General features: G+C 47.5%; 3 protein-coding genes, 2 non-coding genes and 1 pseudogene across 8 annotated transcripts in view; 3 read left to right on the forward strand and 3 right to left on the reverse strand.

Moving 5' to 3' along the window:
* Window positions 1–5,390: 5,390 nt before the first annotated feature.
* TRNAG-GCC lies at window positions 5,391–5,461 on the reverse strand. The gene has a single exon. It is a non-coding gene; the product is annotated as a tRNA-Gly (tRNA).
* A 15,300-nt stretch (window positions 5,462–20,761) lies between these two features.
* Window positions 20,762–81,915, forward strand: ZCCHC14 (zinc finger CCHC-type containing 14). 3 transcript variants are annotated; one of them, XM_040329386.1, is made up of 14 exons: window positions 20,762–20,850; window positions 25,275–25,930; window positions 35,226–35,349; window positions 47,972–48,045; window positions 51,705–51,776; window positions 55,403–55,509; window positions 55,633–55,727; window positions 60,462–60,516; window positions 62,482–62,743; window positions 66,383–66,474; window positions 69,056–69,180; window positions 76,087–76,230; window positions 76,305–77,699; window positions 80,351–81,915. In XM_040329386.1, exons 2-14 carry the CDS (start codon window positions 25,358–25,360, stop codon window positions 80,404–80,406), a joined length of 3,174 nt encoding a protein of 1,057 aa, XP_040185320.1. In that variant the 5' UTR covers window positions 20,762–20,850; window positions 25,275–25,357; the 3' UTR covers window positions 80,407–81,915. The 3 variants fall into 3 exon arrangements, with proteins under 3 accessions (XP_040185320.1, XP_040185322.1, XP_040185321.1); XM_040329387.1 differs by having other exon boundaries at window positions 20,768–20,850; window positions 25,278–25,930; XM_040329388.1 differs by lacking the exons at window positions 62,482–62,743; window positions 66,383–66,474.
* On the reverse strand, window positions 40,178–40,308 carry LOC120918019 (annotated as a pseudogene).
* An 11,776-nt stretch (window positions 81,916–93,691) lies between the features above and the next one.
* Window positions 93,692–116,286, reverse strand: MAP1LC3B (microtubule associated protein 1 light chain 3 beta). Its single transcript, XM_040329389.1, has 4 exons — window positions 116,140–116,286; window positions 98,848–98,903; window positions 96,454–96,560; window positions 93,692–94,084 (listed from the first exon to the last, which is right to left on the reverse strand). Exons 1-4 carry the CDS (start codon window positions 116,180–116,182, stop codon window positions 93,913–93,915), a joined length of 378 nt encoding a protein of 125 aa, XP_040185323.1. The 5' UTR covers window positions 116,183–116,286; the 3' UTR covers window positions 93,692–93,912.
* A 16,154-nt stretch (window positions 116,287–132,440) lies between these two features.
* On the forward strand, window positions 132,441–132,513 carry TRNAM-CAU. The gene has a single exon. It is a non-coding gene; the product is annotated as a tRNA-Met (tRNA).
* A 456-nt stretch (window positions 132,514–132,969) lies between these two features.
* Window positions 132,970–144,179, forward strand: part of FBXO31 (F-box protein 31) — a 31,151-nt gene continuing 19,941 nt past the window's right edge. Inside the window, exons 1-3 of one of the 2 annotated variants that reach the window (XM_040329390.1) lie at window positions 132,970–133,265; window positions 142,302–142,373; window positions 142,609–142,695. In XM_040329390.1, the coding sequence (XP_040185324.1) occupies window positions 133,007–133,265; window positions 142,302–142,373; window positions 142,609–142,695 (418 nt within the window). In that variant the 5' untranslated portion in view covers window positions 132,970–133,006. The remainder of the gene's footprint in view (window positions 133,266–142,301; window positions 142,374–142,608; window positions 142,696–144,179) is intronic. The other variant, XM_040329391.1, reaches the window with a different exon arrangement.

Genomic DNA, 144,179 nt, shown 5'->3' on the forward strand with positions numbered 1-144,179 from the left:
CTAGTATGTAAGATGCCCCTTTCTTATGGAAGATTCCCCTTTGCTATGGAAGGTATCTCTCTACTATAGATGATACCCCCTCCAGAATGGAAGATGCCCTCTACTATGGAAGGTATCTCTCTACTATAGATGATACACCTCCAGTATGTAAGATGCCCCTTTCCTATGGAAGATAGACCTCTAATTTAGATGATTGCCCTCTAGTACGTAAGATACCCCTTTCCTATGGAAGATTCCCTTTAGCTATGGAAGGTATCGCTCTACTTTAGATGATACACCTCCAGTATGGAAGATTCCCCTTTCCTATGGAAGATACCCTCTGCTATGGAAAATATCCCTCAATAATGAGAGATATCCCTCTCCTATGGATGATAACCCTCTCTATGAAGGATAGCCCTCTCCTAAAAATGATAACCTGCTGTTATGGGAGATACCCCTCTGCTATGGAAGATGCTCCACTCCTAAGGATGAAACCCATCTGCAATGGAAGATACTACCTTCCTACGAATGGTGCCCTTTTTCTCCAGCAGATGCCCCAATGGAAGATGCCAATCTTCTGTTTTTAACACCCTAATGTCTCCAGTAAATCTATGAATGATGCCACCAGTGATGCACCTTCTTCTGTAGATGGTGCCCACAGTGATACCCCTCTTTTGTGGATGACGCCCCCTCTTCTGCAAATGATGCTCATAGTGATACCCCTCTTTTGTTGATAACTGCCTCTCTTCTGTGGATGATACCCCTACTGATACCAGCTCTTTGAGGATGATGCCCACTCTTCTGTGGATAATCCCTTCAGTGATACCCCCTCCTATGGATGATATTCCCCTCTTCTTTAGTTCATGCCCTCAGTGTTGACCTTTATCTTATGGGTGATGCCCTCAGTGATGCCCCTTTCTTATGGATGATGGCCCCATGATGCTCCTCTCATATGGATGATGCCCCAGTAATGCCCCCTCTCCTACAAATGATGCCCTATATCCTCTGGATGATGCCCCTTTCCTATAGATGATGAATGCCCCTCAGTGATACCCCTCTCCTATGGATGATGAATGCCCCCAGTGTTGTCCCTCTCTTATGGGCGATGCCTCCAGTGATACCCCTTTACTATGGATAATGTTTCACCCAGTGATGACCCTGTCTATGTTATCTCCCCCCCCTATGGATGATGCATGCCCCCTGTGAAGCCCCCTATCCTATGGATGATGCCCCCTTGCTGTGAATGATGTTGCCCCCAGTGATGCCCCTTTCCTATGTATGAAGCCCTTAGTGATTCCCTCTCTCCTACAGGTGATCTCCCCAGTGAAGCTCCCTCTCCTATGGATGATGCCCACAGTGATCCTCCTATCTATGCTGCCCCTAGTGATGCCACTCTCCTATAGATGGTGATGTCCCCTCTCCCATGGGTGATGCATTCAATTATGCCCCCTCTCCTATGGACAATGCTACCCCCTATGTATGCTGCCCCCAGTGATGCCCTCTCTCTTACGGATGATGCCCCTTCTCTTGTGGATGATGCCCCCTCTTTTTCTGCACAGAATCTTCTAGCATGGGCCACCTAATATAGCACAGCCCCAGCCAGAGCTCAGAAGAAGAGGCATCACTGAGCGGGTCACCTCATGACTATATGTGATACAAGGTGTCTGTATGTGATACATTGTACATGTTATGTGTGTGGATAGTTTGATGTATGGTATTGTAATTTGTGTATTATGTGTGATATATTGTATTGTGTGTGATATATTGTACTGTGTAGTACATGTGATATATTGTATTGTGTGTGATTTATTGTACTGTGTGTATTATATATTGTACTGTGTGTATTATGTGTGATATATTGTATTATGTGTGATATATTGTACTGTGTATTATGTGTGATATATTGTATTGTGTGTATTATGTGTGATATATTGTATTGTGTGTATTATGTGTGATATATTGTATTGTGTGTATTATGTGTGATATATTGTATTGTGTGTATTATGTGTGATATATTGTATTGTGTGTATTATGTGTGATATATTGTATTGTGTGTATTATGTGTGCTATGTTGTACTGTGTGTATTATGTGTTACAATGTTTCTATTTATACTGTACTGTGTGTGTCTGTGATATATTTAACAAACTGAAGTTAGCTGCCCGATGACCCCCGACCGGCGCGCATCATCTCGCATCAGTAGAGAGGAGAGAAGAGATTACACTTTTCGTCCGCACACCCCCCCCCCCCCCCCAGTTCTCTGCTCCAGGGGGGCCCTACCTAAAGCCGTGCAAGGGGCCCCAAAATTTGTGATGGCTGCCTACACTGTATAGAGACTGCGTGTGTCTTAAACTGTATAGAGACACAAAAGAAATGCAAGAGTGGAACCAAACATGCCTACCAAACTAAAGGCGGACCACATCAACCTGGGTCAGCTAGTCAAAAAATGACAATGCATAATTAACTGTCGGTGGTAGATCTGTGGAGGCACTTTATTCCACTCCTGAAACGCATCTCCATCCCTGGATAGTGTTAAAAAAAGGGGGGATAGGGTTGGGACTTTACATGAGGCATATGATAGAACTACCACAGGCCTCCATCCCTGTAAATGGATAGAAGGGGGGGGGGTTTGGGACTTTAAATAATATACGTTTTTAGTAGTATGTGATTAAATATATATATATATATCAGGAGTGGAATAAAGTGCCTCCACAGATCTACCACCGACAGTTAATTATGCATTGTCTTTTTTGACTAGCTGACCCAGGTTGATGTGGTCCACCTTTAGTTTGGTGTTATTTTGGTTTGGTAGGCATGTTTGGTTCCACTCTTGCATTTCTTTTGTTTTTCCAGTGCTCTTTTTTGCTAGACCAACTATAGGAAGGGGCGGGTTTAGGTGATCACCTGCCCCCTATCTATTGATTAGCACTCCTGTGCTCCTATTTAGGAGACTTTAAAATTCATAGTTAGGACTGCAGTACACAGAGTGCCTTGACGTTGGCCTGCAGCTCATACAGGTATTTGCAAATACATGCAACTAAACCTCTGTTTTTAATGCATACAGCTAGACAGATTAATTTGGTTTAGTGCTCTTTTGGTTGGTAACTTTGAGCCTGGCTATTTTGGAAACATTTTTTATATTCCATATATATATATATTTAATTGCATACTGCTAAAAACGCATCTCATTTAAAGTCCCAAAACCTCCCACCCTTCTATACAATTACAGGGATGGAGGCCTGTGGTAGTTCTATCATATGCCGCATGTAAAGTCCCAACCCTATCCCCCCCCCCTTTTTTTTATATACAGGGACCATGTGTGTCTATTACTCATTGATTGATATATTGTCTTATGAATTGTAGGGGGCATTAGGTGAAGGGATCACAAGCAACAGGAGCCTTCAGCATGAGTCCAAAGAATCAACAAACTGGTACATTTATGTGTTCAGATATCCAGTCCCCCCTCCCCCTTCCCATTCCTGGATCACGTTTTAATTATTCACACTATTTTTATTTATTTTTTTGTCAAAGTTCAATTGAACAAGCTACCATGCACAGCTGCACCAGATTCTGCACTCTCCAGTTTTAGTAAAAACGACAAATTGCTATTGTCGCTAGCTGTGGACAAGAGTATCCTTTATTGTAACCCCCCCCCCCCCCAATATCTACCTGTTACCTTCCAGTTGTAGGAAGAGACACACGGAATTAGATCAGAAGATGCTCTCATCTCTCAGTCATGCTGCCCCAATGCTGACACTCTAATCTCACCTCTTTACAGTAACAGCTGCAACAGTGACACCTACAGGTGATATACCAAACTCACAAACTTGATACCATGGAGGACATTAAAGTGGATGAAAAAACAAATGTCTTCAATAAAAGAAACCATTATATTTATAACCCATTAAAAATATTAAATTAATAGCTCATCTCTGGGCAAATAAAATAGTGCCTCTTCTACTGATGGAGACTGGATTCAGTCTATATTCTTGGCCTGCTGATGACGGCCCTTTAGACCCCTTTCATAGTGCAGCACTTTTCAGGCATTTTAGCGTTAAAAATAGCGCCTGAAAAGCGCCTCTCAAGCCGCCCCAGTGTGAAAGTTTAAGTGCACTTGCGGGACAGGAAAAAAAGTCCTGTAAGCAGCATCTTTGGGGCGGTGGAGGAGCGACATAGGTGTGCGCAGCCTGTTGCATTAGGGTGTGCACCTGAAAGCTCAAACACACGGTACTGATCTCTCACTGTGTTCATTCAGAAAGGGAAGGGGCCGGTAAATGACATTACCCCTTCCCCCACTCATCCTGAAATATCATCTATGTGTGCCCACTGCAGTAGCCAATGGGAGAGGAGGGAAGCCTGCCATGCTGTGGGAAGGGACACCAGGCAGCAGGGGGGACCTGCACTGCAGGGAGTTATTAGAGTGTGCCTGGGCACACCTGGCACCAATGAGGAGCAGTGTATACGCTCCTGCACTGCCCCTGCCCATTGAAATTAATGGGCAGAGCTGTCGAAGCACCTGCAAAGCGATTTGTCAGAGCTGCAACATGGGCGCTATTAACCGCTTCCTCGGCTACTAGCGGGGGTTAAAAGTGCCCCGCTAGCAGCCGAAAAGCGGTAAAGGTAAAACTAGCAGCGCTTTACTTTCAATGCCAGCACCGCCCCAGTGTGAAGGAGGTCTTATTGTGATGTCACTGCACTTGAGTCTTCAGGACCTGAAAGGGTTTTATCGATGGATGGTCAATGGGATATGAATAAAAAATATATTAATAAAAATGCCATAAAACTATCCCCTATTTTGTAGACGCTATAACTTTTGCGCAAACCGATCAATAAACGCTTCTTGTGATTTTTTTTTACCAAAAATATGTAGAAGAATATGTATCGGCCTAAACTGAGGAAAACATTTTTTTTATATATATAGTTTTTGAGGATATTTATTATAGCAAAAAGTAAAAAATATTCCTTTTTTTTATTTTTTTCAAAATTGTCGCTTTATTTTTGTTTATAGCGCAAAAAAACAAAAAAATGCAGAGGTGATCAAATACCACCAAAAGAAAGCTCTTTTTGTGGGGATTTCTTTACTAAAAATATGTAGCAGAATACATATTTCTGAAGAAATAATTTTTTTATTATTTTTTTTATTGAATATGTTTTATAGCAAAATGCAATTTATTTATTTATTTATCATTTTTTTTTTGTTTTGTTTATGGTGCAAAATAAAAAATAAACACAGTGCTGATCAAATACCACCAAAAGTAAGCTCTGTGGGGGGGGGGGGGGGGGGGGGATTACATACATTTAATTTATGGACAGCGTTGCATGACCATGCAGCTATATGTTAAAGTAACGAAGTGCAATATCGCAAAAAAATACCTGGTCAGGGGTCGAAAAACAAATATTAAAAAACAGACCTTGCATTGGCCGGGAATCGAACCCGGGCCTCCCGCGTGGCAGGCGAGAATTCTACCACTGAACCACCAATGCTACAGCTGCTCACATCTGTGAAGCTCTGCTTTTTCTGCAGCTGCTCGGCCCCAGGGACAGCGCTGAGTGGGGGTGGGGGCCGGATTTATGGATGTTTGTTTCCAGGTTGGCTCTATAATTCAACTGGGAACAAGAAGACACATTCCGTATTTCATGATTGCAGAGAAATTCTATAGATGATTACAGAGCTTTTTTTCTCAGGCAATAGGTGCAGGAACTCAACCACGACCCTGTTCAGATTTCACAAACAGTAGAAGGGTCTTAATGGGGCATTAAATACCAGGATTGCATTACATACAGAGTGCAGAGTTTAGGGGGGTTACACACAGAGTGCAATAGCTGTCACTTGTAAACACAGAAACCAAACTTCTGTGTTTACAAGTGATTGTGGTGAGCAGGCACCAAAGGGTCTGAGCCAAAGGTGGTGGAACTGAGTTCCCCCAAGTTCCCCCTAAAAAAAAGGCCTGGATGATTATATCCAGGAATAAAATCATCATCATCATGTGACTGTGTGAAATATCTGATGTCTCTAATTTCTGTCAGGAGGGGGGTGGGATGGAGTGATGTTCTGCAGATCTCTAGAGAGGTCAGTGGTGGAATAATCTGCAGAATATATCAATATAGATCAATCAGGGGAAGTTGGGATGGAGCAATGCTCTGCAGATCTTTATAGAGGTCAGTGATGGAATACTCTGCAGAATACAGTTCCAAGAAAAAGTATGTGAACCCCTTTGGAATGATATGGATTTCTGCAAAAAATTCGTCATAAAATGTGATCTGATCTTCATCTAAGTCACAACAATAGACAATCACAGTCTGCTTAAACTAATAACATACAAAGAATTAAATGTTACCATGTTTTTATTGAACACACCATGTAAACATTCACAGTGCAGGTGGAAAAAGTATGTGAACCCCTAGACTAATGACATCTCCAAGAGCTAATTGGAGTGAGGTGTCAGCCAACTGGAGTCCAATCAATGAGATGAGTTTGGAGGTATTGGTTACAGCTGCCCTGCCCTATAAAAAAATGCACACCAGTTCTGGGTTTGCTTTTCACAAGAAGCATTGCCTGATGTGAATGATGCCTCGCACAAAAGAGCACTCAGAAGACCTACAATTAAGAATTGTCGACTTGCATAAAGCTGGAAAAGTATCTCCAAAAGCCTTGCTGTTCATCAGTCCGCGGTAAGACAAATTGTCTATAAATGGAGAAAGTTCAGCACTGCTGCTACTCTCCCTAGGAGTGGCCGTCCTGTAAAGATGACTGCAAGAGCACAGCGCAGACGGCTCAATGAGGTGAAGAAGAATCCTAGAGTGTCAGCTAAAGACTTACAAAAGTCTCTGGCATATGCTAACATCCCTGTTAGCGAATCTACGATACGTAAAACACTAAACAAGAATGGATTTCATGGGAGGATTCCACAGAGGAAGCCACTGCTATCCAAAAAAAACATTGCTGCACGTTTACAGTTTGCACAAGAGCACCTGGATGTTCCACAGCAGTACTGGCAAAATATTCTGTGGACAGATGAAACCAAAGTTGAATTGTTTGGAAGAAACACACAACACTATGGGGCAGATCCACGTACATCGGCGCATATTTCCGTTGGGCGTAGCGTATTGAAGATACACTACGCCGCCGTAACTTACTTTTTTTTTGAATCCTCAAAGAATGCGCGCCGTAAGTTACGGCGGCGTAGTGTATCTTTGGCGGCGTAAGGGCACGCAATTCAAATCGATGTGATGGGGGTGTGTTTTATGTAAATACGTCGTGACTCGACGTACACAACGTTTTTTTTTTGAACGGCGCATGCGCCGTCCATGGGGGTGTCCCAGTGCGCATGCTCGAAATTAAACCGGAACAAGCCAATGCTTACGACGGTGACGTCATTCTACGCAAATCCCTATTCGCGAACGACGTAAAAAATTCTAATTTCGACACGGGAACGACGGCCATACTTAACATTGAGTACGCCACCATATAGCAGGGGTAACTATACGCCGGAAAAAGCCGAACGCAAACGATGTAAAAAAATGCGCCGGTCGGACGTACGTATGTGGATCACCGTATCTAGCTAATTTGCATACTCAACGCGGAATTCGACGGAAACGCCACCTAGCGGCCAGCGTAAATATACACCTACGATCCGACGGCGTACTAAGACGTACGCCTGTCGGATCGATCCCTCATTCCGTCGTATCTTGTTTTGTGGATACAAAACAAAGATACGACGCGGGAACTTTGAAATTACGCAGCGTATCAATAGATACGTCGGCGTAATTTCTTTGTGGATCTGGCCCTATATGTGGAGAAAAAAGAGGCACAGCACACCAACATCAAAACCTCATCCCAACTGTGAAGTATGGTGGTGGGGGCATCATGGTTTGGGGCTGCTTTGCTGCGTTAGGGCCTGGACGCATTGCTATCATCGAAGAAAAAAGGAATTCCCAAGTTTATCAAAACATTTTGCAACAGAACTTAAGGCCATCTGTCCGCCAGCTGAAGCTCAACAGAAGATGGGTGTTGCAACAGGACAACGACCCAAAGCATAGAAGTAAATCAACAACAGAATGTCTGAAACAGAAGAAAATACGCCTTCTGGAGTGGCCCAGTCAGAGTCCTGACCTCAACCCGATTGAGATGCTGTGGCATGACCTCAAGAAAGCGATTCATACCAGACATCCCAAGAATATTGCTGAACTGAAACAGTTCTGTAAAGAGGAAAAGTCAAGAATTACTCCTGACCGTTGTGCACGTCTGATCTGCAACTACAGGAAACGTTTGGTTAAAGTTATTTCTGCCAAAGGAGGTTCAACCAGTTATTAAATCCAAGGGTTCACATACTTTTTCCACCTGCACTGTGAATGTTTACATGGTGTGTTCAATAAAAACATGGTAACACAATGCTCTGCAGGTCTCTAGAGAGGTCAGTGATGGAATAATCTGCAGAATATAGCAATAGGTACCGTATATATCGGCGTATACCGCAGACTTTTTTGCCCTGAAAATCAGGGCAAAATCATGGGTGCGCGGTATACGCCGATACCCGCTTTCCCGCGCCGAGTTTTGAATACTGCGCCGACATATACTGAGCGCACTACACTCGGGTATAGTCGGGCAGTCTCGGCTCCTTCCGCGCTCACGTCCTGGACGTACAGGACGTCAGCGCTAGAGTTGCCGAGCATTGCCGACAATACACGAGTGTACTGCGCTCTGTATATGTCGGCGCAGTATTCAAACTCGGCGCGGGAAACGAGCAGGGAGGACGGCGCAGAAGGACGCCGGACCCGACGAAGAGGACACCCGAAGCCGCAGAAGGACGCCGGACCCGGCGAAGAGGACACCCGAAGCCGCAGAAGGACGCCGGACCCGGCGAAGAGGACACCCGAAGCCGCAGAAGGACGCCGGACCCGACGAAGAGGACACCCGAAGCCACAGACGAACGCCGGACCCGACGAGGCCGCCGATGGACGCCGTGCAAGACACCAAAACTGTAAGTACAACAAAAAACTTTTTTCCCACAGGATTGGGGGCAACTTTAGGGGTGCGCGGTATACGCGGGAGCGCGTTATACCGCGATAAATACGGTATCTGTCACAAGGTTTATAGGATAGAGCAATGTTCTGCAGGTTTCTATTGAGGTCAGTGATGGAATAATCTGCAGAACCTATCAATATAGATCTATCAGGGGGAGATGAGATGGAGCAATGTTCTGCAGATCTCCAGAGAGGCCAGAGATGGAAAAATCTACAGAATATATCAATACGAATTTGTCAGGTGGAAGATGGGATAGAGCAATGCTCTGCAGATCTCTAGCAAGGTTTGCAGTGCCAGTGTAATAATCTGCAGAAATTATATGGACCGGTAGGTATCTGTTAGGGGGGTCAGTGGAATAGAGCAATGTTCTGCAGATCTCTAAAGAGGTCAGAGGTGGAATATTCTGCAGAAAATATCAATATGTGTCAGGAGTAATATAGGATGGAGCAATGTTCTGCAGATCTCTAGCCAGCTTTGCGGTAAAATAATTGGCAGAATATATCAATAGGTATCTGTCAGGAGGAAGATGGGATGTTCTGCAGTACTCTAGGTGCAACACTCTGTAGAACATATCAGCGTCATGCATTGTTCTGCCGATCCTTGAGGTGCGATCATCTGTATGATGGCAGCAGCAGTACGTGGGGGGGGGGGCTGGAACTTTGCAGTCAGTCCTGTAGATTGAGATGTGATCGGAATATTTGGGTAGGTCTGTAGCACGGTTGCGGCCCCCCATCATCACGTAGCATCATAGCACAGAGCAAGAGAGGCCCCTAGTGGGCAGGGACCGGTACTGCATCTCACAGCTCTTTACCTCGCTACTACGCATGCCTCTGCTTGCGACCAGAATGGAAATTTTTGGTCATTAGTTGGAAGGAATGTTTTTTTTCCAAACATTCCAGTGTGTAGACAGAGGAGCTGAAAGAGTTCAGGAAGCAAAGATTTTCAATGCTTAGTGAATGATCTGCAGTCCCACCAGTTAAAGTGATTGTAAAGAATCACCTTGTAAAACAACCCATTCAGTTTAAAATAGAAATTAAAACATGTTTGTATAGATATAAAACAACATTATAAATACTGTTTTTCCTAAAATCAGGGGGCGTGGCCAAGCTGCATTGTGTGTGTGTCCCATAGACACACAGTGGGGGCTCAGGAGCAAGCATGCACAAGTGCCTCCATAGCAAGCTGCTTGCTATGGGACACTCAGCAGGGGGAGGGGCCAGAAGCTCCGGCGGCGAACTTGAGAAGAGGAGGATCGGGGCTGCTCTGTGTAAAACCATTGCACAGAGCAGGTAAGTATAATATGTTTGTTACTGTATGTAAAAAAATCATAAAAAATTTGCCTTTACAAATGCTTTAAACTTGCATTCAAATGTAAAGGGTAAGTTCACCTTTGTACACTTTTTTTTCTAAAGTCCAGCTCCCCTATGCACCAATATACCTTTTTTTGCAAAAATATCAAAGCTTTCCATTAAATCTACAGTCACTTACTTTTCTTGTCCTAATCCATGTTTCCAGACGTTTCCATTTGTAATGTCTTTCTTCCTGATCAGACTGCAGGTCATGACACAGGAAGGAGTTGACCAGCTGACCTCATTAGCACCCACCCTGCACCATCCACCCACCCATTCCCAGGTGCACATTTTTTAAATGAAATGCAATCAATCAGTGATCACCCTTCTCAATAAACACACAATAAAAAACAACATTTTAGTTTGCACATGATTGGATTATAAAATCAGCATTTCAGATCTACCCCTCATTTCAGATCTACCCCTCAGATTTACAGCGACTGCACTACCAAGTGCACTTTCAGTGCACTGGCAGTGCACTTGTAGTGCAAAGTGAATTTTCCTTTAGTAAATAACCCCCGTTGTGTATTTAGTGAGAATGATGATCACTGATTGATTGCATTTCATTTAAAAAATATGCACCTGGGAGTGGGAGGGTGGATGATGCAAGGTGAGTGCTAATGAGGTCAGCTGGTCAACTCCTTCCTGTGTCATGACCAAGTCTGATGAGGAAGAAAGACATTACTAATGGAAACGTCTGGAAAAGTGGATTAGGACAAGAAAAGTAAGTGGCTGTAGATTTAATGGAAAGCTTTGATATTTTAAGTTTTCCATTAAATCTACAGTCACTTACTTTTCTTGTCCTAATCCATGTTTCCAGACATTTCCATTTGTAATGTCTTCCTTGCTGATCAGACTGACCTCATTAGCACTCACCTTGCATCATCCACCCTCCCACTCCCAGGTGCATGTTTTTTAAATGAAATGCAATCAATCAGTTATCACCCTTCTCACTAAACACACAGGCCCAGATTCTCAAAGGGCTTACGACGGCGCAGCGCCATGTACGCCGTTGTAAGTCCTAATCTGGGCCGTCGTATCTATGTGACTGATTCTTAGAATCAGTTATGCATAGATATCCATTAGATCCGACAGGCGTAAGGCTCTTACGCCATCGGATCTTAAATGCAATTTTTTTTTGTCCGCTAGGTGTCGCCTCCGTCGTTTTCCCCGTCGAGTATGCAAATTAGCTAGATATGCGAATTCCCGAACATACGCGCGACCGACGCAGTGAAGTTACGACGTTTACGTTAGGTTTTGTCCGGCGTAAAGTTGCCCCTGCTAAATGAGGGGCAACCAATGTTAAGTATGGCCGTCGTTCCCGCATCGAAATTTACATTGTTTGCGTAAGTCGTCCGTGAATGGGGCTGGACGCCATTTACGTTCACGTCAAAACCAATGACGTCCTTGCGACGTCATTTGGAGCAATGCACCCTGGGATATTTTTCGAATGGCGCATGCGCAGTACATTCGGCGCGGGAATGCGCTTAATTTAAATGCTACACGCCCCCTACCCGCCTTATTTGAATTAGGCGGGCTTGCGCCGGGTGATTTACGCTACGCCGCCGCAACTTTACACGCAAGTGCTTTGTGAATAAAGCACTTGCATGAGAAACTTGTGGTGGCGTAACGTAAATGACATACGTTACGCCGCCGCAGAGATACGCCCGATCTACGAGAATCTGGGCCAATCTGGGCCACAATATACAATCGGATTGGTGCATAGCGGAGCTGGAATTTAGAAAAAAAAAAGTATACAAAGGTGAACTTTAATGATGTATCAGTGAGCGCAAAGCTGCATTAATTTGTGTCTTTTATATTTTCCTGGTAATCAGCTTTAAGAATGCGAAACACTAACATACAAAGTAACCATTGTTTCTGTTATTGATAGAAAGTCCATTATTCCCCCCATTACATACCCATCTGCGGAGATGATATCGATCGGTGTGGAACAAAGGAGGCGTTTTTAATTCTGCAAATTCCGTAAGTTAAACAAACCATCGATCTTGGTGCGCAAAAAGAATAGGGATTAGATGGGGGTCCTGCATGAGACACAATGGGTGCTGAGACTCTTAGCTCCGCACTGGGGATAATTACATCAAATTACGTCTAATCCCAGAAAGAAGCCGCAAAATCTTCTTAAGACTCTTCTGTCGTTTGGTTTGTGCTTTGTGCTTTGTATGTTCCGAGGAAATGGAATAAAAGGGTTATTAATATCAATGACTATCTCCTGGCACCTGCAGAATTCTGGGCAGCTAAATGTCTGTCCACCGACATGCCCCAATGCTGCCCTTTTGTCAGACCGGCTGGCGTGTAGATGTGGTGCTTCTGTGATAACAATCCTAAAACGTCTTCTATAAGGTGATCGGCGCCCACTCCTAGCAAGTTGACAATCTTATGATGATTCAAAGACCTTCTGGAGAAACTCCTTCTGGAGAAACTCTACCTAGGCTTATAGATTTGAGTTGTGTGCAGCCCACTTAACTAAAAGGCTGCGATGTAAACTACACAGGGGGGATGAATGTGCACAAAAAAAACAACAAACTAATAGATATCAGTGGGATATGGACAAAAAGCTACTAAACATAAGCATGTATATGGCAGAAAACTTTTATATAGCAGGAGGGTATGGGTACAAATAGTTCTAGACAATAGGAGGATATGGGCACAAATACTTCCAGACAACAGGAGGGTATGGGCACAAATACTTCTAGACAACAGGAGGGTATGGGCACAAATACTTCTAGACAACAGGAGGGTATGGGCACAAATACTTCTAGACAACAGGAGGGTATGGGCACAAATACTTCTAGACAACAGGAGGGTATGGGCACAAATACTTCTAGACAACAGGAGGGTATGGGCACAAATACTTCTAGACAACAGAAGGGTATAGCCAAAAATACTTCTAGACAACATGAGGGTATGGGCACAAATACTTCTACACAATAGGAGTTTGGGCAAAAATACTTCTACACAACATGAGGGTATGGGATATGGACAAAAAGCTACTAAACATAAGCATGTATATGGCAGAAAACTCTTCTAGACAACAGGAGGGTATGGGTACAAATACTTCTAGACAACAGAAGGGTATAGGCAAAAATACTTCTAGACAACAGTAGGGTATGGGCACAAATACTTCTAGACAACAGAAGGGTATAGCCAAAAATACTTCTAGACAACAGGAGGGTATAGCCAAAAATACTTCTAGACAACAGGAGGGTATGGGCACAAACACTTCTAGACAACAGGAGGGTATGGGCACAAATACTTCTAGACAACAGAAGGGTATAGCCAAAAATACTTCTAGACAACATGGGGGTATGGGCACAAATACTTCTAGACAACAGGAGGGTATGGACACAAATACTTCTAGACAACAGGAGGGTATGGGCACAAACACTTCTAGACAACAGGAGGGTATGGGCACAAATACTTCTAGACAACAGAAGGGTATAGCCAAAAATACTTCTAGACAACATGAGGGTATGGGCACAAATACTTCTCGACAACAGGAGGGTATGGGCACAAATACTTCTAGACAACAGGAGGGTATGGGCACAAATTCTTCTAGACAACAGAAGGGTATGGGCACAAATACTTCTACACAATAGGAGTTTGGTCAAAAATACTTCTACACAACATGAGGGTATGGGATATGGACAAAAAGCTACTAAACATAAGCATGTATATGGCAGAAAACTCTTCTAGACAACAGGAGGGTATGGGATCAAATACTTCTAGACAATAGGAGGGTATGGGCGCAAATACTTCTAGACAATAGGAGCGTATGGGCACAAATACGTCTACACAACAGGAGGGTATGGGATTAAATACTCCTAGACAACAGGAGGGTATGGGCACAAATACTTCTGCATAACAGATAGGTATAGGATCAAATATTTCTAGACAACAGGAGGGTATGGGCACAAATACTTCTGGATAACAGATGGGGATGGGCACAAATACTTCTAGACAACAGGAGGAAATGGGCACAAATATGTCTAGACAACAGTAGGGTATGGGCACAAATACTTCTAGACAACAGGAAGGTATGGGCATAAATACTTCTAGACAACTGGAGGGTATGGGCACACATACTTCTAGACATTTGGAGGGTATGGGCACAAATACTTCTAGACAACAGGGGGGTATGGGAACAAATACTTCCAGACAATAGGAAGGGTAGGGGGACAAATATTTTTACGCAACCGGGGGGTATGAACTGAAATACCTCTACACAACAGGAGAGTATGGACTGAAGTACTGAGTATGGGCACAAATACATCTACGGATCAGAAGGGTATGGACACAGATATTTATAGACAACAGGAGGACAAGACAACAACCTACACGGCGGGCGCAGGCGCCGTATAGCGCCGACTCGCAGCTCGGCTATTTACGGAAATCTGGTGCCGCGCCTTGTGCGACATGGGAACTGTTTCACCAGACGTCAATCATCTAACCCAGGGATAGGAACGCCCAGTCCCGCAGCAATCAGAACCCGGAAGCCGGGGAGAAAATCACAATATAACGGTATGTACGGCGATAAAAAAAAAACACCTGCATACTGTAAATGTTGTTAGTATCCTGGATGTAATGTTAGAAAATTGTTTTTAGGGTGAATCCCCGCTTTAAGTCTAAGCAGCAGCCACAACTAAATAGTGCTCACACACTGATAACAATTTGAAAGAGGGGGTGTAATGGCGCTTGCTGATAGTTAAAAAATTAATAATATAATAAAAATTAAATAAAACTGACAATTCCTGCAAGTCAGATACTGTGTTCCATTCCAAAGTGTAATAAATAAAAATAATAAGCGTGTGTATACTTACCTCCCCATGGAAACCCGCGCATGCTCGAAATGACTTTGACGCATGCGCGGTAGCTTCCAAGGAATAGTTAGGGTGAAGCAAGATGGCGGCGACGGCATCGAATGTGAGGAGCGCATGCTCGTCGTTCTCGATGACGTCACTGCGTTCGTGCCATTCAAAAGAACGGCGGTTCTTTTGAATGGAGTGTCTATACACTCGGCCCGGCAAGAGAATCTTGCCAAGAATCTCGTCAGGAAAAACTACGTTTTTTTCCTGACGAGATTCTGGGCCGTGCGTGTGTACAGGGCTTCAGACTGACAGCATAATAAGCCCAAGGGCCAGATTCTCAGTCAGCGGCGTATCTTTGCCCGGGCTTTAAGTATCCGATTTACGTTACGCCTCCGCAACTTAGACGGGCAAGTGCTGTATTCTCAAAGCACTTGCTCCAAGTTGCGGAGGCGGCGTAGCGTAAAACGTCCTGCGTAAGCCTGCCTAATTCAAATTTGGATCAGGGGGGCGTGTTTTATGTAAAACTACTGTGACCCGACGTGATTGACGTTTTTGCGGAACGGCGCATACGCCTTCCGTGGAATTTCCCAGTGTGCATTGCTCCAAAGTACGCCGCAAGGACGTCATTGGTTTCGACGTGAACGTAAATGACGTCCAGCCCCATTCACGGACGACTTACGCAAACGACGTAACTTTTTCAAATTTCGACGCGGGAACGACGGCCATACTTAACATTGGTACGCCGCACTTATGCCTCATATAGCAGGGGCAACTATACGCCGGGAAAAGCCTAACGTAAACGTCGTAACTTTACTGCGTCGGCCGTGCGTACGTTCGGGAATTCGCGTATCTAGCTAATTTGCATACTCAACGCGGAATTCGAATTCGTCAAAAAAAAAATGCAGTTAAGATCCGACGGCGTAAGAGACTTACGCCTGTCGGATCTAATGGATATCTATGCGTAACTGATTCTAAGAATCAGGCGCATAGATACGACCGGTCGGATTAGGACTTACAACGGCGTACATGGCGCTGCGCCGTCGTAAGTCCTTTCAGAATCTGGCCCCAAATGTTTTTTTATAAAGTAGCCAATGTACGGCGTATTGGTGGTCCTCTTAAGCCCCCATTCACACCTAGGCGTTTTTACCCGGACCTTTTTTTCAGGCGGCTTTCGGCGTTCGGCAAGGAGATGGGAAGCATCTCCATAGAGGGGGTCAATCTGGGGCACATCTAGGCGGACAATACCGGCGTTTTGTCGCCGCAAATCGCGGTACAAAACGCCGCTATTTGTACCGCGAATTTGTCTGCCTAGGTGTCAATGGAGCCTTATAAATAAGCGTCTAAGAATTTTTGAAGCACCTAGAAAACACCTGATGGACAGAGGCACTTGTCAAAGTGCTAACCAAGCTGTCTCTGCATTCAGCGATATCTGATATATCAACGGGGATTGCGCAAAGCTACTTTAACTCGATGAAAATGGGATTGCAGAAAATCCCCATTCAGCCTAATCCACTGATTTGTGGAAATACACATGTTTTGGTCTGATCTGACAACTGCGGATTATCCAGCGAGAGCCGGCGTAAAACTGCGCTTCTGTAAACTTCTATGTAAAAAAGCAGCTAATCCCATTCATAAATACAGAGATAAACATCACCGATCCAACGTTCCCAAAGTCAATGGGCAGTTAGGAGCGCATTAGAGGCAGTCTCAGCATTCTTTAGCAGAATATTGGACAAGAAACGCACAATGGAAATTCCCAGAGCAGGAACTCAATATCATAGATATCAAGGGGCAAGATTCACGTACATCGGCGCATATTTGCGTCGGGCGTAGTGTATCTAAGATACACTACGCCGCCGTAACTTACTTTTTTTTTTTGGAATCCACAAAGAATTTGCGCCGTAAGTTACGGCGGCGTAGTGTATCTTTGGCGGCGTAAGGGCGCGGAATTCAAATGGATGTGATGGGGGCGTGTTTTATGTAAATACGTCGTGACCCGACGTAAAAAACGTTTTTTTTTAACGGCGCATGCGCCGTCCGTGGGGGTATCCCAGTGCGCAAACCGGAACAAGCCAATGCTTCCGACGGTGACGTCATTCTACGCAAATCCCTATTCGTGAACGACTTACGCAAACGACATAAAAAATTCAAAGTTTGACGCGGGAACGACGGCCATACTTAACATTGAGTACGCCTCATAATAGCAGGGGTAACTATACGCCGGAAAAAGCCGAACGCAAACGACGTAAAAAAATGCGCCTTGTTTTTGCTATTGTTCTGAAGTTTTCTTTTTGTATTGTCTCCTCTGTGACTCGGGGGTTACCCTGTGTCTAATAAATTTGTTATTTGAAAGAAAAAAAAAAATGCGCCGGCCGGACGTACGTTCGTGGATCGCCGTAACTAGCTAACTTGCATACTCAACGCGGAATTCGACGGAAACGCCACCTAGCGGCCGGCGGGAAAATGCATCTACGATCCGACGGCGTACTAAGACGTACGCCTGTCGGATCGATCCGAGATGCAGTCGTATCTTGTTTTGTAGATGCAAAACAAAGATACAACGCAGGAAATTTTAAATTACGCGGCGTATCAATAGATACGCCAGCGTAATTCTTTTGTGGATCTGCCCCTATGTATTTATGATGATTTTTTTTTTTTTTTGCATTTATTTTATCATATATTATTACAATTTTAATTTTATTGATTTTTTTCATTTCAGCAGAAAATCGCACAAAAACGTGCAAATGGTGCGCTTCCATGTTTTCTATTGGAATAAATATGCGCCAAAAACATGCAAATTTGCCCAATTTGAGCTGCAAAAAAAAAGCTCCAGAACTTTTTTGAGCTTCAGGCGTTTGGCGTCAGGCGACTTGGAGTGGAGATGTGAACCAACTCCATAGAGAATCATTGATTTTTTTCTTCTCCGGCGTTTTGGATCTTCGAGCTTCCAACTACAAAGCGCTGAGGTGTGAATGAGGCCTTAGTGGCAGTTACTGTTAGTGTCAGTGGGGTAGATTCAGAGAGCAATTACGCCGGCGTATCCATAGATACGCCGCGTAATTGCTAAGTAGCGCCGGCGTATCTTCTTTCTGTATTCAGAAAGCTAGATACGCCGACTTTAGCCTAAGATACGACTGGCGTAAGTCTCTTACGCCGTCGTATCTTAGGGTGCATTCTGACGCTGGCCGCTAGGTGGCGCTCCCATAGATGTCAGCGTAGAGTATGCAAATTACATACTTACGCCGATTCACGAACGTACGTGCGCCCGGCGGTAGTTTTTTACGTCGTTTGCGTACGCCGTTTTCGTCGTAAGGCTGCTCCTGCTATTAGGAGGCGCAGCCAATGTTAAGTATGGACGTCGTTCCCGCGTCACGATTTGAAAATTTTACGTTGTTTGCGTAAGTTGTCCGTGAATGGCCCTGGACGCCATTTACGTTCACGTCGATACCAATGACGTCCTTTGCGACGTCAATTACCGCAATGCACGTCGGGAAATTTTAGGGGCGGCGCCTAATTTAAATGATCCACGCCCCCCTACGGGATCATTTGAATTACGCGCGCTTACGCCGACCCCTTTTACGCTACGCCGCCGCAACTTTACAGGCAAGTGCTTTGTGAATCAAGCACTTGCCCGTAAAACTTGCGGAGGCGTAAAGTAAATGTCATTCGTTACGCCGCCGCAGTTTTGCGCGCCCCTTCCTGAATCCACCCCAGTGTTAGTAAATTGCAGTTAGTGTCAGTGTTAGTGGCAGTGTTAGTGGCAGTATTAGTGGCAGTCAGTAGCAGTGTTAGTGGCAGTTAGTGCTAGTGGCAGTGATAGTGGTGGTGGCAGCAGTGCCGATCCTGACCTCCCTCCCTCGTCAGGAAGCGTGGGGGCGGGGGGGGGGGGTGTTCTGCTATCGGAAATGACATCTTACATTAAAGTGAGAAGTGGGGGGTGCTATCTTCTTACCTCTTCTCCCATGCAGCCAGCGAGTTGAGAAGCAGGGGCCAAAAATGACTTCTCAACAGGCAGGGTATTTAGTAATTTGGGGGACCCTCTGCAGCTTTGCGGGGCCCTAAGCGGCTTGCATAGTGAGCCTATAGGGCGGATCGGCCCTGGGTGGCAGTTAGTGTTAGTGGCAGTTATTCCACATTAACCACTTAAGGACCGGACCAATATGCTGCTAAATGACCCAAGGGGTTTTTACAATTCGGCACTGCGTCGCTTTAACAGACAATTGCGCGGTCGTGCGATGTGGCTCCCAAACAAAATTGGCGTTCTTTTTTCCCCACAAATAGAGCTTTCTTTTGGTGGTATTTGATCACCTCTGGTTTTTATTTTTTGCGCTATAAACAAAAATATTAGCGACAATTTTGAAAAAAATGCAATATTTTTTACTTTTTGCTATAATAAATATCCCCCAAAAACATATATAATTTTTTTTATTCCTCAGTTTAGGCCGATACGTATTCTTCTACCTATTTTTGGGGAAAAAAATCGCAATAAGCGTTTATCGATTGGTTTGCGCAAAATTTATAGCGTTTACAAAATAGGGGATAGTTTTATTATTATTTTTTTTTTTTTACTACTAATGGCGGCGATCAGCGATTTTTTTCGTGACTGCGACATTATGGCGGACACTTCGGACAATTTTAACACATTTTTGGGACCATTGTCATTTTCACAGCAAAAAATGCATTTAAATTGCATTGTTTATTGTGAAAATGACAGTTGCAGTTTGGGAGTTTACCACAGGGGGCGCTGTAGGAGTTCAGCTTCACCTAGTGTGTGTTTACAACTGTAGGGGGGTGTGGCTGTAGGTCTGACGTCATCGATCGTGTCTCCCTTATGAAAGGGATCACTCGATCGATGCGCCGCCACAGTGAAGCACGGGGAAGCCATGTTTACATACAACTCTCCCCGTTCTTCAGCTCTGGGGAGCGATCGCGAGGGGGCGGCTAGAAACGAATAGCCGCGCCGTCGTCCCGGATCGCTCCCCGTGGGTTTCCGACCGCCGGATGTAGCGGGGGGGGGGTCCCGATCGGACCCCCGACCCACGTCTAGGCAGGGACGTACAGGTACGCCAATGTGCCTGTCCGTGCCATTCTGCCGACGTATATGTACATGCGGCGGTCCGGAAGTGGTTAAAAATTATGCTATCAAAATTCATGTTTGCTGTAAATTGCCTCCAGCAGTGCCCATGTTTCTTCTTGCTGGAATCTCCCATTTTGTTGAAACCCAGAGCCCCTGAACAGCAGTAAATCATAAAGCAGAACTAAACCCATCGATTTACTGGTTTCAAACCGCTGGAAATGCAAACTGTCACTTTAAGAGCGCCAATGACAGGTCCTCTTTGCTTTCCCCTTTACTGTCACGTGACTGGCCAATCAGGCTCCTTTCCTCCTCCCGGGGACCCGCCCACAGGACCGCCACTCAAGGGAGGAGGCTTCGGCCACGCCTCCTTGCTTCTCCCGCTGATTGACAGGCACACGCCAGCGCTGGCGCCGGGAGATTGACAGGGCCGGCAGCCAACGGCAGGCGCGTCCTGCGCGCAGGGGGCGGGACGGCGAGCGCGGCCGGCCAATGGCGCGCAGGGAGGAGGGCGGGACCTGGTGCCAGCGCGAGGCGTTCGCTGGTAACGGTTCCCGAAGAGAGCAGAAAACGGAGAGGCGGCGGACGGATCCTTCCCGGTGTGTACCGGCCTGTGCATGGGGGGTGTGTGTGTGTGTGAGCGGGAGGGGGCGGGGTCCTGGGAGTGCCCTGCCCGCCCAAGGCATGCTGGTAGTTGTTGTTAACCCTTTGCTCTCCTCTGGGCCACATAGGGTGACCGCTGTCACCGGCGACCGGTCGGGGGTTTAGTGCCTCAGCATGGCATGCTGGGAGTTGTAGTTCACCCTGCCCTTGTCGATGGGCCAAACCACACTGGGTGACTTCCATGGCTGCCAATCCAATGCGATTGTCCATGGCAACGACCGCTGAGGGCGGATCGCCACCGCCGTTGGCGATTTTCTCGCTGAGTAACCGTAATCGCTTCTGAGGTGTTAACAAGGTCATGCCGTACAGCTGGCCGCACATGCTGCAATCTGATTGGACGATTGGGCCTGTTTAGGACGATTGGCGTAAAAGAAGAAAGATTGGCGACGCGATTTTACGGTGTGTGTGGCCGAGGACGCGGGCAGATCAGATTGTGACGGGGGATGGGAAGCCGATACGGGGGTCAGATTGGGTCACAATAACACGTCTTCGAGGTTTTACATTTATTACTATTTATGTTTCTGGTGTAGTGTCCCCCATGGGAGGATTTTCCTCTCTTCCTGTTCTGGTGACAACTGTAACCTGTTGGGTTTCCCATCACTTCCTGTCTCAGTGACATCGGAGGGGAGGAGTCTCCCCAGCTGACTGTCATCGGATACATTGTAACCTTTTCTTCTGTAGATACTTTGGAATGTTCTGTCATTGGATACATTGTATCTCTCTCACTCCACCAGTGTTTATAAACAATCTGGCATGGCTGAGCTGAGATCTGATTGGCTGGGAGGGTACGATCTGCATACTATTGTGTAGTATTATTGGATCCGATCATGTGATCTGTTATATGGCTGTAGCCCAGGGATCCTCAAACTACGGCCCTCCAGCTGTTGCGGAACTACACATCCCATGAGGCATTGTAACACACCGACATTCACAGACATGGCTAGGCATGATGGGAATTGTAGTTCCTGAATAAATGGAGGGTTGTAGTTTGTAGGCCCTGGAGACCTGCAGTCTCTGACCATCTCCTGTAGTATGTCTGCAGTCTCTGACCATCTCTTGTGGCATGTCTGAAGTCTCTGACCGTCTCCTGTAGTATGTCTGCAGTCTCTGACCATCTCCTGTAGTATGTCTGCAGTCTCTGACCATCTCCTGTAGTATGTCTGCAGTCTCTGACCATCTCCTGTAGTATGTCTGCAGTCTCTGACCATCTCCTGTAGTATGTCTGCAGTCTCTGACCATCTCCTGTAGTATGTCTGCAGTCTCTGACCATCTCCTGTAGTATGTCTGCAGTCTCTGACCATCTCCTGTAGTATGTCTGCAGTCTCTGACCATCTCCTGTAGTATGTCTGCAGTCTCTGACCCTCTCCTGTACTATGTCTCCAGTCTCTGACCATCTCCTGTAGTATGTCTGCAGTCTCTGACCCTCTCCTGTAGTATGTCTGAAGTCTCTGACCGTCTCCTGTAGTATGTCTGCAGTCTCTGACCCTCTCCTGTATTATGTCTGCAGTCTCTGACCCTCTCCTGTATCTAAGAAAATGTCTTGGTGCTCATTTGGAACATACACAGTAGCAAGTGTTACCCCTGCTCCTCCTATTTTGCCGAACCTCTCCTGTATCATGTCTGCTGTCTCTGACCATCTCTTGTGGCATGTCTGCAGTCTCTGACCATCTCATGTAGTATGACAGCTGTCAATGAGTGAAGTGACAGGTTTTCTTTTAAATTCAATCCTCCTCCTCCTATAGAAATCTTCACTGCGCTCCCACTATATGGAGATCCCATACTTCCCGGTATGAGGATCATGTGACCCGTCCCCCCCACCCCCCTTCCTGCCCGCTATCACATGGGGAGGGGGCGTCAAATCAGCTCTGACTTTATTTTTTCTCCATTTTGAAAAGAGTAAGGGAGGGTTATAACCCCTGCCAGTTGATTGTTGCCCTCTGTGATCCATTGAGGAGATTTCCCTTCACTTCCTGTCTCATTGCCACAACAGAAAGTGAAAGGAAATCGCTCTCAAAGTGGTTGGTTGTCACCAGAATTAGTGTCCCCAATTGGAAGATTTCCCCTCTATTCCGGTGCTGGGGTACAACCCAAAATGTAGGCTTTTCTTTCACTCTATAACAGTAAATGTAACAAATCGAGAGCGTCAAATCTCCCTAATAGAGGCACAGACAGTAATAAAAACCCAACAAGGGTTCTAATCCCTCTCCACTCTTTCCACTATTAAAAGAAAACCTTTTGCCTTTAGTTATACTTTAATCCAGGGGTCTCAAACTGGTGGCCCTCCAGCTGTTGGCGAAACTACAAGTCCCATGAAACATTGCAAGGCTGACAGTTACAAGCATGACTGGCAGAGGCAGGGGCATGATGGGACTTTTTGCAAAAGCTAGTGGGCCGCCAGTTTGAGATGCCTGCTTTAAAGCTTGTGTGGAAAGATTAGACCCCCTGCCAGGTTATTATTGCCATCTGTATTAGGGTTGTCCCGGTACCGAGTATTTGCAGGAGTACTCGTACTCCCGCAAATACCCCCGATACCTAAATAGAATACTTCTCCCCCGCCCCGCCGCCGCTGTATATCGTTAAGCACTGTGCGGCGAACATTACAGGCACCTTTAGTTTGAATAGCTGTTTTGCCCGCCGCGCCGTGTATAGACACTCCCCCTTGGACGGATCTGTCCAATCCCGAGCAAGGGGGAGTGTCCTTTACACGGCGTGGCAGGGAAAACCGCTATTGAAACGAAAGCTGCCTGTAATGTTCGCCGCACGGTGATTAACGCGGCGGCGCGGGGGGGGGGGCGTCATCGGCATCATGATCAGGTATGTCAGTTTTCTTTAGACCAGAGCAGTTGCAAATATACATTTGTGGCAATCCTAAGCTCACCTTTTACAAGAGTCTTACTTTTCATGGATGGCTGTTTGTTATGTTTCTAAGTTGTATTCTCTTACTTTCAGAACAAAATTGTATCCAAATGTAAGGTCCCACTAACACAAACCATAGGCAGTGCAAAATCTTCATGATTCCCCTATCATGTGCTGAGAGTATGGGGGACATGGCTGCATATGTTTGGGGACATGGCTGGATATATGGGGGGACATGGCTGGATGTATGTGGGGGACATGGCTGCATATATGGGGGACATGGCTGGATATATGGGGGGACATGGCTGCATATACTGTATGGGGGACATGGCTGCATATACTGTATGGGGGACATGGCTGCATATACTGTATGGGGGACATGGCTGCATATACTGTATGGGGGACATGGCTGGATATATGGGGGACATGGCTGGATATATGGGGGGACATGGCTGGATGTATGTGGGGGACATGGCTGCATATACTGTATGGGGGACATGGCTGCATATACTGTATGGGGGACATGGCTGGATATATGGGGGGACATGGCTGGATATATGGGGGACATGGCTGGATATATGGGGGACATGGCTGCATATACTGTATGGGGGATATGGCTGGATATATGGGGGGACATGGCTGGATATATGGGGGGACATGGCTGCATATATGTGGGGGGACATGCATGCATTTATGTGGGGGGACATGCATGCATTTATGTGGGGGGATATGGCTGCATATATGTTTGGGGACATGGCTGCATTTGTGGGGGGGGGACATGGCTGCATATGTGGGGGGGGGACATGGCTGCATATGTGGGGGACATGGCTGCATTTGTGGGGGGGACATGGCTGCATTTGTGGGGGGACATGGCTGCATTTGTGGGGGGACATGGCTGCATTTGGGGACACATTTAAAAAAAAGTATCGGTATTCGGTATCGGCGAGTACATAAAAAAAAGTATCGGTACTTGTACTCAGTCCTAAAAAAGTGGTATCGGGACAACCCTAATCTGTATCTCCATGGGTGAGGGGGGTCGTCCTCTATTTGTCCCGGTGACCGTTATTATTAAATGTGAAAATGCCAAATGTTGAGTTGTCACCAGAACAGGAATAGAGGGGAAATGTTTGATTGGGGACACAACCTCTGTCAGCCTTTCCCCAGGACGGTGTTGGGATAATGATGGGGTGTCACCCCCCTCCTTGTGTGTTATGTAGAGTAAAGGATAAGATAAGTGACGGGGTGTCAGCCCTCCCCTTGACAGTGTTGGGATAATGATGGGGTTGTTACCCCCCCTTTCTGTATTTTGTTTGATAAATGATTGGGTGTCAGTCCTCTCCTGGGAAGTGTTGTGATAATGATGGGGTGTCACCCCCCCCCCCCTCTTCTGACCAGTGTAGGGTAAAGGGTAGGGCACTCTCTCCCGGGGGGGTGTATGATACATAATGGGGGGTGTCAGCCATTCTTCTTCAGTGTTACATTGTAACAGTGTGTTGTGTTCCAGTAGGTACGATGATCGAGTCTCCTGGGATGCAGCCTCGGCGGTGACCCCCCTACACAGAGGAGGATCAGATCTGGCGTGTCACCATGGTGGAAAAAGCTCGCTGCCCCGTGCAGAGGGACACAGTGTACCGCTGGTTCTCCGAGCTCAGCTCCTGGCAGCGGATTGAGTTCCTGTGCGGCTTGCTGGACCTGTGCCTACCACTGGAGCTGCGCTTCCTGGGCTCCTGTCTGGAGGATCTGGCCCGTAAGGACTACCACTCATTGCGTGACTCTGAGATCAAAGCAAACAACTCGGCGGATCTAGCCGCCCTCACCAACCTGGGCGACGAGGTGGTCCGCAGCAAGCTGCTGGTGTCGCTGGCCCTGCTGACCTCGGAGAACCGGGAGGCGGCAGGAGTGCTGTGCCGGACCCTTACCCACATGGACTCCATCATCAACAACCTGGGCCTGCAACTGAATGATGGACGCACTGGGGACGAGTTCCTGCTGCTCTTCACCATGGCCACCAATCACCCAGCCTTCAGCTTCCACCAGAAGCAGCTGCTGAGGAAGGAGCTGGCACACCTCCAGGGCAGGCATGGGGCCACTGGGCACAGCGTGCCCACCCCCACCACCATCACTGTCACCAGCAGCAAGGGCTCCTCCACCTTCCCCAAGGTAAGATCTCCTGGTGTCCCTGATTTACTCCATGGTTTTAGTGACTGATGCCCCCATCATCTGCATGGTTTGGGACATTCTTACTCCTGATTGTCCCTATGGCCAGCCTGGTATGGGAAATTCTTGTTCCAACTTTATGGCCTGCAAAGGTATGGGACATTCTGATTGCTGATTGGCATGGTGCCTCCTATTATCTGCATAAAATGAGAGCTTCTCACCCATCATTGACCCTGTTGCTCGCCCCCCCCCCGCATGGTATGAGGCTTTCTGATTCCTGAACATCCCTTATACAATGATCCCCTGCATGGTATGGGACATTCTGACTCCTAATTACCCGGTTCCCCCCTATTATCTCCATGGTGTGGGGGATTCTCACTTCTGATTGTCCCCCCTCATCATCTTCCTGGTATGGGGGATCCTGACTCCTGAATGCCCCTGTGCCCTGATCCCCTGCATGGTATGGGACATTCTGACTGCTAAATGCCTTGGTTCTTAACTCCCCCCCCCCATACCTGATTGCCATGGTGCCCCCTATTATCTCTATTGTGTGGGAGATTCTCACTTCTGCTTGTCCCTGGTGCCCCTCATTATCTTCCTGGTATGGGAGGAGATCCTGACTCCTGAATGCCCCTGTGCCTTGGACCCCTGCATGCTATGGGACATTCTGACCCTTAGTCGCCCCCCCCCCCCATCGTCTGCATGCTTTATGATATTCTGGTTCCTGAATGCCCCTTGTGCCCGGATCCCCTGCATAATATGGGGCATTCTGACTTCCGATTGTCCCCAGTGCCCCCATCACCATCCTAGTATAGAACATTTTGACTCCTGATTGCCCCTGCATGGTATGAGAGATTCGAACTCCCTTTTGCCCTGATGCCCCCGTTATCAGCATTGTATGGAAGATTCTGATTCTTAAATTCTCCTGTGCCCTCATCCTCTACATGGTATGTGACGTTTTTACTCCTGGTTGCCCAGTTGGCCTTGACTTACTGCTTGGCGTGAGATCTCCCAACTTATGTGACTGCCCCAGTGACCTGACTTTACAGCTTGGCATAACCTCTCCTGGCGTATTGCCCTAGTGCACCTAAGTTACTATATGACATGAAGCCTCCAAAAACCACAGATCGCCCCAAATGCTCCTCAAGTACGGATTACCATGTTTGTCCTAACTGGTTCATCTTTGTTATGGCATGAGCGCTCCTGACCAGCTTCCATACTGATGGGGCATTGCACAGTCATCTAAATGTAAGGGGATATATACAACAACCATCAAATATCTCTATGGTGAACCAAAATTATACAAAACATAAGTTGCGCTTGTGAGATACTATCAAAAAAGTAAGAAAAATTTGGTTAGTGAAAAAACAAAAAATGTAGTCCGTACACAAATGAGAAAAAAAACACACTGATGAGAAAGAGGCAAGTCCAATGAGAAGACAAAAACTCCAAAGTTCATCCACCTTCACCAAGGAAGAAAGGAGGGGGAAGAGGAGATGTAAAAGAGTTCCCAATCGAAGATCAATCCCAAGCGAGTTCCCTTACCAGATGCGGTGGACCTCCTAGATAGCAAGGTCTTATACGCAGGCAGATTCAGCCTTCTGCAGGGGCAAATGAGTCTCTTATATCGCCGGAATCTCCGTGCTGTATTCAGACCTCCATGGTGCTCGGTAAAAAGGAGAAGCTGGAACTCCAATCTGGGGGTATCACTCTCGAACGCCCGGGTACCAGGGTCACGTGGGGCGTAATGGCCTCAGCATGTCGTAGCACCGCTCCTACATGTTTCGTCATACGTGACTTCTTCCTGGGGCCCTCCTACATCATGTATGACGAAACATGTAGGGTGGTGCTACAACGTGCTGACGCCATTACGCCCCACGTGACCCCGGTACACGGGCATTAGAATTTTGTTTGTTTTAAGCTTGCCGGCTATTTTTTTTTTTTTTTGTATGCGGTTGATTCCGCCTGCTAAACTTTTTAAAGCAATAAAGGCTTTTTTACTTACCTTACTACACCATTGGAGTTTCTTGTTTTTCTTCGCTCACTGCCTTTTGGCCAAAGGGTGATGCCCCCAGATTGGAGTTCCAGCTTCTCCTTTTCACCGAGCACCATGGAGGTCTGAATACAGCACGGAGTTCCTGGCGATATAGGAGACCTATTTGTCCCTGCAGAAGGCTGAATCTGCCTGCATATAAGACCTTGCTATCCAGGAGGTCCACCGCATCCGGTAAGGGAACTCGCTTGGGATTGAACTTCAATTGGGAACTCTTTTACATCTCCTCTTCCCCCTCCTTTCTTCCTTGGTGAAGGTGGATGAACTTTGTCTTCTCATTGGACTTGCCTCTTCTCATCAGTGTTTTTTCACTGCACAGTCATCGCTCTGTACTAGTGCCCAGCTTGGAAAGACTTTAGCCCCTAGTAGTCCTCCATTTATTAGCTTGTATATTCTACTGCCACTTCTGACAAGAGAACCAACGGCCGTTTTGTTGCTGCCTGGCTTTAGTTTGCCTGCCATAGTGGGTTGCGGTGTCCTAGGTAATTCAAAACCCCCCTTCCCATTCATTACCGGTGTCCCATAAATATACATGTATATATTTTTTTCAATCTCTTACACCTTTAATTTAATTAAAATGTACCGTATATACTCGAGTATAAGCCAGGTTTTTCAGCACATTTTTTTGTGCTGAAAATGCCCCCCTCGGCTTATACTCGAGTCACCTTTTTGCGCCTGATCTCCCGGACTTTGGGGACCCGGTACCGCCGGCCGTAGGTCCCCTGAACTTGGCACACATGTAGCCCCACTCTTCCTCTACAAGTGTGCAAAGTTTGTTGTCCGGGGGACCTACGACTGGGGAGCACGGATTTTTTTTCAAACCCGGGCACCCCTTCCATAGACTCCAATGTTGAATGGTAATTTCTCCAGTGCCTTTGGGGACCAGAGACCGGCCGGTCGTAGGTCTCCTGGACCCAGAACTTAGCACACATGTAGCCCCATTTCTCCTCTACAAGTGTGCAAAGTTTGTTGTCTGGGGGACCTACGGCTGGGGAACACTTACATACTGTATACCCAGTGAAGGGACTATCCTCAGGTGATGCACAGAACTGAAAAAAATCCTCCTATATAAGTTTTATCTGGAGTCTTCTCTTCATCTGTTCAAAGTGCTGAATTTATAAGCTTGTCTGAGAGTTCAGTTAAAAGGGGGTGGAGAACTGAAGTTACACTCTGTGGAGCGCAGTGAGGGGAGCTTTAAGAGCTGGTTGGACGGAAGACACACCTCCCCCTTCACACAGCACACAGGAACAGAGCTGAGGCTGTCAATCAGCTGGAGATCCTTCATCTGTCACCTTCTTTCTCTTGGTGTCAGGAACACTTGTCAGAAGAGACCCATGGTGATAGCAGAGGAATGAAGCAGCAGACAGAAATTACACTTGGTGCTCTTAATTGAGACAAATGCACACTATAGGCCAGGGGTTGGCAACCTCGGCACTGAAGCTGTGGTGAAACTACAAATCCCATCATGCCTCTGCCTCTAGAAGTCATGCCTGTTATCTTGCAATGTCTCATGGGAATTGTAGTTTTAAAACAGTTGGAGGGCCGAGGTTGCTATAGAGGAAAATGCTTTTTCATGTTCTTCTCTTTTTCCATTTTGAGTTCTGCTGTACTGGGGACTGCAAGGAGTTAATACCGAGTTGGATTTGGATGCTTTTACTGGGCCAAGACCCTAACACAGGCTTTACACTCAGCAAGGTTGCCAACCTTTTGTAGAAGGCTCCTGATGGCAGGCCAGCTCAGCCCGTTTTGCCATTTTGGTGAATGTGGTTGAAAATGGCCATTTGTAAATAATTGCATTCAAAAAGATTTTTATTTCTGTGTTAAGAAGATCAACGCATTGACATTACACTATCAGCCAACTCAGCACAAGGTACAAGAATCCAAGACCAAATACAGTGAAACCTCAGATTACGAGAATAATCCGTTCCAGGAGAATGCTTGTAATCCAAAGCACTCGCATATCAAAGCGAGTTTCCCCATAAAAGTCAATGGAAACGAAAATAATTCGTTCCACATTGATTTTTATGGCATGCAATAACGCATGCGGCCAGAGGGGGGGCGCTGGAGATACTCGGAGACTGTACGACTGCAGTCAGAAAGGCTTGGGAACGGAGTATTTCCGGTTATTTCCGATCGGCTCCGGCGACCCTGCACCTCTGGCCAAATGCGGGACTGCACACCACAGAGGCTTGAATCCTGCTCGTTTTGGCAGACAACGCTCGCAAACGGAGTCAGGATTTAAAAAAATAAATAAAATTGCTCATATTGCCGAACGCATTTTATGGTTACTCAACCTCTCGCATTGCTATAATCTTTTTATATGGACTTTAAACTGAAGGACCTATGAATAAATGGCTGTGGAACGAATCATTTGAGTTTCCATTATTTCTTATAGGGAAATTTGCTTTGATATACGAGTGCTTTGGATTACAAGCATGCTTCCGGAACGAATTATGCTCCCAATCCAAGGTCTTACTGTAAATGAGAATTTTACTATCCTGCCATTGATTGCACTCCCCATTCATTTTGGGCAGTGTGTGACACCCAGCATGCCGTGCAGATTAATTATCGCGGTGTGCGGTCAGCGGTGTAGCCCACATGACCTTGGTGAAAGAAGAGACTGTCATCGTTGAGTGCGGCCGACTGTTGGAAGCTGAAATGCCAGTTATTTGGCAGTCAGGCTCGGCTTACTATACATAGCAATCATCCCGAGCTGGACAGGTAACCACAGCCCGGAATCCTGCGTATGACAGCTGTTGTATCCGGATCACAGGCCGGCAGCCTTCATCGTGTATGTTCTGGGACAGCTCATTGGCTCAGTACACCCCATGGAAATTGGTGACTTTTTCTACATGTTTGAACAGGAAAACCTTAGATCTTCATTCAGACAGTCCCTACAGGTAAAGGTGACCCCCCCCCCCCGACGAATGACACATAAAACAACTAAACCAGAGGTCTCCGTATCAGTATGAGGGTCACATTGTATATTTTACTCTTATGTGTGAGCAGAAAAAAAAATGTTTTATAAATCAATGAATGATTACATATTACATGAATCTCTTCCTTTTTTTTTTTTTTTTTTTATCGGCCTGATATGATTCAGAACAAAAGGGAAAGAATTTAGTTAAAGCCCCCCCTTACATCAGGGTCCCCATCAGAGCCCCCCTTTAATCGGGATCAGCCTTAGAAGTCCTCCCTTACATTGGGGTCACCATCAGAGTCAGCTTTTAGAAGCCCTCCTAAATCCGAGTCCCCACCAGAGCCTACCTTAGATCAGGGTCCCCACCGGAGCCCCCTTACATCAGGGTCCCCACCGGAGCCCCCTTACATCAGGTTCCCCACCGAAGCCCCCTTACATCAGGGTCCCCACCGGAGCCCCCTTACATCAGGGTCCCCACAAGAGCTCCTTCACATCAGGATTTCCACCAGAGCCCCCTTACATCAGGGTCCCCACCAGAGCCCCCTTACATCAGGGTCCCCACCAGAGCCCCCTTACATCAGGGTCCCCACCAGAGCCCCCTTACATCAGGGTCATCACCAGAGCCCCCTTACATCAGGGTCCCCACCAGAGCCCCCTTACATCAGGGTCCCCACCAGAGCCCCCTTACATCAGGGTCCCCACCAGAGCCCCCTATACAGCAGGGTCCCCACAAGAGCTCCTTCACATCAGGATTTCCACCAGAGCTGTCTCACATCAGGGTCCCCACCAGAGCCCCCTTACATCAGGATCCCCACCAGAGCTCTTTCACATCAGGATCCCCATCAGAGCCCCTCCTTACATCAGGGTCTCCATCGGAGCACCTCCTTAAATCAGGGTCTCCACCAGAGCCCCACCTTACATCGGGGTCCCCACTGGAGCCCATCCTTACATCAGGGTCCCCACTGGAGTCTTCTCACGTCAGGGACCCCACCGGAGCCCCTCCTTACATCTGGGTCCCCACCAGAGCCCCTCCTTACATCAGGGTCCCCACCAGAGACCCTTCTTAAACGATCAGGTTTTTAACCGATGGTGTGTAGGCACGACAGACCATCAGTCAGCTTCATCGGTTAACCGATGAAAACGGTCCATCGGTCCGTTCTCATCGGATGGACTGATCGTGTGTACGCGGCATGAGAGACAGAAGAACAGCAAAAATATCCAGAAAAACGCATTTCAGAAAAGTTATAAATTGATTTGCATTTTAATGAGTGAAATAAGAATTTGATCCCCTATCGATCAGCAAGATTTCTGTCTCCCAGGTGTCTTCTATACAGGTAACGAGCTGAGATTAGGAGCACTCTCTTAAAGGGAGTTCTCCTAATCTCAGCTTGTTACCTGTATAAAAGACACCTGTCCACAGAAGCAATCAGATTCCAATCTCTCCACCATGGCCAAGACCAAAGAGCTGTCTAAGGATGTCGGGGACAAGATTGTAGACCTACACAAGGCTGGAATGGGTTACAAGACCATCGCCAAGCAGCTTGGTGAGAGGGTGACAACAGTTGGTGCGATAAATCGCAAATGGAAGAAACACAAAATAACTGTCACTCTCCCTCTGTCTGGGGCTCCATGGGAGATCTCACCTCGTGGAGTTTCAATAATCATGAGAACGGTGAGGAATCGCCCAGAACTACACGGGAGAATCTTATCAATAATCTCAAGGCAGCTGGGACCATCGTCACCAAGGAAACAATTGGTAACACACAATTCTATGAAGGACTGAAATCCTGCAGCGCCTGTAAGGTCCTCCTGCTCAAGAAAGCACATGTACAGCCCGTCTGAAGATTGCTAATGAACATCTGAATGATTCAGAGGAGGACTGGGGTAAAGTGTTGTGGTCAGATGAGACCACAATCAAGCTCTTTGGCATCGGCTCAACTCACCCTGTTTGGAGGCGGAGGAATGCTGCCTATAACCCCAAGAACACCATCCCCCACGGTCATACATGGAGGTGGAAACATTATGCTTTGGGGGTGTATTTCTGAAAAGAGGAGAGGACTATTTTACCGCATCAAAAAGACTATGGACGGAGCCATGTACTGCAAAATCTTGGGTGAAGCCAGGGCATTGAAAATGGGTCTTCCAGCATGACAATGATCCAAAACACACAGCCAAGGCAACAAAGGAGTGGCTCAAGAAGAAGCACATTAGGTCCTGGTGTGGCCTAGCTAGTTTCCAGACCTTAATCCCATAGAAAATATGTGAAGGGTCGAGTCACCAAACATCAGCCTCGAAACCTTAATGACTTGGAGAGGAGTGGGACAAAATCCCTCCTGAGATGTGTGCAAGCCTGGTGGCCAACTACAAGAAACCTCTGATTGCCAACAAGGGTTTTGCCACCACCAAGTACCAAGTCCTGTTTTGCGAAGGGTTCAAATACTTATTTCACTCATTAAAATGCAAATCAATTGAAAACTTTTTTTTTTAAATGCGTTTTTCTGGATTTTTTGTTGTTGTGTCTTGCTGTTAAAATAAAAAAATAAATCGACCATTAAAATTATAGACTGATCATTTTTTCTATCAGTGGGCAATGTATCACTGTATAGAGGTATGAGGCCGGAATCACACTAGTGCGGTGCGAATTTCAGCTCTCTTATCTCTGCAGAGAGATACAAGAAGTGTTCAGCAGATTATCAACGTTTTAGATGCGAATTTGGAGACCTGGGAGAAGTTACGGGTGAGAGGAGAGTGGGGGGGGGGGGGGAAGTGTATTGAGCTGAATGAGAGAAATTCCTGAAGAGAACTGAACACATCTGCGAATCAGCTGCGTACCCATAGAAGATAATGGGCTTGAATTCGCACCTGAGCCGCACTGCAATGCCTAAAAGACGCACACAGTTTGGCGGCAATGCGCAGTGCAAATGCATCGCACATATGTGAACCAGCCTCATTGAAAACAATGTATTTAGAAATGTTCTGCGAATTTGATGCGGTTTAAGCCGCACTCAATTCGCATAGGTGTGAACCTGGCCTTAGGCTTTGTACGGGAGCATACAATACCATACCAAGACCCCTCTGGTGGGGCGAAAATCCGGAAAGAGAGCAATGCAACAAATCACAGGTCAGCCAGCTGGACCAACTTTTCCCAAGCTGGGCCAACTTCTGTCCAAGATAGGCGAGATTATACAGAGGAATAACCAAGTCAACCATTGATTTGAGTTGTGAGAAAGTAGGCGGGTCTGGTATGAGAATGTTTTTTTTTGGGGGGGGGGCTTAAAAAGTGGAGTTTGGTGGTTTTTGGTAGCTCTAGACCAGGGATCCTCAAACTACGGCCCTCCAGCTGTTGTATAACTACACATCCCATGAGTTATTGTAGCACACTGACATTCACAGACATGACTAGGCATGATGGGAATTGTAGTTCCTGAACAACTGGAGGGCTGTAGTTTGAAGACCAATGCTCTAGACCAGTGGTCTTCAACCCTGTCCTCAGGGCCCACTAACAGGCCAGGTTTTCAAGATAACTGAAATACATCACAGGTGATATCATTCGCTGCTCAGTGATTGCAGGATTCTAGTCTGCATCTCCCCAAGGTAATACATAAAACCTGACCTGTTAGTGGGCCCTGAGGACAGGGTTGATGACCACTGCTCTAGACCAGGGATATGCAATTAGCGGACCTCCAGCTGTTGCAAAACTACAAGTCCCAAAAAAATTTACTGACATCATCCAACTGTCCACAATTAAAACCACACCTACCTTTTGCCACAGTGCTATGCGTGCCGCATTTATTTTTTTATCGATGCCTAGGGCCCACTTTTGGTCTTGCACACGGCCAGTGCCGATCCTGACCTCCCTGGGGCCCTAAGCAAAATGACATGGCACATTAAAAATGAGAAGCGGGGGCCGCTGATGACAGTGACATGTCACATTAAAGAAAGTTGAGAAGCGGGGGGAGGGGGTGTTCTGCTGTCGGAAATGACATCTTACATTAAATTTAGAGGCGGGGGGTGCTGACTTCTTACCTCTTCTCCCATGCAGCCAGCGAGTTGAGAAGCGGGGTGAGGGGGCGAAAATGACTTCTCACCAGGCGGGGCCTCTAGTAATTTGGGGGGCCCTTCGCAGCTTTGCGGGGCCCTAAGCGGCTTGCATAGTGAGCCTATAGGGCGGATCGGCCCTGCACACGGCCCACTGATTTCATGATATGCCCCTGCTCTAAATGCTATTTTGGTGTGCTAGCTTTGTTACTTTTGTATTTTTTATTTTGTTTGTGTGTGTGTGTGTAGAATTGTGTGTTACCATTGTGTCGTTGTGTCTTCCACAGCTGGCTCCGCGGACAGAGAACCTGGCTAGCAGCATCGGTAACAGTTTAGCAAATGCACTACATACATCAGCACATTCCATAGAAGATTCGTTACCTATGAGGCCTTCTGGAAAGCACTCCAAAGGTGAGCGCGGTGTCTGTTGGCTGTATTATGATGGGGTTTTCTGAAATCACGGCCGGGGCCCCTGCTGCAACCTGTAACCTACAGAATCCGAGAAAAAAAAATGCCTGTCCTGAAAATTCACAAAAAATGCTCCCATGCTTTATCCCTTAAAAAAAAAAAGTTGCAAGTACAGAACAATAGCTGGTGGTCCTGCCAGAAATACGGTGAGCTCCCGACTTCCTGTGCACTGAACAAAAATCTCAAATAGTGTTGCCAGATTCTATAGTGTGTGGTAAGTGTGAAGCATGGGAGCGACCTGACGCTGGCGGTAGCTGGGTATGGAGAAGAGTGAGGCCTATGCCCTTGGAGGGCCGGAGCGACGTCATATGTTATTTACCGCAAATTAAAAAAAAAATGTGCCTGTAAATACTGCAAAAAAAAAAAAAACATGCAGTAAGCTCTTAAGTCCAATTTACAAATAAAACAGAGAGAAAAAAACACGCAATATTTATCACCAGGGTTTTGGTTGCTAAGGAGCAGGCCATATTTTCATGCAGTAATTTATCGCATTCAAATGGTTGCTAGGGAGCCGGCTGCTGCGTCCTTAAAGGGTCACTAAAGGAATTTTTTTTTTTTAGCTAAATAGCTTCCTTTACCTTACTGCAGTCCTGGTTTCATGTCCTCATTGTTTGTTTTTGCTCTGATGTTGCTGTAATTCTTCTCTGTTCTGAACAGTCTGTTTCCTGATAAAAAAAAGTCATGGGAGCTTTCTCTCTGTGGTCACTAATCAAGGAGGTGTGATTACTGTGTGTCTAAAACCCCTCAGCACCAATCAGTTTCGTTTTCCAAACCATCACTGCCCTGTATTGGCTCTGTGGCTCTGTACATCACAGAAGCATGAAAAAGCATGCATAAACGAAACTGAAACTACAGGTACATTATATGATTGATTTTTATCTATTTTTAATCGTTTTTCTAAGCAAAATGACGTGTCACATTAAAGAAAGTTGAGAAGCGGGGGAGGGGGTGTTCTGTTGTCGGAAATGACATCTTACATTAAATTGAGAAGTGGGGGGTGCCCCCCTCGGCTTATACTCGAGTCACCTTTTTGCACCTGATCTCCCGGAATTGGGGACCCGGTACCAGACGGCCGTAGGTCCCCTGGACCCCAAACTTGGCACACATGTAGCCCCATGCTTCTTCTATAAGTGTTCAAAGTTTGTTGTCCGGGGGACCTACGGCTGGGGAGCACCAATTTTTCAAACCCGGGCACCCCTTCCATAGACTCCCATGTTAAATGGTAATTTCTCCAGTGACATTGGGGACCTGGTACCAGCAGGTCGTAGGTCCCCTGGACCCGGAACTTGGCACACATGTAGCTCCATTTCTCCTCTACAGGTGTGCAAAGTTTGTTGTCTGGGGGACCTACGGCTGGGGAGCACCGATTTTTCAAAGCCAGGCACCCCTTCTATAGACTCCCATGTTAAACGTCAGTCTAGTCATGGACACAGTGAGGCATAGACACAGTGAGGCATTTGCACAGTGAGGCATGGACACAGTGAGGCATGGACACAGTGAGGCATGCACATGGACACAGTGAGGCATGGGCACAGTGAGTCATGGGCACAGTGAGTCATGCACATGGACACAGTGAGGCATTCACATGGACACAGTGAGGCATTCACATGGGCACAGTGAGGCATGGGTACAGTGAGGTATTGGCACAGTGAGGCATGGGCACAGTGACACCCTAGACTTATACTCGAGTCAATACGTTTTCCCATTTTTTTTGTGGTAAAATTAGGTGCCCCGGCTTATATTTGGGTTGGCTTATACTCGAGTATATATGGTACTTGCTGGTGGTGGTGTTGGGGGGGGTTGCACTGTAAGAGTAGTTTTTTTCTAACTCCTAAAGTAGACCTGTCACTTTGCCCATTCTAAGAGAATAAGTAGGTTCACCCGATGGCACCTGCCCCCTCCAGTACTTACCTTACCATTCCCTTTTGCCAGCTGGAACCCTGTGAGATATTCAGTACTTCTGGGTACGGGTATCATGTGACCTTTTCCCTTTTCTCCTATAATGCAGTGCTTGCCACCTGAGCGGCCAATCGCCAGGCCAGGGCATGGTCACACGAGAAGAGATGTCTTTAGTTGTGCGCAAGCTCTGACATGGAGCTTACACAGAGCGCTGGAAAGGAAATACCTGTAGCAGAGACCATAGACTGTCAAGAGAACCTGTTACTTTGTTTGAATCTTAGCGAAATGAAGATTGTACAGCAGAGCAGTGTTGAATTTATGGCTTTAGCTTTAAGGTCGGCCATGTATAAATTCCCCGACTGCGCTGGAGGCCGCGCGGATTACTTTCCTGTAGAATGCGCGTCCCATCATCCGATCTCATTACATGGTGTGTTATGGCGGATTACATCCCCCAGTGAAGGTATGCCACACTGACAGCTGCCGTCTGTACGCTGCTCTCTTAATCCGCGCCATGGATACGTTAACACTTCGCTGACCCCGAGACTGCTGAGCCGGCAGAGAGAGGAGGAGGGGGGCAAAACCAGCACCTACCTAGTCATTGAATACTTATTTATAAAGAAATAAAGTGACCTCCACCCACATGCCGCGGAAATACTGCGAGCATGAAAAGCGAAACATTTTATTTTTACGTTTTTGAAAGGAAATGCCAAAGTTTATTCTAATTATATTTTATCATCCTTGGTTCCCCCTCCCCCTTATCAACAGGCTAAAAGAAAACCTTTTCATTACATTATTTTATAACCGGGCGGTGATGCCATCTGTATGCTTCTCTATGCCATGCAGGCAGACCAGGCTGGTGGGAGGGGCCAGCAAGGTGCTGTACACAGCTTCCTCAAAACTCAACAGCCTCCTGCCCTGATGCAGGCAGTGGGAGGAGTTATGCAAATATATAAATGCCCTGATAGGTGGATGTCAGTCTAAAAGGCGGGCGTTACTAGGCAGGCTGTAATAGCAGGTAATGGCCACATGTGATGCTGAGCCTCCATGATTGGAAGTACTGGAATAAAGAAGAGGCGGGCCAGGAACAGTGATCCTGGGGAGGAAAGACCTGGACCAGGGGTCTCCAAACTTTCTAAAAGGTCAGTTTACTGTCCTGTCCAGGGGGGCCGGACTGTGGCCTTTTGGGAATAGAAAAGGTCCCAACGGTAGTGGGGAAAAAACAATGCCCCATTGTTGGTGTCAGTGGGAGGAATTGTGTCTCATCATTGGGAGAAATTGTGCCCCATCATTGGTGTCATTGGGAGAAATTGTGTCCCATCATTGGTGTCATTTAGCCCCATGTTTGGTGTCATTGGGAGAAATTGTATCCCATCATTGGTGTCATTGGGAGGAATTGTGTCCCGTCATTGGTGTCATTTAGCCCCATGTTTGGTGTCATTGGGAGAAATTGTATCCCATCATTGGTGTCATTGGGAGGAATTGTGTCCCATCATTGGTGTCATTCAGGGAAATTGTGCCCCATCATTGGTGTCATTTAGCCCCGTGCTTGGTGTCATTTGGAGAAATTGTGCCCCGCCATTGGTGTCATTGGGAGAAATTGTGCCCTGTCATTGGTGTCATTGGGGGGAATTGTGGCCCATCATTGGTGTCATTGGGAGAAATTGTGCCCCATCATTGGTGTCATTGCAAGGAAATGTGCTCCTTCATTGGTGTCAGTGAGGGGAATAATGCCCCATTGTTAGCATCAGTTAATGAAAAGTGTCCTTAGGGCCAGATAAAAGCAAACAAAGGGCCGCCTCTGGCCCCCTGGCTGCAGTTTGGAGACCACTTTTTTTTTTTTTTCTATTGAAAAGCCTGTGGCGTGCAAAACACAACCCAAAAACTCCACCCGGTGCAGGGAAAAATGTGCACACACATAAAGAGTGACATCACAAAAAACTGCGACGGGTGCAAACGTCAGTGGTCCTCCGAAAAGGACCCGTCTCTGATCCCCCGGGGCGTTAGGCTCCTGGCAGGGAAAAGAGTAAACTGTGGTCCAAGCAGCCGAAGCCACAAGGACCCATCTTGGCCCAAGCAGCCGAAGCCACAAGGACCCAACATCCTCAGAGGGACTGCCGAAACAGAACCCTCCTCGGTGAGGCTCCCCCGAAGGGAGACCCCATGAGAGCCGGTGAACCTAACCAGAAGGCCGAGTCCACCAACTCCCAAGACTTTCAGAGACCGGCCCGAGGACCAGCACCCTACTCGCCACACATAAAGTGCAAGCACCAACAAAAAGAGTGACAAACAAAACAACACACGGGGAAAAATAATAAAAGAAAGTGGGGAAAAGGAAGATGGGAAGGTGAGGAAAGTGACCAATGTGAAACACATTGGCCGGCCCTCCGGCCAGGAAACAAAAATTCCACTGGTCCTAGCCAAAAGGCCCGGCCCAAGCGGCAGGTGTGAAAAGTGTGTTGTGGAGATCAGTGACCTGAAGGTGCCACACGATGAGTGCCCCTCAAACACTCGTGCAATGTATGGCACCCCTGGACTGCCACTCCAGGGGCACAATCTCCACGGGCTTTTCAACGGTCCCTAGCCCCCGGTCCGGACCGGCAGCACCCTTCCCAGCCAGGAAGGTGGGAGAAGAGGTTGGGGAGAGCCTACTGACGCAGACTCCACCCACAACCCCTAACTCTCCCACCTAATCACATTCTGGAAGTACTACCCGCTCCTTCCCGGTTAAAGGAGAAGCAAGGGTTCCCTCCAGAACAACTGACTGGGGCAGTTACCACCAAATCCAGGCCAACGGCCAGGGACCCGGCCTCTTGGCTTCGACCTCATGCCTCTCCGTCCAAATCAGAAGGCTTCCACCTCCACACCAACAGGCTTAGCGTCCGCCGACTGCCATCCCTTTCCCCCTGCCACAGGGTACCGGGGACAGTCAGCTTAGCACCACCTATTGGCAACTGATAAGAACAGATACTACACTTGATCTTAGCCAAAAGGCCGAGAAGCGATTTGGTTTGGTTTGGAGACCACTGACCTAGATGATGCTGGACGTCCTCCAGCCAGGAAATGAGGTGGGCTCTACCTGACTTGCTGCAGCTTCTAATGCACATTGTGAGAAGCTCACAGTGTGCAGTGAAATCAGAGGAAGACATTTTAGTCCAGGAGAGGAGCCTGTACAACTGTGCGAGACTGAAGGGAAAGCCGGAGCTTAGATTTAAGACCCCATTCAGCTTTTCCATTCACTTCCCTTCCCAGAAACACAAACAGGAAGTGAGAGAGAATTGCTCTAAAGCTAAGAGAATCCCCTTTTAGTTGTCAGCAGAATAGGTGTCCCCGTTGGCAGAATTCTCACACTTCCTGTTGTGGTGACAGCTGTAAAATGTTGAGTTTCCCTTACTTTCTGTAGCAGAGACAATGATCCCCAAGGTAAATTGGGAGGATAAATTCCCAAAGCAGGGACACAGACAGCAATAAAAACCTGACAGGGGCTCTAACCCTTCCCCACTCTATCCAAAACAGAAGAAAACTGTTTTGGATTTTCACGCACTTGAAGAAAGTGCTGGTCCAGACTCCACTCATTTATGTTCACTTAAAGTGGTTGTAAACCCTTCCAGTGAAGTGACTGGCCTCAGGCGATACACAGAGATCAATCAAATCCTGCTACATAAGTTGTACCTGTTTATCTGCAGTGTTCTCTTTGTTCAAAGCCCCAGAATTTTTAAAGCTTGTCTGAGCTGTCAGAAAAAAGGGGGCGGAGAGCTGAAGTTACACTTTGCAGAGATCGGTGAGGAGAGCTCTGAGAGCTGATTGGAGGGAAGGGAAACACCCCCCCTTCTCACAGCACACAGGAACAGAGCTGAGGCTGTCAATCACGGGCTGTGTGCTGGAGCTCCCTCCCCTGTTACCTTTTTTTCTCTTGGTGTCAGGAAAACTTGTCAGAAGTGATTCCTGCAGAGGAATGCAGCAGCAGACGGAAATGACACGTAGAATGGCGTATCTTTGTGGGGGCGTAATGTATCCTATTTACGTTACGCCTCCGCAACTTTGACAGGCAAGTGCCGTATTCTCAAACGAAAGTTGCAGCGGCGTAGCGTAAATAGGCCGGCGTAAGCACTCCTAATTCAAATGTGGAAGATGTGGGCGTGTGTTATGTAAATTTTATGTGGCCCCACGTAAATGACGCTTTTTACGAACGGCGCATGCGCCGTCCGTGAAAGTATCCCAGTGCGCATGCTCCAAATTAACCCGCAAGAAGCCAATGCTTTCGACGTGAACGTAAATGACGCCCAGCCCTATTCGCGAACGACTTACGCAAACGACATAACATTTTCAAAATTCGACGCGGGAACGACGTCCATACTTAACATTGGTACGCCTCATGTAGCAGGGGTAACTTTACGCCGGGTAAAGCCTAACGTAAACGACGTATCTGTACTGCGTCGGCCGGGCGTACGTTTGTGAATTGGCGTATCTAGCTGATTTACATATTTCTAGGCGTAAATCAGCGTACACGCCCCTGGCGGCCAGCGTAAATATGCAGTTAAGATACGACGGCGTAGGAGACTTACGCCGGTCGGATCTAATACAAATCTATGCGTAACTGAATCTAAGAATCAGACGCATAGATACGACGGCTCAGACTCAGAGATACGACGGCGTATCTGGAGATACGCCGGCGTAACTCGTACGTGAATCCGGGCCTTAGTGTTCTGGATTGAGACAAGTACACACTATGAAGGGAAATGTCACATGATCGCAGCTGATGCTCCGATAGAGATCACATGACAAAATTCCTGAGCTGTCGGTTAAGTAAGCAGCACTGGAGGGATCTATAAGCAGGAGGTATTTTCAGGCTGTATATTTATCCGTCACCACGGGACTGCAAACACGGCCGGGTTAATATTTGAGCGGAGTTCCGCTTTAAACGTATTTTAAAGTCACATTTTGATATCCGCGTCCCATAATGCACTGCTCTCTGGATCTCACTTTGCGGGACTCATTCCTCTGAGCGGTGAGATTTTACTTTTTTCCTGGATGAGCGCGCACCCGGCGACTGCTGGAAAATTGTTTATTTTTATTCGTTCACGTGGCTTCCTTTTGGCAATTTTTGTTTTTCCCGGGATTACGCTGAATTGGCGTTTGTGGCAGCACAGCCGTATCCTGCGCGGTTTGTTTTTCCAGGCTGCAGATCCGAACCGTACAACCTAAACAGGAAATGCAGCGCTGAGCGCGCACACGTGCTGAAATCTATCTGGAGATTACGCTCCACCCCCCCCCCCCCCTCTGGCCTGATTGGACATGTAAACACATCCGGCGGGGGGCACCTACGTACAAAAATGATCGCATTGGGTGCATTACACATATTACATATCGCCACATCAGTGGCGGCTGGTGCTCACATTTTTTTGGGGGGGCGCAAACAAACTACAAAAATCAATTGCAGCCACTGTGCCCATCAGACGCAGACACTGTGCCCATCAGACGCAGACACTGTGCCCATCAGACGCAGCCAATGTGCCCATCAAACGCAGCCACTGTGCCCATCAGGCTCAGCCACTGTGCCCATCAGGCTCAGCCACTGTGCCCATCAGACACAGCCACTGTTCCCATCAAACGCAGCCACTGTGCCCATCAGACACAGCCACTGTTCCCATCAAACGCAGCCACTATGTCCATCAAACGCTGCCACTGTGCCATCAAATGCAGCTACTGTACCCATCAATTGCTGCTGGTGTGCCCATCAAGTGCCGCTACTGTAGCCCATCAATTGGCGCTACTGTGCCCCATCAATTCCTGTCACTGTGCCCCATCAATTGTTGCCAGTGTGCCCCATCAATTGCCACTACTGTGCCCCATCAATTGTTGCCAGTGTGCCCCATCAATTGTTGCCAGTGTGCCCCATCAATTGCCACTACTGTGCCCCATCAATTGCTGCCAGTGTGCCCCATCAATTGCCGCTACGGTGCCCCATCAATTGCCACTACTGTGCCCCATCAAATGCTGCCAGTGTGCATCCCCCGCCCGGCACTTACCTGTCTCGGGTCACGGCGCTGTCCTCCACGCTCCGAGTCCTCCATGTCTTCTCCCGTCCTTTGCTATGATTGGACGCCTGATAGGCATTCAATCACAGTGCCTGTCGCTTCAGCCAATCAGGTAACCAGACCCGAGCACCTGATTGGCTGAGAGGCGGGTCAGTGTTAGGAAAGCGATTTATTCGCTTCCCTAACGCGCATAGTCAAGCTATAATGTCATGGTGGATGGGATAGATCAGGAGTTTCCTGGTCTTTCACTCAAGGAATGTGGTTATTGTGGGTGGGACAACATGAGTCTCCTAGCCTTGTCAGTCAAGATATGATGTCATGGTGGATGGGATAGATCAGGAGTCTCCTGGTCTGTCTTTCAAGGTATGATGTCATGATTAGTAGGACAGATCAGGGGTCTCCTGGCTTGTCAAGGTATGATGTCATGATGATTAGGACAGATCAGGGGTCTCCTGGCTTGTCAAGGTATGATGCGATGTTACGGAGAGTGGGACAGATTGGGAATCTCCTTGCCTGTCAATCAGGATATGATGTCATGGCAGGCAGGTCAGATTAGTAGTCTCTTGGCATGTCAGACAAGAAAAATGATGGGTGGGACAGATCTGAAGCCTCCTGAATTGTCAAGGTATGATGTCATAGTGGGCAGGACAGATCAGTGGTCTCTTGGCCTATCAGCCAAGGAATGATGTCATGGGGGGCGGTGCTACAAATCTGGACCCTGACATTAGGCATTGAGAGTGAGTGGATAGGCTGGCCGTCTGAGATGCCTGGGTCCTCCGACTACAGCGAGGTGCAACACCGCCGATGTTCTAAATAAACGACGACGGTATAGTTGTACCGTCAGTGATCCGGGCCCCTAAGGTGCACAGGGGCCACCGGTCTTGCATGATATGGGTACATTGAGTTTTGGTAATGCTGCTTTCAGTAACAGATTGATGAGCAGCTGATTCTTTGATTGCCGTAAGAAGACCATATCTGTTAAATAATGGAGATGAGAAATTTCTGCTCTCTAGTGTGCAATACAGGAAGGAGATCCATGGTACTAGATACAGCTGCGGAGCAGATCCAAGATGTCGGCGCAACACCCCCTCCCCCCCCAACACCGAGGTGTGTAATCTGAGAGTTGTGTGCTCAGTGAGGGCTCGGGTCACGAGATGGAGCCGTACAGTGTATGGACGTGGTCGGGGGATTTCCCTGTGTTCGGACTGAGTCCATGGAATGACATCTGGCTCTCTGAGTCACCACTGGCTTCGCCGCACATGGAAATGTTTTAGTCTCTCGGCGTACTGTACGGAAACCATGTGGAGCCGCAGATGACTTGACTTTGATCAGCACTTTGGATATTTTCCTTCGGTCACCGATCGCTCTATGCATCTGGAATACATAGTGGGCCGGATTCAGGTAGAATTGCGCTTTTTTTGCAAATTTGCTCCGCTGCCCTTGATTCACGGAGCAGAAGCTCCGTAAATTGCGCGGGCGCGCCGGCAAAATGCCCGGCGCAAGAGCACGCAATTTAAATGATCCCGTAGGGGGCGGGAATCATTTAAATTAGGCGCGTTCCCGCGCCGGTCGTAGAGCGCATGCTCCGTCGGGAAACTTTCCCGACGTGCATTGCGACAAGTGACGTCGCAAGGACGTCATTTGCTTCAAAGTGAACGTGAATGGCGTCCAGCGCCATTCACGATTCACTTACGCAAACTACGTAAAATTCAAATTTCGCGACGCGGGAACGACGGGTATACGTAACATGGGCTGCGCCTGCTAATAGCAGGGGCAGCCTTGCGCGAAAACCGCCGTACGTAAACGACGTAAATTGCGTACGCAGGGCTCGCGCAACGTTGTGAATCGGTGTTAGTATGCAATTTGCATACTATACGCTGAGCACAACGGGAACGCCACCTAGCGGCCACCGCAAGAATGCAGCCTAAGATATGCGGGCATAAGAGCCTTATGCCGCGCAGATCTTAGGCTGCAGTCAGCGTAACAATGTTCCTGAATCAGGAGCATTCGTTACGCCGGGGCAAGTAAGCAATTGCGCTGTGTAACCTATGGCTAATCACAGCCAGGGAGACTATTCCCGATGCTCGGCTGCAGAGATCAGGAAATGTCTCCCTGGCTGTGATTAGCGCAGCGCCGTGCACACTTCCTGGCGGGCTCTGCACTTGTACTAGGCGAACACGCTAGAACTCCTTATTCTCAACCACTGAGCCGTGGCCCGCTGCTGAGCCGCAGCCTCCCCTCTCTCAGGTCTCCAGCCAGCTACAAATCATTTAACCTCCCACTAGTGCCCCCCAACCTCCCAAAGGTGGGACGGGAGGCCCAGGGAGGGGGGATGTCCCTGCCGATCCTTTAGGATAACAGCCCAGCGGCTTTTAGCCACATCGGATGTTATCACTAAAAAGACAACAGCTTGCTCTAAAAAACGATTTAACCTCTTCAATCCATGTACGTAAATTTGCGTATGGTCAGTGTGAAGGGGTTATTGTAAAATATAAAAAAGCACTCACAAAGATAAAAAAGAGCTTAGCCTGACAGTCAGGTGGCCTCTGCCACAGATCAGACACGCAACCAGAGGATGCCTTGCCTTGGTCACCGGCAAGGGAGCGGAGGTGGATTGGAAGCAGGGAACCCCTGGAAAGCCATGGATGGAACACAAGAAGCAGGGTTGCTTTGAAACGCATTCCAGTTCTAGCTCCAGCATTTTCCTACTTGTGGCAGAGCGAGGCTCTGTCCCAGTAGAAATTGTGTTAAAATGGACACAGGGGGCCAGATTCACAAAGAGATACGACGGTGTATCTACAGATACACCATCGTATCTCTGACTTACACTGGTCCTATATATGCGCCTGATTCATAGAATCAGTTACGCATAGATATGGCTAAGATCCGACAGTGTTACACTGTGTTACACTGTCGGATCTTATTTTCAATTTGAAAATGGCGCCGGGGGCGTTCCCGCTGATTTACGTTGAATAATATGTAAATCAGCGAGATACGCAAATTCACAAACGTACGCGGACCCGACGCAGTGTTCTTACGTCGTTTCCGTAGCGGCTTTCCCGGCGTATACTTACCCCTGCTTCTATGACGCGCAGCCAATGTTAAGTATAGCCGGCGTTCCCGCGTCGAATTTGAATATTTTAACGTCGTTTGCGTAAGTCGTTCTCGAATACGTCCATTTCAGCGTATATGCCAATGAGCCGATACGCTGATTCCCGAACATTTTTGTGCCGCTTCGCCGTAGTTTATGTCCTTTCCGTAAGCGGAAGGTTACCCCTGCTATATGAGGGGTAACCTTACGTCGGTCCGCCGTATGCCATGTTAAGTATGGCCGTCGGGACAGCGTCAGGTTTTTCCGTCGTTTACGTAGTTTACGTAACTCGTCGCGAATAGGGCTGTGCGTTAATTATGTTCACGTCGCAACCAATGTATTTGCGGCGTACTACGGAGCGTGCGCAGTGGCCTGCGTTTAAGGCCGGCACATGCGCAATTCATTCGGCACGGGGGTGCGCTTAATTTAAATACAAGCCGCCCCCTTTGAATTGCGCGGAGATACGCCGGGCCATTTACACCACGCCGCCGCAAATTACAGAGCAAGTGCTTGGAGAATACGGCACTTGCTCCAGTAATCCAGTAAGTTGCGGCAGTGTAGTGTAAATAGCTTACGATACGCTACGCCGAAATGTACGAGAATCTGGCCCACTGTCTTTGAAATTGCCCCTGGCCCCTATTAAATCCAATCTGGGGACAAAACCAGGGACAGACTTGGTCCCAGGACAGTGTACTCAATCAGGGGACTGTCCCCTGAAACTGGGGATGTCTGGTCACCCTAGTGTATGGGGGAGGTTCCAGTTCCAGGGGTTGGTGTGCTGTGATTATTCTGGGTGTTCCCACCTTTGATGTTTTTGCATGCAGACCACCCTTGGTAACTCACACATGTGATGCTGAGCCTCCATGATTGAAAGAAGAGCAATCTAATGAATGAAAGGGGTGGGGTCAGCCAGGAAAGGAGGCGGGCTCTCTCTGACTTGCTGCAGCTTCCAATGCACATTGTGAGAAGCTCACAGCGTGCAGTGAAATCAGAGTAAGCCCTGTCAGTCCAGGAGAGGAGCCGCTACAACTGTGCATGGCCGGAGGTCAGATTTGTTACTTCCCTCTTTTAGATTTATTGCTAGAGGTCTCCTTTAATTCTTGCACCTGTATGCATGCCATTGGCTTCCTGAGCAGTAACAATATTTATTTTTGAATTTTTTTTTTTTACAGGAAGATTCTCTTATACGGCGTTGTCCTATTAATTTATTATCAGTGTGTTGTGTCGCACAGTCTGTCTGTTGTTTGTCGATGGACCGAGAGCCTCCAGCCGCTCCTTCCTGCCCTGCTCTGGGCTGTCCTATGTAAACAATCAGACAGAGAGCCGAGTGTTCCTCCCTCCGCCGTCCCTCATACACTTCATGTCCCATATTCCCCCAGCTGTGTGTAAATTCCTTCTGAATGATTGATGTGTCGAGACTGGCCTGGGGTTTGGGGGGGTTGGGGGGGGGGAATCGCCAAGAGACCCCCGACTCCCCCCACCGGACCAGGAATAGAGCAAATGTCTGGGGAGTAATCCTTTCCATTTGTCTCCTTTCTAGTGAATGTTGAGAAGATTGAAATCAAAGTCTTGCCGCATAAGAAGAAGGAGAAGAACGCAGACTGTTGTTTTGAGGTATCAATGTGCTGAATAAACTTTTCTCTAATGCCGGATCTATTTACATCTGTCTCTTCACCAGAGGAGCTTACACTCTAATGTCCCCCCACAGTCACACACTATTATTATTATACATTTATATAGTTCTGACATATACCACAGCGCTGTACAAAGAACACTGAGCAAGTCACATAAGCCTCTGCACCAGAGGAGCTTACACTCTAATGTCCCCCCACAGTCACACACTATCATTATACATTTATATAGTTCTGACATATACCACAGTGCTGTACAAAGAAGACCAGTCACATCAGTTTCTGCACCAGAGGAGCTTACACTCTAATGTCCCCCCCAAATCACACACTATTATTATTAGTATACATTTATATAGCTCTGACAAATACCACAGTGCTGTACAGAGAAGACTGAGCCTGTCCCATCAGTCTCTGCACCGGCGGAGCTTACACTTTAATGTCCCCCCCACAGTCACACATTATTATTATATTCCCTGATGTAAAGCGCTGCGCAAACTGTTGGAGCTATATAAATCCTGTATAATAATAATAATAATAATTATACATTTATATAGTTCTGACATATACCGCAGTGCTGTACAAAGAACACTGAGCCAGTCACATCAGTCTCTGCACCAGAGGAGCTTACACTCTGATGTCCCCCCACAGTCACACACTATTATTATTTTACATTTATATAGCTCTGACATATGCCGCAGTGCTGTACAAAGAAGTCCCATCAGCCTCTGCACCAGAGGGGCTTACACTCTAATGTCCTCTCATAGTCAAATACTAATATTATACATTTATATAGCACTGACATATTCCATGGTGCTGTAGAGAGAACACTGAGCCAATTACATCCGTTTCTGCACCAGAGGAGCTTACACTCTAATGTCCTTACCACACTGTGATTGAAGGGGCCCTTGTTCAGGGGGCAGGGCTATGACACCCTGTACTCACCCAAACCAGTCTTCTGGTTTGGGTGACACTGGGCATCATCTATCCTGGAAGACTGAGGATATCTTGTGGCAGAGCAGAGATCCTGCAGGGTACTACCCCACAGTCACACGCTATTATTATACATTTATATACCGTATTTATCGCGGTATAACACGCTCCCGCGTATACCGCGCACCCCTAATGTTGCCCCCGAAATTCCTGTAAAAAAAAAAAGTTATATGATTTTATTACTTACAGTTTTGGTGTCTTCCCAGCGTCCATCGTCCGGTCCGGCGTCTGTCTGCGGCCTCGATGGTGTCCTCCCGGCTTCTCCAGCGTGCGCCTCACGTCGAGTCCCTGCTTCCCGCGCTCAGTTCGAACGCCTCCGCCGACATATACCGAGTGCAGTACACTCGGGTACATTCGGCAAGGCTCGGCTTAGCTCGCGCTCATGCTCTGTGACGTTTATGCGTGAGCACGAGCGAAGCCGAGCCTGGCCGAATGTACCCGAGTGTACTGCACTCGGTATATGTTGGCGCAGGATTTCAAACTGAGCGCGGGAAGCGGCTATCGGCGTTTATGGCGCACCCACGATTTCCCCCTTATTTTAAGGGGAAAATTATGCGCGATGTACGACGAAAAATACGGTAGTTTTGACATATACCGCAGCGCTGTACAAAGAAGACTGAGCAAGTTACATCAGTCTCTGTACCAGAGGAGCTTACACTCTAATGTCCCCCACAATCACACACTATTATTATTATACGTTTATATAGCGCTGACATATACCGCAGTGCTGTACAGAGAACACTGAGCCAGTCACATCAGTCTCTACACCAGAGGAGCTAACACTCTAATGTCCTCTCAAAGTCACACACTATAATTATTATACATTGATATAGTCCTGACATATACTGCAGTGCTGTAGAGAGAACACTGAGCCAATCGCATTAGTTTCTACACCAGAGGAGCTTACACTCTAATGACCCCACTACACTGTAAGTGAAAGTGCATTTGCTCATGGGGCAGGACACCCTGTACTCAGTCTGTCCTCAGTCTTCTGGGTTGGCTCACACTGGGCATCATCCATCCTGGAAGACTAAGGACATCTTGTGGCAGAGCAGAGGTACTGCGGGGTACTCTGACATTGAGCTTTTAAGTTTACTTAGTTTGCACCAGGTGCATGCACAGGGATCGCACGCGCCTTGTTCTGTCAACAGACCAACATTTCAAGTATTTTCAACAAATCCAGGCTTGTATAAATCTGGTGATTGATCTGAACATGTTTGCTTAGCATCCCCCCCCTCCCCCGGGGCCCTACAGGGCAGCTTCTTGTTTTAGTGATTAGGTTGGTGTTAGCAGAGGGGGTCGCTGACCCTTCCATCGCAGGGATTCGGGGCAGTTATGTATACAGGCCTTCCTTTCCCTGTTATTTAACCTTGACCAACTAATCGGGGGGGGGGGGGGGGTTTACTAACATGTCAAAATTACAAAATTGTGCTTAGGCATTTAGATTTGTCTTACCCTTAGGTGTGCAGGGTTTAACCACTTAAGGACCCCTTCACGCTGATATATATCGGCAGAATGGCACAGCTGGGCACATCCACGTACCTGTCTCTTTAAGCCCAGCCATGGGGTCGCGCGGGCGCATTCCCGCGACCCGGTCCGATGCTCCGTGGCCGCAGGCCTCGCGGACCCGATCGCCGCTGGAGTCCCCCTATCGCTCCCCGGAGCTGAAGAACGGGGAGAGCTGTGTGTAAACACACCTTTCCCGTTGTTCACTGTGGCGCTGTCATCGATCGTGTGATCCCTTTTATAGGGAAACACAATCAATGACGTCACACCTACAGCCACACCCCCCTACAGTTTGAAACACAAATGAGGTGACACATAACCCCTTCAGCGCCCCCTAGTGGTTAACTCCCAAACTGCAACTGTCATTTTTCACAGTAAACAATGCATTTTTTGCTGTGAAAATGACAATGGTCCCAAAATTGTGTCAAAATTGTCCGAAGTGTCCGCCATAATGTCACAGTCAGGAAAAAAATCGCTGATCGCCGCCATTAGTAGTAAAAAAATGTTTTTTTATAAAAATGCAATAAAACTATCCCCTTTTTTGTAAACGCTATAAATTTTGCGCAAACCAATCGATAAACGCTTATTGCATTTTTTTTTAACCAATAATATGTAGAAGAATACGTATCGGCCTAAACCGAGGAAAAAAAATAATGTTTTATATATTTTTGGGGGATATTCATTATAGAAAAAAGTAGAAAATATTGAATTTTTTTCAAAATTGTCGCTCTATTTTTGTTTATAGCGCAAAAAATAAAAACCGCAGAGGTGATCAAATACCACCAAAAGAAATCTCTATTTGTGGGGAAAAAAAGGACGCCAATTTTGTTTGGGAGCCACGTCGCACGACCGCGCAATTGTCAGTTAAAACGACAAAGTGCCGAATCGCAAAAACTGGCCGGGTTCTTTAGCTGCCTAAAGGTCCGGGTCTTGAGTGGTTAAAGAAATAAAAAACAGTGTAGAAAATGTAACGTTCCCCTCCCCCTTCATCAGGGAGGTGCAAATGCGGAGGGATCCCAAAGGAGAGTTTTAAAGCAGCTTTTGGGATCACTCGGAATTCACAAAGTTCAGCTACTGGTTATCTTCCAGAATTTATGGGTAACTAGTAATTACTGTGTAACTCTTTCTTTTTATTTCCCTATTTAGGTATTTTGGTCTGATTCCTCTGTATCGCTGGTAACGAAATCTTCAACAGAAATTTCAGAGCTCATATCTAAGGTAGGGGGGATTCATTTTAATGGCTGTGCAATACATTCTGGGGTCTATGTGCAAATGTTTGGCACATCTACACAAAAAATGTTTTATACAATCAGTACAAAAATTGCTGTACTTCCTCTGTTATGTGTTGTCCTTATATTGTTAGTGCCATCTACTTGCCACAATACGTATTTTCTTTTCTGATTGACGTATTTCTAAAAGAAAAAAAAATAATGTTGTCCACTAGGTGGTGCTAGCGAAATAGGAACTACATATATTAGAGAAACTACGTCAATTTTCGTCCCATTTGTGCAAATGGTTTTTCATGTCTGCATCGCAAATGTTTTATACATAGACCCCCTGTGTGTCAGTACCCATGCACCACACTCCCAGCTCTGCTCAGCTTGCTTTGCCATATGCCATGGCGCCATCTGGTGGTGAGCCGTTGGTATTACAAGTTATTACCACCAGATGTGTGAGCTGGCGCCATCTGGTGGTGGCCGTTGGTATTACAAGTTAAGCATTACAAGTTAAACAGCAATTCTAATGTAATTTTTCACTATTTTTCACTGCCATCTTCTTCCCTCTAATTATAACCCCCAAACATTATATATATTTTTTATCCTAACACCCTAGAGAATAAAATGGCGATCGTTGCAATACTTTCTGTCACGCTGTATTTGCACAGCGGTCTTACAAGCGCACTTTTTTGGGAAATAATTACACTTTTTTAAATTAAAAAATAAGACAACAGTAAAGTTATCCCCATTTTTTTTAATATTATGAAAGATAATGTTACGCCGAGTAAATTCATACCCAACATGTCACGCTTCAAAATTGCGTCCGGCTCGTGGAATGCCGACAAACTTTTACCCTTTAAAATCTTCATAGGCGACGATTAAAAAAATCTACAGGTTGCATGTTTTGAGTTACAGAGGAGGTCTAGGGCTAGAATTATTGCTCTCGCTCTACCAATGGCGGCGATACCTCACATGTGTGGTTTAAACACCGTTTACATATGCGGGCGTTGCTCACGTATGTGTTCGCTTCTGCGCGCAAGCTCGTCGGGACGGGGTGCGTTTTCTGGCTCCTAACTTTTTTAGCTGGCTCCTAGATTCCAAGCAAATTTGTCAAACCCTGCCATATGCTATGAAGCATCTAGGGCAGGGATCTCCAAACTTTTCAAACAAAGGGCCACTTTAATTGTCCTTCAGACTTTAGGAGGGCCAGGTTGTGGCCAGCAGCGGCAGAAAATGTCACGAGCCCGGCATCAGTGAGCATAAATATGGCCTCAGGGTTGGTGGTCAATAGGAGGAGGAGTATTCCCCCTATTGGTAGGAGGAATAGTATCCCATCATTGGTATCGGTGGAATAGTATCCCATCATTGATATAGTGCCCCATTGTTGGTGCCAGTGGGTTGATAGTGCCTCATATCAGTGGGAGGAATTGTGCCCCAAGGGCTGGATAAAGGCTAGCAAAGGGCCACATCTGGCCCTCGGGCCACAGTTTGGAGACCCCTGATCTAGGGTCTACGGATGTCCAGGGCTGGTGCAAGGATTTTTGACACCCTAGGCGAAACCTCATTTTGCCGCCCCCATTGACTCAACCCCTTTGCTCTGCAGATGTGACAGGAGGCGGCACTATACATTGGCTCTGCTTCCTCTAGCGCTGGCTCCAGTGCTGCACCTCTAATTACACTACTGGGCAGACGAACAGCTGCCTGATACCGAGTTAATTACATACTGCTGCCTGCAGAGCATGCAGACACAGAGGGAAACCAGCGGCCAGGCACCCCTAGGCAGCAGTGTGCCCTTGGCGGCTGCCTAGTTTACCTAGTGGTAGCACTGGCCCTGGGGATGTCAGTCATCCGTCTATCACTGCCTGCCGCATGACCCAAGACCCCCAAATCTCTCCTCTACCCTAGAAAGCATGAGATCAAAAAACATTGATCTTTCTAGGGGAAAAATGGCAGCATTTATATCTGCCAGAGCCAGAAGTGACATCGCTTCCAGCCTCCCAGGGTCATAGAGATGGCCGAGGACCATCCGGTCCATGACCAGCTCTATGGTAATCTGGCGCCACTGCTGGATCGGATCTCTGGATCATACCTAGAGCTCCTAGGATTTGTGATGTTGGTAGAAGCTGCTGATCGCCATTAGCGGTCTCCGCCCCCACCCCTTGGAGGTTTGGGAGGTAGAGATGGTATAGCGGTCACTTGACCGCCACTAAAAAAAGACATAACAGTATTTATGATGATTTTTAAAATGGAACTAAACCCTCCGATCCTTTACAGCCAAGCAAGCTGCCATATTGGCCTCTGTTTAATCTGCAGCTGAAATGGTGCTATACATGTGATTGATTGTGACACCAATAATTTGATGGTTTGGTTGAAAGCACAAGCAACTGTGACAGTTATCATTCACAGCATGGCTTGCCTTGAATGTAACTGTTTTGGGAAATTGTTAAGGTAGTTGAGGTAGATCCACAAAGAAAGTACGCTGGCGTATCTATTGATACGCCGGCGTAATTTCAAAATTCCCGCGTCGTATCTTTGTTTTGAATCCTCAAAACAAGATACAACGGCATCTGTGTTAGATCCGACAGGCGTACGCCTTCGTACGCCACCGGATCTTAGATGCAATTTTTCGACGTCCGCTAGGTGGCGTTCCCGTCGTAATCCTCTTAGAGTATGCAAATTAGCTATTTCCGACGATCCACGAACGTACGAGCGGCCGTCGCATTCTTTTACGTAGTTTCCGTTCGGCTTTTTCCAGGGGAATAGTTAAAGCTGCTATCTGGTGGCGTACTCAATGTTAAGTATGGCCGTCGTTCCTGCATATAATTTTGAAAATTTTACGTTGTTTGCGTAAGTCGTCCGTGAATGGGGCTGGACGCCATTTACGTTCACATCGAAAACAATGACGTCCTTGCGACGTCATTTGGAGCAATGCACCCTGGGAGTTTTGACGGACGGGGCATGCGCTGTTTGTTCGGCGCGGGGACGCGCTTCATTTAAATGAAACACGCCCCCTACTCGCCGCATTTGAATTCCGCGTCCTTACGCCGCAAGAGATATCCTACGCCGCCGTAACTTACGGCGCAAATTCTTTCAGGATTCAAAGAATAGCAAAGTACATTACAGCGGCGTAGCGTATCTCACATACGCTGCGCCCACGCAGATGTATGTGGATCTGCCCCTTGATGTCCGATGGAGCCTACACACGGTCGGAATATCCGACCAAATGCTCAAATCGAACTTTTGTTGTCGGAAATTCCGATCGTGTGTACGCGGCATAAGACTTGGTATCCATTTACTTGGCTCAACCTTCTCTTTTCTATTTTACTGAAAAAAAATGGGTTACATCTTGTTTTTGTGTGCGCTAAGTGCATTTTTCCTAGAAATATGGGTGGCGCTAGTATTGTATAGCTTACAAAAAATTGCAACTACCACCATTTCATCTGATTTTCAGAAAATTTATAATATTTGGGAGTTTTAGATAATCTTCAGGCCTTAAATGTGCATTGTATCGTGTAAAAAAAACATTCCTTGCAGCAAAAATCTAAAATGTTGCTGCGATACGTAGTCCAGGGGTTGTCGGCGAAAACGGTTCCTCGCAATAATACGTAATGTCTGTTCCTTCCACAGCTCTCCCACCTGTACTCAGACGATTTGGAGAAATGCATTCCTTACCGCGGCAGTGTGGACTCCTATTCCATGGACAGGAACCACATGGATCTGGATTTAGATCTCCAGTAAGACCTTTCACAGTTACCGCCATTTCCTGTCTGCGTTCCAATCACATTGATCGATCGCGCCTGACATAGCGCACTTTCCAGTCGTGTTTTGTGTCATGGTGCCTTGTGTTCTGTCCACAGGTATCTGGTGTGCCTGCCTCCTCATGTACTAAAGAGTGACCTTATCAAGAAGTTCTTCAGTAGTTTACCAAGCCACCAACCGCATCAGAGCTTGAGTGAGTGTCCCAGTATTCCGAAATGCCTTGCATGTCGTTTGTTTTTCTGATCACTTTCTTTCCTCCAAGTCATTTTCATTGAGAGAAAACGGAAAATTTGAGGTCCATAAGAAGATTATGTACAGAATTCTGTATTGCATAGCACAGAGATGTATGTGGGGGAGGGTAATGGGCACCCGTTGGTTCGTTGGTTGAGTGTCGTTGACCTGAAGAGGAGAGAGGTGTGTTTTCTGAATACTTATTGGACTTCTGGGATGGTTAGATGGTCAAGGTTGTTCCATCTTGGTAAGTATCATGCTAGATACCCCTAGAGCAGGGGTCTCCAGTCTCAGGGGTCGTCGGTTATAGGGGTCTGCAATCTTTTCAGATGTATGCTTTACAAATATTGTCAGGCATTATCAATTTATAAATGATTGATTAAAATGTAATTATGTGAACAAGCTCCAAGAAATAAATTCAGTCAGAAGCCCCCATCACATCAGATTTTCCCCTTTCACGTCAGCAGCCCCCAATTGCATCAGATGACCTCATCACCCCAGAGACCCCATCTTGTCAGAAGTCACCCCCCTTTTCACGTGAGATGCCCTCCCCTTTCATGTGAGACGCCCACCCCTTTCACGTGAGACGCCCTCCCCTTTCTCGTGAGACGCCCTCCCCTTTCTCATGAGACGCCCTCCCCTTTCACGTGAGACGCCCACCCCTTTCACGTGAGACGCCCACCCCTTTCACGTGAGACGCCCTCCCCTTTCACGTGAGACGCCCTCCCCTTTCACGTGAGACGCCCTCCCCTTTCACGTGAGACGCCCTCCCCTTTCACGTGAGACGCCCTCCCCTTTCACGTGAGACGCCCTCCCCTTTCACGTGAGACGCCCTCCCCTTTCACGTGAGACGCCCTCCCCTTTCACGTGAGACGCCCTCCCCTTTCACGTGAGACGCCCTCCCCTTTCACGTGAGACGCCCTCCCCTTTCACGTGAGACGCCCTCCCCTTTCACGTGAGACGCCCTCCCCTTTCACGTGAGACGCCCTTCCCTTTCATGTGAGACGCCCTTCCCTTTCACGTAGGACGCCCTTCCCTTTTCACAAAGAGTTACGCCAGCGTATCAGTAGATACGCCGACGTAACTCCGAATCTAAGCCCGTCGTATGTCTAAATGTATTCTCAAACTGAGATACACTTAAACATGCCTAAGATACGATGGCCTGCGCCGTCGTATCTTAGGGTGCAATATTTACGCTGGCCGCTAGGTGGTGCGTCCATTGAGGTCGGCGTAGAATATGCTAATGAGTAGTTACACCGATTCACGAACGTGACGGCGCATGCGCATTAGGTTCGGCGCGGGAACGTGCCTAATTTAAATGCTCTACGCCCCCTACCCGGCTGATTTGAATTACACGGGCTTGCACCGGTGGATTTACGCTACGCCGCCGCAGATCTACGTGAATCTGGCCCTATGTGTAAGCATCAGCACAAAGGATACCATTGTTATACAGAGAAAAAAATCAAACAAATTGATAAACATGAGGAGAAATAGGAAACAGAATGGGGGGGGGGGGGGGCACATCATCCTAACAGTGGTGAGAACTCCATCTGTTTTTCCTGACAAAAAAAAAAAATCAAAAAAAGGTTTGTAAGGGACGGAATGATTCAAGTTGCCTTTAAATTTCATCCATCTGTGTTCTCATTGAAGAAGGGACTTGTTTTCGATCCAATGCTGTAAATTTCACTTTAGGAAATTTCTAGTTGTGAATTTGAGCAACATGCCTGCCAACTGGGAGATAGAAATTGCCTAACCTCATGCTGTGAATATGTTTGTACATGTGGCGCCAGAATTCCTGTTTTTAGTTTTGTCATCATAAAAATTTGGCACAATCGCGTGACAACGAATACACCGCTCCTTTTGTTTGACAGTTGGCAAAGTGACGTAGTTTTGAAAGTCTCGCCATTGGGTAATGTGACCATTCCTTTCGCATTAGCAGTCCTCCCCCCCTTTTTCCGATAAGTAGTCCTTAAACCCCCCCCCCATCCCTCTTTTGGATCAACAGTCCCCCCCCCCATTCTTGTTAAGTGTCCCCCCCCCCATATTGCATTGAAAGTCTCCCCCCCCTTTCCATCAGAGTTCCACTTTCCCATCAGAACCCCCCCCCCCATCACATTGGAGTTGCTATGGGCTGTGTAAAATCATGTAGCGGGCCAGGTGTGAGAGCCATGACTAAGCATCTATCCATGATGTGAAACATGTTAGCTTTTTTGTCCCCTATGTCCACTTTCCACCATTAATTGCAGTGTTGCATGAATTTTTGGATGTTATACAGCTTTGGATTTTATCTTTTGTTCATTTTGTTTTAATAAATCGCCTATCAGAGTGCGGCAGTCCAGGAACATTTCTTTTTTCCACGCTTCCTTGGGCTACTTAGGAAATCACGGGAAGGAAAGAGGACTGGACAAGTAGGGAAAGTCCGGTGGAGGAAGTTTTAAAAGCCGTAGGAAAACAGAAGAGTACAGAGGCAGTGCTGGGACAAGATCACGTAGAGCTCAGGGCGGACATGCCAAATTGCGCCCCCTCCCTTCCCCAAGACGTATGAGCGCTATGTGTCAGCAATAGCTCCCCTTTAGCACAACCCCCCCCCCTCCAATTTTCTGCTCCTAGCACAAATACCCCCCAATCATTCCTACTAGCTTAAATCCCCCCCAAGAAAAAATGTCCCCTCTTAGCACAACTCCCCCCCACCATATTATCTTTTCTAGAAGAAATCCCCCCTCTTAGCACAAAACCTCTTCCTCCACCCCCCCTTCCCTCTCAACCCAACTCCAAATCACTACTCCTAGACCACCTCCCGAAATTTCCCTTCCTAGAACAATTCTTACCCCTTGAGGCCCCCCCCCCCCCCCCAAATTTCCTTTCCCAACACATATTACCTCCACCCAATCTTTCCTTGTAGTGCCCCCCCCCCCCCCCAACCCTAAGTTATACTGCAGTGCCCAGGGCCTCCTGCCCACCCTTTGTCCCGGGCCCTGGCGGTGGTTTACGGGGTGTGGAGGAAGGTAAGGGTAGGGAACATAAAAAGAGATGGAAGGGAAATAATTGGTTCTATGGGGGCTATATAGTGGTTGGAAAGGCTGGAGCGGTGGATGATGATTTGGGAGGACCCTATGGGATGGGGAAGGGACCAAAGCTCCACATCAGTGTTCACCTCAAGGAGTAATATGGGCATAGGAAGCTGTGACGGTAGTAGAATGATATCCCCGTCAAATATTCCCTTCTTCCCATAAAAGAAAATCACCCAGTATTCCATGAGTAGAAATCCCTGGGATCGCCCAATAATCCACACATGAGCCAAGCTTACTGCTGGAACAAGAGACACTTTAATGGCAGCATTCAGCTAGTTATATAGTTTACAAGCTAATCATCAATCAAAGAACAATGAAATCTCCACCCCCTTTCCACACACTGGGCTCCCATACAGATTATAGGTAGACACTTTGGAGCCGACCCTGTAGACACATCTCTTAAGGGTAAACACAGGTCTTCTTCACACACACAATAGATCAATTACCCTTTAAAATAGAGAGCTGGCTGGGGGTGGGACATTAACATTTCAACAGTCTGTTAGCCTGCCCACCCTTTGTCCCGGGCCCTGGCGGTGGTTTACGGGGTGTGGAGGAAGGTAAGGGTAGGGAACATAAAAAGAGATGGAAGGGAAATAATTGGTTCTATGGGGGCTATATAGTGGTTGGAAAGGCTGGAGCAGTGGATGATGATTTGGGAGGACCCTATGGGATGGGGAAGGGACCAAAGCTCCACATCAGTGTTCACCTCAAGGAGTAATATGGGCATAGGAAGCTGTGACGGTAGTAGAATGATATCCCCGTCAAACATTCCCTTCTTCCCATAAAAGAAAATCACCCAGTATTCCATGAGTAGAAATCCCTGGGATCGCCCAATAATCCACACATGAGCCAAGCTTACTGCTGGAACAAGAGACACTTTAATGGCAGCATTCAGCTAGTTATATAGTTTACAAGCTAATCATCAATCAAAGAACAATGAAATCTCCACCCCCTTTCCACACACTGGGCTCCCATACAGATTATAGGTAGACACTTTGGAGCCGACCCTGTAGACACATCTCTTAAGGGTAAACACAGGTCTTCTTCACACACACAATAGATCAATTACCCTTTAAAATAGAGAGCTGGCTGGGGGTGGGACATTAACATTTCAACAGTCTGTTAGCCTGCCCACCCTTTGTCCCGGGCCCTGGCGGTGGTTTACGGGGTGTGGAGGAAGGTAAGGGTAGGGAACATAAAAAGAGATGGAAGGGAAATAATTGGTTCTATGGCGGCTATATAGTGGTTGGAAAGGCTGGAGCGGTGGATGATGATTTGGGAGGACCCTATGGGATGGGGAAGGGACCAAAGCTCCACATCAGTGTTCACCTCAAGGAGTAATATGGGCATAGGAAGCTTTGCCCTACTTAGCCTCTGACAAGGGAGGTTGGGACCGGACATCTACCAGGGTGACAGGCTTAAGTTGACTAGATGGTGGATCAGTGGGTGGGCGTAATAGGTGGCGAAAAATGTGTGTATTCCTGCTGATCTTTCTATGTATCTTGCCTGTCTTTGCCATATTCTCCATGTTCTATCTCCTCATCCCCTGACCATCTCAGCATGAATTTCCCATGACCATGGTGTTTTGCCAGCCCAGCTCACCCAGTTGTGTTTGTTGTGTACAGGTTCCAGCAACCCAACCCATGTTAAAGTGAACACAGCAGTGGGCCCCACTATACGGTATGTAAATCCAGACAATGAAAGTTTGATCTAAAAGGTCAGAGAACTTATTTTTTTATGAAGATCAGATATGATGGGTAAAATCAGTACGCTATATTTACAATGTTTGTGTGTTGGTTTCCACCAGATCATTCAGCTTCCTCCCACAGTCCAGAAAACCCCAATAGTTGTAGAATTGACTTCCTTCAAAATTGTGTGCATGCACCTGGTACACCCTGAATAAATGTAATCTCAACGTCAGAGTACACCGCAGTTCCTCTTCTCTGCCACAAGATGTCCTCAGTCTTCTTGGTCGAATGACGCTCAGGAGGACAGACTGTGGGTGCAAGGTGTCATGGCTCCGCCCCCTGGGCAGGGCTCCCTTTCACTTACAGTGTAGTGGAGACAATAGAGTGTAAGCTCTTCTGGTGCAGAGACTGATGTGAATTGCTCAATGTTCTCTGTACAGCGCTGCGGAATATGTGAGAGCTATATAAATGTATAATAGTGTGTGACTGTGGGGGGGGACATTAGAGTGTAAGCTCCTCTGGTGCAGAGACTGCTGTGACTGGCTCATGGTTCTTTGTACTGCACTGAGGTATATGTCAGAATTATATAAATGTATAATAATATTAGTGTGTGACTGCAAGCGGACATTAGAGTGTAAGCTCCTCTGTTTAATAATTTTACATTTTTAAAAGTAAAGTTGCCTGGAAGATGGGACTACTATTATCTTTTATCCCTTCTATGTGCACCACTCTGAACCTGGTATTACTTGGTTACCAAAGTCTCAATTTTTTATTTTTGACTTCAGTGCTAAGTTGTCCCCCCCCAACCCATCATACCCTTTTCCACTGAGATTGTCTCAACGGCCAACAAGCCGTTTTATTAAACAGGACGGGGCTTAGACCCAAAGTCAGATAGCTGGATTCATAAAGCTTTACGCCGGCGTATCAGTAGATACGCCGTCGTAACTCTGAATCTACGCCGTCCTAAATTTAAGCGTATTCTGGAAACCAGATACGCTTAAATTTGGCTAAGATACGAGCGGTGTAAGTCTCTAACGCCGTCGTATCTTAGGGTGCAATATTTACTCGGGACGCTAGGTGGCGCTTCCGTTGAGTAGAATATGCAAATTACTAGATACGCCGATTCACGAACGTACGTGCGCCCGGCGCAGTAAAGATACGCCGTTTCCGTAAGAGGTACACCGGCGTAAAGATAAAGCTGCCCTCTAGGTGGCGTAGCCAATGTTAAGTATGGCCGTCGTTCAAAATTTGAAAATTTTACATCGTTTGCGTAAGTCGTCCGTGAATGGGGCTGGACGTAATTTACGTTCACGTCGAAACCAATACGTCCTTGCGGCGTACTTTGGAGCAATGCGCACAGGCATATGTACAAGGACGGCGCATGCGCCGTTCGTAAAAAACGTAAATCACGTCGGGTCACCACCCATTTACATAAAACACGCCCCCCTCATCCTCATTTGAATTAGGCGCGCTTACGCCGGCCCCATTTACGCTACGCCGCCGTAACTTAGGAGGCAAGTGCTTTGTGGATACAGCACTTGCCTCTCTGACTTAAGGCGGCGTAGCGTAAATACGATACGCTACGCCGCCTGAAAGTTACGCTGCCCTACCTGAATCTGGCTAAGAGACGTTATGCTCTTGATAACAAATCTATACCAGTTTCAGAGGGGTGCACAGGGGAACATTTTCTGTCTCATAGAGATAATTTAATACTTCCTGTGTTGCTTACTCTCAGGCAGCATTTTCCATGTTAAAAGGGCTGACAAGTTCACTTTAAATATTTAAATGATGGTATAAAAATGCTGGACGAATGCAGAGAAGTCCCTGCCAGGGGGTGACCTCACTAGGCCAGGCGCCCGGATTTTTTCTGAGCCTTTTCTGTAATACGAACCGGCTGCCTGCGCTTTGCTGTGGGGATGCTGGCGCTTCATGTATATCGTTGTGTTCTTCCCCGCAGGCCCATATGTGGTGTCGCCAGTATCCAGTCTTCCCACAGCAGCATTGCACTGCACCATGGCGGCGGGGCCACCATCGGCGGATCACCATGTCCCAGCTCCTCCGCTGTGACATACCGGCCGCAGGTGGAGGCCGCCTCTACCGCCATCACCGCCAGCGCGCCAAGCCCGCAGACTCAAGAACAGCAGGAAATCCTGGAGTGGCTACGCAAGTTGCGTCTGCACAAATACTACGCCGTTTTCAGCCAGCTTTCCATGAAGAAGGTAACGACAGCCACTGTGTCAGAGCGTGGGATGCGGTGTACAAACTGATAATTATGGAAGGGGGAGGATAGATCGTACGTTAAATTAATGGTGGATGACTGCAGCTGTAAGTGATTTAATATCAGTTGTTTTGGGATGTTAACATTAAAGACCCTGTAATTTTGCTTAATCAGGGTCTCTTTAACTGCTTCCTATCCGGCCTATAGTGCAATGACAGCCAAGCAGGAGCACTGCCATCCTGGATAGACATCAAATGACGTCCTCCCAGGATCGTGCCTTGCGTGCGCATCGGCACAGTCTGTCAGCCGATGTGTCCAGATGACAAATTAGTGTACCACAGGGCTCGACAAATTCCGGTCGCCAGGTCGCCATGGTGACTAGAAATAGCGTCCTGGCGACTTGGCTTGGAAGGTGGACAAAAAAAAAAATGTTTTTTTTTTTTTTTTTTTGAGCTGGCGCCATCTGGTGGTGAGCCGTTGGTATTACAAGTTAAACAGCAATTCTAATGTAATTTTTCACAATTTTTCACTATTTTCACTGCCATCTTCTTCCCTCTAATTAGAACCCCCAAACATTATATATATTTTTTATCCTAACACCCTAGAGAATAAAATGGCGATCGTTGCAATACTTTCTGTTACACCGTATTTGCGCAGCGGTCTTACAAGCACACTTTTTTTAATTAGAAAATAAGACAACAGTAAAGTTATCCCCATTTTTTTTTAATATTATGAAAGATAATGTTACGCCGAGTAAATTCATACTCAACATGTCACGCTTCAAAATTGCGTCCACTCGTGGAATGCCGACAAACTTTTACCCTTTAAAATCTTCATAGGCGACGTTTAAAAAAATCTACAGGTTGCATGTTTTGAGTTACAGAGGAGGTCTAGGGCAAGAATTATTGCTCTCGCTCTACCAATCGCGGCGATACCTCACATGTGTGGTTTGAACACCGTTTACATATGCGGGCGCTGCTCACGTATGTGTTCGCTTCTGCGCGTGAGCTCGTCGGGACGGGGTGAGTTTTCTGGCTCCTAACTTTTTTAGCTGGCTCCTAGATTTCAAGCAAATTTGTAAACCCTGGTGTACCATATAATCGCTGTGACCAATCGGAGTAAATCACATAGCAATAGTACACAATGAATCAAATGTAAAAAATTCCTTGGGAAAAAACCAAAGGAAAACACTGCGCTAACACGTGATGATTAAATGATAATAGGTGACAAAAGCAGCTGGTACCTATTGCTCATAATACCCAAAGCAAAAAAAAAAACGTACATACAAAAGAAGGTACAGCGCTAATGTAAATGAAATGAAAAGTGAGTGAACCAAATAAAACAAAATATGAAAAATCAGAAAAATCTGTGGCTTAATTGAAAAACAACAGAAAATATTAATAAAAAATTCATATAATGTCCAAGAGTGAAAAAGAAAAAATTGCTGATCCTCCACCAATCAATAATTGACCATCCCCGACGACGTCTTACGACGAAACGTACGCAGGAGTGGCCAAAGTGTACCTCGTCATCGCTTGTGAGGAGAGAGCTATACACACTGAGTACAGCCACCAGGATTCGATTGTCAGCACGCGCTGGGATTTATGACAGGCTGTTATATATCTACTGAATTGTAAGTGCAACCCTTTTTCATTAAAAGACCTTTACATACAGTACTTCACCATGGAGCTTTTTTTTGTTCTTTTTGCTTGAATATATGAGCGTATCTTCTTCATTTTATCTGAAGTTTTGGAGCAGCTGATGATTCGATCTGTGCAACCTGCTGGTTTATAGTCCACTTGAGAGGACTTTAAAACATCTCTGGGCTCTAACTGACCGCGTTAAAAACGGTCAGGGGATCTGGTAAGCAGATTGAAATACCATCACACGGGTGTTTTCTTTTGGTGGAATATTAGGAATTTCGTTTGTTTCACCTTCACTTTTGGACTTTTTTCACTGATTTTCATCATTATTGCTATTACTAATTATATTCAATTATTGATTGGTGGAGGATCAGCAATTTTTTCTTTTTCACTCTTGGACATTATATGAATTTTTTATTAATATTTTCTGTTGTTTTTCAATTAAGCCACAGATTTTTCTGATTTTTCATATTTTGTTTTATTTGGTTCACTCACTTTTCATTTCATTTACATTAGCGCTGTACCTTCTTTTGTAAGTACACAATGAATGGCTTTCATTCATAGCCATTTATTGTTCACCCTGTAAATTTACAGCATCCGACTGACTTTTTCCATAGGAAATTCCAACCCTATGTATGCCCTATCGGAAATTCCGATGAATTCCATCAGAGTTTAAATATAGAACATGTTTTATTTTACTCCGATGGAATTAGTTGGAATTCCGATGAGCTTTTGGTCAGGCAAAAGCCTGATCGGGTGTACGCGGCATTAGTCGTATAGGTCCTTCTAGACCCTCTTCATAGTGGGCGTCCCAGATCCTTCTCACCCTAATGCATTTAATCTAGAAAGGGCTTAGTCATAGAGGTCCTCCAAGACTTTCCTCATAGATGTTTGCCAAGACCCTCTTAACGCTGATGCATTTCACCCAAAGTAGGATTAGTCATAGAGGTCCTCATAGACATAGACCCTCCTTGTAGTGGTCCGCTAAAGCCCTCCTCAATTAGACGCACTTCACCCAGAAAGGGCTTGGTCGTAGGGGTCCTCCCAGACCTTCCTCAAAGTTCTCTGCCCACTAGGCTTAGTCATAGAGATCTTACTTGTAAAGGTTCATTCAGTCCCTCCTTGTAGTGGTCTGCATTTCACCCAGATTCCTAGTGGTCTGCCAAGACCCTCCTCACTCGAATGCGTTTCACCAGGAAAGAGGTTACTTTGTTTTAGAAATCTTGGATAAAAGTCATAGGTGTCCTCCCAGACCTTCCTCATAGTGTGCTGCGCAGACCCTTTTTTCTCTGATGTGTTTCACATGGAAAGGGCTTAGTTGTAGAGATCTTTGTCATAGAGGTCTGTCCAGATCCTCCACAGTGGTCTGCTCAGGCCCTCCTTACTCTTGACACATAGGTGTGCGCAGCCTATTGCATTAGGGTGTGCACCCCAAACCTCGCCATATGCGTGGGGTTGCCATTGAGACCCCTGCGACCCCTGAAGCTGCAGCAGTGGCAAGTGGGGTAACTAGGGTGAGCCTATGCTCTGACACATTTCACATGGAGAGGAGAGGTCCTTCCAGATTCTCCTTGTAATGGTCTGTCCAGACCCTCGCCGCCATGACCTGCTTCACCCAGAAAATAACGTGGTTATAGGGTCTGTCCAGCTCCTCCTTATAGTGGTCGGCCTTGAGGTTTGCCCAGACCCTCCTTCCTTAACTGATGCATGTCACCCAGTCTTCGTCATGGTGGTCCTCCCAGACTCTTCTTCCTCTATATTGTCAGGTATGTCCATATAGCTGTAGGTAGAAAGAGCACCTGTCTTTGGATATAATCTGCTAGAATTTTATATATCTGGTAGGAAGAAACAGTGTATGGTATTGTCTCCTGATATGGTTATCCTTTGTTTTCAGAGACTGTTTTGTACAGCTACATTTATAAGTGGATTTAAGCTTAGTATACAGGTATGAGGTTTCTGCTCCAGCCTCTCACTCATTCTCTTCTGTCCTGCTGCAGTTCTTGAGTCTTACTGAGGAAGATTTAAACAAGTTTGAGTCTCTAACGATGGGTGCAAAGAAGAAGCTGAAGACCCAGCTGGAGCTGGAGAAGTGAGTACCAGCAGGGGGCACCGTCCTCAGTTGTGAAATGCAGCCACTAGGGGGGGTTTGTGAGCAGAAAATGGAAGTCTCACCCCGGTGAATGTGCAGATATGTTTTGTAGGTGGATTTAGTAAGTTGGATGTAAACTCTAACTGGATGGGATTTATTTTACTCCTTTATCGTCATTGTTTTTACCTTGCTTTCATCTTTTGTTACATCTCAGTGCTGCTGATCTCCCGCAGCCACTTCATGTCTACATACAATCCAGCGATGGCTGCATGACATTTCTTAGGGAGGCTTTCTGATGGTGGTAACAATGAACTATGTCTGTGTTATGTGTGTTGAACCAGCCACTTGTAGTCTCCATCAGAGGCTGGGGTGACAACGCAGGAGTACAGTTAGGAGATGGGGGACTGAGCGTTGTCTACTATAAGGGGCCAGATCCACAAAGAACTTACGGCGGCGTATCTATTGAAACGCTGCGTAAGTTCTACGATGCTCCGTCGTATCTTTGTTTTGTATCCACAAAACAAGATTCGCCTGAATGTGGGCTAGATCGGACTGACGTACGTCTTGGTACGCCGTCGGATCTATGGTGCATATTTACGCTGGCCGCTAGGTGGCGCTTCCGTTGATTTTCGCTTTGAGTATGCAAATTAGCTAGATACGCCGATCCTCAAACGTACGTCCGCCCGGCGCAATTTTTTACGTCGTTTACGTAAGGCTTTTTCCGGCGTAACGTTACCCCTGCTCTATGAGGCGTACGCAATGTTAAGTATGGACGTCGGGACAGCGTCGAATTTTCCATCGTTTGCATAAAACGTTCGCGGATAGGGCTTTGCTTAAATTACGTTTATGTCGAAAGCATTGACTAGTTGCGACGTGATTTCGAGCATGTGCACTGGGATACCCCCATGGACGGCACATGCGTCGTTCGTTTAAAACGTCAATGACGTCGGGTCACGATTCATTAGCATAAAACACGCCCACCTCTTCAGAATTTGAATTAGGTGCGCTTACGCCGGCACATTTACGATACGCCGCCGTAACTTAGGATGCAAGTGCTTTGTGAATACAGCACTTGCCTCTCTAAGTTGCGGCGGCGTAGCGTAAATGAGATGCGCTACGCCGGCCTATATATGCGCCGATGTTCGTGGATCTGGCCCAAGAAGTGCAAGCTTTTAATACAATTTTAAAATATTGAAAATGACTTATGAAATGACAATTACAGCTTATACTAAATGTAGGGGATTGAGCGTACATCTACTTCAATGTGCCCTGTGCATTCTAGAAGACTATACACCAGTGATGGCGAACCTTGGCACCCCAGATTTTTTGGAACTACATTTCCCATGATGCTCATGCACTCTGCAGTGTAGTGGAGCATCATGGGAAATGTAGTTCCAAAACATCTGGAGTGCCAAGGTTCGCCATCACTGCTATCAGCCATAACATTATGACCACCCACCATAACCTGTCAAGCCATGGACCCCACTAGACCTCTGAAGGTATGATGTGGTATCTGGCACCAAGCCGTCAGTAGCAGATCCTTTAAGTCCTGTAAGTTGTGAGGTGGGGCCTCCATGGATGGGACTTGTTTTTCCAGAACATCTCACAGATGCTTGATTGGGTTGGGATCTGAAGAATTTGTAGGCCAAGTCAACAACTTGTGTTCCCCAACTGTTCTTTTTTTTTTAAAGTCAACCGCTACAAATACTGCAGCTGCTGACTTTTAAAATAAGGACACTTACCTGTCCAGTGCGCCCGCGATGTCGGCACCCAAAGCCGATCTATCGCTCCTCTCTCAGGTGCTGCCGCCGCCATCTTTGGTAAGGGAATCAAGAAGTGAAGCCTTGCGGCGTCACTTCCTGGTTCTCTACTGCGCGACTCGCGCTGCACGATTCCACTGGTCCCTGCTGTCTTCTGTGACTTGTGTGGGTCCCAGAAGACAGCAGGGGGGAACAAAGGAAGTAACATAGATACCCGCGGGTGGCTCGGGTATCTATGTAAGCATCGGATGTTTTTTCACCTAAATGCATAGGATGCATTAAAGTGAAAAAACTGAAGCTTTACAACCCCTTGAACATCAAGCTGATAATCAAGTCCCCAATGTTGATTTTGTCGTTCCTTGTAGCTTGGATTTTCTGTATCTTATTGGACTGGCTTCAGCTCGCAGTGCTGTGTAAGTAACAATGTAAGGAGGGAAATACCATTGATGGTTACTTGAGGGGGGGGGGGAGAAGGCCCCCCTCCACTTCACGGAATGACTTTCATCAAATTATTATTATTTCTAAAGGAATTTACAACGCCAACAATCTACACAGTGCTTTACATATTGTATATTCACATCAGTCCCTGGAGCTTACAATATAAGGTCCCCATTTCACATACGTACTAGGGCCAATTTAGACAGCATGTCTTTGGATTGTGGGAGGAAACCGGAGCACCCGGAGGAAACCCACGCCAGCACAGGGAGAACATGCAAACTCCATGCAGTTAGTGTTCTGGCCAGGACAGAAAGGAACTGTATGAGAAGCCATGTGGTCTGTTTCATGTCTACATTTATCTCTTTTTATGTTTTGTCCTGTAGGGAGAAATCGGAGAAGAGGTTTCTGAATCCGGCACAGTGTTCCTTCACAAGCAGCGGGGTTGCCAGAGTCCCTCCCACTAGCCATGTCGGGCCAATGCAGAGCATCCACTATAACCATTCTACAGGTAGGATCACACAAGATTTCCGGACTACTAGCAATGGAAGTCGGGGGAAAGTCTGCCCCCCCCCCCTTACCCACTGCTGTCCTCTAAGGCCTTGTACAGACGAGCGAACATGTCCGATGAAAACGGTCCGCGAACCGTTTTCATCGGACATGTCCGCTCAGAGATTTTGGTCTGATGGTTGTACACACCATCAAACCAAAATCCCCGCGGACAGACAGCGCGGTGACGTGGCGGTGACGCGGCCACGTCCGCAAACCCGGAAGTTCAATGCTTCCACGCATGCGTCGAATCACTTTGACGCCATGCGCGGGTTCTCGGGCCAGCAGACATGTCCGATGATTCTTACTCACCATCGGACATGTCCAACGGACAGGCTTCCAGCGGACAAGTTTCTTAGCATGCTAAGAAACTTTTGTCCGCTGGAAACCTGTCCGCTAGGCCGGAAAATTGTCCGGTCGGCCCTACACACGACCGAACATGTCCGCGGAAACTGGTCCGCGGACCAGTTTCAGCAGACATGTTCGGTCATGTGTACGAGGCCTAAGAGACAGAATTACTAAGAGAGGGGACAGCGGCCTATCTGGATGTGCCATATTCTGCAAAAAGGGAATTGCTGCATTCTTTAGGCAGTATGTGGTTCAGATCCGTCAAGAAGGCAAAAAAAAAAAAAAAAATTGGATTAAACTAAAAAAATCTTAAGTCTATTTACATATTTCTTCAATCAGCAAAGTTTTTTTAACCCTATTCTGTTAGCATCAACAAGTATTTTTATTCATTTGTTCATCTTAGTGACCACATGCATGTTGGAGGTCTTACTGACATAACAAGCCTTCAGCCTGTAGATGAACGCTGCCCCCTTGAGGCAAAAGTGGGATCTGCAATGCCTTTTGTTTAGTAGTGTTATTGTCAAATACTATTACATTATTAAAAACATAAAAAATAAGTAAAAACTTTTTTAATTTTTTTTTATTGTAACAAGAAAGCCTTATATGTGATTAAAATGTAAAATAAAACAAATAAAAAAATCAGATATGCAAATTAGTCATAGAGCTATTGCCAAGTTAAAGCGGATGTTCCACCCCAAAAATATATTAAAAGCCAGCAGCTACAAATATTGCAGCCGCTGACTTTTAATATTAGGACACTTACCTGTCCTGGAGTCCAGCGCCGTCCGCAGCAGAGCACGAGCGATCGCTCGTCACCCTGCTGCTCCCCCCGCCATCCACGCTGAGGGAACCAGGAAGTGAAGCGCTGCGGCTTCACTGCCCGGTTCCCTACGGCGCATGCGCGAGTCGCGCTGCGCCCGCCGATTGGCTCCCGCTGTGTGCTGGGAGCCGAGTGTTCCCAGCACACAACGGGGGGGGGGGGGGGGGCGACGGGATGTGACGCAATGCCCGTCTTTTGCCCGTGAATGCCGGGCCGGAAGTGGGTGCAAATACCTGTCTTTAGACAGGTATCTGCACCCCCCTCCCCCCTGAAAGGTGTCAAATGTGACACCGGAGGGGGGAGGGTTCCGATCAGCGGGACTTCACTTTAGGGTGGAGAACCGCTTTAAAGCACATCTAAACCCTCGTAAAAAATGCAGCAAAGGGGCATCCTATTTAAAATAAAAACACTTAATTATTTTTAACTTATCGTATTTATCGGCGTATAACACGCACCCTAACTTTAAGAGGGAAGTTTCAGGAAAAAAACTTTTCACAGCCCCTGCGTATAACACGCAGGCACAGTTTACCCTCAGGGTAAAAAAGTGAGTGTTATACGCCAATAAATACAGTACTTTTTTTTTGCTTTAGAGCTGCATATGTCACCTCTGTAGAAAAAAGGAGCACAGTGCCTTGAAAAAGTATTCATACCCGTTTAAAATTTTCCACATTCCACACGCGTACCGAGGGCAGTCAGAGTCTGATCTCACCCCCATTCTAAACAGCGTTGCGGGCGTATAATGCACCTGCAAGACGATGTAGGCGTTGCCCGGAACGAGCGGCGTGCTGACGTCATCACCCTCATTCACTTGATCTCTACACGGACAGGTTTGTCTGTTTAGCGTCCGGCTGGCGCAACAGGTTCAAGGCTTGTCTTTGTTCACAGAAATGTGAGTTGTTTACCGTTTTTACCTTTTTATAAATAAATCATCTTTGGTTTTACACTATGTGAGGCTTCTCCTTCCTTGCATGATCGAACTGCCAATGAGAGATTTGAGTCTGGAGTCCATTTGATATTATACCATTCTGCGGATACAGCTGTTATCACTATCTTGTTGGATTTTACATGCTGATTTTGGTCCATTAGGACCTGAGGATCTGGTAAGCAGACTATTTGGCTAATGGTGGTGGATTCACACTGGGTTCCGTACGGGATCACGAGAGTACAGTCGTTTGGAGTATGCACGGGTGTTTAATATACCACACAACTTTATGGACTCTTTCATATATCTAACTTGATGGACTTTCACCTTTTATGTCACTGTTCAATATATTCATTAGACTCACAAGGATTTTTACTTTATTGTTATAAGTCGTCTATTGAAGATTGAACACTTATGTTGAATTGCTTCACGGTTCTCAACAGTTTGGTGATATAAGCACATGACATGTTCCTTTAGTGGTAGTTCATCTTGCATAATCCCATATCACCATATGTTTTCATGTTTTAATTTATTTAAGTTTATTTACCATTGGGTATTCATATATTCTATTTCACGGGTTAAATATATGCACTTGATATACTCCCTTAAAGCGGGGGTTCACCCTTAGAGGGCACTTTTTCCCCTTAGCTTCCTGCTCGTTTTCTCTAGGGCAGGGGTGGGCAATTATTTTTTCGATGGGGCCACATGAGAAACTAAAAATATTTTGGAGGGCCGGGCCAAAAGGCTAAACTCAATACTGCATAAAATCAATTGTATTTCTTTATAAAAAGCAGTAAATATCATTGTTGGAAAACTGGGGGACAGAGGCTGGGGACATGACACAGGAGGGGGACAGAGGCTGGGGACATGACACAGGAGGGGGACAGAGGCTGGGGACATGACACAGGAGGGGGACAGAGGCTGGGGACATGACACAGGAGGGGGACAGAGGCTGGGGACATGACACAGGAGGGGGACAGAGGCTGGGGACATGACACAGGAGGGGGACAGAGGCTGGGGACATGACACAGGAGGGGGACAGAGGCTGGGGACATGACACAGGAGGGGGACAGAGGCTGGGGACATGGCACAGGAGGGGGACAGAGGCTGGGGACATGGCACAGGAGGGGGACAGAGGCTGGGGACATGGCACAGGAGGGGGACAGAGGCTGGGGACATGGCACAGGAGGGGGACAGAGGCTGGGGACATGGCACAGGAGGGGGACAGAGGCTGGGGACATGACACAGGAGGGGGACAGAGGCTGGGGACATGACACATGAGGGGGACAGAGGCTGGGGACATGGCACATGAGGGGGACAGAGGCTGGGGACATGACACAGGAGGGGGACAGAGGCTGGGGACATGACACATGAGGGGGGCAGAGGCTGGGGACATGGCACAGGAGGGGGACAGAGGCTGGGGACATGGCACAGGAGGGGGACAGAGGCTGGGGACATGACACATGAGGGGGACAGAGGCTGGGGACATGACACAGGAGGGGGACAGAGGCTGGGGACATGACACAAGAGGGGGACAGAGGCTGGGGACATGACACAGGAGGGGGACAGACGCTGGGGACATGACACAGGAGGGGGACAGAGGCTGGGGACATGACACATGAGGGGGACAGAGGCTGGGGACATGACACAAGAGGGGGACAGAGGCTGGGGACATGACACAGGAGGGGGACAGACGCTGGGGACATGACACAGGAGGGGGACAGAGGCTGGGGACATGACACATGAGGGGGACAGAGGCTGGGGACATGACACATGAGGGGGACAGAGGCTGGGGACATGGCACAGGAGGGGGACAGAGGCTGGGGACATGACACATGAGGGGGACAGAGGCTGGGGACATGACACAGGAGGGGGACAGAGGCTGGGGACATGACACAAGAGGGGGACAGAGGCTGGGGACATGACACAGGAGGGGGACAGAGGCTGGGGACAGGCAGCCACTGTTTAATCAATAACAATTGATTAAACAGTGGCTGCATGTGATGGCACAGTGGCTGCGTGTGATGGCACAGTGGTTGCGTTTGATGGGCACAGTGGCGACAATTGATGGCACAGTGGCTGCGTGTGATGGGCACAGTGGCAACAATTGATGGCACAGTGACTGTGTGTGTTGGCACAGTGGCTGCATGTGATGGCACAGTGGCTGCGTTTGATGGGCACAGTGGCTGCGTTTGATGGGCACAGTGGCTGCGTGTGATTGGCACAGTGGCTGCGTTTGATGGGCAGAGTGGCTGCGTGTTATTGGCACAGTGGCTGCGTGTGATTGGCACAGTGGCTGCGTTTGATGGGCACAGTGGCTGCATGTGATTGGCACAGTGGCTGCGTGTGATTGGCACAGTGGCTGCGTGTGATTGGCACAGTGGCTGCATGTGATTGGCACAGTGGCTGCATGTGATTGGCACAGTGGCTGTCTTTGGGAACAGTGGCAACAATTGATTGCACAGTGGCTGAGTGTGATTGGCACAGTGGCTGCGTTTGATGGGAACAGTGGCTGCGTGTGATTGGCACAGTGGCTGCGTGTGATTGGCACAGTGGCTACGTGTGATTGGCACAGTGGCTGCGTGTGATTGGCACAGTGGCTGCGTGTGATTGGCACAGTGGCGCCAATTTATGGTGGCGAAGTGGCTGCGTGTGTTGGCACAAGTGGCTGCGTGTGTTGGCACAAGTGGCTGCATGTGTTGGCACAAGTGGCTGCGTGTGATGGGCACAGTGGGTGAGTGTGATTGGCACAGTGGCTGCGTGTGATTGGCACAGTGGCTGCGTGTGATTGGCACAGTGGCGACAATTTATGGTGGCGAAGTGGCTGCGTGTGTTGGCACAAGTGGCTGCGTGTGTTGGCACAAGTGGCTGCGTGTGTTGGCACAAGTGGCTGCATGTGTTGGCACAAGTGGCTGCATGTGCTGCGTGTGATGGGCACAGTGACCCCTCCCGGCCCTGCCTACTGTTATCACCGCGGCGGGGAACATAACAGACAGCGTTCGTTTGAACAGCTGTTTTCCCCGCTGCGCATAGACACTCCCCCTTGGACGGATCTGTCCAATCGCGAGCAAGGGGGAGTGTCTATGTGACTCCCCCTTGCTCGCGATTGGACAGATCCGTCCAAGGGGAAGTGTCTATGTCATAGACACTCCCCCTTGGACGGATCTGTCCAATCGCGAGCAAGGGGGAGTGTCTATGTGACTCCCCCTTGCTCGCGATTGGACAGATCCGTCCAAGGGGGAGTGTCTATGCGCGGCGGGGAAAACAGCTGTTCAAACGAACGCTGTCTGTTATGTTCCCCGCCGCGGTGATAACAGTAGGTTGCGGCGGCGGGGGTGGGCCGGATTAAAAGGTCCGCCGGGCCGTATACGGCCCGCGGGCCGTAGTTTGCCCAGGTCTGCTCTAGGGGAATCGGCTATTTGTATTAAAATATGTGCAGTACTTACCCGTTTTCGAGCTGCATCTTCTTCCGTCGCTTCCGGGAATGGGCGTTCCTTCTTGATTGACAGTCTTCCGAGAGGCTTCCGACGGTCGCATCCATCGCGTCACGATTTTCCGAAAGAAGCCGAACGTCGGTGCGCAGGCGCAGTATAGAGCCGCACCGACGTTCGGCTTCTTTCGGCTACGAGTGACGCGATGGATGCGACCGTCGGAAGCCTCTCGGAAGAATGTCAATCAAGAAGGAACGCCCGCTCCCGAAGACCCATACCCGGAAGCGACGGAAGAAGATGCAGCTCGAAAACGGGTAAGTACGGCTCATATTTTAATACAAATAGCCGATTCCCCTAGACCGAACGAGCAGGAATCTAGGGGAAGAAAAAAATTTTTTTTAGAAATGGGTGAACTCCCGCTTTAAGTGGTAGTATATATATTCATCACATAAGTTATCAGATTCAGAGCGACTATATATATTTTTTCCATTTTTGTACACTGTTAGTTCACAGATTAGTTGCTGCCTATCAATCTAGTTTCAGGCTATATTTATTTCTAACCAACATAGCGCAGTTGTTTTCCTCCAATTACAAGTAAAACGGGGGGCTTGGGGGGCCGTCATTGCCAGTTTTTTTTTTCACCTTAATGCATGCAATAAGGTGAAAAAAAAACGACCCTTTACATCCCCTTTAATGAGTATTTGGTCCGGTTAATCACCAGGCCAGAGTATACTCCAAATTTCTCTATGACCAACATCACTGTGCTCAGGGAGTCAGCAGTGTCTCCCAGGAGTAGCATAGTGTTGTCGGCATAGAGCATAGTTTTTCTTGAAGTCCCCTGTATTTGAAACCACTGATAGATGGATTAGACCTGATCAAGGCGGCCATGGGCTCAATCGCGACGGGAAAGAGTAATTCGGGACAATGGACATCCCTGTTGGGTACCCCTGTGGAGATGGAAAGGTAAGGAGATGTGGCCCACCTCTCTTATAATTTCCTGTGGGGAGCTATATAGAGATAGACCCAGGAAAAAAACGTGTCCCCAAAGCCGAACTTGCCCATAACTGCCTAGAGGTATTTCCACTCTATGCTCCCGAAAGCCGTATGGGCATCCAGTGACAGCAGTGCCCTGTCTCCCACATTATCTGGCTGAGTTAACAAGTTAAGAAAAGGTCTACAGAGATTTATGACCGTAGATTTTTGGGGGATGAATCATGTTTTATAGGTTTAATACCACTTTAAGTGATGCATGCTGGCACTCCTAATTTTGCCTGGGCATCTAGGCATCATTGACCACTGGTCATGTAAGGGTTTAAAAAATGACATAATTTTTTACTTTCTTGGTAGAACTGTCTGTAGACGTGGAGCCGACAACTTCTCAAATGCCTCAAGAAGGCAGCTCGTCATCCGAGTACTCCAGTTCCCCTTCCAGCCCAATGGGACTTCAGACACGAGAGGAGAGCTCGGACAGTGCAGAAGAAATGGACAGGCGTAAGTAGCCTAAAATATCCCTGTTATCTATAAAGCAGTCTATGGTATGAGTTCTAATCATTATTTTTCTGTAGGTCTCGGAAGACACTTGGACTGCACAGAGAAAGAAAAGTCGGTCTTGTTGGTGAATCACTTTACGTCGACCTCGGTGCGCCCGACAGCCCAGGTTCTGCCTGTTCAAAACGATGCCGGATCCAGCGCTGCGAATCATCACACTCTGCCAATTCAGATCATTACTGGGACCCCGACTCATTTCGCTCCCCTCCACCTCATCAACACGTTGCACAAGTCAGACCGCGGAGGCACTGAGATCAAACTCCTCCAGTCTCCGCACTCTCTCCTGTCTTCAGAGGAAAGGAGCAAATTGGCTGCACCCAGAAGCAGCATCAAAATCGAGAAGAGCTTTGGTGGCATGCTTCTTGATGTCAAGGCTCCATCTAACCCTTTGCAATCTGGACATGTCCTCTCTATAATGCCTGACAGCAGCTCTATGGCTCAGACTATGGCATTCGGTGTCCGCACCAAAGTCGGCAGTTCTATGCCTGGGGAGAGGACGATGAAGCCGACTTCGGTGTTGGTGGACAGCAGCATGCCAGTTGCTCCATCGTCCGCACCAGTCTTCCACGTTGCCCGAACACCAGTGAAGCTTCTGGTGTCATCCGCTGATTCTTCCATGGTTGGGCAGATGTCATGTTCTAGTGTTTCCCCCGCAATAATAAGTCCCAGAAATGTTCTCTATACAGCCAATACCAAAGTTGCCTTCTCCACCATGAGTGGTGCACCGGTAGCTCAGATGTCAGGCAACTACTGCGCAAACAGCAATGCCTCTTCGAGCAGCCTCACGTCTACATCGTACAGCAGCATAGCCAACCTGCCCAGCTGCTCAGTTCCCAGCTCAAACCCGACATCTGTATCTGACAATAGCTACTACAGCGGCGGAGGAAACTCCCCGACCATGAACTTGCAAGTTGCCAGCCAAACGTCAGGCCACCACCACCTACACCACCAACCGCAACAGTCCCAGACAGGGTGCACCGTGTGCAGTTCTTGCGGGTGCAGTGGCAGCTGCGGGAGCAGCGGCGTAGCTGTCAACTACGGCAACTATTTTCAGCACTTCTCGGCACCCTCCATGTTTCCGTTTTCAATCATGCCCTTCAACCCCATGTGCAATAATGGGTACATCAACACCCAGCAATACAACAATAGCTCCTCCTTCCCTGTCATGCATAACCCTTACAGCAACAGCCTGAACCCCGACTCCATGCTGACTGGGCAGCCAAGCTTCTCCATACCCCCTATGCAGAACTTTATCACTGGCACAGCGGGGGTATACCAGCCTCAGGGAATAATGGGAGCCATTAACGGCACGCTGCACAAGAAGAGCAGCAATGTCTCGTGTTATAACTGCGGGGTCAGCGGGCATCGAGCGCAGGATTGTAAGCAGCCATCGATGGATTTTAATCAGCAAGGTAATTTGGGGGCACGGGTGCATTTAAAGGGATTCTGTCGAGTTTTTTGTTTTTCATTCTTGTTCACTAGGGCAGTGGTCATAAACCCTGTCCTCAGGGCCCACTAACAGGCCAGATTTTATGTATTACCTTGGGGAGATGCAAACTAAAATACTGCAATCACTGAGCAGCAAATGATATCACCTGTAATGTATTTCAGTTATCTTGCAAACCTGGCCTGTTAGTGGGCCCTGAGGACAGGGTTGATGACCACTGCACTAAGGGACACAGGATGTCTTAAACCTTCGGGTTAAACTGCCACTGGCAAACAAAAAACTGTAGGCCTGTTCAGGATAAACTACCATGACTCAAATGTGTGCTCATGAAAGAGCTTCAGCTTAGCATTGTTAAAGACCTTTTTGCTTCTTTAACCTTCAGTTAAGACTCTTCGCTACATCACCGCTGGAGCTTTGTCTCTTCAGTTGCAGCTGTCATCCTTATCCTGGCTTTTGGCATGTCACATCTAGACCCCCCTGGAACTAGACTTTGCAGGGAAAGCCTAGAAGTGACCTTAGACTGCTGGCTTCCACATGAGGTACAGCTGAGCCGAGCACCAGAAGCCTACTGTACCTTATCTGCATAGGTCACTTGGCATCTTTATTCCCTCTTCCTGATGATTTTTGTAGCAGAATGGGTTGCATTTCTTTAGTAGAATAGGGATACTAAAAGTTCATTTAAAAAAAAAAAAATTAAATAACAAACATGTAGTACTTACCTCCACCGTGCAGTCCATTTTGCACAGAGTGGCCCCCAATCGCCTTCTTCTGGGGTCCCACGGCAGCTCTCGCAGCTCCTCCCCGCAAGAGCTAACCCCCTCTGGGAAGCTCTCTGCCAGGGGGGTTACCTTGCGGGTGCACTCCTGTGTGATACATTTGGCGTCCATAGCCGCCAAGTGTATGACTCAGCCCCGTCCATAGACTCCCATGTTAAACATCAGTCTAGTCATGGACACAGTGAGGCATGGGCACAGTGAGGCATGGGCACAATGAGGCATGGACACAGTGAGGTGTGGACACAGTGAGGCATGGACACAATGAGGCATGGGCACAGTGAGGCATGGGCACAGTGCTTATACTCGAATCAATACGTTTTCCCAGTTTTTTGTGGTAAATTAGGTGCCTTGGCTTATATTCGGGTCGGCTTATACTTGAGTATGTATGGTATATAAAAAAAATGTTTGAGTGGGGGTTCTAAATACCTTATTTTAACCACTTAAGGACCGGACCAATATGCTGCTAAATGACCCAAGGGGTTTTTACAATTCGGCACTGCGTCGCTTTAACAGACAATTGCGTGGTCGTGCGACGTGGCTCCCAAACAAAATTGGCGTCCTTTTTTCCCCACAAATAGAGCTTTCTTTTGGTGGTATTTGATCACCTCTGTGGTTTTTATTTTTTGCGCTATAAACAAAAATAGAGCGACAATTTTGAAAAAAATGCAATATTTTTTACTTTTTGCTATAATAAATATCCCCCAAAAACATATCTAAAAATAATTTTTTTCCTCAGTTTTGGCCGATACGTATTCTTCTACCTATTTTTGGTAAAAAAAATTGCAATAAGCGTTTATCGATTGGTTTGCGCAAAATTTATAGCGTTTACAAAATAGGGGATAGTTTTATTGCATTTTTATATATTTTTTTTTTTTTTACTACTAATGGCGGCGATCAGCGATTTTTTTTCGTGACTGCGACATTATGGCGGACACTTCGGACAATTTTGACACATTTTTGGGACCATTGTCATTTTCACAGCAAAAAATGCATTTAAATTGCATTGTTTATTGTGAAAATGACAGTTGCAGTTTGGGAGTTAACCACAGGGGGCGCTGTAGGAGTTAGGGTTCACCTAGTGTGTGTTTACAACTGTAGGGGGGTGTGGCTGTAGGACTGACGTCATCGATCGAGTCTCCCTATAAAAGGGATCACTCGATCGATGCCGCCGCCACAGTGAAGCACGGGGAAGCCGTGTTTACATACGGCTCTCCCCGTTCTTCAGCTCCGGGGAGCGATCGAGACGGAGCGGCTATAAACGAATAGCCGCGCCGTCGTCCCGGATCGCTCCTGAAGCCACGGGGACCGCCGCAAGTACCGGAGGGGGTCGCGATCGGACCCCCGGCCGACGTCAAGCAAAGCACGTACAGGTACGTACATGTGCCTGTCCGTGCCATTCTGCCAACGTATATCTACATGCGGCGGTCCGGAAGTGGTTAAGAGATCTGGGCAGCACATCTGATCCCGGCTATCTAGGTGATGACGTCATTGGGCGATTCCCACAGACTTCTGGGATATTGGCTTCATGTGTCCCAGGAATCCATGGGAAGCAGGGCTTGCTGCTTTCGCCAACCGTACTTGCCTATCTGGGTTCTCGTTTGATTGACAGTAATTGACATGTCAGGAGTTTATTCATAGGGGCTTATAGTTATTGAGAGGTCCATGTAAAGAGACAAGTCAAATAATCTTACGGAGGGAGATAATACGGGTTACAGACGAGACTGTCTGTGCTTTTTTAGAAGGAAATTTCAATTGTAGAAATCTGTACAGACATCAGGGTAAGATGAAGAAATATTTCCTTAACCATATTAAGCCCTCACCTTTGTTTGTCATTCTTCAGGTACTTTCCATCTTAAATACGCCCCACCATCAGACGGTTTGGACTCTGCAGACTAACCCTCCCCGACACTATTATTTGAAGATGGTGCCAATGGAGCCCCTGCATAGGAGCGGGAGCCCTGGCATAAAAAAGGTGCTTTATTTATCCCAGACTGAAGTAACGATTCTTCAGGTACTCTTCTTTTCTGTGTTGCCAAATTCAGCTTCAAGGATACGTTTTAAGAGAAGCGCTTTGAACCGGGCCCCAGTAAAGCTCCGGTTTTGAAGCCTATTCAGCGGAGGAGAAACCTAGAAAGAACTGAGACTGTTCTCCACCCACATTTTAAACTTTTCTAGGGCAGCTACTATAAATGTCAAGGTAAAAATGGGTGTTTATTTACCCGCTAAGCAGCTCCAGCTGCTGGAGATCGCTGGGAATTAATCACTGGGATACTCTTGCGGATTGCACTAGGGAAGAATGTACAATATCTTTTTTTTTTTTTTTATTATTATTTCATGAAATGTTGCTGGGATTTTAACAACTTTGCAACACAAACCATGGACAATTCCTAACTTTTGCCGAAATACTAAACGCTCTGCCTGGCCTCCTGGATCCTAACCAGTAATGCTTCAACTTTGAGGATTTTTGCACTTTAACGTTTCGTTTTGTTACTTTTTTTTTTTCATTGGATCTGTGTTACGAACTGGGGATCCTCCGAAGCTCGTTTTATCTCCTTCGGAAATTTGTTCCACCAAGAAGAACTGCGAAGGACATAGTCCCAAACAGTTAAAAGGAAGCAGAACAAGAGGCCATTGGCGCTAGGTCGCTGTCAGGGCTAGCGCCTGACCATCGCAGTATTATTTCGAATTACAACAAAGGGCTTTAGCTAACTCGAACTCTCGAACTTCTAAAAAAAAACACTAAACTGTAAACACTAGGGTCCCACCATCGCTGGTGGTCTGTCTTTTTTTAACACGTCCTCGACATTTTAAGAATGCTTCTTTGCTCTCTTGGAAGTTCAGGATTTTGTTTTTTATACGGTTTTACAAGGACTACGTACGGATGAACTGATCTTTAGATTAAAATGCTCTTTTTTGGTTATTTTATATTTTATTGGGGTCATTCTTATTATTCCAGACCCTTCAGATCTTTGAAGAGCCACAAAGTATTGAGAGCCTGCAGATGTCTGCAGACGGGTTATTGAAAGCCTGCAGACGAGGTATTGAGAGCCTGCAGACGAGGTATTGAGAGCCTGCAGACAGGGTATTGAGAGCCTGCAGACGGGTAATTGAGAGCCTGCAGACGAGGTATTGAGAGCCTGCAGACGGGTAATTGAGAGCCTGCAGACGGGGTATTGAGAGCCTGCAGACGGGGTATTGAGAGCCTGCAGACGAGGTATTGAGTACCTGCAGACGAGGTATTGAGAGCCTGCAGACGGGGTATTGAGAGCCTGCAGACGAGGTATTGAGAGCCTGCAGACAGGGTATTGAGAGCCTGCAGACGGGTAATTGAGAGCCTGCAGACGAGGTATTGAGAGGCTGCAGACGGGGTATTGAGAGGCTGCCGACGGGGTATTGAGAGCCTGCCGACGGGGTATTGAGAGCCTGCAGACAGGCGAGAGACATTATAAACACTAAATTGACTTTAGCACTTGCTTTTCAGTCACTGTACTGACAATTTTCAGCTCAGAACTCCTGTGGAAACCAAAGACAAAACACGGTGGAGAAGCAGAGCTGGTTAAGCCATTCAATTTTCCTTACTGCTTCCTCGGTGCAACACCGTTGACCCAGATCCGACGGTTCTGAGTTTGCTTTTGTTCTTTTTGATCTGCATTCAGTATGTTGGTTCCTGCTATGGGTTCTATGCAATGGAAACACTATGGATACTTTAGGCTGCTCATCTCAGCCATTTTTTTTGCATGGGGCCTACAGCCAATTGGTATTGAAAGGGTGGTCTAACACCATGATAGATTTAAAGAACAACAGCCAAGTTATGAAATTTCCAAAATACCAACTTGTTCCAGAAATGATTCTTCAGATCTTCTTCCATGGAATCAGTTGCCCTCATTTTTGACTGAGAGTCAGACCTAAACTGTAGGTTTGAGGAAGTCCTTCTGTATTACATTGGTCTTTTCTTTAGCCTCCCTGCTGGTTCCCTAGCAAAGCTGCTACTTCTGTGCTACAGATCTTAAAGCGGAGGTCCACACAAAAATGGAACCTCCGCTGTCCGGATTCCCCCCCCCCCCCTCCAGTTGGCACCTTTCAGGGGGGAGCAGATACCTGTCTAAGACAGGTATTTGCACCCACTTCCGGGCATAGACCCCCTGCAGATCTGCTGCAGTCTACGCCACGTCCGGTGCCCCCCCCTCGCTGTCTTCTGGGAGACACACGGGTCCCAGAAGGCAGCGGGTACCAGTGGCATTGCGCAGCGCGAGTCGCACATGCACAGTAGGGAACCGGGAAGTGAAGCCACAAGGCTTCACTTCCTGATTCCCTTACCGAAGATGGCGGCGGCAGCATCCGAGGACCGAGGGACTGGTTGGCCTCGGGTGCCGACATTGCGGGCGCGCTGGACAGGTAAGTGTCCTTATTTTAAAAGTCAGCAGCTGCAGTATTTGTAGCTGCTGACTTTAAAAAAATAATAATAATTTGACGGACCTCCGCTTTAAAGGGGAATTGTGATTTAAAAAAAGAAAGAACTTCCCTTCCTCCCAGGATGCAGTTCTCTGGCTTGAGCAGCCAATCACAAGGCCTGAACACTGTGTCATTAGTCCTTCATTAGCTCCAAAAAGGGAGCTGACACAGGGTGGAATTTCTTTTTTTTAAACACAACCTTTATCCTCAATGGGCAGCAGAGAAAAGGGAAGGTAGAATATCCCGAATTGGACACGGTGGGTCTGACTATCCTGGTTTGAATCAGGGCAACTGTTTGATGGAAAAAGATGTGAAAATGGCGAATGAAGAAAGCTAAAAGATAATTGCACTTTAAAACAAAGTGCAATGATCCTTCTTGCCCCTTCCCCTGAACTACCCCCCCCCCCCCCCGCAGACGCATACTTACCTCTATTCAGTGGCCGCGGTTCTCTTATTTGTTTACATCCAGCACTGTCCTGACTGCGCCTGCTCATTAAAGTCCCATGGACATTTACATAGGTTGAAAAAAGACACAAATCCATCCAGTTTAACCAGTAGTGTCTCCGTCCTCGAGATGGCGCCCTAAAAAGTCTATGGCAGGGGTCTCAAATTGCAAATCTACAAGTCTCATGAGGCATTGCAAGATTGACCGTTACAAGCATGACTCCCTCTGGCAGAGGCATGAAGGGACTTGTAGTTCTGCAATAGCTGGAGGGCCACCAGTTTGAGACCCCTGGTCTATGGGGCACAGACGCAGCCAGGTTGGTGAAGACTTACAGCACACAATGTAACCAAACATCTAGGGAAGTATGCATCGGTGGTGGGGAGGAAAAGGGGGCAAAAGGGATGAATACTTTTTAATGTGCACTTATGCTTTAATAAATTTGCATTAAATTGGTAAATTAAATATTTCCAAAGTGGATCTCACGTTGGGCTCCTATTTACTAGGAAATATTTCTTAGTTCTTCTTTTGGCTCTCTCTAGCCCTACATACATGATATAGGAACTAGGAACAATACAGCGACGCAGAACCTTTATAAGAATTGTTGCTTTCCAAAATTTGAAAAAGAGGTTGGATCTCCCCTTCCCTTCCCTTCCCCTTCCCCTCCCCCTTCCCCTTCCCCTTCCCTTGCCCTTTCCCTTCCCCCTTGCCCTTTGCCTTCCCCCCCCCCAATCCCTTCCCTTCCCCCTGCCCCTCCCCCTCCCCCCCTTACCTTCCCGCCTCCCCCCTTCCCTTCCCCCCCTTCCCTTCCCTTCCCCCCCCTTCCCCCTTCCCTTCCCCTTTCCCTTCCCATTTCCCTTCCCCTTTCCACTCACTGAGTGTTCTCAGAACAGAAGTCTTCCCTTCCCCCTCCCCTTTCCCTTCCCATTTCCCTTCCCCTTTCCACTCACTGAGTGTTCTCAGAACAGAAGTCTGAAGTTGAAAAAGAGGTTGGATCTCCCCTTCCCTTCCCTTGCCCTTTCCCTTCCCCCTCCCCCTTTGCCTTCCCCCTCCCCATTCCCTTTCCCTTCCCCTCCCCTTTCCCTTCCCCTCCCCTTTCCCTTCCCCCTCCCCCTTCCCTTCCCCCCTCCACCCTTCCCTTCCCCCCTCCACCCTTCCCCCCTCCACCCTTCCCCCCTCCACCCTTCCCTTCCCCTCCATCCCTCCCCTTCCTCCCTCCCCTCCCCTCTCCCCCTCCCCTTCCCCCCCTTCCCCTCCCCCCCTCCCCTCCCTTCCCTTCCCCCCCTTCCCCCTTCCCTTTCCCTTCCCATTTCCCTTCCCCTTTCCACTCACTGAGTGTTCTCAGAACAGAAGTCTGTGGATCCTGTAAGAGAAACACTAAGCCTTAATATAGATTGTAGACGCCATAAGTGGCGTATTGCCGAACGACTAAAGGAGATTCTGTATTCTTCTTTTTTTTTCTTTCTTTTCTTTTGTTTCGTTTTTACTTTTTAATGTTTACTTTTTTATATATATATATATATATGTTTGATCTTTTGCTGTGGCTTCATTGTGCTCCTAAAGCCAAACAATGTTTTGTCTTTTTTTTTAAATGAATTATTCAAAGCTTGAATCGTATTTAATGACTTAGGACAAATATCGTATGTATATTTTTAAGCAACAGACGTTTGACGCCTTTTTATTTTATTTTTTCTTCCAGTTCAGTGTGCTAAAAAAAAAAAAAATGTTTTTTAAAACTGGCGTGTTTTTTTTTTTTTTTTTTTTTTAATGTTCCATGCTGCCTAAAAGATGAACATAGGATTGGGGGAACTGCGACCCTGTTTGTTACTTTGGACATTTTAGAATATATTTTAGCTTTTAAAATGGGTCTGGAATTTCATAGTGATATGAGTGCAATTCATAAAAAAGAAAAAAAAAATCTGAATGTTAATATCTATAATTAGCGCTTATTTTTTTTTTTATATACTGTACAAAGTATTACATCTGCACCTTATTTTTTCCCATAACTCCTTTTTTTTTTGCTTACAGTAAAAAAGTAAAATATAGTATGCAAGTTTCACGGTAAGGAGGGCATTATTGCAGCTTAATTAAAATGTATTAAAAATGCGCTTCCTTCATTGCGTCATCCCACCCAAAACTATTAACTCTGACATGGGAAGAAGCTGGTGGGTCGACTCATACTCTGCTTCCTTTTGTCTTTCTTGCCCTGGCTTCCAGTTTCTTGTTTTGTACATTTGATGTGGCCAGTATGTGATCATATGAAGCCAAGCATAGGGGGGGGGATTCATTCCTCTTGCTCCATTTCCTGTAATGTAGGAAAAAAAGAGAATCCAGTGGTAAGAGAGCAAGACCATCTCTGTGGGTGGAAATGATAAGTCAGAGAGAGATCTTGCTGCCAGAATCCCCCAAAAGGCAAAGAAAGAGCAGTGGAATTGTATCTGTTCAGGAGTGGTCAGCTCACAAACTACCAGAGGAATCCCTTAGATCATTGACTTTCAAAGCAAGCCCACCGCTCACGAGTCCCCAGAGCAGGCCCACCGCTCACGAGTCGCCAGAGCAAGCCCACCGCTCACGAGTCCCCAGAGCAGGCCCACCGCTCACGAGTCCCCAGAGCAGGCCCACCGCTCACAAGTCCCCAGAGCAGGCCCACCGCTCACGAGTGACCAGAGCAGGCCCACCGCTCACGAGTCCCCAGAGCAGGCCCACCGCTCACGAGTCCCCAGAGCAGGCCCACCGCTCACGAGTCCCCAGAGCAGGCCCACCGCTCACGAGTCCCCAGAGCAGGCCCACCGCTCACGAGTCCCCAGAGCAGGCCCTACCGCTCACGAGTCCCCAGAGCAGGCCCACCGCTCACGAGTCCCCAGAGCAGGCCCACCGCTCACGAGTCCCCAGAGCAGGCCCACCGCTCACGAGTCCCCAGAGCAGGCCCACCGCTCACGAGACCCCAGAGCAGGCCCACCGCTCACGAGACCCCAGAGCAAGCTCACGAGTCCCCAGAGCAAGCCCACCGCTCACGAGTCGCCAGAGCAAGCCCACCGCTCACGAGTCGCCAGAGCAAGCCCACCGCTCACGAGTCCCCAGAGCAGGCCCACCGCTCACGAGTCCCCAGAGCAGGCCCACCGCTCACGAGTCCCCAGAGCAGGCCCACCGCTCACGAGTCCCCAGAGCAGGCCCACCGCTCACGAGTCCCCAGAGCAGGCCCACCGCTCACGAGTCGCCAGAGCAAGCCCACCGCTCACGAGTCGCCAGAGCAAGCCCACCGCTCACGAGTCCCCAGAGCAAGCCCACCGCTCACGAGTCCCCAGAGCAAGCCCACCGCTCACGAGTCCCCAGAGAAAGCCCACCGCTCACGAGTCCCCAGAGCAAGCCCACCGCTCACGAGTCCCCAGAGCAAGCCCACCGCTCACGAGTCGCCAGAGCAAGCCCACCGCTCACGAGTCGCCAGAGCAAGCCCACCGCTCACGAGTCGCCAGAGCAAGCCCTCCACTCACGAGTCCCCAGAGCAAGCCCTCCACTCACGAGTCCCCAGAGCAAAGCAAGCCCACCGCTCATGAGTCCCCAGAGTAAGCCCACCTCTCACGAGTCCCCAGAGTAAGCCCACCTCTCACGAGTCCCCAGAGTAAGCCCACCTCTCACGAGTCCCCAGAGTAAGCCCACCTCTCACGAGTCCCCAGAGCAAGCCCACTACTCACGAGTCCCCAGAGCAAAGCAAGCCCACAGCTCACTTAACTCCTAGAGCAAGACCACAGCTCGCCAACTCCCAGAGCCAACTCACCAACTCCCAAAGTAAGCCCACAGCTTAGTAACTCCCAAAGCAAAGCAAGTCCGAAGCTCACCAACTCCCAAAGTAAGCCCACAGCTTAGTAACTCAGCAAGGACTATGTGTAGCCTGTGATAGCTATAACAGCACCTCACCTGATAGTCCCACAACAGATTGTAGGTGGTCAGTTTTTGTATTAGTAGCCATTAGGTGCCATCAATTCGATACCTATTAAAGCAAACCCTCAGCTCATTAACTTTCAGAGAAAGTCCAAAGCCCATTATATCCTAGAGCAAGCGCATTAACTCCCAGAGCAAGCCCCCAGCTCATTAACTGCCAGACGTGAGGGCAATATGAAGCCACAGATACTCGGCTATAGCAGTACCTCTCCTGATAGTCCCACAGCTGATTTCAGATAAGGGTCCTAAATTTACACGGCCTTATTAGGCTTCCTTGTGCAAAGGGGTGCATGTTCACAATTGATCAGGCGCTCGCATTCATTTTCTTTGCCTTCACTGACCCCGTATAGGTGACCGCAATTCAATGAGAACCCCAACATAGGACTTTTATTTTCATATATATTTTATTTCCCCCCCCCATTTTTTTTTTCTATTTTCATGGAAAGCTCTCACTAGCCTATAGATATTTCTTTTATTTCTCACCGCTAAGCTCCAGTTTATAATCATGATTTTTTTTTTAATGCATGTATTTTTTCCATGAAATAAGCACATGCATTATGAAGGAGACGTATGACGCAGTGGGCGTGGCTATGGCATATTACCTTTTAAAAGGAAGACAAATACAGATGTGCTCCTCCCCCTCTTCCTTCACTACTTCTGTTTTGAGCCATTTTACTTGAGGTGCATCTGTGCACTGCGGAGGGCGAAAGGCAAAATGTCCGCGGCGGTCTCTTATCGACCAGTCCACTTTAAGGCGAGTTCTTTGAGATACAGTATACTAAACATGCATGTGAATTGTCACTCTGTACATATTTATCCAGCTCCTTCTGAACTGTACACGGTCAAGTATTGGTCATCAGAATTTGTTTTTTTTTTAAGGTTTATTATACTTTGTTAAGAGATATAATTGTACATTTTTAGAAACGACGTTTTTATCAAAGTAAATTTAATGTACTGAAGATAAAATATGGTTTATACAAAATGCACAAAAAAAAGGCAAATAAAGGAAAACCATCTTTTTTTAATCGGTTGTCTGTGCCATTTTTCAGTGTGTGTGAGAGATAAAGCGCGGCGTCATCAATAGGGGCTAAAGCTGCCCATAGATCTCCTTTACAGCTGCCCATAAATCTCCTTTACAGCTGCCCATAGATCTCCTTTACAGCTGCCCATAGATCTCATTTACAGCTGCCCATAGATCTCCTTTACAGCTGCCCATAGATCTCCTTTACAGCTGCCCATAGATCTCCTTTACAGCTGCCCATAGATCTCCTTTACAGCTGCCATAACTAACTATGTAGTAGAAGCCGCACCTGAACAATCAATCCACTGTAACTAGTTAGAAGGAATTGTGTTGTAAGTAATTGCTGGTAGATTTAAAGGAAATTGTTTTATTGCAGAGATGAGCAACATGGGGCACAGGTGCTGGGATGGGCACGCAATCTCATTTTCAGTGGCACTGGAAGATGATTATACAGGTTTGGACCGGCCCACCAGAGTCCTCCAATGTGTCCCTGCTCCCTACACATACAGCGCTACTGTCAATTGCAAAGCCTGGTCTGTCCCCCAACAGCCCACCCATGAGCATCCACAGGTAGGGGCAAGGGGGGTCAAGTGCCCCCCCCCCTGGAATCAGGGATCAAATCTTAAATTTAGCACAGTTGCGGCGCACCCGGGTGCCACCCGCCAGTGGGGTGACACCATCAAGGTGCTGTCAAGCCCCCCACCAGTGTAGTGTGACTGCGGGCTCTTTTCCCTGCTCGGTCCAGCAGAGAACTCTTTGGCGCTGTGGCAGGAGAAAGGTCAGCTGCAGGCTCTCAGAGGTTTCCCACGCTCGCCCCCCCCCTTTCTCCCGTCAGGAAGAAGAGACGGCGACTCTCACTAGGTTCCCCCTTCCAGCTTGCTCCGTTCCTTCCCCATTGGCCATAACTGAGGGCCGATTAAAGGAGACTAGGAGAGGAGAGCATCATGGGACATGTAGTCCCAAAGATTGGCGGTCCCATTTTCCACAGGGAGGAGGCTTCAGCTCGATCAAGAGAGAGATTGAAAGACTGAGGGAGAGAGTGCTACAGGACAAAGGGCGAGGAGTGTGCTGGGTGGAAGCCAGCGGGAGAGCCACGCTGCCCAGCGCCACCAGAGAGAGCCACGCTGCATAGCGCCACCAGAGAGAGCCACGCTGCATAGCGCCACCAGAGAGAGCCACTCTGCCTAGAGCCACCTTGAAAAAAGTTCTGTAGACACCCATGAGCCCACCTACTCCATGATGTTACAGACGCAGCCCTTCTCCCAGTACCAGCAAAGACCTGCCTTTGGCTGCAGATGATACATGAATACGCCTGCCTGCCCACTTACTGTCTTCCTCTAGTGTACCAGTAAATGGAGTTGATTTGCGGTGCACAAACCATGGCTGGTTTGACGGTGCAGGAATTGGGGCTGACACCGCACACAGAAAACCAAAGCTCCTATAGGTCAGGGATATGCAAATAGCGAACCTGCAGCTGTTGCAGAACTACAATTCCCACGAGGCATTGCAAGACTCTGACAGCCACAAGCATGACACCCAGAGGTATGATGCAACAGCTGGAGGTCCACTAATTGCATATCCCGGCTATAGGTGATTTTCAAGAAAAGTCAGCTACATTATATTACCAAAAGTATTGGGACAACTGCCTTTACACGCACATGAATTTTATTGGCATCCTTAGTCCTGAGGGTTCAACGTTGAGTTGGCCCCACCCTTTGCCGCTATAACAGCTTCACCTCTTCTAGGAAAGTGTCCACAAGGTTTAGGAGTGTGTCTATGGGAATGTTTGACCATTCTTCCAGAAGCGCATCTGTGAGGTCAGGCACTGATGTTGGGCGAGAAGGCCTGGCTCACACTCTCCGCTCTAATTCATTTCGAAGGTGTTCCATCAAGTTGAGGTCAGGACTCTGTGCAGGCCAATCAAGTTCCTCCACCCTAAATGTGAAAATGGATCAAAAGGTGCAGTCCACCTTTAAAGTAGATGTAAACACAATCACTAATCTTTTCATAAGTCTGCAGATTTCCTTGAAGTGTAAGTAACCCCCCCCCCCCCCACCCTCTCTATCGTTTTCAGCCAAGGAAGCTGCCATCTTTGCCGGTTTGATCTACAACTGCCATGATGCTGCACATGTGATCAGTTAGGACACCAGCCATTGGATTTGACAGTTTCGTTGAGAGCACAACCAATGGGAGCGTTACATTTCTAGCATGTGCCGGAAATGAAACTTAGGCTCCATTCACACCTGAACGCGGCGTATTGTACTGAGATTTGCCGCGGCGTTTTGTCCTGCGATTTGCCGTGACAAAACGCGGCATTTTTTACCGCGGTTTTCGCTGGAGTGGTGATTTACACATTGTCGGCTATGGCCGAACGCCTGAAAAAAAAAGGGTCAGGGACTTGTTTTGAGCTTCAGGCGTACGGCGTTTCGCGTGGAGATTTGAACCATCTCCATAGCCGACAATGTTAAATCACCCCTCCAGCGTATTTCAGGCTGCAATAGCGTCGGGCGTAAAAACGCCTAGGTGTGAATGGAGCCTTATGGATGGGTTTATTTCCGCTTTAAAATCTCTGGTGTTCCTGCTATAAAAGTCCTTGGTTTTGGCACTTCCTGTTATGGGGTGACAACACTCGGTCCAACTCCCTATTGTTCACCTCTGTTGTCATCCCCCACACTGGTGGCAAATGTAAAAAATCGGAAACGTTTGGTAATTGTTTGACACACAACTGATTATTAAAATTCATTTTATATGAGCCACCAATGTGCTTACTGAACCTCCAGCCCACAACAATGCAAAATAGCCAATAAATTATATGTATTAAAAATAAAAATAGTAAAAAAAAAAAAGCTTTATTTATATAGGAAGACATTAACAGAAAGGCCAAAACTATAATTCAAAACCAAAAATAAAACAAAATCAGAAAGCTTTATTACAGAACATGAATTCAAGAAAGTCTTCAATCTCTAAGGCTAAAAACAAAAAGGTGCAAAAGATTAACAGTTGTCCATTAATTGAAATGCTCTTGTGAGAGAAAAAAACAAAACAAAAAAACACACACTGATATATTGCTAAACTCTTCATTATTATTTTTTTATCCATCGAATATACAAAAGGTCAAAGAGGACCTGTCTGTCTACACAGTGTAGCCATTTTACGGACGAGGCTGTTCTTTTAGAAAACGCGGCGCATCAATTCCTTGGACGCCGGGAAATCCCCTTTCCTATGGAATTTTATAGGTGGAGTTATCCTTCCACAATGGCTGACTGGAGTGTCTTATTAAACCCCTGGGTGAAGGGAACGTTTATATGATCTTTCAAGCCTATTTTATATATTTGTAAAAAAAAAAAAAAGAAGTGTATACGTCAAACCATTTTTATTTTTTTGTCATTTTGGCCAGAATAAGGAAGGAATAGAACCCCTGTTGAGTTAGAGATTGTTTCCCTTTATGTGATAAAGACAGGACAATAACAAGCCTATAGGGTCCTAACCCTCGGACTCTACCAAAAAAAAAAAAATCTATTGTTAAAGAGACACAGAAAAACCGAAGGCCATACTGCCACCTACAGGAGAAGTGGACTATAAAAAATAGAAGGCCAGCCCCCTAGAGACTATAACCCCTCCTACCTGCAGTGTCCTTTGTCTCTGCTATATTCTTTGCTTGAATACATCATGTCAGCAGGGCCGATCCGCCCTATAGGCTCACTATGCAAGCCGCTTAGGGCCCCGCAAAACTGCGGAGGGCCCCCCCAAATTACTAGAGGCCCCGCCTGGTGAGAAGTCATTTTCGGCCCCTCAACTCGCTGGCTGCATGGGAGAAGAGGTAAGAAGTCAGCTCAGCGCAGCCCCCCCCCCCCCCCTTGCGCTTCTCAACTGTAATGTGACATGTCATTTTCAGAAGTCCCCCGCCCGCTTCTCAACTTTAATGTGACAAGTCATTTTGCTTAGGGCCCCAGGGAGGTCAGGATTGGCACTGCATGTCAGTGAGGAGTGCAGGCAAACCCCCACAAAGCTCAAGATGGCAGCAAAAACCAGACGGGTTCTAAATCCTTCCAAAAAACAATATTTTATCTTTTAGGGCCAGTTCACACCAGACGCAGTTCCGTGCGCTTTTTTTCCTGCACTAAAAATGCATGCAGTGTTTTCCACATATTCCAATGGCTCTAGTTCACACCATGCAGTCAGTTTCTGCACCGGAAACTGACTGCATGGTGTGAACTAGAGCCATTGGAATTCACTGTGCATGCATTTTTAGTGCAGAAAAAATGGCGCACAAAACTGTACGGAACTGCGTCTGGTGTGAACCGGCCCTAAAAGTGAATTACCCCCCCTTAGTGTACCGCCCTCTAATATTCTTCCCCCAAACAGCTTCCAGATCTTCCTGCCAAACAATTGGAGGCTGGAGAGCTCATCCATAAAGCTTCAGCACAATCAGCAAATATTAAAAGAGCATAATATAATAATAAATTGATGGATTTTTGTTTTTTTTCTTATTTATTTTTTTATTTTTATTTTTTTAGCAACCTTGAAACTTTGCTGCAAATATCTGGCGATCCTGACAGTCTCCTTCCCTTCCTGGTGCATCCCAAACTTGCCACGTGCAGAAATAGATCCTGGTTGGTTTGCAATCTGAGCGGCAGGATGCTGTGTCGACGCACAGGGGTGCCTGTAGTCCCCCACCCCTTCTTAGCTTGCAAAGTAGAAGACCGGAAACATTGTCCCCTGCCTCCCCCACACACAAAATGTATCCAGTGGTCACATGACCAATTAAAAAAAATAAAACAAACACACAAACAGGTGATTGCTACTATCATTAAAAATAATGTTTCCACATCATAGTGTACCTTGCCATGCATGACTACACCAATGATGTAAGGATTTGGAAACCCGGAAGCATTTTATTGGCAGTTTGTGTTGTATTACACTTAAAAAGGCAAAAATATAGAACTGGAACAGTCAGCATGAAATATAACTTTTATATTGATCAGCCCCCCCCTATAAAGTCCATAAATGCCCCTTAATATAACCCTCATTCTTTTATTCTAAAAGCTTACCCCCCCCCCCCTAAACATTTTGTTTAGAACCAAAAAGAAAAGTTTCCGATTTCTAGATGGCTTTCTATATAATTTTAGACTCCAGAAATGCAGCTTCTCCGGAGCCCCACATCAAAACAAAGCCACGCCCCCACACAAAGACGACATGCTACATGAACGCCATAAGTAGCCAACAGTGTGTGAATGGTCTATGGCCCCGAATCAAGCAGTAATACCATTAAAATAAAAAGAAGGGTCATCCACCATGACGGTAAAGAATCGCTTCATACAAGGACCATAAATTAATTTTTTTTTTGCATGTTTTTAATTTAAAGCGGAGAAGAGCCATTATTAAAAAATGGATTTGCTGGGTAGCACAAATACATACATACTGTATATACCTAGGGAGAGAAGACCTGCTTTGTGTTGCAGTTTTCTCTAAAAGGACATAAAAGGAAAATAAAAATAAAAATTTAAAATGTAAAAAATAAAACCAAAAATGTCAGCCGTGGTGTAGTTCATGCGTCTTTCATGCCGAACGTCTCCTGTGAGGCGTAGACCATGTAGAGGAAGCCGTCGTCGTCCTTTTCGCGCTCGTAGACCTCAGAGATTGGCGTGCATACGCTCACCATGCTGTTACCGTTCACAAGGAGGAAGAATGCTTGGTTGGCGTTCAGCTGTAGGCGTCGCCTGTGGTGCAAAGACAAAAAGAATGCGTCAAGAAGAGAGAAGCAACACATTGGGATGTTGTCTGGGTCAGGTGTAGGGAAACGCTACAAATCCCATCATGGCCCTACCTCTGGGAGTTATGCCTGTGGCTCTTCGGTCCCTTTCACATGGGCGGAAAGGACAGGCATTAAATACATGTTTTTACGTGTATATGTGTGTTGTGCATTTGTACCCCATCCTGTGTCTCCGTGCGCCCCAACCTCCCCCGCCGCGTGATCGCATCGGACCACGCCGAACGGTAATTGAAGCCGCGGCTTTCTGCAGGCCTATGCTTACTTCTCTGATCTGGCGCCATCTTGTGGTGGCTGTTGGCATGACAAGACTAATGGAGCTTCCCCTGCCATCTCCTTCCCTCTCAGTCTCATTAGAACCCCAAAACATTATGTATATTTTTTATTCTAACACCCTAGAGAATAAAATGGCGGTCGTTGCAATACTTTGTCACGCCGTATTTGCGCAGCGGTCTTACAAGCGCACTTTTTCGGGAAAAAAATACACTTTTTTTGTTTTTAATTAAAAAATAAGACAATAGTAAAGTTAGCCCAATTTTTTTTATATTGTGAAAGATAATGTTACGCCAAGTAAATTGATACCCGACATGTCACACTTCAAAATTGCGTCCGAATGGCGGTAAAAAATTTTACCCTTTAAAATCTTCATAGGCGACGTTTAAAAAAAAATTCTACAGGTTGCACGTTTTGAGTTACAAAGGAGGGCTAGAATTTTTGCTCTCACTCGACCAATCGCGGCGATACCTCACATGTGTGGTTTGAACACCGCTTTCATATGCAGGCGCTACTCACGTATGCGTTCGCTTCTGCGCGCGAGCTCGGCGGGGCGTGTTTCTGGCTCCTACTTTTCAAGCAAATTTGTCAAACCCTGGTCTATCACATAAAATCCTAAATACATTTACGTTTTTGGTTGTAACGTGACAAAATGTGGAAAATTTCAAGGGGTGTGAATACTTTTCGTCCCAGCATACCATGCCAACCTGGGAGTTTCTAGGGCATTGTGAGACTTGTAGATCCACATCAACCTATGAATGGTTCAATCTGAATTAACAATGAAGACTAGGGCTGCAACCAACAATTATTTTCATAATCGATTAGTTGGCCGATTATTGTTTCGATTAATCGGATCATCTTAAAAAAAATGTGTGGTGAACAATTAAGTTAATATGTAAATAAAAAAAAAAAGGCAATTTATTCTTAAATATCCATACACAGTGGTAACGCCTTCTATTACCTCCACTTTCCCTGGGTTCAGATGCTGATCTTCCCTGCACAGAGTCTTTAAAGCGGGAGTTCACCCCCAAATCAACTTTCTGACATTAGTTCCAGCATACTGCTAACATCTGCAGTATGCTGGGGTGTTTTTTTTTTTTCGCTACTTATCGTTTTATGAGCCCTTTTTATCCGGCTCCGAGCGTGGAATCCTGCGGGGAGTAGGCGTTCCTAAGCGAAGAGGATTTGATTGACAGGCTGCTAAAGCGCGTCACGGCTTCCGAAAATACCCAAAGTGACACTCGGGTGTTTACGGCGCTAAACAGCGCCTGCGCCTGCCGTGTAGAGCTGACTGCGCAGGCGCCGTAAACACCCGAGTGTCACTTCGGGTATTTTCGGAAGCCGTGACGCGCTTAAGCCAACCGTCAATCAACTCCTCTTCGTTTACGAACGCCTATACCCGGAAGCGATCCCCGCTCGGAGCCGGATAACAAGGGCTCATAAAACGATAAGTAGCGGAAAAAAAAAAACCCAGCATACTGCAGATGTTAGCAGTATGCTGGAACTAATGTCAGAAAGTTGATTTGGGGGTGAACTCCCGCTCTAAAGTGATTTTTTTCTTAACAAACTTGTTATACTTACCTGCTCTGTGTAATGGTTTTGCACAGAGCAGCCCAGATCCTCCACTTCTGGGGTCCCTCACCGATGCTTCTGGCTCCTCCTGCCTTCAGAGTGCCTCAATAGCAAGCGGCAAAGTATAGTATAAAGCGCCCGCTATAGCAAGGCAACAAAAAACTTCTGCCTTTAGAACCACTCACTTCTTGCCCAGGACTACATGTCCCATGAGGCATTGCTCCTCACACTTTCACATTCACAAATTTTCAGGCACTTAGTGACATGTATGGATGGTGTACTGAGCTGTATGTGTGCTGCACTGTATTTCCTGATACGTAAAAAAATAATGCATTCTATATGCAGGCCAACTAATCAACTGGCCGATTAATCGATTATGAAAATAGTTGACAACTATTTTCATAAACGATTAATCGATTAGTTGTTTCGGCCCTAGTGAAGACCCATTCTGGGAGGGTCATCCTTCATTCTCACCGGATAATTTTGATGAGCTCGCTCATGTTGACGTGATCTGGAACAAGGAATTTGGTTTTATCCAACACCGGGAGCTGCTTTTCCCCCTTGTACCTCTCGATAATGACCTGGAATTAAAAACAAAAGAAAATGGGGCGTCAGGCGAGGAAGTATAAAAAAATAAATAAAAAAAATCCACTAGGCACAATGGCGTTTATAGACCCAGTACACAGAAAGATGGCATTATAAAAAGAAAACCCTTTGTATGGGGCAGCCTGCGCCTCTAACAGTCCCAAACAAAGAAAATTCATAAAAAATTAGTCTCCGTGTGTTACCACTCCCCTTCGGCCCGTCATAGCTGTCAGTGATTGGTGGGAGCACAGCACAACTCCTATTATAAAGTGGGAGGGGCAGCGACAACAAATTCTGGACCTACTCCAGACAGGAAATGAGGCGGGTTCTATCTGACTTGCTGCAGCTTCTATTGTGAGAAGCTCACAGTGTGCAGTGAAATCAGAGGAAGCCATTTCCGTACCACTGTGCAAGACTAAAGGGGAGGCCGGAGGTCAGATTTCACAAGGAAAGAAATAGAGAGGGGCGAGTCTTCCCTGGGAGGATACAGACAGCAACAAACACCTGAGAGGGGTTCTACCACTTTCCTGCTTCACCAAAAACTAGTCTGTTCCCCTTTAGGACTCCTGATCATGACTATTAAAACCACATGGACGCATTTATGACTCATTTGGATGAATTAAGCAACCTGATCACCGCGTGTAACACCAACATGTGAGAAAATCTCGGAAATTTCTGAAAGACTGAATGACGAAAGACAGACATTGCTGATGATCTTTCCTCTGCAGGAATTGGGGTGGCCATCTTTAAGGCAATCCTTTCAGTCTTACACATATAATTCCAAACAAAAATTACATGGGAACCCCTCATAATGGGCACAGCAAGTGTACAGACCCGGGAACTCAGCACAGGGATGGTGGGAACCCCTCATAATGGGCACAGCAGGTGTACAGACCCCAGAACTCTGCACAGGGATGGTGGGAACCCCTCATAATGGGCAGAGCAGGTGAACAGGAACTTGGCACAGGGATGGTGGGAACCCCTCATAATGGGCACAGCAGGTGAACAGTACCAGGAACTTGGCACAGGGATGGTGGGAACCCCAAATAATGGGCACAGCAGGTGAACAGTACCAGGAACTCGGCACAGGGATGGTGAGAGCCCCCCGAATAATGGGCACAGCAGGTGAACAGTACCAGGAACTTGGCACAGGGATGGTGGGAACCCCAAATAATGGGCACAGCAGGTGAACAGTACCAGGAACTCGGCACAGGGATGGTGAGAGCCCCCCGAATAATGGGCACAGCAGGTGAACAGTACCAGGAACTCGGCACAGGGATGGTGAGAGCCCCGAATAATGGGCACAGCAGGTGAACAGTACCAGGAACTTGGCACAGGGATGGTGGGAGCCACGAATAATGGGTACAGCAGGTGTGCAGTCCCAGGAACTCGGCACAGTGATGGTGGGAACCCCTCATAATGGGTATAGCAGGTGGCGGTGCATCCATAAAGGGTTCAGGAGCGCCGCCCCCTCTCTCCTGTCACTAATCTATCACCATAGATAGATTCATGCATTGCATGAATCTATGGTCGCCGCTGCCGCCCCCTATTCAGGTGTCCGGCCCATTGTCAGGCGCCGAGCATCTGAATTACAGCATCGGGGGTGTTTTTAGAAGCCCCTGATTAGAGCCGTGGGCTCCAATATGCGTCCTGATTAGAGCCATAGGCTTACAAAATGGTAAACAGCGGGCGCAATGCTGTGCGTTCGCTGTTTATTGGAGTTGTTAGGAAAGCGATTTATTCGCTACCCTAACACTGACCTGCCTCTCAGCCAATCAGGTGCTCGAGTCTGGTTACCTGTCACCTGATTGGCTGAAGCGACAGGCGCTGTGATTGGACGCCCATCAAGCATCCAATCATAGCAGAGGACAGGAGAAGACAGCGAGGACTCAGAGCATGGGGGACAGCGCCGTGACCAGAGATAGGCAAGCGCCGGGCGGGGGGATGCACACTGGGGCAGCATTTGATGGGGCGCATTAGCAGCAATTGATGGGGCACAGTAGTTGCATTTGATGGCACATAATGTTTTGCAATTAATTTTTTTTTTTCAGTTTGTTTGCGCCCCCACCCCCCAAACATTTTGAGCACTGGCAGGTGTACAGACCCAGGAACTCAGCACAGGGATAGTGGGAGCCCCTCATAGACAGGTATGTACCCAACACAGAAATATACGCCTTAGGAGAGAAGGATCACATGTGAAGGTGCATTTCTTTGATACAAGTCTATGTTATTTTATAGTTTTATCTCCAGAGAACAGGATAAGTGCGGAGTTGCTCCACTCACCGGGATTTTGGTGGGGTGTTGCTCGCGGATCAGCCTCACATCCTCTACTCTTTGCTCTAGAGACAGAATAGATACAGAGAGATCAATGAGCAGCAGATACAAATTGTTACAAAGCATACCAAGAATACATTTCAGATAAATGATATATAACCTGAATCTTCTCCATTATTCACAGCTTGAGAATTATATACTATATGATTAATACTGCCACCTACAGGAGCAGTGGACATAAGGTACATAGGAAACTAAAAGCCAGCCCTTTAAGGCTCTAACCCCTCCCACCGGCTCAGTTGACCTGGTTCACCTGTGTGCGTTTTGGTTTTCAGCCCCTCTATTTGGACAGCCAATTATGACTGGGCAGATATGAAGTGGGAGGGGTTATAGCCCTGAGTGGGCTGGCCATCAGTTTGCCACGTGTTTAGTGTTCATTTCTCCTGTAGGTGGCAGTATAGCTTTAGGTTTCGTATTATCAAACTAGGTCACTCAATGAACTCCATATGACGGGTACAAAAAGCCTTTTTTTCCCCCAAATTTAAATGGAGCGGGCAATATATAATAATAATAATAATAATAATAATAATAAAAAAAGTTCTAGCGCTTCATCCAGTAAACATACATTTGTTCAAAGTGGGCAAAAACAAATGTTCTTAAAGCGGAGTTCCAGCCACAATTTCACTTTTTAAATATAAATACCCCTGTAATACACAAGCTTAATGTATTCTAGTAAAGTTAGTCTGTAAACTAAGGTGCGTTTTGTTAGGTTGTTACAGCATTTAGACACTTTATAAAATAGAAATTGACTGGGGCCATCTTAAGTGTGGGCATCATGAAGCCAGACTGTATGACTTTCTGGATTTCAGCCTTGCAGAGATCTCGCACATGCTCAGTGCTGCACAAGCAGTGTATTAGGTTTCAGATCAGGTTTCAGCACCTGTGCTGTCCAAGTCACATGATTCTTCGAGACTGGGGAGTGCACAGACTCCTGGAAAGTTACACCCACTACATTCCCAGGAGTCTGTGCGGTGTATGTTAGGAAGCATTAAGCACCTAGGTGCAGGAAGTGGGAAGATTAACTATTCTGCCTAGCAACAACACTTTGAAGGCGTCTAAAAAAAAAAAAAAAAAATTCTTAAAGGACTAATGACATTTTTTTTTAAAACTACTGATGTAATGTTATATTTATGGGTGGAACTCCACTTTAAAGCCATTTCCTCTTGTAAATGTTTTATTATTGGCAGCAATAAAATGCCACACGATGGCAGCAGGGCATAGGCATACATCTTGGTAACAAGAAATTCAATGTAACAATTCTAGAGAACACTAGAGGAAATTACTAAATAAAATAACTATGAGTTACATTTATTTGCCAATTCCCTCTAGAATGGTTACATTGCATCTCTTGTAGTTCCAATGCTCCTCAGCTCCATCTAGTGGCTATAATAAAAACGTTTCATTTAGAAGAAGAAAAAAAAAATAGTCTGAAGTATATTCATTTTTGCCCAAATCGCTCAAAAAAAATGTGCATGCAGATTCATTATCTGCCACCTCCACATGTCATTGTGCCCACAGCTTGGGGGCAGGGCACAGACATGGCACACCTCCCACCAATTTCCCATAATCTTATAGCCGGATGGGCTCAGGCAAATTCTGGGTGTGGTTTATGAGATCGGCTCATTTGCATACTCCAAGCTTCAGAAATTCACAGATTGGATTTAGAAAATTTAAACCGCTCTGGCTTTAGCTCTGGTGTTGGTTTGGAGCGAAGTTGCTCCCTAATACATGAGCCGTTTGCCACGATCACGCCGCGATTTGGCCTTTAGGAGGCGACAGAAAAAGAAGCCACAGCAGGTTCCCGGCCCCTCCTCCTCCAAATATGCCCTGAGCTTAATACAGAGTGTTCCCACTGAGCCATGAATAAGTGATGTGGACTGCTCCTGCCACACCAAGTGTCCCTTCTAAAGATGGAGGGTGGTTTAGAATAGAGATGATCGTCTCAGTTTCAAGAATGCTCTCCATTCAGCCAAATACTGAAAATGTAATGTTATATTTGATTTACTGCGCATATTGGGTAATATAATATTCCAATAACATGAAACAACCTTATCAATGCCCCAAGATAGTAAAACCCCTGAGACACAGCTATAGGAGAGAACGATAGAGAAGATGGGTGCCCAACATGTGACCTGCCGCATCCCAGGCAGAGTCCGCCACCTGTTGGGCACCAGTGCAGGGTGGCAGAGAAGCGTTCCTGCACACAGCACTATAATGAAGACCATATGGTCAGGCCCACCCGACTGTAGAAGTATAGTCCTGGCCTGATTTCAAAGAGCGAGGGTTCAATAATACTGCCACTGACCACCAGTGTGCGGTGGTATGAGGGTCAACAAGGGACTTACTCTGACCATCAACCAATGTGGGGCCATTATTACATGAGGTTATATCAGGACATCAATGCTGGGGGGTAATTATTGCGTCTGTTGACGCCAGTGCTGGGGGGGGGGGGCTCATTATTGCATCCACTGGCACCAATGCTGTGGGGTATTACTGCATCCACTGGCACCAATGCTGTGGGGGTATTACTGCGTCCACTGGCACCAATGCTGTGGGGGTATTACTGCGTCCACTGGCACCAATGCTGTGGGGGTATTACTGCGTCCACTGGCACCAATGCTGTGGGGGTATTACTGCGTCCACTGGCACCAATGCTGTGGGGGTATTACTGCATCCACTGGCACCAATGCTGTGGGGGTATTACTGCATCCACTGGCACCAATGCTGTGGGGGTATTACTGCATCCACTGGCACCAATGCTGTGGGGGTATTACTGCATCCACTGGCACCAATGCTGTGGGGTATTACTGCATCCACTGGCACCAATGCTGTGGGGGTATTACTGCATTCACTGGCACCAATGCTGTGGGGTAATTACTGCATCCACTGGCACCAATGCTGTGGGGTAATTACTGCATCCACTGGCACCAATGCTGTGGGGCATTACTGCGTCCACTGGCACCAATGCTGTGGGGCATTACTGCGTCCACTGGCACCAATGCTGTGGGGCATTACTGCGTCCACTGGCACCAATGCTGTGGGGCATTACTGCGTCCACTGGCACCAATGCTGTGGGGCATTACTGCGTCCACTGGCACCAATGCTGTGGGGCATTACTGCGTCCACTGGCACCAATGCTGTGGGGCATTACTGCGTCCACTGGCACCAATGCTGTGGGGCATTACTGCGTCCACTGGCACCAATGCTGTGGGGGTATTACTGCGTCCACTGGCACCAATGCTGTGGGGGTATTACTGCGTCCACTGGCACCAATGCTGTGGGGTATTACTGCATCCACTGGCACCAATGCTGTGGGGTATTACTGCATCCACTGGCACCAATGCTGTGGGGGTATTACTGCAGAAGCAGGCAGAACAGGGAGGGGGATTGCTGTCAAGGAATCAATTATAGGAACCATGCCCTGTGTCTGTCTCTACCCGCAGCATCTGAAAGCCAGCAGGAGGGGAGAAACTGTCTTTCAGCTCCCGCGGAGAACCGCAAAGGGAATCCTTCTGTAATTGCCCCTCGGCACCAATTCCCCCTGCTGTCTGGGCCCCCTACAGGAGGACTGGTGGTCCCCCCTATCAGTGGCCCTCTTGAAGAGTCAGGGGCCACATTTGAGGATCCCTATCATTTTAAAGTTGACCATCACTGATAAAAGGAGATACAGGGCCTGTTTTGCACCCAGAGTAGGCACTGGGAAGGGATGGACTTAGGCTTACAGCACTGAACATGACACCACTTCATGTGACAGAACCATTAGTGGCCAACAGGAAGAGAGCACCAGCCAGGCAGGAAATAAAGGAGCACCAGCCAGGCAGGAAATAAAGGAGCACCAGCCAGACAGGAAAAGAAAGCCATCCGGGCAATCGGCCCAAGCCGAGAAGTCATAAGTAACATTTCCACATCTCTGCAGACTGAGAAATGTTAAAACAAAGATTCATTTGTTAGAAGGCACAACGGCTGTACCCATGTTTTGTACAATGGTCCTATGGCTGCCATTAAGGACCAGTGCAAAGTGAGTGCCCTCCACTGGCAGACTGGTGCAGCAATAAAGAAGTTCCCCCCCACCGTGGCCGATTTCAGGGAGGAGACGCATTTTCTGGTTACAGCCGATTAAAGCTCTTCCACTAATTGAGGGTGTTCCTTCCTCTAATGGTTCGATCGATGATGTCACAGAACTCTGGGGAGCCAGAAGAACCCGCAGGAAGATGAAAGTGTTCTGCGATGAATAGTATTAAGTAACGGCAGACGAGCAATACGGGTTATACAGCAATTAAGACCCTGCCTGTCGGCAGAAGGTAATCGTTGCCGGATCTCGGCGCTGGCGCCGGATCAAGGGAGGCCCATGAAACCGCGGCCGCTCCCAACGCCATTCCACAGCCATGTTATCCTTATAGTGAAGAGATGGAGTAGAGTCCATTTCCAGTGAACACATTTTAATGCAACTTTTACATGCTACAGTTTCTACCTCCAGTTTCCATTTGTAGAGACCCCCTGATTGATCAATAACTGATGACATTAGACCTCAGGGCCACATTGTTTTCCCTCTCCATCAGGCCCGATTTAAAGTGGAGGTTCACCCTAAAAACAAGTATTTACCATTTAATCCAGCATACTGCCGACATGGACAGTATGCTGTTTTTTTTTTTTCCCCTCGGTTTACATACTGTAGTGAATCCCGCGGGACTGGGCGTTCCTATTCGAGACTAAGTGATTGACGTATGACAAAAGCTTGCCCCCCGGCGCAAAAGGCGCGTCACCAGTTTCCAAAAAAAGCCGAACGTCGGTACGCAGGCGCCGTGTAGCGCTGACTTGCAGTTCAGCTTCTTTCGGAAACTGGTGATGCACATTATGCGCCGGGCGGAGACGCTGGACCAACTCTGACGTCAGCCGACAGAGGGCTTCAGCCCGCTGTTTGCTGAAAATGGGTCACAGTCCTGGAGTCCAGTGCCGGAACTTCTTGTTGGTTCCACAAATTCACCTCAGCTCAGATGTGTATCATGCACTGGGGGGGGGGTAAATTTATTCTGGAAGAAGTGATTGAAGGAAAAGGGGGGCGGGGGTTGAGTAAGAGGATATGTGCTGGGGGGGCAATTATAGAGGGGAGAGGATTTGTGCTAGAAGGGGGAGGGATGGTTAAAGGGTGGATTCGAGAGGGGGAGCATTTGTGCTAGGAGGGGGAATTTGTGTCGGTGAGGGTCGCAAAAATTGTGCTGGAAGGGGAAGAGAATTTGGGATAAATAAAGCACTCGTAGCAAAAATGCATGTACAGCACCATGGAAGAAAGCCACGCACTTCGGTGATGCACCATATACAGTATGTGTTACACCGCCAAGGGGCAGCAACCGGTGGCACCATGGGCAGGGGCTGTATGCACTGGGCGAAAAACGATACCTCCCAATAGTCATGGATTTCGCAGGATTTAAACTAAATCCTGCTGTACCACGGATGAAGGATGAGTCCTGGAGTGCACTGCCGGAATTTTTTGGGTGCACAAATTCACCTCAGGTGTGCATCATGCACTGGGGGTCGACTTATTCCGGGAGAAATGATGGGGGGTTGGGTAAGAGGATATGTGCTGGGGGGGCAATTATAGAGGGTAAAGCATTTGTGCTAGAAAGGGGAGAAATAGTTGAAGGGTGAATTGGAGAAGGGGGGGCAGGTGATTTGTGCTGGAAGGGGGAAGAGGATTTGGGATGGATAGATAAGATAGACAGACCTACCCCAACCCATACCACCACTGACAAATTCAGAGGGCACCCAAGTTGAAAAAGGCTGCTCTAAAGAAATAGTTTTATTGATAAAATTTGGGCAAAATATTTCCCGTTTACTGGCAGTAAGCCGCTTTTGTGAACACAAAAGGTTGCAACCGTTTCCTCAGACCTGAAAATTAGGGCACTTTTTGTCCAGGACTTGTAGCTTCCCCTGGCCCTTATCCAGCTGTAGGCCCTCCGTCTCATTGTCCTATCCCATTACCATACCCTGCCATTATACAGTTAGCCAAAACAATCAGCGAGGATCATGTTCCAGAGTGATAGGCCTTGCAGATGCCTAATTGTTGGACAGCTCCTGAACACTCCGTCCTTTGTGTCTCGTACAGAAAACACATCATTTTCTCCAAACAAGAACACTGCCAACTACACACTGCCCGCTGAACCGGAGAGGAAAGGTCGCCCGTGCTCCTGAATGATAGCAAAACATCAAGACATCACACCAGCAACACTACTACACAAGGAGCAGCTGACATCTAACAAATGCTGTAAGGGTTCCCAATTGGAAAAAAAAAATATATATATATATATATATATATATATATATATATATATATATATATATATACACCCCCATCTAAATCTGCTAGTCCATCTAACACTATCCTCCCCCCCAGACCGACGATGCTGCTGTCCATGGGTGGCTCTATTTTTCCTCCCTTAAGAGAGGAAACACCTTACGACAGGAAGTGTGTTACTAGCAGGATCACAGGTGAAACTGAAGGGGGGAAAAAAAAGCCAGAAGAAGAAAAACGAATGCAGCCACCATTTTTAACCACTTGCCGACTGCCCAACATTGATATACGTCGGCAGAACGGCACGTTGCTTTGAATCTACCACCTAGCGGGCACGCGCCCGCCGCAAAATCCGTGACCGTGCACGCGGGCTCCATGTCTGCCGGTGTCCCGCGATCAGGTCACAGAGCTGTAGAACGGGGAGATGCAAGTGTAAACACAACATCTCCCCGTTCCGCCTAGTGACAGGACAGTGATCTACTGCTCCTTGTCATCGGGAACATTGATCACTGTCGTGTCACTCGTAGCTCAGCCCCCACACAGTTCGAATCACTCCCTAGGACACACTTAACCTCTTCCTTTGTATATTGGTAATATATTACCATTAAACACAGTGGGCCGGATTCAGAAAAGAGATAGGACGGCGTATCTCCCGATACGCCGTCGTATCTCTGAGTCCGGCCGTCGTATCTATGCGCCCGATTCATAGAATCAGGTTACGCATAGATATCCCTAAGATCCGACAGGTGTAAGTGACTTACACCGTCGGATCTTAGGCTGCAATTTCACGCTGGCCGCTGGTGGCACTTCCGTTTGTTTACGCGAGGAATATGCAAATTAGTATTTACGTCCATTCAGAAACGAACGACCGCCCGGCGCTTTTTTTTTTTTTTTTTTACGTTGTTTGCGTTCGGCTTTTTCCGGCGTAAAGTTACCCCTGCTGTATGAGGGGTATGTGCGGCGTATCCTATGTTAAGTATGGCCGTCGTTCCCGTGCCGAGTTTTAAATTTTTTACGTTGTTTGCGAAAGTCGTTCGCGAATACGGCTGGACGTAATTTACGTTCACGTCGAAAGCATGACGGATTTGCAGATGTCATTTGGAGCGTGCGCACTAGGATTCAGTCACGGCTGGCGCATGCGCAGTTCGTTCGGCGCGGGGACGTGCATCATTTAAATGATACACGCCCCCTACCCGCCGAATTTGAATTCCGCCGGGTGATTTACGATATGCCGCCGCAACTTTACAGGCAAGTGCTTTGTGAATAAAGCACTTGCCTGAAAAACTTGTGGCGGCGTAACGTAAATGAGATTTATGCCAGCAGAAAGATCCGCTGATCTTTCTGAATCTGGCCCAGTGCCTTGAAAAAGTATTCATACCCATTGAAATTTTCCACATTTTCTCATGTTACATCCAAAAACGGAAATGTATTTTATTGGGATTTTATTTTATAGACCAACACAAAGTGACACATAAATGTGAAGTGCAAGGAAAATGGCTTTCAAAAAAAAAAAAAAAAAATCTGAAAAGTGGCATACATTTGTATTCAGCCCCAATTACTCTGATACCCCCCCAACTAAAATCTAGTGGAGCCAATTGTCTTCAAAAGTCACTTAATTAGTAAATAGAGCCCACCTGTGTGCAATTTAATCTCAGTATAAATACAGATGTTCTGTGAAGCCCTCAGAGGTTTGTTAGAGAACCTTAGTAAACAAACAGCATCATGAAGGCCAAGGAACACACCAGACAGGTCAGGGATAAAGTTGTGAAGAAGTATAAAGCAGGGTTAGGTTATAAAAAAAATAAATAAAAAAATATCCCAATCTTTGAACATCTCACAGAGCTCTGTTCAATCCATCATCCGAAAATGGAAAGAGTATGGCACAACTGCAAACCTACCAAGACATGGCCGTCCACCTAAGCTGACCGGCCGGGCAAGGAGAGCATTCAGAGAAGAGCCAAGAGGCCCATGGTAACTCTGGAGGAGCTGCAGAGATCCACATCTCAGGTGGGAGAATCTGTCCACAGGACAACTATTAGTCGTGCTCTCCACAAATCTGCCCTTTATGGAAGAGTGGCAAGAAGAAAGACATTGGTGAAAGAAAACCATAAGAAGTCCAGTTTCCAGTTTGTGAGAAGCCATGCGGGGGACACAGCAAACATGTGGAAGAAGGTGCTCTGGTCAGATGAGACCAAAATTGAACTTTTTGGTCTAAAACTAAAGCGCTATGTGTGTTGGAAAACTAACACTGCACATCACCCTGAACACACCATCCCCACTGTGAAACATGGTGGTGGCAGAATCATGTTCTGGGGATGCTTTTCTTCAGCAGGGACAGGGATGCTGGTCAGAGTTGATGGGAAGATGGGTGGAGCCAAATACAGGGCAATCTTAGAAGATAACCTGTTAAGAGTCTGCAAAAGACTTGAGACTGGGGCGGAGGTTCACCTTCCAGCAGGACAACGACCCTAAACATACAGCCAGAGCTACAATGGAATGGTTTACATCAAAGCATATTCATGTGTTAGAATGGCCCAGTCACAGTCCAGACCTAAATCCCATTGAGAATCTGTGACAAGACTTGAAAATTGCTGTTCACAGACGCTCTCCATCCAATCTGACAGAGCTTGAGATATTTTGCAAAGAAGAAGAATGGGCAAAAATGTCGCTCTCTAGATGGGCAAAGCTGGTAGAGCCATCACCAAAAAGACTTGCAGCTGTAATTGCAGAGAAAGGAGGTTCTACAAAGTATGAACTTCTCCACAACTTCATCCTTGACCTGTCTGGTGTGTTCCTTGGCCTTCGTGATGCCGTTTGTTCACCAAGGTTCTCTAACAAACTTCTGAGGGCTTCACAGAACAGCTGTATTTATACTGAGATTAAATTAAACACAGGTGGACTCCATTTACCAATTAAGTGAATTCTGAAGACAACTGACTAGATTTTAGTTAGGGGTATCAGAGTAAAAGGGGGATGAATACAAAGGCACATCACATTTGTCACATTATTACTTGTATTAAAAAAAAAATAAAAAAAATATATAATTGAAAACCGATTATCATGTTCCTTCCACTTCACAATTATGTTGGTCTATCACATAAAATCCCAATAAAATACATTTAAAGTTTTTTGGTTGTAACATGACAAAATGTGGAAAATTTCAAGGGGTATAAATACTTTCAAGACACTGGCAAGGCAATATATAAAATATATTTTAATAAAAATATATTACATTTTTTTTTGGGGGGGGGGGGTTAATACTGCTTTAAGATTATATATATATATATATATATATATATATATATATATATATATATATATATATATATATATATATAAAATTTTTATTTAAAAAAAAGGCAACATGGAAAAACTTCAACAAATAGACAAAACAATAAATAATAATAATAATAATAATAATAATAATAATAAATGCACAAAAAAAAAACAAAGCAAAAAAAAACAAACAGGACTAAAAATTCAGGAAAAATATAAATAAAACTCATCCCTCACTGGGTAGCTTATGTTTTTGGATTTCCAGCAGCTGTCGGGCTCCGGCGCCGTCTTTTGCAGCCGCTGGTTTTTAGAGAGACTTGGGCTGCACCAAACACTGCAAGATGACTTCATTTCCCATCCAAGCTCAACAGATGACAATTTAACCCTCTGCTGGCCAGAGCCCTGCAGGGTCCCAGCTGCAGAATCCATGCAGATTTATGCTCAGCGTATTGCAATCTCACTATGAGGGGTGCAAATGGCTCATTTTAGGGTGGGTGCTGCAGAGCCAGGAAGGAGGCGTGGCATAAGACCCTCCTGGCACCGCACAACGCAAGGCACCCAGCCAGGAGCGCCGAGACCAAAATACATTCTCCAAGACACAGCTGTAACCAGAGCCCTGGCTGGTCATGTGACTGCTGGGGCCCCACAACAACACGTCTGTCTTCAAACCGAGGAATAGGTGTCACACACGTTTCAATGTCACGCTTCAATTCTGCAACAGTTTTAGCATTGAGAAATGTGGGATTTTTATTTTATTTTTAAGGGTCAAACACAAAAAAAAAAAAGGAACAAAAGCTGGAAAAATTTTGCCCTTCTTATTGAGGTTGTAGCGTTTTTTTTCCCCCATGCATTTTTAGATATAGGACAAGAAATTGAAACATTTTTTCCTGTTCAAATTGCAACAAAAACTACAATTTTTACTAGATTGTATTTTTTTTTGTTGTTGTTGTTTATTTATTATCACTTGGCTAGCAGGTTACTGTACAAGGGTCACATTGGCGTGATGTCAGACATCGCATGCGATTTGCACATGTGATATCTGTGCGATGCAAACACAGCCATACAGATTTTATGGCTGGATTTGAATCACATTCGGACTAAAGTTACAGGACCCTTTTTTTTTTTTTTAAAGTCCGCATCAGTGTACACACCCACGCGATCAATTTTTTGTCCAAATTGACAGTTCGCTCTGCAATCTGTGGACCGATCTGGGGGGGTGTCATTTACTTTGTATTGACACTTCCAATGTGAACTGCCTGCGAGTCAGCTGCGATGCGGGAAGCCGCAGTGGATTCGCAGGGTTCTTGCATCGCACCAATGTGAACCGAACGACTGGTTCGCACCACAAAAATGCACTCCAGATCAATTCCAGATGTGTGTCTGCATGCATGTTTTTAGCATGTTTGTGACCCATTGCGTTTTTAATGCGTTTCCAGATGCTTTCCTTTTACTCCTATTTTTTTTTTCACTGGACTGAGTTCCAGTGCATTTTTGATGTGTTCCAGTGCGTTTATGCATTTTACCGAAGTCCAGTGCAGGAAAAATGCAGCATCTTATACTTTATTTTCTGGAACGCCTCGGAACTGACCGCACTGGTGTGAACCATGTCACTGGAAACCATATGACCTTCTTTCCATGCGATTTTGATACAGAGAAAAAAAACGCACTGTCCTGCATGTGGCGTGAACTGGCCCCAAACCACAACGCGTCACAAACTATACATCAGTATCTGCACTGAATTGAAAAAAAAAAAAGCATCACGCACATTTGGTCTTGCATGGATACGCATTGAAATGCATGTCAGAGCCAGAGAGATGCAGACAGAGCCAGAGAGATGCAGACAGAGCCAGAGAGAGCGGGCCCGAGGCAGGCAGAGCCAGAGAGAGCGGGCCCGAGGCAGGCAGAGCCAGAGAGAGCGGGCCCGAGGCAGGCAGAGCCAGAGAGAGCGGGCCCGAGGCAGGCAGAGCCAGAGAGAGCGGGCCCGAGGCAGGCAGGCAGAGCGGGCCCGAGGGAGGCAGGCAGAGTGGGCCCGAGGGAGGCAGGCAGAGCGGGCCCGAGGGAGGCAGGCAGAGCCAGAGAGAGCGGGCCCGAGGCAGGCAGAGCCAGAGAGAGCGGGCCCGAGGCAGGCAGAGCGGGCCCGAGGCAGGCAGAGCCAGAGAGAGCGGGCCCGAGGCAGGCAGAGCCAGAGAGAGCGGGCCCAAGGCAGGCAGAGCCAGAGAGAGCGGGCCCAAGGCAGGCAGAGCCAGAGAGAGCGGGCCCAAGGCAGGCAGAGCCAGAGAGAGCGGGCCCAAGGCAGGCAGAGCCAGAGAGAGCGGGCCCGAGGCAGGCAGAGCCAGAGAGAGCGGGCCGAGGCAGGCAGATGCGTTTAGAGATTACTATGAATCGACATGTGGATACCGGAGTCAAATGCGACTAACATTGCTTTGGCCCCAATGTACTAGGTGCTGAGCTTCCCTCCCACCTGCCGCAGAGATTGATACCAGACCCCCCCCTAACGAATTGCGGACATGTTACAGTGACACAACACACCAAAAAAAAAAATAAGGATTTTTTACCATTTGGCATATTGGAACATGATGTGCATGTCTGAGAAGATAAAGCTACTAATTTGAAGGATCAGTCCACCTTTCTGACCATGTTCAGGTTAAACCTATATTGAGGGTCACATTCTTTTTGCAGGCTCCAATTCAAAATAAAAAGAAATAAAAAGTCTGCATTTATTATTTTTTGCGAAAGGTGGACTATGCACTTACCCAACTCTAAATATAAGTCATGTTTTTATGTTCTAGCGTTAGACCTCCTCTGTAACTCCCAACAACAGGTAACCTGTAAACATTTTTCAAGTGTTGCCTATTGAGATTTTTTAAGTACCGTAGTTTGTCGCCATTCAAGGTGCGTGTGCAATTTTAAAGCGCGACATGTTAGGTATCCATTTACTCGGCTTAACATTGTCTTTTATATTATACATGAAAATTGGGCTAAAGTTGGTGTTTTTTTGTTTTTTTTTACTCATTATTAAGTGTATAATTTAAAAAAAAAAATACTGATGTTTACTTGTAAACAAATGTAAGAAAAAGTAATGGTCTTAAAGTGGTTGCACCCAATGCACATATAGAGCAATAAATAATGACATCTGCACTATATCACACCATAATGTACAAATGAATGCTCTGCGTTATCAAAAATCACACAGGTCTATTTTTCCATCATAGCAGAATGGCGTCAGGTCGGCAGTTCAGTTACCCTGACTGGGCGTCATATGATGTCCAGCAGGATAACAGCCGCCGCGCATCGTGGCGATCGTTGTTGCGGCATGTCACAGCAACTGCGACTCTTTACCACGTGATCAGCCGTGTCCAATCACGGCTGATCACAATGTAAACAGAAAGCGCCGTTGATCGGCTTTTCCTTACTCACATCTGACAGTCGTGAGTAGAGGAGAGCCGATCAACGGCTCTCCTGACGGGGGGGGGGGGGGGTCTGTGCCGTTTATCAGCACAGCCCCCCCGCGTATGTCCACCCAGGACCACCAGGGATGCCCACGAAAATGCCCAAAAAGGTATGCCACCCTGGACCACCAGGCAGCTGCCAATCAGTGCCCATCAGCAATGCCTGCCAGTGCCATCCATCAGTGCCCATCAGTGCCACCCAAAAAATAAAAGCCGCAGGAGGTGATCAAATACCACCAAACGAAAGCTCTATTTGTGGGCACAAAATGATAAAAATCCTGTTTGGGTACATTGTAGCATGACCGCGCAATTGTCATTTAAACAGCGGCTGCGCTGAAAGCTGAAAATTGGCCTGGGCAGGAAGGCGGGCAAGTGCCTGGCATTGAAGTGGTTAAAGCCCCATTCAAAATTCGTTTTTAATTCGCAAAATCAAATTTTTTCGGAATTGCTTTTTGTATTATTTAAAGGGACATTGATTTAGAGGGATGCGGTTGCCCCGGGTTACGGTACTTTGTTCTCCCTCATCACACAGATCTGCTGCTCCGACAACCAGCGTGGGCACACCCAGAGCATTACCCAACCAGGCAGCAGGCTGGCACCAGCCGGGGGACTAAATCCACCTCAAGCTTCGCCTGGAATGACCTGGTATGATGGAGCTCCGGCCTTTTCAATGACACGCAGCGACATGCGCCTACGTCCAGGATAAATCCCGCTTACATCAGGCCATGAAGCGATCCCTGCACTGAAAAATCGCAGATCACTTCCCAACAGATGGAAAACGTTAACGCCTACAGCAGAATGGACGGGCACAGAACGCAACCCAAGGGTTTGCGTCCACAGGCGTCGTTTTCCTGCGTTTGAAAGGCTTGCCAATCGCAGGTCCACTAAACCTCATCAACCTAATTGAGCGGCACACGTGGCAGCTCAGGGGCTGCGTTGCGTTCCTTTGGACGCGGCATGTCCCATTAAGTTTTTTTACGTTCAGATGGCGAACGCAGCGCTTGACGCCGCCCCACGCAGACAACTGTATCGATTGGTCTACGAGTCGCTCTGCCATGGCATGGACAGGAAGTAAATTGGTTACATTCTGGGATTTCCAGAACCCGATCAAGACTACAGCGCTCTACGCTCAGAAACAAATGACGCAAACAGGCGTCACCACAGCGCCAACCAGGAAATCATCCAAAGAACGTCCGTTATTTTGCGGTCAGGCCTGGCGCATTGTGTGGGGGAGCACAGGACCCCTCCCGTCCCCCGCCGCCAGCAATCCGCAGTGTCTGGGAAAAGATGATTTCATCCGCTCTCTGCCTGGATCTCCAGCGGGGTCACGCCGGACCGGAAGAACGCCGCAATATTCCACCAGCTGCCCTCGCAAAGTCACCGGATATCTCCCGCTGTCACCCCATGGCTGCCATCAGGTGCCCCCTAGAGGGGGTATTAACCCTCAGCGCTCCAGGCTGGGATGGGGAGAGACGGGATCCAGCGACACAAAATTGTTACAATGTATCACATGTACAAGGAGCTCGGCATTAACCCTTGGAGCTCCAGCTTTGTATTTCCTATGTTACATTGTAGTGACCAGATCCGGGACATTAACCCTTTCAGCAGCCCCTCTTATAATCACCTTTCCTGGAGGATATTTGGGGTAAAAGATACAAAAGTGACCAAATGATTATTCCTAGACTACACAATGTCACCGTCACAGGAAGGGCCCCAGAGTCTCACTTTATGCTGGGGGTGGGGCATTAACCCTCTATTGTCCCCAGGTACCCCTGAACCTTGCCCTCTTCTGTATAGGGGGGCATTAAGCCTTCCCCCTTCCTCTTCTGTGGAGGAGGGCATTGACCCTCCCCTGTATAGTGGGGGGGGGGCATTGACCACCCTCTTCTGTATGCAGAGACATTAACCCTTTCCTCTCCTGTATAAGTGGCATTGACACCTCCTCACCCTCTCCAGTATAGGGGTATTAACCCTTCTCTCTCCTGTATAGATAAACCCTTAATCCCCCTCTCCTGTATAGGGGGACATTACCCCTTCACCACCCCCTGTATAAAGGGGCATTAACCCTTTCCTTCCACCATTACTGCACCGGGAGGAATTAACCCTTCCCTGCTCTCCTGTATAGGGGAACATTGACCCTTAATATTCCCCCGTCCTGTATAGGGGGCATTAACCATTACCCTTCCCCCCTCCTGTATAGGGGGACATTAACTCTTATCTTTCCCAACTTCTGTATAGGGGGCATTAACCATTACCCTTCCCCCCTCCTGTATAGGGGGCATTAACCATTACCCTTCCCCCCTTCTGTATAGGGGGCATTAACCATTACCCTTCCCCCCTCCTGTATAGGGGGACATTAACTCTTATCTTTCCCAACTTCTGTATAAGGGGGCATCAACACTTCCTCGTCCTCTCTTGTATAGGGGCATTAACTCTTCCCTCTCCTGTATAGAACATTAACCCCTAACCCCCCCTCCACTGTATAGAGGGAGACCCCCCGCCCCATCTCTCTGTATTTCAGGACATTAACCCTTCCCTCTCCTGTAAAGGGGGAGATTAACCTTTCCCTCATCTCATGTATAAGGGGGCATTAACTCTTTCCTACCCCATGTACTGTACAGGGTGGCATTAACCCATCCCAGCTCTCCTATATAGGGGGCGTTTACCCTTACCTGCCCCCTTCTGTATAAAGGGGGCATTAACCCTTCTCTGCCCCCTCTCCTGTATAGGGGAGGCATATACCCCTATACAGAAAGGGTGGGATGGGGAGCGTTATTTCCCCAGATAACAAAACACAGCAACATACATGACAGAGGAGGGATTAACCCTTTCCTTCCCCCTGTACTGTACAGGGGGGCATTAACCCTTCCCTGCTCTTCTGTATAGGGGGGCATTAACCCTTCCCTGCTCTTCTGTATAGGGGGCATTAACCCTTCCCTGCTCTTCTGTATAGGGGGGCATTAACCCTTCCCTGCTCTTCTGTATAGGGGGGCATTAACCCTTCCCTGCTCTTCTGTATAGGGGGGCATTAACCCTTCTCTGTCCCCTCTCATGTATAGGGGGGGGGTGCATGAACCCCTATACAGGAGAGGTGGGAGCGTTGTTTCCCCAAATAACAAAACACAGCAATAAACATGACAGGGGGGGGGGGTTAACCTTTTCCAGACCCCTCCCCATGATAAGGGGGGGGTCAGAGAGTAGAGTAACAAGTATGATTCGGTGTGAGAGACAGAAAGTAAAAACAAAACATTCTCTGAGGCTGGGCGGGTGTTAACCCTTTCAGACCCCCCCCCCATCTGGGATCTGCAGCTCAGGATAAACAAACATACAAAGTACAATGCAGCACGTGGAGGTGGAGTCGTCGTCACATACATGCAATGCTTGTTAATAAAGGGTTAAGGATAATATACAAAGTATCCATAAACAAATCAGCAATGGTGACACTATCTATAGTTCTATCTGCCCTCCTGTGTTAGATGGGGGGGGGGGGGGGATTATACAGAAAACAATAACGCAAAACCAACACTCGGGGCCTCTATAGACAAAGAAACAACCAAGGGCATTAACCCTTTAACACCCCCCCCCCCCAAAAAAAGAAGGACTCCAGGATATGTATTCTCTATGGAGGGGGGGTGGGGGGTAATAATCCTTCCAGCTGGCAGATCTACAAATACAAAAAGTAAAAATAAACTCTCCAATGTGTCCCCCAAAGACCCAAAGACAAGAACCTTTAACCCCCCCAAAGGAAGGATCTGGGGTACATTGTATTGACATTAACCCTTCCAGCAGACCAGAGAGATCTGATGATACAAAGTAACAGGTTACGCCCCAGAGGGGCCCCCATCTACGGCCTGGGCTTTAACCCTTTCACCCCACCCATGTCTACCGGGGGGGGGGGGGGGGGTTATACTATATACAGGGGATTAACCCTTTCACCCCACCCATGTCTACCGGGGGGGGGTTATACTATATTCTATATACAGGGGATTAACCCTTCATACTCCACCTGCCAGCAGGTGATCAGAGGAAAACCAGGAGTACCCCCCCCCATGTACATTAACCCTTCCCTGACCCCCCCCCCATGCCCTTTCCTCCTCTATCATATGCTCTGGTGACTGGGAGGTACGCGGGGAGACGTGACCTTTAACCCTTCCCTGCACTCAGGGGCTCCATGGAGATAAAACACCCCCAGCACCCGCCGCATTAACCCTTTCCCCCTCCACTCACCCAGGGTCCGCCTCTGTTTGAAGCTCTTCTCGGACGGCATCATTCCTCCGCTCTGCTCTCCGGTCTGTATGTATGCTAATGTGAGGCGACCGCCCCGGCCAGGCAAAACAAAACACGGCCCGTGATGTAAATGTGACGTCACACGGCACCTCCCCCCGCCGCCATATTACGTGTGGCAGGGGGGGCGGGGCCGGCTGAACATGTGACTCTCCCCGCAGAGCTACCTGAGCCAGTCAAATAGTGGGGGGTGGGGGGAGAACTACAAGTCCCAGCAAGGACGGGACAGAGCCCGGGGTCATAGAACTGTCAGACTTATGATTATTTTATATCGTACTATATGATTTTTGTTACATTGTATAATAATATTATATTTTAATGTTTTATATTATTGTGTTATATTATATAATACAATATAACACAAAAATATAACACAAAAATATAATATAATACAAAATAACACAACAATAAAATATAATACAATTTGTATTATATTGTTGTGTTGTGTTCTATTATTGTGTTATATTATATTATATTATTATTATCATACAGGATTTATATAGCGCCAACAGTTTGCGCAGCGCTTTACAACATCAGGGAATTGTTGTGTTATATTATTGTGTCATATTGTATTATATTATATTGTTGTGTTATATTATATTTTATTATATTGTTGTGTTATATTATATTGTTGTGTTATATTATATTTTATTATATTGTTGTGTTATATTATATTGTTGTGTTATATTATTGTGTTATATTGTATTATATTATTGTGTTATATTGTATTATATTATATTGTTGTGTTATACTATATTATAGTTTTCATTCTGTGATCTTTTATTGTTTGTAGAATATTTCCCTCCAAGTATCGAAATTAAAGGGGTTGTAAAGGTACAATTTTTTTCCCCTAAATATCTTCCTTTACCTTAGTGCAGTCCTCCTTCACTTACCTCATCCTTCCATTTTGCTTTTAAATGTCCTTATTTCTTCTGAGAAATCCTCACTTCCTGTTCTTCTGTCTGTAACTCCACACAGTAATGCAAGGCTTTCCCTCCTGGTGTGGAGTGTCGTGCTCGCCCCCTCCCTTGAACTACAGGAGAGTCAGGACGCCCACTTAGGCCCCATACTCACGAGCAAACATGTCTGCTGAAACTGGCCCGCAGGCCAGTTTCAGCAGACATGTTTGCTCGTGTGTGGGCGCGAGCGGGCCGAATTCCAGCAAACATTTGCCCGCCGGGCCTTTTCCCAGCAGACAAATATTCCTGGACTTGTTTTAAAACAGCCCGCTGGAATTCAGCCCGCTCGGACATGTACGGTCGTCAGTACAGACCTACCGTACATGTCCAGCCGCCCGCCGTGCCTCGCATGCGTCGAATGACTTCGACGCATGCGTGGAAGCATTTTAAAGGCGGGCCGCCCACGTCGCCGCGTCATTGTCGCGGCGACACCGCGTCATCGACGCGGCGACACCGCGGACACGCCCCGCGTATTGTTTACGCGCGGACTTCTGTACGATGGTGTGTACAACCATCGTACAGAAGCCCTCTGGCAGACATGTATGGTGAAAACGGTCCGACGGACCGCTTTCACCATACATGTTTGTCCGTGTGTACCCGGCCCTAACACACAGCTCCTTTCTCTATCTGCAACGTAGAGAGCGGCCTGACTAGAAACTAGTCATGTGACTCAAACAAAATCACCAGTCATGTGACCAAAAATGGGACACCCCTCAGTAGCCTGATGGAGAGGCGCTGGTCATGTGACCAAAAATGGGACACCCCTCAAAAGATTGATGTAGAGGCACTAGTCATGTGACCAAAGCAAAGGCACCAGTCAAGTGACCAAAAATGGGACACCCCTTAATGAACTGATGTAGAGGTGCTGGTCATGTGACCAAAAAAGGGACACCCCTCAATGGAATAATGTAGAGGCATTGGTCATGTGACCAAAAATGGGACACCCCTTAAAGCGGTGGTTCACCCTTAATAACAACAATCTACCATTAAATCAAGCATAGTAGCGCGAGCTACAGTATGCCTTTATTTATTTTTTTGGCGCCGTACTCACTGTTTAATGCCATAGTGAAGTTTCAGACTCCCCGCGGAGAATGGGAGTTCCTATGGAGAGGAAGATGATTGACGGCCGGCTATGGCGCGTCACGCTTCTCCGGAAATAGCCGGAGTAGGTCACGGCTCTTCATGGCGCTATACGGCGCCTGCGCACAGACTAGGCGCAGGCGCCGTGAAGAGCCAAGTCCTATTTCGGCTATTTCCGGAGAAGCGTGACGCGCCATAGCCGGCCGTCAATCATCTTCCCTCTCCATAGGAACGCCCATTCCCCGCGGGGAGTCTGAAACTTCACTATGGCATTAAACAGTGAGTACGGCGCCAAGAAAAAAAATAACGGCATACTGTAGCTCGCGCTACTATGCTTGATTTAATGCTAGAAAAAAAAATGTTTTTAGGGTGAACCCCCTCTTTAATCAACTCATGTAGAGGCACTAGTCATGTGACCAAAGCAAAGGCACCAGTCATGTGATCAAAAATTGGACACCCATCAATGGACTGATGTAGAGGTGCTGGTCATGTCACCAAAAAAAGGGACACCCTCAATAGCCTGATGTAGAGGCACTGGTAACGTGACCAAAAATGGGACACCCCTCCATCGACTGATGTAGAGGCACTAGTCATGTGACCAAAGCAAAGGCACCAGTCATGTGATCAAAAATGGGACACCCCTCAATGGACTGATGTAGAGGTGCTGGTCATGTGACTAAAAAAGGGACACCCCTCAATAGCCTGATGTAGAGGCGCTGGTCACGTGACCAAAAATGGGACACCCCTCAATGGATTGATGTGGAGATTCTGATCAGGTGACCAAAAATGGGACACCCCTCAATGAACTGATGTAGAGGCACTAGTTATGTGACCAAAGCAAAGGCACCAGTCAAGTGACCAAAAATTGGACACCCATCAAAGAACTAATGTAGAGGTGCTGGTCATGTGACCAAAAAAGGGGCACTTCTCAATGGACTAACGTAGAGGCACGGGTCACGTGACCAAAAATGGGACACCCTCAATGGATTGATGTAGAGGTTCTGATCAGGTGACCAAAAATGGGACACCCCTCAATGAACTGATGTACAGGCACTGGTCATGTGACCAAAAATAGGACAGCCCTTAATGGACTAATGTAGAAGAACTGGTCATGTGACCAAAGTGAAGGCACCATTCATGTGATCAAAAAAAGGGACACCAGCCAACAGACCAATGTGGAGGCTCTGGTAATGTGACCGAAGCTGAGCATCCAGTCATGTGACCAAAAACCAGACACCCCATCATTGGACTAATGTAGAGGTGCTGGTCATATGACCAAAGTGGAGGCACCAGTCATGCAACCAAAAAGGGACACCCATCAACAGACCAATGCGGAGGCACTGGTCATGTGACCGGTATAGAGCATCTTGTGAGCGCCAGTCATTTGGCCAGAAAAGGGACACTGCCAATGGACCGATTTGGAGACTTCTGATGAGAAGGCAGGACTTTCCAGGCAGAGAAAGTCTCGGAATTTGGCTCTGTCTGAACACCCCCTTCCCAAAAATCCTCGGACCAAGTCCATCCGACCAATGTCTCAGGATTGGTCATTTGACCAGATCACCAAGTGACAGCTTGCGGCTCGTTTGTGGCCTTTCCTGATGTCATACATACATGTAGAGTGTTTATTGTTATTCTTGGTCTATTTTTGTGACTCTTCATTGATTAGAATTGTAAAATATTTTAGAAACTCTTTCTGTTCATCACTGATTGGCCGGTTCATCCTCAGTGTCCCCGGGCGTCATCTAAATATCTCAGCTATGTACTAACCTGTTTACTAGTTCATGATTTCACCTCCGCTGAGAGCACATTTCCTGCATTCCAGTGTGACACACCGCTCTCCTGTCCTCTTATATAACTGTCCTCGTGACAAGGACACGTGTCCTGCCAGTGCCTGGAAAGTATATGTACAGCCAGAAACGTTCTTTGTAGAGTACAGAGAGGTTAGAAATCCACTACGCTTAATTGTTGGCGTCCCATTGGGGAGATTTCCCCTAACTTTCTGTCCCATTCCTCCATGCCCCATTGGAGAGATTTCCCCTAACTTTCTGTCCCATTCCTCCATGCCCCATTGGAGAGATTTCCCCTAACTTTCTGTCCCATTCCTCCATGCCCCATTGGAGAGATTTCCCCTAACTTTCTGTCCCATTCCTCCATGTCCCATTGGAGAGATTTCCCCCAAATTTCTGTCCCATTCCTCCATGTCCCATTGGAGAGATTTCCCCTAACTTTCTGTCCCATTCCTAAATGTCCCATTGGAGAGATTTCCCCTAACTTCCTGTCCCATTCCTCCATGTCCCATTGGAGAGATTTCCCCTAACTTCCTGTCCCATTCCTCCATGTCCCATTGGAGAGATTTCCCCTAACTTCTGTCCCATTCCTCCATGTCCCATTGGAGAGATTTCCCCTAACTTCCTGTCCCATTCCTCCATGTCCCATTGGAGAGATTTCCCCTAACTTTCTGTCCCATTCCTAAATGTCCCATTGGAGAGATTTCCCCTAACTTTCTGTCCCATTCCCCCATGTCCCATTGGAGAGATTTCCCCTAACTTTCTGTCCCCTTCCTCCATGTCCCATTGGAGAGATTTCCCCTAACTTTCTGTCCCATTCCTCCATGCCCCATTGGAGAGATTTCCCCTAACTTTCTGTCCCATTCCTCCATGCCCCATTGGAGAGATTTCCCCTAACTTTCTGTCCCATCCCTCCATGTACCATTGGAGAGATTTCCCCTAACTTTCTGTCCCATTCCTCCATGTCCCATTGGAGAGATTTCCCCTAACTTTCTGTCCCATTCCTCCATGTCCCATTGGAGAGATTTCCCCTAACTTTCTGTCCCATTCCTCCATGTCCCATTGGAGAGATTTCCCCTAACTTTCTGTCCCATTCCTCCATGTCCCATTGGAGAGATTTCCCCTAACTTTCTGTCCCATTCCTCCATGCCCCATTGGAGAGATTTCCTCTAACTTTCTGTCCCATTCCTCCGTGCCCCATTGGAGAGATTTCCCCTAACTTTCTGTCCCATTCCTCCATGCCCCATTGGAGAGATTTCCCCTAACTTTCTGTCCCATTCCTCCGTGCCCCATTGGAGAGATTTCCCCTAACTTTCTGTCCCATTCCTCCATGCCCCATTGGAGAGATTTCCCCTAACTTTCTGTCCCATTCCTCCGTGCCCCATTGGAGAGATTTCCCCTAACTTTCTGTTCCATTCCTCCATGCCCCAGAGAGATTTCCCCTCAATTTCTGTCCCATTCCTCCATGCCCCATTGGAGAGATTTCCCCTCAATTTCTGTCCCATTCCTCCATGTCCCATTGGAGAGATTTCCCCTAACTTTCTGTCCCATTCCTCCATGTCCCATTGGAGAGATTTCCCCTAACTTTGTGTCCCATTCCTCCATGTCCCATTGGAGAGATTTCCCCTAACTTTCTGTCACATTCCTCCATGTCCCATTGGAAAGATTTCCCCTAACTTCCTGTTCCATTTCTCCATGCCCCAGAGAGATTTCCCCTCAATTTCTGTCCCATTCCTCCATGCCCCATTGGAGAGATTTCCCTAAATTTCCCGCCGTGCATTGCGCTAAATGACGTCGCAAGGACGCCATTGTTTTGACGTGGACGTAAATTACATCCATCCCGATTCACGGACGACTTACGCAAACGGAAAAAAAAAAAATTCGGGAACGACGGCCATACCTAACGTAGCAGGTTTAACTATACGCCACGAAACAGCAGCTTTAACTATACGCCGGAAAAAGCCGACTAGAGACGACGTAAAAGAATGCGACGGCCGCTCGTACGTTCGTGGATCGTCGGAAATAGCTAATTTGCATACTCGACGCAGATTACGACGGGAACGCCAGCCAGCGGTCGCCGAAGAATTGCATCTTAGATCCAAAGGCGTACGAAGACGTACACCTGTCAGATCTAACCCAGATGCCGTCGTATCTTGTTTTGAGGATTCAAACTAAAGATACGACGCGGGAAATTTGAAAGTACGCCGGCGTATCAGTAGATACGCCGGCATACTCGCTTTGTGGATCTGGCCCACTGCATACTAATCACCAGTCTGGGATGGATTCCCCCCACTGGGCCGCCATTGTCATGGTACAGATTGTATGTATTGCACAGACAATGGTGGGATGAAGGGGACGTGTCACCTCCATAGAGAGACAAGACGAGATTAATCAACCAATTAGGTTTCACATGAGTGTGTGACTGTGGTGGAGACATTAGAGTGTAAGCTCCTCCGGTGCAGAGACTGATGTGATTGGCTCAGTGTTCTCTGTACAACACCGCAGTATATGTCAGAGCTATATGAATGTATAACAAAAATAGTGTGTGACTGTGGGGGGACATTAGAGTGTAAGCTCCTCTGGTGCAGAGACTGATGTGACTGGCTCAGTGTTGTGATGGAGATCTGTAGCCCCCCCACGGTGTTCTGGTATTCAGAGTGTTGGGTGGGTGTGAAATGAAGCCGCCATATGAATGGGACAGGTACCGATCTACATTATAAAATGAATCACACAGACGGGTGTCAGCCCTCTGATATTACCATACCAATGGCGGAGGACTTCCTGTGTATTGCTCCAAATAAGAGGCAGAGATTGTTTTAATGAAACGTGTCTGAAAAGTTTCCAGTTTAACCACTTCCATACCGGGCACTTACCCAGCTTCCTGCCCAAGCCAATTTTCAGCTTTCAGCACTGTCGCACTTTGAATGGCAATTGCGCGGTCATGCTACACTGTACCCAAACAAAATTGGCGTCCTTTTTTCCCCACAAATAGAGCTTTCTTTTGGTGGTATTTGATCACCTCTGCGATTTTGATTTGATTTGGAAAAAAAATTACGTTTTTATTTTTTTCTGTTAATTTTTTTGTAAATAAGTTTTCTCTTTCAATTACGGGCACTGATATGGCGGCACTAATGGGCACCGATGAGATGGCACTGATGGACATCGATGAGGTAGTACTGACGGCACAGATGAGGTGGCACTGATTGGCGGTGCTGGTATGCGGCACTGATGGGCACACATAGGCGGCACTGATGGGCACACATAGGCGGCACTGATGGGCACACATAGGCGGCACTGATGGGCACACATAGGCGGCACTGATGGGCACTCCTGGGCGGCACTGGGCACTCATAGGCGGCACTTATGGGTGGCACTGATGGATACTTATGGGTGGCACAGATGGGCATTGATAGGTGGGCACTGGGCATGGATGGGCACTGTTGGGTGGCACTGACGGACACTGTGGGGTGGCACTGATGGACACTGGGGTGGCACTGATGGACACTGTGGGGCAGCACTGATTTTGCCAGGTTGCCAGTCAGTGCCCATTTGTGGGCACTGATTGGCATCTTTTTTCTTTTTTTGAATGCTTTTTTTTTGATTGGACACGGCTGATCACGTGGTAAAGAGTCTCCGCCGGAGGCCCTTTACCGAGATCGGGGATGCAGGGTGTCAGACTGACACCCCGCATCACCGATCGCGGCGCTGCACTCCCCCACGGGCGCGGCATGAAATCCTGCAGGACGTTCTGGAACGTCCTGTCAGGATTTCATAACCACTTCCCGGACGTAAATCGGCTATAGGCTGGGCAGGAAGTGGTTAAAGGGCCAGTCCACCCAAAAGTGAAATTGCAACCATAGGTGGAGCCTGGTGACGTGCGTTAGGCCTTTTGGGCCAGATTCACAGAATAAGTACGCCGGAGTATCTGCTGATACTCCGGCGTACTTTCAAATTTGCTGCGTCATATTTTAATTTGGAATTCACAAACAAAGATACAACGGCATTTGGCTAAGATCCGACAGGCGTACGGCTTTGTACGCCTTCGGATCTTAGGATGCAATACTTCGGCCGCCGCTGGGTGGAGTTTGCGTCGTTTTCCAGCATCGGGTATGCAAATTAGCTTTTACGGCGATCCACGAAGGTACGCGCGTTCGTTACGTCGTCGCTAGTCGTCTTTTCGCGTTGCAAAGTTACGGCTGCTATTGAGGTGGTGTAACAATAGACAGCCCATGTTAAAGTATGGCCGTCGTTCCCGCGTCGAATTTCAATTTTTTTTTCTTTTGCGTAAGTAGTCCGGGAATACGAAAGTATGTTACGCACGTCGCCATTCAAAACATTACGTTGGGGCGACGTCATTTCGCGCAAAGCACAGAGGGAAATTTCCAAACGGAGCATGCGCAGAACGTTCGGCGCGGGAACGCTCCTAATTTAAATGGTACACGCCCCATTTGAATTAGGCGGGCTTGCGCCGGGCGGCTTTACGTTACACCGCCGTAAGTTTACACGCAAGTGCTTGGTGAATCAGGCACTTGCGCTGAAAACTTGCGGCGGTGTAACGTAAAGACGATATGTTACGCCGCCGCAGATCTCTGTGAATCTGGCCCATACTTCTTATATCCCGTGACATTCAAAGGTGAGACATAGCAGGTGTAAAGACCCCGGAACTCAGAGCAGGGATGGTGAGAACCCCTCATACTGGGAACAGCAGATGTACAGACCTGGGGACTCAGCACAGGGATGGTGGAAATCCCTCATAATGGGCACAGCAGGTGTACAGACCCTGGAACTCTGCAAAGAGATGGTGGGAATCCCTCATAATGGGCACAGCAGGTGTAAAGACCCGGGAACTCAGTACAGAGATGGTGGGAACCCCTCATAATGGGCACAGCAGGTGTACAGACCTGGGAACTCAGCACAGGGATGGTGGGAACCCCTCATAATGGGCACAGCAGGTGTACAGACCCGGGAACTCAGCACAGGGATAGTGGGAGCCCCTCATAATGGGCACAGCAGATAGGCAGACCCAGGCATGGTGGGAACCCCTCATCTTGATAAGCCTTGAGCTGGGAACAGACATATCACTGTTTGAAACCCCAACAGAAATACATGGGTGAGTGGTTTAAAACATGGCCTGTTTGGAAGGAGGCACTTTCTACCTCAAGCCTCTGTGACTTCTTTAACCACCAGTGGAATATAAAACATGCACACCTAGCCTGAGGGCCATTAGAGAGGTCCTTGTGCCTCAATAAGGGTCTCAGTAATGAGTTTGGCTGCAATATAATGACAGGTACACTTTTCACTGATGCCGAATCAGCATATTGTTTCGCTGCCACACTCAAGATGGAGGACTCATCACACCAAGGGGAGGGGCTAAGACTCCGCCCATAACACATTCCCCCTCCCCCTTAGAGAAAGACAATGACAAGTGAGACCCTTTAGCCAATCAGTGAGAATCTTCCTGAATCCTAAATGAAGGGACGTCAACACTGCACAATGCTTGTTCACCCGCAGACAGACCCCTCCTGGAAGAGGCTGGGCCCTTCTCGCTCAGGGGCCCCGTCTGCTTTCTAGAGAAGCTGCCCACAAACAGGAGGAACAAACAATTGGAGAAACGAAAGTCGCTGAATCATCGCCTAGGGAGAAAGACGATGCAAAGTCTCCCAAGAGCTCACCACACATGTTACAGTCTGATTGTACAATCTCCTTTAAGATGGCCATAAGCTATACAATCTGATTGTACAATTCCGTATAGCTGCCCATGTACTGTACAATCTCCTTTAGATCTACTATCAACTATGTACAGGGCCGCCATCAGGGGGGTACAGGCAGTACACCTGTAAGGGGCCCGGATGGCAACCCCCCTTTTTTTTTTTTAATAAAAAAAAAATTCAGGGCCCGGAGGTCCCCAGGGCCCCGGATGTCAGTCCCCCTTTTTTTACATTTTTTTTTTATATTTTTATTTTTTGTTTTTATTAAAGGGCCCAGAGGTCCCCAGGGTCCCGGATGGCAACCCCCCTTTTTTTTTTTTTTTTTTTTTTTATTTACACAACATACAAGGCTGGTCCACATGAACCACATCAATAACAATACAACAGCCGTAGTCAGTGTACATGTGTATAAATTCAAGTGGCATCGCCTAAACATAACAGTCTGCAACCGTGGCCCAGCCTCCCATATCTTTTCCGTTTTCTAAGAGCGAAATGAGTTAGGAAAAAGGAAGGAAGAATGCCGGAACTGCTCGGGTAGGCAGACCAGCAAAGTGAGAATATAAGGTTAGCTAGAAAAGCGGGGGTGAGGGAGGGGGTAGAGAAAAATAAAAAGGAGGGGGGGGGGGGGGGTCTCGCGACCATGGACATCCAGTTACATCTGGCTTTCTACTTCCAGTGGCCGCCCCGGCCTCGCATTCAGGAGGGCTTCGGGGCAGGCACAGGAGAGTCAGTCTAATTGTGGGGTCTGATGTTCACCTCTGAGGGCCTGGCCCTCCTCTGAGTATTTGAACATTGTCCAGAGCTGCCACGTCTGAGAGTATTGTTCGTTTCAATCCTGTTTTGAAAGGACCAAATCTTCTAGCCAGCCAATCTCGTCCACCTTCCTCAGCCACATGGATACAGTCGGTGGGTGCGGTGACTTCCAGCACAATGGAACGCAGGCTTTAGCAGCGTCCAGCAAGTGTCTTACAATGGATTTTTTATAGATCCGCGCCGGGGTGTCTGTCGCGTGGAGCAAGAAGTATGCCGGATCATCCGGCACCCTTCGATCCGTGAATTTTTGAGTGATTCGCCTGATTTCCTCCCAGTATGGCCTAATGCGTGGGCACGTCCAAAAGATGTGCATCAGAGTCCCCTTCTCTAGCTGGCATCTCCAGCAAAGATCCGATACGTCTGAGAACAGTTTATTCAGCACGACTGGCGTTCTATACCACCTTGTCAGAAGCTTGTAATTAGTCTCCTGGACTCTAACGCAGATCGATGATTTGTGCGTGAATGTTAAGATATGTTGTCTCTTATTAGTTGTGAATTGGGCTCCCAGGTCTTGTTCCCACTTCCCTAGGCTCGGGAGTTGATAGCTTTCTGGGGGCTCCACTAGTAATGCATGAAGCAACGAGAGCGCATGAGGTAACGCTCCTGTCTCTTCGCACATCTCCTCCAGTGACGTAAGGGTACGGCCCGCGGGGGGGGGTGTCATGGTCTTAAGAAAGTGGCTTAGTTGGCCGGCCCTCAGAAAGTCCAGTCGAAAACTGCTCGAGCTGTCCATCAACTGCGCTAGCGTCTTCCACCTGCCCGATTCACTGAAGTGTGAGGCCTGGAAATAACCTGACTCGCTTAATGTGGTAAACCTGGCATCGTTAAGACCGGGCGTGAAGTCTGGGTTGCCCAGAATAGGGCGCAGGGGTGAACCCCCCTTTTTTCATTTATTTTTTATAATCAAACAAAAATATTTATTTTTTATATATATATATATTTTTTTTTAAAAGGGCCCAGAGGTCCCCAGGGCCCCTTTTTTTGTTTATTTTTTATAATCGAACAAAAATATTTATTTTTTATATATTTTTTTTAATTTTTTTTAAAGGGCCCAGAGGTCCCCAGGGCCCCGTGTGGCAACCCCCCTTTTTATATTTATTTTTTATAATCAAACAATAATATTTATTTTTTTATATATATATTTTTTTGTTGTTTTTATATATTTTTTTGTATTTTTGTAAGGGGCCCAGAGGTCCCCAGGGCAACCCCACCACTTTTTTTTTAGTTTGTCAACACCCAAAGCCCCCTGACCTCAATTCTCAATTCACAGTGTCAGCACCCCCCCCCCCCCCCCGCTTCCCCGCTTCTCAATTAGTGGCCGCAGCCCCCCCTCCACTTCTTAATTCGTGACAGCCCCCCCCGCTTCTTAATTTGAGGCGGCAGCACCCCCCCCCCCCGATTCTTTGCTCCAGGGGGCCCATGCCTGAAGCTGTGTAAGGGGCCCTATAATTCCTGATGACGGCCCTGACTATGTAGTGCAAGGGCCTGCCTAATTGAATACCAATTATAAGTGTTTAGGTTTGATCTTATATTATATGGTTTTGGTAAATCTAAGGGCTGGTTCACACTGCTGCGAATTCGATTGCGAATTTGATCCGTTGCGATCGCTCAAATTCGCAAGTCATTTTACGAACATAGTTTTCCATGAGTACCTTTCACATCAATGCGTTTGCGAATCTAAGCTGCAATTAAAAAAGGGTCCTGTGCGAGTTTGATCCGTGTGCGATGCAAATTCAGCGCTATAGACCTGCATTCCCTGAAATCGCGGCAAAATTCGTGCTAAAATTGCGCGATTTTGAAGACACACTTGGGCCTAATGCCTCGTACACACAATCCGAATATCGTACGACTTTTTTCGCTTAATAGTCGCAAGCAAAATTAAATAGGTTTTTAAAGTCACAAAAAATTCTCGTACGACAGAAAAAAAAAATCGGAAGAGATGTCATGTGTTGTAATGTATTTGTATTGTATTTTCGGACTATACTGACTAAACGAAAATCGTACGATCTGACATCGTGCTTGTCCGATCTAATAATATCGGATGAATTGTCGTGCTCGGCTCTGGAAAGTAGTGCACACACGATCCGAAAATTGTACGATTCTTCCTCGGATGATCGTTTTCGTCCGATATTCGGATCGGTTCACACGGCTGCGAATTCAAAAACGATTTCGCGGCTGCATTTTTGCCACGAATTTGATGCGATTTTGCCGCAAATTTGCCACAATTTCAGGGAATACCAGTCTACAGAGCTGAATTCACATCGCACACTGATGTGAACGGCACTTAGACCCCTTTCACACTGAAGCGTTTTTACAGCGTTTTAGCATTAAAAATAGCGCTATAAAAATAGCTCTCCATGCATCTCAATGGACCCTTTCACACTGAGTCCTGCAAGCAGCATCTTTGGAGCAGCTTTTGGGCACTGAAAAAAACCGCTCCATTAAAATGAATTGAAAGCGCTGTAAAAACGCCTTGCCCCTTCACACTGAGGCGTTGCACTGGCGGGGCGTTGAGAAAAGTCCTGCAAGCATCTTTGGAGCAGCTTTTGGGCGCTGAAAAAAAAAAAAACGCCCCTCTCCATTGAAATGAATTGAAAGCGCTGTAAAAACGCCTTACCCTTTCACACTGAGGCACTGCAAAAACGCCCTAAAACGTTAGGGTCTTAGCGGTGCTTTACCAGCGTGTGAAAGGGCTCTGAAAGCACTCGGCTTTCACATTGAGATTGCAGATGAGGCTTCTTTCAGGCGCTTTACAGGCTTTTTTTTAACGCCAAAGCGCCTTCAAAAAGCTTGAATAATGCCAGAAAAACACCCCAGTGTGAAAGGGGCCTTAGGCTAGGTTCACACTGCTGCAAATTCAAAATCGCAGTAAAGCCGTGAATTTGCCGCGATTTTGCCCCGATTTCAGGGAATGCCAGTCTATAGAGCTGAATTTGCATCGCACAAGGATCAAACTCGGGCAGGACCCTTTTTTCCCCGCAGCTTATATTTGCAACGCATTGATGTGAAAACAATGTTATGTTTTTAATGACTTGCGAATTTGAGAAATCGCAACGGCTCAAATTCGCAATAAAATTTGCAGCAGTGTGAACCTATCCTTAAAGCGGATGTCCGCTGAAAAAAAAATATTAAAAGCCAGCAGCTACAAATACTGCAGCTGCTGACTTTTAATATTAGGACACTTACCTGTCCTGGAGTCCAGCGCCGTCCGCAGCAGAGCACGATCGATCGCTCGTCACTCTGCTGCCCCCCCCCCCCCGCCATCCTCGGTGAGGGAACCAGGAAGTGAAGCGCTCCGGCTTCACTGCCCGGTTCCCTACGGCGCATGCGCGAGTTGCGCAACGCCTGCCGATTGGCTCCCGCTGTGTGCTGGGAGCCGGGTGTTCCCAGAACACAACGGGGGGGGGGGGGAGGTGACGTCATGCCCGCAGTCTGCCCGAGACTGTGTTGGCGGGAAGTGGGTGCAAATACCTGTCTTTAGACAGGTATCTGCACCCCCCTACCCCCTGAAAGGTGTCAAATGCGACACCAGAGGGGGGGAGGGTTTTGATCAGCGGGAGTTCCACTTTAGGGTGGAGAACCGCTTTAACAAAATAAGTCTATGAAAAATTGTGTTGTGTGTATCTAGCTTTACTTACAATTGTAACGCATCTCTGTCCACCTTGCAATCCCAGCGCTACCGATCGATGCAGAATGGCACGGGCAGGCAAAGAGCCCCGCCGCGAGCTCAGGGGGCCATGACCTCGGGACCTACAGACTCGATGTCCGCCGGTGTCCCGCAATCGTGTCGCGGAGCAGCAGAACGGGGAGATGTAAACAAGGCATTTCCCTGTTCTGCCTAGTGACAGGGCAGGGATCTACTGCTCCCTGTCATAGGGAGCAGTGATCACTGTCGTGTCACTTGTAGCCCAGCCCCCACACAGTTAGAATCACTCCCTAGGACACACTTCACCCCTTCATCGCCCCCTAGTGTTTAACCCCTTCCCTGCCAGTGTCATTTACTGATGTAAAGCGCTGCACAAACTGTTGGCGCTATATAAATCCTGTATAATAATAATAATAATAATAATTTACACAGTAATCAGTGCATTTTTATAGCACTGTTCGCTGTACAAATGACAATGGTCCCAAAATAGTGTCAAAAGTGTCCGATGTGTCCACCGCAATATCGCAGTCCCGATAAAAATTGCAGATCACCGCCATTGCTAGTAAAAAAAATAATAATAAAAATTCCATAAAGCTATTACCTATTTTGTAGACACTATAACCTTTGCGCAAACCAATCAATATACGCTTATTGCGTTTTTTTTTTACCAAAAATGTGTAGAATAATACGTATCGGTCTAAACTGATAAAAACATTATTTTTTTGCCTATTTTTGGGGGGATATTTATTATTTATTATAGCAAAAGTAAAAAAAAATAGCTTTTTTTCGAAATCGTCACTTTTTTTTTGTTTATAGCGCAAAAAAATAAAAACCGCAGAGGTGATCAAATACCACCAAAAGAAAGCTCTATTTTTGGGGGGGAAAAAGGACGTCAATTTTGTTTGGGTCCAACGTCGCACAACCGCGCAATTGTCAGTTAAAGCGATGCAGTGCCGAATCGCTGAAAATGGCCCGGTCATTGGGCAGCCAATTCTTCTGGAGCCGAAGTGGTTAAATTAACACCTTACATTTTTTTTTTTTTAACCGGTTACCGACCGCCCACTGTATATATACGTCCTGTTTTTAAAGATGGATATCTCGGTAACGGCAGCAGCAGCTGCCACAACCGAGGTATCCATCTCTTCAGTGGGCGTTCGTGTAAACGATAACGGCGGTGTCTGCAGCGGATTCTCCGCGAGATCGCCGTTATCGGTGGTGGGAGAGGGCCCCCCTCCCGCCGCTTTCCCGCGCCCTCCACCGCTTACCGGAGCCGTCGGTAGCGGCGGAGGAGATCGGGTGCTGCTGCCTGATCAGTGAGGACTCGACTGAGGGCAAGATGGCCCCCACCCGTCCCCGTAGCTTTGCTGGGCGGAAGTGACGTCAAAACGTCAGTCCCGCCCAGCGTCTTAAAGGCACATTTTTTTGTTGTCATTTTTTTAAATGACAAAATTTCCATTTTTTTTTTGCATTTAAGTCTTAATATGAGATCTGAGGTCTTTTTGACCCCAGATCTCATATTTAAGAGGACCTGTCATGCTTTTTTCTATTACAAGGGATGTTTACATTCCTTGTAATAGGCATAAAAGTGATAATTTTTTTTTTTTATTTCAGTGTAAAAAATTATAAAATCAATAAAAATAAATGAGAAAATAAAAAAAAATTTTTTTTAAAGCGCCCCATCCCGACGAGCTCACGCGCAGAAGCGAACGGTGTTCAAACCACACAAGTGAGGTATCGCCGCGATCGTTAGAGCGACAGCAATAATTCTAGCCCTAGACCTCCTCTGTAGCTCAAAAAATGCAACCTATAGAATTTTTTAAACGTCGCCTATCGAGATTTTTAAGGGTAAAAGTATGACGCCATGCCACGAGCGGGCGCAATTTTTAAAGCGTGACATGTTGGGTATCATTTTACTCGGTGTAACATTATCTTTCACAAAATAGAAAAAAAATTGGGCCAAATTTATTGTTGTCTTATTTTTTTAATTAAAAATTTGATTTTTTTCTAAAAAAAAGTGCGCTTGAAAGACCGCTGCGCAAATACGGTGTGACAAGAAGTATTGCAATGACCGCCATTTTATTCTCTAGGGTGTTAGAAAAAAATATATATAATGTTTGGGGGTTTTAAGCAATTTTCTAGCAAAAAAAAACTGTTTTAGTTTTGTAAATGCCAAATCTGAAAAACAGGCTCAGGGCTTAAGTGGTTGATGACCTCATAGTGATAAGTAAATGCAGGCAGGTATTTTTTCAGCGCCTCGTTAGCGCAGTAGGTAGCGCGTCAGTCTCATAATCTGAAGGTCGTGAGTTCGATCCTCACACGGGGCAGTGTTTTATTTCCTCTCCTGGAAGCGCCGCTTCCTCTCTCTATATATGTCTCTCCAGTTACATTGTATCTTTTTTATGTTATTTTGTATCTTTACTAGGGGCGGGGCCTGCAAGTATCATCTAGAGATGAAGCTACACTTAGTCGGTGGGCGTGGCCGCAGCTACTAGACTTGAGGGGGCGGTACTGTTGTTGGGCGGGGTAAAAGGCTGACCTGGAAGCTGTCAGTGTTTGTAGTAAAGGGCAGTGACAGGCGGTGGGCGTGTCCATGAAACCTCCAGTGTAGCCAGAGGGCGGGGAATCCCGAGCATACTCCGGCGTGGATGGTGGAAGGAAAGGTGGGTGTGTCCCGCCGGCGCGCAGAGTGCGGCGGTGGGCGTGTCCCGCTGTCAGAGCGGAGCCGCAAGGATGCAGAGGAAGGCGGAGCGGGGGGCGGATCCCGGGTGTGTGCACGGAGGGGGCGGGGCCCCGCTGTCAGGCAGGCTCCGGTCAGGGATGGCGGTGTGCGCCCGGCTGTGCGGGGTGGGTCAGGCCGGGGGGTGCCGGCGGAGGGCCCCGGTGGAGGAGGAGGAAGAAGAGGAGGTCAGGGCGGCGCAGGAGGCCCCCCGATCTCTGCTGCAGCTGCCGCCGGAGATCCTGGTGGAGATCTTCTCCTGCCTCCCCGGGACACAGCTCCCCCTCCTGGCCCTGGTGTGCCGCAAATTCCGCCAGATCCTCTCCACCGACACCATCTGGAGGAGGCGCTGCAGGACCGGTGAGATCTGGGGGGATGGATCGGTACCAAGGTGTGTGTGTGATGGGGGAGGGCAGGGGGCTATATAGGAGGTGTGATCGGGGTATGGAGGGGGGGTCAGACTGGGGGTATATAGGAGGTGTGATCGGGGTATGGAGGGGGGGTCAGACTGGGGGTATATAGGGGGGTATATAGGATAGGAGGTGTGATCGGGGTATGGAGGGGGGGTCAGACTGGGGGTATATAGGAGGTGTGATCGGGGTATGGAGGGGGGGTCAGACTGGGGGTATGTAGGAGGTGTGATCGGGGTATGGAGGGGGGTGTCAGACTGGAGGTATATAGGAGGTGTGATCGGGGTATGGAGGGGGGGGGGGTCAGACTGGGGGTATGTAGGAGGTGTGATCGGGGTATGGAGGGGGGGTCAGACTGGGGGTATATAGGAGGTGTGATCGGGGTATGGAGGGGGGGTCAGACTGGGGGTATGTAGGAGGTGTGATCGGGGTATGGAGGGGGGGTCAGACTGGGGGTATATAGGAGGTGTGATCGGGGTATGGGGGGGGGGCGTCAGACTGGGGGTATATAGGAGGTGTGATCGGGGTATGGAGGGGGGGTCAGACTGGGGGTATATAGGAGGTGTGATCGGGGTATGGAGGGGGGGTCAGACTGGGGGTATATAGGAGGTGTGATCGGGGTATGGAGGGGGGGTCAGACTGGGGGTATGTAGGAGGTGTGATCGGGGTATGGAGGGGGGGTCAGACTGGGGGTATATAGGAGGTGTGATCGGGGTATGGGGGGGGGGGGCGTCAGACTGGGGGTATATAGGAGGTGTGATCGGGGTATGGAGGGGGGGTCAGACTGGGGGTATGTAGGAGGTGTGATCGGGGTATGGAGGGGGGTCAGACTGGGGGTATATAGGAGGTGTGATCGGGGTATGGAGGGGGGGTCAGACTGGGGGTATGTAGGAGGTGTGATCGGGGTATGGAGGGGGGGTCAGACTGGGGGTATATAGGAGGTGTGATCGGGGTATGGAGGGGGGGTCAGACTGGGGGTATGTAGGAGGTGTGATCGGGGTATGGAGGGGGGTCAGACTGGGGGTATATAGGAGGTGTGATCGGGGTATGGAGGGGGGTCAGACTGGGGGTATATAGGAGGTGTGATCGGGGTATGGAGGGGGGTCAGACTGGGGGTATATAGGAGGTGTGATCGGGGTATGGAGGGGGGTCAGACTGGGGGTATATAGGAGGTGTGATCGGGGTATGGAGGGGGGGTCAGACTGGGGCCATATAGGAGGTGTGATCGGGGTATGGAGGAGGGGTCAGACTGGGGGTATATAGGAGGTGTGATCGGGGTATGGAGGGGGGGGGGGGTCAGACTGGGGGTATATAGGAGGTGTGATCGGGGTATGGAGGGGGGGGTCAGACTGGGGGTATATAGGAGGTGTGATCGGGGTATGGAGGGGGGTCAGACTGGGGGTATATAGGAGGTGTGATCGGGGTATGGAGGGGGGGGGTCAGACTGGGGGTATATAGGAGGTGTGATCGGGGTATGGAGGGGGGTCAGACTGGGGGTATATAGGAGGTGTGATCGGGGTATGGAGGGGGGGGTCAGACTGGGGGTATATAGGAGGTGTGATCGGGGTATGGAGGGGGGGGGGGTCAGACTGGGGCTATATAGGAGATGTGATCGGGGTATGGAGGGGGGGTCAGACTGGGGCCATATAGGAGGTGTGATCGGGGTATGGAGGAGGGGTCAGACTGGGGGTATATAGGAGGTGTGATCGGGGTATGGAGGGGGGTCAGACTGGGGGTATATAGGAGGTGTGATCGGGGTATGGAGGGGGGGTCAGACTGGGGGTATATAGGAGGTGTGATCGGGGTATGGAGGGGGGGGGGTCAGACTGGGGCTATATAGGAGATGTGATCGGGGTATGGAGGGGGGTCAGACTGGGGGTATATAGGAGGTGTGATCGGGGTATGGAGGGGGGGGGGTCAGACTGGGGGTATATAGGAGGTGTGATCGGGGTATGGAGGGGGGGTCAGACTGGGGCTATATAGGAGGTGTGATCGGGGTATGGAGGAGGGGTCAGACTGGGGGTATATAGGAGGTGTGATCGGGGTATGGAGGGGGGTCAGACTGGGGGGTATAGGAGGTGTGATCGGGGTATGGAGGGGGGGTCAGACTGGGGGTATATAGGAGGTGTGATCGGGGTATGGAGGGGGGGGGGTCAGACTGGGGCTATATAGGAGATGTGATCGGGGTATGGAGGGGGGGTCAGACTGGGGGTATATAGGAGGTGTGATCGGGGTATGGAGGGGGGTCAGACTGGGGGTATATAGGAGGTGTGATCGGGGTATGGAGGGGGGGTCAGACTGGGGGTATATAGGAGGTGTGATCGGGGTATGGAGGGGGGTCAGACTGGGGGTATATAGGAGGTGTGATCGGGGCATGGAGGGGGGGGTCAGACTGGGGCTATATAGGAGGTGTGATCGGGGTATGGAGGGGGGGTCAGACTGGGGGTATATAGGAGGTGTGATCGGGGTATGGAGGGGGGGTCAGACTGGGGGTATGTTTCTGGGGTAGGCAGGGCCGCTGATAGAAATCATGAGGCCCCGTACAGCATACCTTATGGGGCCCCCTTCAGCCCTGCCCTTGGCCCCTCCCCAGACCCCACCTTGAAACAAAGTGCAGGTTTGTCTACAAGTGATATTTATTTTTCTCACCTATGCCGCCAATGCCGTAATGTGCTGCAGACAGTTCCACCCAATGCCGTCAATTGGGTGGAACTGTCTGCAGCACATTACAGCATTGGCGGCACGGGTGGCACTGTCTGCAGCACAATATGGCATTGGCGGGACGGGTGGCACTGTCTGCAGCACATTACGGCATAGGTGGCCCTGTCTTTGCAGCACATTACGGCATTGGCGGCATGGGTGGCACTGTCTGCAGCACATTACGGCATTGGCGGCACGGGTGGCACTGTCTGCAGCACATTACGGCATAGGTGGCCCTGTCTTTGCAGCACATTACGGCATTGGCGGCATGGGTGGCACTGTCTCTGCAGGCAGCACATGCGTTATGGACAGTAACGCATGTGCTACCTGCAGACAGTGCCACACATGCCGCCAATGCCATATTGTGCTGCAGACAGTGCCACCCATGCCATGCCGCCAATACCATATTGTGCTGCAGACCCATTTTTTTGTTACATTATAGTAATAAGCTATCTGTTCAGGTTGCCCGGGCCTCCATGCTGGCTGGGCCCGGTACAACAGGGCCAGTTGTACTGGCCTATCAGCAGCCCTTGGGGTAGGTGGGATATACTATAGGGTACGTATTTTGGGATAGAGAGTATCCTTTGGGGTATATGTATTAGGTTATTGGGTATCCTCTGGTCTATATGTATTGATATGGAGGGTATCCTCTGGCGTTTGTCTATTAAGGCTACCAGGTATCCTTTGGGGTATGTATTATGGGATGGTGGGTATCCTTTAGGGTATGTATTATGGGATAGAGGGTATCCTCTGGGTATGTATTATGGGATGGTGGGTATCCTTTAGGGTATGTATTATGGGATAGAGGGTATCCTCTGGGTATGTATTATGGGATGGTGGGTATCCTTTAGGGTATGTATTATGGAATAGAGGGTATCCTCTGGGGTATGTATGTTGGGATGGAGGGTAACCTCCAGAGTTTGTATGTTGGGATGGGGGCTATCCTCTGGGGTATGTATGTTGGAATGGGGGCTATCCTCTGGGGTATGTATGTTGGGATGGGGGCTATCCTCTGGGGTATGTATGTTGGGATGGAGGGTAACCTCTGGAGTTTGTATGTTGGGATGGGGGGTATCCTTTGGGGTATGTATGGTGGTATGGAAGATATCCTCTAGGGTGTGTATATTCTAATGGAGGGTATCCTCTGGGGTATGCATACAGTATAGGATTGTGGGGTAACATGCCATTAAAGGGCATTAACAAAATCTGCGTTAAACACCACATATTTTATTTAGAGGACGTTTAGTTTGTTTGTTAGTTTATTTCATTTATTGTGTTCTTTCCTTTTTTTGTGTATATTTATGTTCTGTCACTTTATACTGTTTTTGTTGTTCATTTTCTTTCTGTAAACAAAAAAAACAAAAACCATAATGAGACCAATGGTGAACAAAAACAGTTTAGGATCGTTGAAAGAAGTAATTTAAATCCCATTACACCAAAAACCACCTTCGCCTCTCCTTCTCTATTGACTAACGCAGTTCGCCCAAGTCTCCCAATTTCTGGGAATTTTTTTTGAAAATTAAAATTCTCAGTGTAGCTCATCCCTAGATGCTACTAGTTGAGGTAAAATCACGTTGTGGTGGTGGTGATGGTGATGGTGGTGGTGGTGGGGGCGACGAGGGGTCCGAAGACGTCATCTGTCAGCCGCTGATCACATGACACGGTTGTGCTGTCTAAACGATAATTTGGCAGAAAATGAATTCTTCACGTCCCTTCGTTTCCAGCAATGTGATGGCGCAGAAAAAAATAAAAAGGAAGGAAAAAAACCTTCTTTAGTCCAAAAGGGTGTCTGGAGATATAACCCCTTTTCTGGTCTAAAAGGGGTTAAGTTAGGTTCCTGTTAACAGGGTGACCTCTGCATGCGCTGCGATGTGACACACGTTGTGTAACTCAAACAGTCTCGATAGTCACTAACCTCTCTTGTCAGATTGCAGGTTGAAAAGCGGGGGGGGGGGGCACACGGTCAGCGGAGTTTACGTGACATCGCTCATCACCCGACACGTATTGCCAGTGCAATTTATAACGTGAGAGCGAATTTCTGCCCAAAAACCCGCAAGAGTTCTGTAGATGCCCCTTTTCTGTATCGCAAAGTGAAGGCCTGCGTGCGAAGTCTCGGCTGTAAGCTGCAAACTCCTGGTTGGTCTGCTAGGCCCATGCAGGTGCGATGGCGTGCGTGCGCTTTCTGTGCGTTGTGTGTAGGGGCAGCCCAACCATTTCAATGGGCTGCCCTACCTGCGAGAATTGTGCAAAAGACGTCCCTGGCCCTTTTTTTTTACAGCTCTACCAGATTCTGAGTGCGACAGTTTTGGTAAATCCACCCCAGTGTAACAAGAAACTTGGTAAAAACTGCTGCAATGTAACAAGAAACTGGTAAAAACTGCTGCAATGTAACAAGAAACTGGTAAAAACTGCAGCAATCAAACAAGAAACTGGTAAAAACTGCCACAATGTAACAAGAAAACTAGTACAGACTGCCGCAATGTAACGAGAAACTGGTAGAGACTGCCGCAATGTAACGAGGAACTGGTAGAGACTGCCGCAATGTAACGAGAAACTGGTAGAGACTGCCGCAATGTAACAAGAAAACTGGTAGAGACTGCCGCAATGTAACAAGAAAACTGTTAGAGACTGCAGCAATGTAACGAGGAACTGGTAGAGACTGCCGCAATGTAACGAGGAACTGGTAGAGACTGCCGCAATGTAACTAGAAACTGATTGAGACTGCCGTAATGTAACGAGGAACTGGTAACGAGGAACTGGTAGAGACTGCCGCAATGTAACGAGGAACTGGTAGAGACTGCCGCAATGTAACGAGGAACTGGTAGAGACTGCCGCAATGTAACGAGGAACTGGTAGAGACTGCCGCAATGTAACGAGGAACTGGTAGAGACTGCCGCAATGTAACGAGGAACTGGTAGAGACTGCCGCAATGTAACGAGGAACTGGTAGAGACTGCCGCAATGTAACGAGGAACTGGTAGAGACTGCCGCAATGTAACGAGGAACTGGTAGAGACTGCCGCAATGTAACGAGGAACTGGTAGAGACTGCCGCAATGTAACAAGAAAACTATTAGAGACTGCCGCAATGTAACAAGAAAACTATTAGAGACTGCCGCAATGTAACAAGAAAACTGGTAGAGACTGCCGAAATGTAACAAGAAACTGGTAGAGACTGCCGCAATGTAACGAGGAACTGGTAGAGACTGCCGCAATGTAACAAGGAACTGGTAGAGACTGCCGCAATGTAACGAGGAACTGGTAGAGACTGCCGCAATGTAACAAGAAAACTGGTAGAGACTGCCGCAATGTAACGAGGAACTGGTAGAGACTGCCGCAATGTAACGAGGAACTGGTAGAGACTGCCGCAATGTAACGAGGAACTGGTAGAGACTGCCGCAATGTAACGAGGAACTGGTAGAGACTGCCGCAATGTAACGAGGAACTGGTAGAGACTGCCGCAATGTAACGAGAAACTGGTAGAGACTGCCGCAATGTAACAAGAAAACTGGTAGAGACTACCGCAATGTAACGAGAAACTGGTAGAGACTGCCGCAATGTAACAAGAAAACTGGTAGAGACTGCCGCAATGTAACAAGGAACTGGTAGAGACTGCCGCAATGTAACAAGAAAATTGGTAGAGACTGCCGCAATGTAACAAGAAAATTGGTAGAGACTGCCGCAATGTAACAAGAAAACTGGTAGAGTCTGCCGCAATGTAACAAGAAAACTGGTAGAGACTGCCGCAATGTAACGAGGAACTGGTTAAAATTGCCCAAGTGGGGAAGACAAAAATATATATATATGAATGGTGAAAAGAGACAATGGCAAAAAAGCAGTCAGATAAACTGTGAAGTAAAGTAATGCAGCGCTAATTTACTGATAAATAAGTCCATAAATTAGCGAGCAGATGATATCCAAAAATGCGTCAACGAAATCCAGAAAGCAAATATTCAAAAATGAAAGTTCATGAAATCGCGCAGAAATAAATAATCTGAAGATGTGCGTGATCGAATATCGCCAACGTGATCCACCACCCAGTGCGAGATCGACTCTTACCAGTGGATATAAAATGAAGAAAACATCCACATGTGTGGTAATACCGTAGACACTCTTTTAATAATGCAAAAATGTGACTAAAAATACATCTCAAAGGGATGAAACCAGCAAGGTGTAAAAATCAATCCAAGAAAACTGAAGTAAATACGTTGGTGTACACAACAGGATCAGCATGGCAAAGGCACGTACATAGACTCTACCCTACATGTTTCGTCACAACATGCCCCGATGACGCCCGTTGTGACGAAACATGTAGGGCGGAGCCTATCCATGCTGATCCTGTTGTGTAAACACCTGTTGTGTTGTGTCGCCATTCCACGAGTGCATGCAATCAGAAAACGTGACATGTTTGGTATCTATTTACAGCCGATAGCTGAAAATTGGTCTGGGCAGGAAGAGGGTGAAAGTGCCCGATAGGCAAGTGGTTAAAATAATTACAGTGCCATCATCCACAGAAATAGAAGGGACATTAAACATTACGTGTTTAGCATCACTTTAGGATCCTTGTCCCTGACGCACAGGTAACCCCACCCACAGTTCACCTCAGGTCAGGTCTGCCCAGTAAACAGGTGGTCCTGTCCAGACTCCGCCCACTGACAAGGGTAGCCTGACTAAACCCTGCCCCTGCTCATGCAGGGACTGCCCACGCATAGTCTTGTACACTGTAATGAATGCGTTCTTGAGTTACCAAATAGGGGTGACCCTGTGATTCCCGGGACACAGCATCATCGGGATAGAGGTCTAAGATGCGGGACTGTCCCATCTATACATTATAATTTATTATATGATCATTATTGCAGGGCTACAAAGCGATAGAAGGTTGATGTGATAGATAAATGCATGACGCAGGTTTCAGAGTCATGTGACCCGCTCGATGTCACGCCTGCGTCATTCCCTGGCATAAGCTGTTCTGTTTCTTCCATTAATTGCGATCAGCTAATTGGGGAATTCCTGCACTTCTGCTGCTGATGAAAAGATAGCGTCTTCTAATACAGCGACTTTCATATCCACTTAACGCTCTTCGGGGACCCGCGTGCGTAATTGCAGAAGATTAAAGTTATTGCGCTGGAAGTGGCGTGTAGAGCTGCCAATGCCGTAGCTGTCATCTGCACGGGAATAGGGGGGTAATTTTCTCTGCATCTCTGCCAGATATTAGAGCTCCAAATCTCTGGCCCCCGGGCTAAAAATACCGCCTGGCGCAGCTGGCGATGATGGCGTTCCCGCTCTCGCTTTTCTTAGTCGCTGATCGCCCCTCTGATCCCTCATTAATATGCAGCACTGCGCTACTGCAATTAATCCCTACTGCTGTTTAAAGTCACCCTGTCTCTGCACACACGTGGCCTAATCGCCAAAACGCCTGTTTTATCGCTCACTCTTATTTGAAGTGGTTTCACTAAACTGGATGTGCGAGAAATCTTGCTTGCGAATTAGCAGATGTGGACTGCAGAACACCTCCCTCCAATCCCCCAACCCCTAAATTGGAGGCAACAGATGGGTGTGTGTCCATGCCTGGGCTGAGCTGGTTGGCCTGGTATCATGTGATCGATGTGACCAATCACAGCGATCACATGACAGTTGTACACAATGAATGACTTTCATTCATAGCCATTCATTGTGTACTGTTGTGTTGATCTCTGTGATTTGTCACAGTGATCACATGGTACAGACAAGGCCAATCACAGCGCACTGTACCATGTGCTAGCTGTGGCCAATCACAGCTATCCCAATAGTACATATCTGCTATGAATGAATGGTTCCAGCACAGTATGTGGCTCTAGGCTAGTTTCCAAGTCTGAGCACCGCACGTTATAGCCTGGGCTTCTTAGCAGTCTATTAAAAACTGCAATACTGCGTTGGGTGATCCTAGGGGGTGGGGCTTAGACCCGTGTTGGATGTGAGTCAGAATTTGTAGTAATATGACAGCTGAGTGGGAGCTTCCTGGTTCCAGGAGGATGTCATATTCTATGCTCCCAGTCGCACTCCTCCTGTGGGCTCTAACAGTCATGCTGTGGCTCGATTGGTGTACAGGGCTGGCTCTGATATAATGTGATCACTGTGACCGATCACATGACAGTTGTACACAATGAATGGCTTTCTTTCATGGGGCTGAGACCCGACTTGGTGGCAAGTCAGAATTTACATACAGTTCACACTGGAGCATTACTACAAATCATCGCTACTCAGTGTAGATTTATGGATCCTAACTGTCTTTATTTTTATTTTTTTTCAGAATATGGGGTGCACGAAAACCTGCGCAAAATGGAGGTGACGGGAGTCTCTTGCCGAGAAGTCTACGTGAAACGTGAGTGCGAATACATGCAACGCTATTTTGTCACACTGCTTCATCTGGAAGCTAAAGTGGACCTGTCATGTGCTGCTATTTTGTGGGTGCAGCACCAATCGAAACAGCCAAATTTTTTTTTTTGGGGAGTCTTTTGACACCACTGGTGAGATATGTTCCCACAAAATAGCCGCCGCTCATACATTCTGCACGTGAGGGCTGCCCAGCGGAGTAACGCGCTCCTGTGTCTGTTCAGGTATAAACCCGCGGGTGAAGTCGGGTCGCTTTATGAAAATCCTTCCAGACTATGAAAACATGGAGTACAGGGATGTGTACGCTCATCGTACGTATCCGGGTGTGTGGGCGTGCTGATGGCTGCATGGAGTGATGTCGCATCTATTAACCTTTTCCCTGCTGGTGACTGCATAGTGAACCCATTAACAAAAAAAATTCTGGTTTCCTGTGGCAGAGTTTATTGTATTGCAATATTATTCAGGATATGAAAATATATCTAATTGAATACATTGAACCTGTCCGTATACATACATACATACATACATACATACATACATACATACAGATCACAAATCCCCTCCACCATCTCTGTCTGCCTAGAAAATCTTTACATATCAACATATTGACAGCGCATAACATCCACTTAGACTCCACCTCTCTGTTCCTGGAGCATCATCTCACGTGAGGGCTGCTGTAAAACAGTAAGTCTAAGCATGGGCAGAGATGATACTGATGGGCGGGTATCGTATTTGGAATTCGTTTTATGTCTTTTTGTAATTTTCTTTGAATTTACCGATTTTTTTTTTATTTTTTCATTTTTTTTTTCTGTTTTATTTTTTCGATTCAAAACACTCAAAATGGTATATTACGAACTGGTTGAATCGAAAATTTTAGATTATTTTTTTTTCAATTTGAATTCGTGGTGCATAAACAACACATTACTGAGCATGAGAAATCTCTCTCTCTCTCTCTCTCTCTCTCTCTCTCTCTCTCTCTCTCTCTCTCTCTCTCTCCTCTCTCTCTCTCTCTCTCTCTCTCTCTCTCTCCCCCCCCTCTCTCTCTCTCTCTCCCCCCCCTCTCTCTCTCTCCCCCCCTCTCTCTCTCTCTCTCTCTCTCCCCCTTCTTTCTCTCTCTCCCCCTTCTCTCTCTCTCCCCCTTCTCTCTCTCTCTCTCCCCCTTCTCTCTCTCTCTCCCCCTTCTCTCTCTCTCTCTCTCCCCTCTCTCTCTCTCTCTCTCTCCTCTCTCTCTCTCTCTCTCTCTCTCTCTCCCCCTCCTCTCTCTCTTCTCTCCCTCTCTCTCTCTCTCTCCTCTCCCTCTCTCTCTCTCTCTCTCCCTCTCCCTCTCTCTCTCTTTCTCTCTCTCTCTCTCTCTCTCTCTCTCTCCCTCCCCTTATCTCTCTCTCTCTCCCCTTATCTCTCTCTCTCTCCCCTTATCTCTCTCTCCCCTCTCTATTTCTCCCTCCCTCTAGCCCCCCCTCTCTATCCCCCCCTCTCTCCCCTGTCTCTCCCTCCCTCTCTCTCTATCTCCCCCTCCCTCTTTCTTTCTTTCTTTCACGCGCGCTCTCTCTCCCCTTCTCTCTCCCCTTCTCTCTCCCCTTCTCTCTTCCCTGTCTCTCTCTCTCTTTCTTTCTTTCTTTCTTTCTTTCTTTCTTTTTCTCTCTCTCTCTCTCTCTCTCTCTCTCTCTCTCTCTCTCTCTCTCTCTCTCTCTCTCAATTAAGCTTTATTGGCAGGACCAAATACATGTTAGCATTGCCAAAGCAATGAAAAGGGGAAGGGGTGTAATATAAAGGGCAATGGACATAAGTCTCTCTC

Source organism: Rana temporaria, chromosome 11 (genome assembly GCF_905171775.1).
Source record: "Rana temporaria chromosome 11, aRanTem1.1, whole genome shotgun sequence".
In the NCBI taxonomy this organism is placed as follows: domain Eukaryota; kingdom Metazoa; phylum Chordata; class Amphibia; order Anura; family Ranidae; genus Rana; species Rana temporaria.

Coding starts and splice junctions, on each gene's coding strand:
- ZCCHC14 (XM_040329386.1), top strand. CDS start 25,358: ATGGTGGAAAAAGCTCGCTGCCCCGTGCAGAGGGACACAGTGTACCGC. Junction 25,931..35,225: donor GCTCCTCCACCTTCCCCAAG/GTAAGATCTCCT, acceptor TGTCTTCCACAG/CTGGCTCCGCGGACAGAGAA. Junction 66,475..69,055: donor ACCCAGCTGGAGCTGGAGAA/GTGAGTACCAGC, acceptor TTTGTCCTGTAG/GGAGAAATCGGAGAAGAGGT.
- MAP1LC3B (XM_040329389.1), bottom strand. CDS start 116,182: ATGATGCCGTCCGAGAAGAGCTTCAAACAGAGGCGGACCCTGG. Junction 98,904..116,139: donor CAAACAGAGGCGGACCCTGG/GTGAGTGGAGGG, acceptor TTCTGTCTCTAG/AGCAAAGAGTAGAGGATGTG. Junction 94,085..96,453: donor GAGCTCATCAAAATTATCCG/GTGAGAATGAAG, acceptor TTTGCACCACAG/GCGACGCCTACAGCTGAACG.